This window comes from Sturnira hondurensis, unplaced genomic scaffold, assembly GCF_014824575.4.
Source record: "Sturnira hondurensis isolate 20B ecotype Veracruz unplaced genomic scaffold, ASM1482457v3 Scaffold0001509, whole genome shotgun sequence".
In the NCBI taxonomy this organism is placed as follows: Eukaryota; Metazoa; Chordata; class Mammalia; order Chiroptera; family Phyllostomidae; genus Sturnira; species Sturnira hondurensis.
In genome coordinates, this window is record NW_028074140.1 from 4,241,793 (window position 1) to 4,382,244 (window position 140,452).

General features: G+C 42.6%; 1 protein-coding gene across 3 annotated transcripts; it reads left to right on the forward strand.

Moving 5' to 3' along the window:
- The first annotated feature begins 13,565 nt into the window (after window positions 1-13,565).
- ZNF608 (zinc finger protein 608) lies at window positions 13,566-120,754 on the forward strand. Of its 3 annotated transcripts, none has more exons than XM_037028659.1 (9): window positions 13,566-13,826; window positions 17,153-18,245; window positions 61,969-62,224; window positions 109,724-109,811; window positions 110,333-112,787; window positions 114,893-115,310; window positions 115,888-116,060; window positions 117,117-117,270; window positions 119,124-119,209. In XM_037028659.1, exons 2-9 carry the CDS (start codon window positions 17,337-17,339, stop codon window positions 119,207-119,209), a joined length of 4,539 nt encoding a protein of 1,512 aa, XP_036884554.1. In that variant the 5' UTR covers window positions 13,566-13,826; window positions 17,153-17,336. The 3 variants fall into 3 exon arrangements, with proteins under 3 accessions (XP_036884554.1, XP_036884545.1, XP_036884536.1); XM_037028641.1 differs by lacking the exon at window positions 17,153-18,245 and adding an exon at window positions 119,773-120,754 and having other exon boundaries at window positions 13,569-13,826; window positions 119,124-119,205; XM_037028650.1 differs by lacking the exon at window positions 17,153-18,245 and having other exon boundaries at window positions 13,568-13,826.
- The last annotated feature ends 19,698 nt before the right edge of the window (window positions 120,755-140,452 follow it).

The following is a 140,452-nucleotide window of genomic DNA, read 5'->3' on the forward strand; positions in this document are numbered from 1 at the left end:
ATGAAATCGGTTGTTATTTTAAGCCACTAAATTTGATGGGCTACTTGCTGAATAGTGATAATTAGAAGACGGGTCGAAAAGATCAGGATCCTCAGGTGTCTTCAGTTCTGGTCCAGGGACTGGTCTGCCATAGATCAGCATTGTGATTGTTTTCTCTTTCAAAATTAGTATATATTCTCTTCTTAAGTCGAGCCATAGCTTTCTAGGGATTAGATACAATTATTGGTCTATATAGTAAGTCAATATTAAAGTAAACTGTCTTTTGTTTAGGATATGATTATAAAGATTTTTTTAAAAGCAGGCATTTCTGGCTCAGAGTGTATTTTTATGAGTCTGCATCTAATCAAGGAAAGAAACCAAATAGTAAGTTGAACACAAAAGGTTTAATATAAATATTATTAAGTATAACAGGGGATTACAGCAATCAGAGACTGGCTGGTAAGAAGGTGAAAGGGTTTTTAAGAATACAGGAATAACAGATACAAATATAATATCGGAATAACAATATAGTGTAGCCACTATCCCCGGTGTGGAGGTAAAGACCCAAGGAAGAGTGCCCCCCACTCACTCAGAGTTTGGATGCAGACCTGTCTGGAGATGACACAACCCTGGCTCACTGGATGGCAAAGAAGCCATTGTGGGGCCCTGCCAGGAGAGCTTGTAAGAAATGGCCCCTCAGAAAACTGCAGGAAACTCACCCACGAGTGTGTTGGAGAAGGCTGTACCCAGGGATGTGCCTCAGAGAGGCACGAAGCTGTGATATGGTCAGAGGAAGCCCCTGGTCACTATACTCCACAAGAACGGTGCCGCACTGCAACAGGGCTGTCACCCCTTTGGCATCTCTGGGCCACCCTGGAAGAATTGTCTTGGGCTACATGTTAAATACATCGTGACATGTAATCACAAAAAAATCTCATAATATTTTAAGTAAATTTATGGTTTTGTGTTGGGTCATGTTCACAGTCATACTGGGCCCGGGGGCGGTGGGTCTGCTGCAGGAGCCCAGCAAGTATCTCTGCTGGAACCAGGATGCACGACCCTCTCCTTCCACAACTTCTCTCTAGTGCTCGCCACTAACGAAGTGTAACATTGTGGCCAGTTGGCAAGAAAAAGCACTTACCAGGATCAGATCCGTTTTACAAAGCAGGCAAAAAGTGCAGAATCAGAGTTGAATGGCAAAACAAACAAACAAACAAATAAATGTGTCATAATCATTAACTATGTACATAAGGGTTTTACTTTAACCTATCAGTCTTCTCATATGAGATTCTATAAAGGATTAACCAGATGTTTCCAAAAGGTGAATATTTTCAATGGTAACAGTCATGTTTAAATATCAAGCTAATTTTCTGATCATAACTTTCATGTGTACTGAATCATTAAATGTTGCTTCTAAAATTATTAAAAACCCCATTGGTGACTATGCATAGGCACAAGGCTACTTCTTACTTTTTAGAATGATAGAAATATTATAAATTAGATATGATGATAGTTGCAAAATTCTGTAAATACACTAAAATTCTGTAAATACACTAAAATTCTGTAAATATACTAAAATTTATGTTTTTTAAAGGATACTAGACCACTTTCTCTTTTTTTTTTGGATTTTATTTATTTATCTTTAGAGAAGAAAGGAAAGAGAGAGGGAGAGAAATATCAATGTATGGTTGCCTCTTGTGAGTCCCCTGCTGGGAACTGGCCTGCAACCCAGGCATGTGCCCTGACTGGGAATCGAACCACAATCGTGTGGTTCGCAGGCCAGAGCTCAATCCACTGAGCTACACCAGCCAGGGCTTAAAATGTATTAAATTTTACTTTTAAAATGGGTAAATCTCATGGTATAGAAATTATACCTCAGTAAAATTTTTCTGAAAATCAGGTACTAATTAGATGACAAACTTTTCAAATGGGAAAATGGATATATTTTTACAGGTCTGATTAAAACTTTAGGTAACCTGTTTTCCACCACTAATTCATTTAATAGTTTTCATACTGTGTTCACACACTTCATGCATATCCAGTCCCTACATTTTTCCCTTGTATATTTTTCCACAGCTACAATATTTCATGACTTCCGTAAATCTTTTCTGATCCTTCTTGATGATAATACACCACTCCCAATTATTTTTTCCATTAACATACCTGAATGTTTAAGGACAGATTTTTAGAATATTTGTATAATTGTCTTTAACATACAGTTTAATACTGTTGGCAGCAAAACATTACTTATCATCCTAGGAAGTGTTCTCTAACTATTTCTTCTTTTGAATTAAAATACATTTTCTGACAATGCCACTGAGGCTACAGATTATTTTTATTTTGTTTTCTCCTCGAAACAGTCTTATCCTGGAAGTTATCTGTGACCTGGGGTTACCTGAGGTTTTGATAACCCAGGTCCTGGAACCGGACATCCTGGGCTCTGGTTTCTGATACAGACTTACGCCCCAGCTGGGCCAGCAGAGGTGTCCAGCCCCTGGCCCACGGGCTGCGTGTGGCTCAGGATGGCTATGGATGTGGTCCAAGACAATCGTAAATTTACTTCAAACATTATGAGATTCTTTTGTTTTCGTTAGTGTTCGTGTATTTAAAGTGTGGCCCAAGACAACTCTCCTTCTTCCAGGGTGGCCCAGAGATGCCAAAAGGTTGGACACCACTGAAAGGGACACCAGAAGTCTAGTAATTCTTTTCTTGTTCATAGAGTAAAAGGTTAATGACTTTGTGGAATTACGTTCATCTTAAGTGACTGTCCAACTTTAAAATATATAGTTGAACGTAAAGTATAAAAAATGAGTCCTTTTCAAGATTTAACCAACCTTTTTTTTTTGTATTATCAAGTCTAGCATAGGGTCTGGAATATAGTTGGTGTCTATTATATGATATTTAAGTGAATTAATAAAATAATAATACAGAATAAAGTAGTGAGGTTTTAGTGTGAACAGCTCTACTTTGCCTCAAATGTGGATCAATGACAAACTCTTACTGTATTTTTCAGATTATAAGATGCACTCCTCTGCACATTTGGGAGGAAAATGAGGGTGCATCTTATAGTCCGAATGTAGCTTACCTGGCTTGCTGTGGAGGGAGGTGGCAGTGGTGGAGCGGGGTCACAGGTTATTAAATATTTTACCACATTTTTTGCTTCAAACTTTTTTTCTATTTTCCTCCTCTAAAACCTAGGTGTGCCTTATAGTCCTAAAAATACGGTACTTTCAGTTTACAAGTAGCTATGGGGGGGGGGCCCTTTACTTTAGACAAATATAACCCAATGAGATGTAAAGTTGGAAAGTAAAGAAAAGCCCTAAAGCTCCTCCTTACATTTGTCATCTAAACCCTGTTGAGAAAAGGAGAGACTAATTTACATCAATACACCCATTAATTTTCATGCTTTGACAAGATAAATCTAATATCCCAAGTCAAGTTTCTTTCTCCTTTACTCAACAGCTCCCCAGAAAGTTACTGAATATACAGAATTATTAAGAGCTGTAGGTGTTTGAATAAAACAATTCTAATTATCTCAGCCTCTATTCCTGTGAGCTATCTCACTTCGATGGCCTGCTGAGACTGTTCTGAGTTTCACTGATGTGGGTACAGGGCTGCTGACTGAGGGGCAGTCACCTGGAGGAAGCAGCTCCCTAAGTCTCCATTCCCTCGCTCACGTTTGAGTTTCCGGTGCTAGAAATGACTGAATGGGCCCCTTTCCAAATGTGCTCAGCTAGGATCTTCATTTGTCAATGATCCACTTAAATGTCATCTACTCTCTCTACTGACTCCCTTCTCTCAACAGGTATGTTGAAGGCTGTTTCATATTAGAAAAATACAAAACAACAAGACTTTGTTCAAATTACCCTTCTTGATTCCCTTTCAACAACAAACTTCTAAAAAGAATAAGCTGTATTTAATCTGTTTGCTCCGCAACATTTCAGTTTTAAGCAGACTTGTTTTTGCTACCATTTTACTTAACATTTCCCCCTCTATGATCAGGAAGTCTTTCTCCAAATAAAAACTAATGGAGGCTATATTTACTTGATATCCTGGTGCAACTGGAATTATTGATCACTCTCTTCTTTTCAGAGGTACCACTTCCCTCTAGTTGTTTTTTAGTGTTTGTTTTTTAATCTCTCTGCTCAGTCATTCATCATTCAAACAGTTATATTTTCTACTCCAGACTTGGATGTCGGTGTTCCCCAGGGATCCCATTTTTGACCCTACGTTCTATTTGTTGACATTCATTGTTTGCTTCAATCAACATGTTTTTGTTCATAAGACCTATCTTTCAACAGGTTTTCCTTCCTAAAGACCTCCTCCTGCTCTGGATAGTTTATTTAATTTGATTTAGACTATTCTTGTAGAATTTTTACTTTCTAAATAGAAGTTTTCTAAGTTCAGAGTTGGTTTAGTCCATGCTTATTATTATTGTTTGTTCCCTCTAGACATAGTCGGTGGCTTGAATATTATCTCAGTGCACCCTGAGCTGCCAATTAACCACTATTGTCCCCTGAATTTGGGGGAAATTCTTTCTCCTATTCTCACACGTAGAGGTTCAATGTAAGTTCAATAACTTTACAAACATTTTGATCACTACAATTTCCAAGAACTCAGACAGGTATGCATGATATAATCTACTTACTTCTTTCTGGACCTTCACTCGTATATGTATGACTGTAAACTAACTTATAAAAGATTCAAGCATTTTCCATTGAATCTACTAGAGCTAGTGTTTTCATTGCCTTGTGATAAATTCAAACTCCTCATTACAGGGGATAAAGGCATTCCTTTAGTCCAGCCTGGCTGACTGCACCTTTGTATCCATTACAAAAGACTACCCTTTCTTTCGTGGATACAGCACAGGGACAGAGCACATAGCTTGGAGAGCAGAGCGTAAGCTGGACGCCAGCTCCCATTGTTCCCTCACCAAAACACCTTTGTGAGGGCTCATAATGGCCCTACCTAAAATACATCTTCTACGCACAGCCACCATTGCTCCCCTCCAGGGTCCCTGTGCTCTCGCTAAGCTGAACTAACACTGCTCTCCTCTTCTGGTTTTGCCTCTATGCCTGTGCTCATTGTGTCTCCTGATTGGCATGACCTTCCGTCTTCATCCTAACGTGGCACAATTTAACCTTTTTTTTTTTCTTAGACCCTATAACTGACTTCTTATATAAAGCTAGCTGCTCTTCTTCCAAAAAGTAATATTTTTTGTATGTATCATCACAAACCCTTTTTGAGTTTGTCAAGTACCTTACATCAACTACAAAACTTGAAGCATCTCAAAAGCAGAGATGATGTTTTCTTTTTTGTATCTTCTGTGAATGGGTAAACACCGTAGAGTTTTGTGGAATGAGTATCTCAAACTTAATCACAGAAAATGAGTTAATATTTGTAAAATGCTTAGCATAGGAACTTTCACAGAGTAAGTACTATACAAATGTTTGTTAAATAAAATGAAAGGTTGATAGGACGTGAGTTCGGGTTTGAGAAGACTATTGTTATTATAATGAATGATAATTGAGTCCATAATTTATGAATATACTCAGAAATATTTTCCTCTTTTATCACTAGACTTTTAGTAATGTGGAACCATGGATAGAAACATTGCTTTCTTTTTATATTCTGTTCGTTTTTCTAATTATATCACATTTCTCTCACAGTGATAGTTAAATCTCATTATATTTAATGATTTATCCATTTTCTGCTATAACAGTTCTATCCGTGACTCCTTGTGCTATAATCTCATTATTTCACAAAATTATATCCTATTTGTTAAGAATAGTGACTATTACCAAGATTTCATCTTCTTCAAATACTCTTTTTAGTCTCAATGGCATAGCCTTTTTTCTGAAAAGATTAAATATTTCTTCTCTTCAGTTAGCTTAATTCTATTCAATGTTGCGTATGTCATATAGTATTTTTTGCTGTATGTTGCCATTTTATATAAAAATTGAAGTCTGTGTCTGAACTGTTGGTTCCGTTTTTACAACTTTTTTTGAATAAGATAAAAAACATGCACCAAAGAAATCTAAATCACTTAATTTTTTCTTCCAGTGTATAATAAACCTATAAAAAATATTGAATTTTTATTCCTTAACTTCTACATGAGATTGATTTTTTCCCTTCTTGATTGAAATATAGTCTGTATAAAAAAGTTACGAAGTGTTCAATTGAGTCTCCTAAGTGCATGTTGAAAATATAAATAGAACATTATAGATTTTCACTATATACGACCTAGCAAATGAATTTTAACTCAAACAGATAAACAAACATGGTAGGAAGCAAGTGGAGTCTGCCCCTTGTTTTATGTGCGCCACGATGTCAGTGGGGACCACTTCACCCTGGTGGGTTAATACCCCAAACATTAGAAAGCCAAGGGATAAACTGTGTTTCTGAACAGCTCCTTCCCCATCTAAGACCTAACAGCTCTTCTCTTTCAACTTTTAATATAGATATTTCCAAATATATGTGTGTGTTACATGAAGAATAATATTAGGATACCAATGTACATACTTCCAGTTTCAAAAATGACCAGTCATATGTGACTTTTAACCTCATTCTGCCACCCATTATGGAATCTTTTTAATGTTAAAAATTTTCCAATTGAATAGTAACAAAAACTTATTTTTAAAAAAAATCCTGAGTCTTAGGTGCCCCTTCTCTGCTTGGCATAATATTGATCTGTGGTGAAAAATGACCACATAGCTTTTCTTTGATTGAAAAGCATAAGTTCATTATTCTTTTGGGAAGAAAAGTTGTCAGTCTAGTGCAGTGGTTGAGCATCCAGGCACAAGCTAGACTTCCTGTATTAAACCTTGGCTCTAGCAAGATTCAGCCATAATACTCGATCAAACTAATTGTCTTTTATGAGTCTCAGTTTCCTCCTCTGATGATAATAGTACTTATTTCGTGGGCATACTATAAAGATTAAATGAGTTAATATGTATGAAAACGTAAAAAAGTTCCTGGAACATGGTAAGCCACACCTATATTTCCCATTATTGTTCACTTTCTTGAATTAAAAACCTCTTCTAAGTTTGAAAGAGTTGTGCATCCGTAAGGCAGGTGTTGTCTTTAAGGATGATGATGTAAAGTTTTAAAACACCTTTTAAAATAATAGATAAACAGTAACATCTTAATTATAAAAAATAATACTTTGTCTCTTTTGCTCCTGAAAAATAGTTCTACATGACTACTTTTCAGGATTAAATTAAAAGTGCTTTAATTTAATGTTTTCATTTTTTAAATCTCAGAGAAAAATTCTAGTCGGGAGAAGTAATGTGAAGAATACTAAAATCAAAGCATATGTTAGAGCAATTTGTTCATTTAACTTTTATGGGATTCTTCTAAAATCCAAGGAAATACCATGAGAGCCCAAATAAACCAAAAAATTAAAATATGGTCAGAAGAAGAGTCCCCAGCCATGGCCAGGTAGCTCAGTTGGTTACAGAATCATCTCTACATGCCAAGGTTGTGGGTTTGATCCCTCCCTCGGGGCACACACAGAATCAACCAATGAACGCATGACTAAGTGCAACAGCAGATCCATCTCTCTCTCTCCATCTCTTTCTCCCCCCCTTTCCATCTCCCTCTCTCCATCTTTCCTTCCCTCCTCCCTCCCTCACCCTTCCTCTCTAATTTTTTCTTTTTAAAAAGAAGAAATATCCCCATGTATTACATTCAATTGTTAGCAGATTCCCAACATGCTCATTATGCGTAAATGTGTTTTAAAAAAAACACAAGGTGCTTCTTTGGCTGATTTTAAAAATCTTAAAAAGGGAAGACAGAAGGAAAGAGAAGAGAAAAATGAAGGAAAAGAGAAGGAAAAAGGGAAAAACAACAACAAAAAGAAAAGTGCTTAAACTAATTTTGGAAGTAGAGGGTCACAAAGCAGGCTGGCATGGAGTGTCCTTAAGCTATAGAAACCTTAATATAATGGCCCAGGAGTCAGCCAATCAGGACCCTGAGAACCACATTTCCATAATGGTGATTGGCTGGTGGGCCAGAGGCTCAGCTGAGCTGAGTGGATGGGGAGGAAATGCTAGGCTGAGAAAATAGCAAAACAACTTTCTGGCTTTCTGTTGTTTATTACATATTTTCCAAATGATTGTGGTGATTCATCCTTTAGGAAAGTTTGTTTTGAAAACAAAAGAAGCACAGTTGTTCACAACAAAAGTGATATTCAGTGGCCAAAAGAGCTGAATGTAATGGTACTCCTTTATTTTTCTTCAAGTTAAAGTTTAGTCTCCTGATTTTTTCCAACCAAATGTGTTAAGACCAACTAGCAGATTTATAAGGGTTGATTTAAGTTGCAAATTAGACAGGGGTTACTATTTCTGATAAGCCACTTGGCTTTATTAATGTGTTGGCTTTGTGAAATATGCGTAAGTAGAATGAAGCTTGTAAAGTTGCAGGGAAATCCTTAAATTCTAGCACCAAGAATATTCAGGTACTTCCACAATTAAGGGGGTTCTGCTACTCTTCCACTCTTCCAAAAGAAGCCATATTAGGATTTTTTTCTTACAGCTATAGATATGCGAAAGCTAGATCCATTTATCCATACATTCGGTATTACTCTCACAATTTTTAAATGTCTATAAATCCACTGTCATTAAGTCATAGAGATTTAAAAAATGACAAAAGGGGTACAGAGAAAGCGAGGAAGAAAGAAAGAGCAGAGCAGAACGTCCCCACCCTGCAGCCCTTTGGCTCACTCCTGCTTGGTGATTATATTTGCTTGTGGCTGTTTTAATGCCACCCAGGGCTGTGACAACATTTCACCTACAAGTTTTAGAATTTCTTTTACAATCATTCTTTCCACAGACCATCTTTCTGGAAATGAGAATAATTCTGTAATGCAGATTAAGCAGAAGTATTTTTCAGTCTCTCCCAGTGACCATTCCTTGGCTAGCTAACAGACCAGCCATTCAGAAGCAATTTTCTTCAGGCTGAAATTATGTGCTGACCGTAGCAGATCACTTCCCATAATAACCCTTCCCCCCACCCAACGCTAAATACAATCTGTCTCCTACTCACTGTAATAACGTGCAAATGACTGTAATTTCGCAGACAAGAAACAGCCCAAAGTGAAACATGTCTAAACAGAGGTCGATTTGAAAAATCAGGGCTATTACCTAAATCTGTAAAATACATATTGTAATAAAACCAGCAATAGCAATCTCCAATAAGTAGTTTCAAAAAAAATGTAGCTTGTGTTTTGATCTTCTTTATGCACCCAGTCTCCACTGGCATAAAAGAAAAATCCTTTTCCTGAAATGGTTTCATTAGAGGCGATGTAAATTGCCTTATTTCGCTAACCAATTTGCAGACCTTGCTTGGGCACCTATTCAGAAATAGTAGCCCACACCACACCACAAGGGCCTGGGCCAAGTGGAGGTAGGATTTCAGACACTTAACACTGACCTACATTGCAGTTCTCTCAATGTGAGCAGTATACAAATGTTTTCCTTTAGAAGAATGTGCTGGTTTGCAATATTTTGCTGGGTTCTCTAGAACTGCAGGGCATAAAAGGGATGAGATACACTGCTTTCCCTTGATTATTTTAATGTTGAGGATTGGGACAGAGGGAGAAGTACCTCCTTTCACTTTATAGTTCTTTACTATTAAAATTCATTGTAGCCTTAAATCAGAACAGGGGAAAGTTGCTTTATGTCATTTCAATTTGTGTAGGTAAAACCATGTTATAAAGATTTGTGAAGACATTCATTATTTTCCTTCCCTTGGCTGCATGGTCTCTTTGTTACACTCTACAGAATTTAAATTGAAGATGAGCTAATAGGGCATAGGCATGACCTGAAAAGTCAACACAACTGTGTATAACAGTGTATGTAATTGTCCATATTCACAAAATGTATATTCGAATGCCTTCCATGGCAGGGTGAATGAACACTCTGGGTGTCTTTCTTCTCCAACATGCTCCTCCCACCCCCAACCAGAAATGTTTCCATGTGCAGAGTTCTCTCTCTTCACTGGACACCTTCTTCTTGGTACTTTATTTTGGTCCAGTGATATTTTAGGATGCTGCAAAAAATGTCCAATGTTTGATCAAGAACACTGCTCTCCTCTTTTTGGTGACACTTGTCCAGAGATGGATATTGTTACAAATACTCCAAAGAAACCTGAATTGGAATTAATAAGCAATTGTGAGAAGGCAGAGAGTTTTCTTCAAAGTGCCTTTCAGAGGCAGGAAGTTAGGATGGTACCTGTAGCTAAAAGCAATGAAAATCTTCTAGTGTTTGTGTGGGTGTTTAATAAATCCCCAATTCTATATTCCCAGGGTGGGTCTTTTCATAAGCAACCCTAGACAGATAAGAATTTTTTCTCCACAATCTTTCTTGAGCATTCAGAAAGTTTCTCATGTTGTCTAAATTAAGTTCCTCTGCCCATAAATTAAGCCCATATCCAGGTGGATTTTATATGTAACTTTATTTTCCCCCTTTTCTCCTTGACCTTAAGTAAATCTATGTTGATGTTAGCATAGATTTAGAAGAGCTAGGCCCAGGTATAGACAAAAATAAAAATCCCAGAAATGGTTTCTTATCCTTAATAATATACCAAGAATCAGAGGAAATAGACACACACGCACACACAAAGACAACAGGGTTTTCCTGTGTTACTGCTTGAAGCAAAGGCCTCCTCAGCATTATGGAATTCTGCCCTTAAAAAGAATAAAAGTCTTGTGCCAGGACCTCCTGATCACCTGGTAACGGATGCTGTAAGTGCATGGGCAGAGCTGGTGGTGGTGGTTATTGGAGATGAAATAACACTCTTCACCTGCTCATACTCCTCCTAACCCTCCTAGACTCATTTCCAGACAGGTCCTCCCCCTTGAGCACATCCTTTAGTGTGTTGACACACACTAAAATGTAAAATTACAAAGTGCACATGTTACAGAACAGTGTAGTAGGTATCATCAAATATGTGCTTATGGATATTAGTAGGGAGACAGGAGTTTTCTGTTATCTTGATAAGAGATAAACATAAAACTGTCTTTTCTAAAATATAATTGAGCTTACCAATTTTGTGGAGGGGGTGGCTTCGATTTTCTACGCTGGTAATTATCTTAGTGTCAGTCATCAATTAGCTGATAGCCCTCTGATGTCTCTTGATTGGCCCGTCTGTCAAACAACACAAAACAAACACGCAAACCTAGTGTAACAACCGTGGTTTATTCAAGTCTCTTGGAAGAACTTGGAAAGCAGGAGGTAGGGGTGGGTGCAAATGGAGTGTAGAGCTGTACTGGGAGGAAAATGCATGAAGTTATCGAAATGGTTTGGTTAAATATGTGACTGAGCTGGGTGTAAGCATTAATCATCGACCAGCTGGGTTTGTCCGAAGGGGTTAGGTCAAGATCATTTGAGTATTAGGAAGCCTACCATTGTTTTTCCCAAGGGAGTAGGTTGGAGGAATGCTTTTATCCTTTTCCAACTTTACCAGGCCTTATTTTCTATGCCTTTTGAAGTGTAGTTGTTTTAAGAGCTATTGATTTTTCCAAACTGATATAACATATGGGGTAGCCAAGGACTTCCAAGGCTAAAATGTAGGTGATATTCCAGGGACACAGAAAGTGTCCAAGAGTGATCTGGTCCTTTGAGGAATCAACCTTCCAAAAGAAGAAAAGTCGGAAACCACTATATGGTGCTGTGTTACTGTCAACAGGACCTACACAAATTGTAAACGCTGTACATTAAAAAAATATAAAACAAACAATCAAAGCTAAAATGGAGAGTTAGTGGATATCAGATATCTAATTTGCCCCATTTGATTTGTTAATATACAGCTTTGATTTGAATACAAATCTATTTAGGGAGATCTACCAACTATTATAATTTGCACTCCTCTAGTTAATGTCCCCCAGAAAAAGGTGGAAACTGCTCTTTATTATCGTTTGCAGCACCAAATCTAGTTCCTGTTGGGTTGCGAAACAACTAATTGGCATTTGTGTGTGTGTGTGTGTGTGTGTGTGTGTGTGTGAACTAAATATACTGAAACGTAAAACAGTCAATAGACATTACTTAAAACATGACAAATATTTATATTGATCTACAAAGTTATCACTGAATATTTACATCATAAATGATCTTTTGCTAGCAGTAATTCACTCTATAGGTCCATTTGACTCCGTTAAGACAACTCTCTTAAATTGTAATTGTCATGTGGAAATACACAATCCCAATAGCTCTGGGATCTTCAAGGCTTGGAATCCTGATGCTTTCTATTAAATCCAGAGCACTGTTTGACTTCAGAATTTCCATATTATAGCTCCTTAAGTACTGGAAAATAACAATAAAAATCAATAAGTGTTCTAAAGGCTTAATATATATAAATACATTAGCTTAAGTATATTAGCTGTTACAGTACAATACTGAACTTATTTCATACTAACCTCTCTCATCCTGTGACCTCAGAGTCCTATTAACTTGGTCGCTGGCATTTGTCCCACAATAAATTCTAAAATATTTCTGTATTCCTGGTGGATTGGCCTCTGTCAGAGGGTTCTGACATCCCCCCTTCTCAAGGCAGGGTTACAGATTTGGTGGAAGATGCACGCTGACAATCTGTGGGGTTAAAAACGCCGACTGGAACTGTTTAATAGGTTAATCTTCCTAGCATATTTTATCACCCACAAATCGATTTAAAAAAATGAGGCTGGCCCAATGTGTGAATATGGTTGGCTGGGTCCTTATTTTATTTTGTATTTTTTTGGGAGCCGCCTAGGGCCAGGTGGGAAAGATTTGTTACTAATTCCAGGGAAGAACCATTCACTTAGTGGTGGTTAAATGGTTGCCAGCTTTCGCACTCCGGTGCTGGTAGAGCAGAAGGCTGGAAACAAAAGGGTTACTTGTTTCCCCACCACCGCCTTTACCCCCAGATCGATTTTTCTTATTTAATCAGCGAGTAAAAAGAGAGACACCGGGAGGAAAAAAATGGAAGAAGGGCAAAGTGGTGGGGGAGGGTTGAAAGCCAGAAGCTGCTATACAGAAAAATAAGTCTTGGGAGTTCACGCTGCCGAGTCCTTGCAACAAGGAAGGGAAGCCAACAAAACGCTCGCAGTCATTTCTACACAGCCAGCCCCCCTTTTCTCCTCGCTACGCGCTAGTGGCTCATTTGGCTTCCCTCTGCCACCGAGAGATCACATACATTACTTCCCCCAAGATAACACAATCAAACTCGTATTTACCGACATCCTCTCCTCTCAGCCTGTTTGAGATTTATTTTAATAAATAAGTGTTTTACGTGAATGATGTAGTAATTGAAGCGGGCGCACCATTTTCCCCCTTCTTACTGCAGGAGGCTCCTCTACCCCAATCTGGATGGAAAATAAAACGCTTTGTCTCCACAACAACCCCCCACCGCACCCCCACCCGCTCTCAGTGTGTGTTTTATACGTGTGTATTTCTCAACCCCCTACAGTAGCCAAGAGAAAGCAGCTAGCCAATGAGAGAGCCCAGTTTCATAAAAGCTGCTCTCTGATTGGCCCGATGCGAAAGGGCAATGGGAACAAAGAAAAGTCCCTTTCAGGTATAGAGGCTGAGAGCTTCTTTTGCTCCACTCCCCCTGTGTGTGTTGTGTTTCAGTCCTGATTTCAGTGTTGCAGAACAAGCTTGTGTGTGTGTGCACCAGGGGGATTTTTGCTTTCTTTTTATTTTAATTTTTGCTTTTATAAAAAATACACAGGACAGTCTGTGACATTTGATGGTCCATCTTCTTTAATAATAAATTTGTTGAAGAGATTATAATTTCCAAAATAAAGCGGCTGCAACCAAACACATTCAATGCAGTTAGAAGGAAAAGGTCAACTCGATCCAATACAGACCGTAAGTACGGTTGCGTGGTGTGTCTCTATATAGCACTTAGCGGGTACTTCATGCAGGGGAATGTGCGAGTTTTATGCATTGAAATGAGGAACTAGTTACAGGGTTTGGCTTTTGCATTGAGAACAACCCAAGAACGGTGAATTTTGGCCAGTGGAGGGTGAAGCATTTGTAACTTCACACAAATTAAGCTTGACTGGGCACTCGGGGTAACTTAGAGTAAATTACCTTTTGGGCTCTAACCCAAGGAGAATAAAAGTGACACAGTTACATATCCTGATCTGCAGTGTCCATTCCGGGGCTCACCTCACCTCCTCCCTCTCCTGTTCTAGCTGGGCAAGACCTTCTTCCAAACCGAGCCGGGAAAATGGGGGCAAGGGCAAAATAAGACGATTGCAGTCTCCTGTCACATCTAGTGTTCAATAACTTAATATTAAACAAGAAAATAGTCACGCATTACACCTAATGGTTATAATGACCATTTTCCACCTCCTTAAAAAAAAAAAAAAACCAACAAGCAGCAAAAAAACCATTAAGAAAAGAAGCCCCACCCAACCCAAACAAACCCACAAATAGTAACGATGGTGTGTTTATTACAGGACCTGGCTTGGGAGATAGTAAAATATTTTTCTTTGTTTAAGACAGGAGGGGTCCCCCCAAACCAAAGTAGCTTAGAAAGCGCCCTCCGCCTTCGACTATGCGTCCCTATCCCTGGCCCCTTGGGAAAGCCTACAAATTGGAGATAAGTTGAGGAAAGGTTTATAAGGTGTTTCTTTAAAACATCTGCTTGCTCTTGTGCTCATTACATTTCACTCCTTCCGAACTTCCGAGAGCCTAGGTCTGGGAGAAATGTTTCACATTCATAACTTGTAGCTGCGCCCACGGCAGGAGGGTGGGTGGGTCGGCGGCGGTGGGGAGAGTGTGTGCAGGGGGAGGGGAGACCTTCAGCTTTTTTTTTTAAGACCAGATCAGTATTTTCTTGATACGCTTGTCACCATTTTTGTTCTCACGACAACCAATTGAGCCCTTGATCCTCACGTGATGTGAAAGGCTAGCACTGTAACAAAATCGCTCCTTTTAGATGGTTGGTTGTTGCTAACTCGCCCATCCCCCCTCTCCCAGCCCCGACATTTCCAGCAAGGCGACTCTCCACTTCCAATCCATCAACAATTCATTACTGCTTTTAGCTTCCAAAACGCCAGCTAATTAAAAATACTAAGCCAAGCTCTGGGGCCATCTGACTAAACACAGGAGGGGGTGGGTGAAAGGAGGAGAGAAAAATAAATAAAAGGGAGACGCACCGTTTGCTGCGACTGTAAACCGGGAAAACTGTCCTGGAAAAGGTCGCCTTAAAAAAAAATCTTTTTTTGACTCTAATTATCGAATTACCGCCTGACTGATTGGCTTGAAGGACAGCGGATTTTCCCCCCTCGGGGACTATACTAGGAAGTCGGTTCCTTTTTCTTAAAACAACATAAAACAGGAAAACATCACATCCTTCAGGTTTCGAAGGCTGAACCAATTTTAAACGCCGTTATTTTCCCTTCCCCTCCCCCCGCCCCCCGCCCGGAGCGAAAGCTGTTATAACTGGTTTATCAGCTCGCTGGGTCCTCCGCTCCCCTCCCCCTCCGCGCCCTCCTTTTTCTCCGCTGGCTCCGCTTCTCCTCCCTTCCTTTCTTCCTCCTCCTTCTCTCCTCTTCTTCCCCCCTCCTTTCCTCTTAAGTTAGTTCAAGAAATCAAATCTGTCAGGACGGCGGAAAAATGCCACTTCCCGACTAACAGGCGGAATCCAGCCCAGATTTTCAGTCCTTTCTTCTTATTCTTTCTTCCCTTTCACTAATTTATCCCGATGTTAGCACATTCTGTCTTGTTACTAGCGGACGCCTGTAGGTTTGCTACATGGGATCATTACTTACTGATCACGGTGACTCTCAAGTCTGGAACTGAAGGCGGAATGAGAAGTTGGGAAAACTTTTTTCTCTAAACTCGCTCTTTAAAAAAAAACTATTATTCTCGATGCTTGTTAAGAGGAAAAAAAAACCTTTGGTGCTTCTGTTGTGAATGTGAAACATTATCTTCCAGCTGTACAGTGACACATTTTTTTTTTTTTAAGGAGAAAAGGACTCCTGATCCGTTTGCCAAAAGGGGGGTGGGGAGGTGGAATAATGTTATCGAGTGATTATTCTGGCTGAGATGTGTTGTTTGGTTTCTTCCTTCTTGATCATTTGGTGTTTAAGTAAAATGAGGCACAGGCTTGTTTGCCGAGTGGAGTGGGAAAGGCATTTTGATTTGCTGGCCTAATTAAAAAATGATAAAGGATTAAAGGTAAGCAATGTCTGTGTGTGTATGTATATTTATTTATTTTTCTTGACAATCAACTGTTAAAAAGGGGCTGATCCCTTTAAAAACCGTTTTAACTGATCTTTGTCAAACACACACTCATTTGCGGTCATTGAGGCCACCTCGGCGCAGATCACTTAAAGTGTACGTCTTAATCAGCCTCCCCGAACAGTCAGTAGCACCGTATGTAACAGATTGAGCAAGTCTGTGACCTAGGTCTGTGGTAGAGTTGTTTAGATGTATTTTTTTAATCGAAAGGCAGATACTTCACTTTTATTTAGCACTGTCTTTTCTATAGAGAAATGCTCTTAAAGACGTGTATGTATTTTTTAAAAAATTGTGTAAACTGTCGGGGAAGAAAAGATAGGAGGGGAGGGGATGTATTGGGGGGGGGTAATTATTGCTTGTTTTTTTCTGTTCCTTACTGGGAACAAAAACCAGATTGCCCAGATAATTTGTAAAAAGAAGTAATACATTTAGACATAAGGAAAATTTAGCCACCTCATTCTTAAACTAGCCTCAGAGAACTTCCAGGGTCTGTTTTTTAAACCGTAAGATCTAGGACATGTTCAGGGATGTTTGAAGCTGTGTCCTCCCTCTCGCCTGGGTGTTCAAGCTGTGTATCCGGGGCTGAGATACCACTTGTGTTAGACAGAAAAATCTTAAGCTCTTTTCTTTCCTCTTTTTTTTTTAAACCTTTCTGGAACTGACTCAGATCCTTAGATATTTAATCCCTTAAAAAGTGATTATCTCTGTGTTGTCGCTAAAGGGACTTTTCTTCTTTAGCTACTGTAAGATGCTTACTGGCGTGGGTATGTTTTGGGGGTTTGGTTATTTTCCTTTAGACTTGATATTGGACTGTGGAGACAATACATGAGCCACCTTCCTCTCCATCCTTCCCTGTACCCTTTACTGACTCCCCAGTATTAATCGTTTTTTATTCTGGTAACACCCAGACAAGAAATATTCGACTTTTCCCCCCTTCACAGGAAAAGGTGGACCTGGACTGAAGGGTGTAAAACCCCTGGACACATTCCTGGGCAGGAAAAAGAAGAGGAAGATTAGAAGATTTTTTTTTTCCCCTAAGAGAAAGCCCAGCGGAGCTAAACGAATGTCCCCTCATCTCCAAAGGAAAGTTCATCGGATTTTTATTCTAGAGAGCTCGTCTTCAGGATGTCAGTGAACATTTCTACTGCAGGAAAAGGTGTGGATCCAAATACAGTTGATACTTATGACAGTGGCGATGATTGGGAAATCGGGGTTGGAAATTTAATAATTGATTTGGACGCCGATTTGGAGAAGGACAGACAGAAATTGGAGATGAATAATTCCACCAATACCACCAGCAGCAGCAACTCCAAGGATTGTGGAGGTCTGCCTTCCAGTGGGGCCGGTGCTACCGCAGCCTTAGCTGATGGCCTAAAATTTGCTTCTGTTCAGCCTTCTGCTCCCCAGGGGAATTCACACAAAGAGACCAGCAAATCAAAAGTGAAAAGGAGTAAAACTTCTAAGGATGCTAATAAATCTCTGCCTTCTGCTGCCTTGTATGGGATTCCCGAGATCAGCAGCACTGGCAAGAGGCAGGAAGTCCAAGGGCGCCCTGGAGAGGCAACTGGCATGAATTCAGCGCTGGGTCAAAGTGTGAGCAGCGGCGGCGTCGGCGGCAACCCAAACAGCAATAGCACCAGCACCGGCACCTCCGCTGTCACCGCAGGGGCGGCCTCCTGCGGGAAAAGCAAAGAGGAGAAGCCAGGTAAAAGCCAGAGCAACCGAGGCGCCAAGCGGGATAAGGACGCAGGGAAATCCAGGAAGGACAAGCACGACCTGCTTCCGGGCCACCCGAATGGCAGTGGCGGCCAGGCCCCTTCTGGGGGGCACCTCTATGGCTTTGGGGCCAAGAGCAATGGAGGTGGCGCGAGCCCCTTCCACTGCGGGGGCACTGGGAGTGGCAGCGGCGCCGCTGCAGGGGAAGTTAGCAAAAGTGCCCCGGATTCAGGGCTCATGGGAAACTGTATGTTGGTAAAGAAGGAAGAGGAGGAGGAGGAGAGCCACAGGCGAATCAAGAAACTGAAAACGGAGAAGGTAGGATGAAGTCGCCTTCTTAGATCTCCCACTTTCCTCTTTGTGTGCGTTTGTGTGGGTGTGTGAGGGGTTGTGCCTTTGTGTGACTTTCACACTTCTCAGTTGGGTTTTCTGATTGATTCCTTGAGAGATTTCTATTACATGGGTCCTTTCCTTGAAAATTTGGTGTCGGGGAATTTACTTGGGCGCAGGGTTGAGCTCCTGCTGCTGCTGCTGTTTCTGGTGCTGCTGCTTGTGGTGCTGGTGTTTGGGTCCCCGGCGGGGAGGGCCTGGGTGTTCTCAGTACCTTTTGCCCGGCGGAAGGGCTCCCGGCCAGCCAGCCAGTGGTGGTGTGCTTTTAATAGAAAACCAGTGCATGTACCCACTTGACTCTTGTACTGGTTTCTCCCCTAAGGAGAACTGTCTTCTGTTTTAATTTACACGTTCCTAGTATTTCTGGTAATGTGTCCTTAGGTGCAGGGTTCACCGTCCCTCCCTGGTGAGGTGTGTCATGGATGCTCACTTACAATCCACCCCCAATCATTTATTTTTTCATCCCCCCCCCAAAAAAAAAGTCAAAGGATCTCTTTCTTGGATGGGTTGCTTTTATTGGTCCTGAATTAAGCCCCAGCCTTGGTGTTCCTAGGTCATTGGTTTCACCACTGGAATGAAGTAGAAGGACTGGAATGATTTTTTGGTGGCTGCTAGGTAGGACTTCAACCTTGTTCCCTCACCCAGTTTTTAGCTGGAGATTTAAGAGTGTTATCATTTGGATTTCTAGCTTGGCTGAGAGCCGAAAGGTTGCTTAAAAAAAAAAAAGTGACATAGACTTGGCAGATTGGTGTTCCTGAAATGTGCCCACATAGCCAGACGATACTAGAGTCATACGTTGCATTTAAGCAGTGGGGATTGTGGACTTTAGGCGATTTGGACCCTTCCTCCCATCTTTGTTTTTGTATTCAAGTCCAGTTAGGCACTGCCTTCGAAAAATCGCCCCCCGTGTTCTGCTGCTTGGTGCTGGATGCCTGTGACTTCCTGGTCTGGTGATGGTTGTGCGTTGAGTAATGTCGCAGGACTGAAGGTGTTCTGTCCACTGGGTAGGTTGGGAGTGTGCTCAGGGTGTGAGTGATGTTTCTATAAAACTTATCTTAAGATCAATTCTGCAGGTTGTGTTGAATCAAAATTCCTATCAAGTGTTTGTGGCGTGGTTATTTGGAAATACGCTCATTAAATAATTTGATTTTTGCTATTTCTTACTTGACCAGAATTGTCAGATGTCTTTGGGTACATTTTCTTGTGTATGGTTATTCGCTGCTTTCTACTTAAACCACTACACTTGTGTTTTGTGTGTGTATTCAAGACTTAAGTTGGAGTACAGGAATGAAGTTTTGATTAGATGATTTTAGAAGTTGCTGAAGGTACATTGAAATGTAGATAACGCCAGAATCGCAAAAAGGCTCTGAACGCTTCTTTTTATTCATGTCCCCTTGGTCAGACAATATTTTTACGTTGATGAATTTCAATGGAATTTTTAAATTTCAGGTTTTAATTTTTAAGTTTAAATGTGTAGTTTCACTTAATTTCTGCTAAAAGGCGTTCTGCAATCTTCTTATTACTTAGTACAGTAGGGCATTTACTTTTGTTGCCAATAGTCTTCAAATTGCAGTTCTAATCTGCTCTAACTATCTAGATGAATTGCCCTAATCCAGTGCTCACAATGGCTGTGGTTAAGGAGTCAGAGCCATTTGATTGGATTCACTGCTGCGTGGAATGTGGGAGGTACTGCCCTTTTGCATTCCCCTTAGCCTTTTAATCTTCCAGCCAAATGTTCACATTCAACAATTTTGTTTAGCTGGCAATCGGAACATTTCAGTATCGCAAAGCCCGCTGTCATGGCAACTGAGATTAGAGCGTGGTGTCCGCTCTCCAGTGGTTTGTGTTCTTTTTACTTTCCAGTCACAGAGGAAACTGGATGAAGAATGGGAGAATTACATTATTCATATCCATGTAACTCATCTTCAGTCAGCGCAGTGTAAATGTGGTAATATGAATTACATAAATGAAGAGCAAACAAGTCACGAAGGGCCTGCGGTGGAGGAGGGGAGAGAGCTCAGTGCATTCGGTTCACTCCACTGGCAGCCGAGGGCACTGGTGTTGGCGCTGGGCGCTTCAAGGATGGCTCCCGGGGGCTCAAATCCTGCACTGTCGGCCATTCTCTGTCCAACTGGGGGGCTGGCTCAGGACCACCATTCCCGCAGGCTTTCCTCCCCTCCCCCACGCCACCCCACCCCAGAAAGACTTTTCTTAAGAATGCTCTCTCATCCTTGGCACACAGATATGGCACTCCCTGCACACATGCTGCCCAGGGAATGGACACTTCATTCCCCTAACTTGTGGTTGCGTAAATTAGACTTCAGTTTAGAGAATACTAGCTCCTGGTTGGAGGGATACATATCTAGGAGGTTAGGAGGTAAAGATTTAGTAGGGCGTGTGTCACCTGACAGATATTGCAACACCCAGGCATCCTGGAGACAGGTTTTTTGATACTACGTGTGTAGGGTTTTAATTTTGGTCTTGCTTGATTATCTGAATTTGTGGAGGGTCAGTGCCTCAGAAGTGGAGATGACTCATTTTCAGCAATCAGATGTGCCTTGTGATGGGCCACATATGAAAACCAAAGGGTGTGCGTGTGCGTGCGCACTTTTTTTTTCTCTTCCTGGTTCACAGGAGACTCATAAGACTGGCTGTCACTGGTTAATTTTCACGGCATGCTTAAATGTCTATTTTTGGTGTGTTTATTCTGTTTCTTCACTGCACAAAGTCATGTAAAACATGATAAATTGGACCTCATGAAACCTAATTAAATCAATGAGTGTTCTACTCCTTTATGTGGAAACCACAAGTATGTTGTAAAAGTCGCCACTCCCTTAATACGTGAACAAAATCAAAACATGCCATAATTCTAAGATGTTTGAGCTCTATTTCTATAGCCCATTTTGTGGTTAAGCCACCAGTGACATGTCTGAATAAGCAGATTTGACGGGTTGGCTTTTGGTTGTTAAAACCTGCTTCCCCACCTTCCCCCTCCTTTCTTTTGAAGCATAATAGCCCGAGTTGAGGCTCTTCTGCATGGATCCTCCTTGGCTGTCTTAACAGTTTTGACTTATCAGACACAGGCATTTAGCTGGGCTAAATGGTTAGCATTACATAGGTTTATTTGATCGCTGGGAGATTCAGAAACACACAGGCGACTTTTTCAGATCAGCAGATACTTAGACGTGGAAGGCAAAGGAGAGCTTATAGTTGTGTCTTAGGGTTCTGACTACTTCGTGCATGTCTAGAAAGGAGAATTGTTTCTCCAATAACACACTACTTTCACTAAGCTGGTCCTTAACAGCCTAAAGGTTGTGTCTGCAAATGAATCTGTCTATAAAGGATATCATTCATCGTATTTTATTCTCTTGTAGAGGCCTTTTAACACTTCACTAGGGAATTCTGGCACATGTTCTGAGTGAGTGTGAGCAGTTTAAGAACGTATTTTGATGAATGAGTTTTGTGGACAGTATGCCTTTCCCCCCAAATATAGTGCCCCCTACAAATTCTGCTTAGAGAGTGCAGTTTATCTACTGTGAAATAAAAGGGCAGAAAGGTCACTTGCTATAATTGGAGAACAAAGGACATTTTTGTTGGACAACAAACTGTTTTGAAAGCTTCACAAGGGATTTGGCTGTTAAAAACGTTGGTAACTAAGGGTGGTTCCCAATCAGCATTGATCTGGCTCCTTTTCTCTGGGCTTCCTCCAGGGTGATGTGGCTTTTGAGGTGGGTGCAGAGGGGCTGCCCTGTCCCCCAGGGAAGTTTTCTGTGAGAACCCATGCAGCTTGGAGAATGTGTATGACTTAGGCACATCACTGAGTTCTGAGCAGAGTGTTTGAAGCTTGCTAGGTTTAGAGAGATTTTAAAAATCCAGGCAACTGATCACGATTGAGCTAAAAGAAGATAAAAGAACATTTAGCAACTTTTAATAACTTTGCAAATAGTCTGTAAAAAAGGGGTGGGGAGGAATTGATTGTCCAGATGTCACAAGGTTAAGAATGCTCTTCAAGTGGAATTGCTTGGCTGCAAGATGGTTTTAATTAGAGTGTTATAAAGACTTATTTTTCCTAAGCAGCATTTTATAGTTAGTAAATGAAATGTATGCCGAAAGTGCTAAGCAGAAATCTCCCTAACCACAGAGGTGTTCAATAACCAGATTCTAACAACATGGAAAGTACCATCTGTTCTTCGTTTTCAGCATGAAAAACAAGGATTGAATGGCTGAGATTTGCCCCAATTTTGACTATGTCTGTGTATGTTTTTTTTTTTTAATTTAAAAAAGTTCACCTGGTACTTCATAGAAACTTGAAATTGCTGTAATATGAGCAACACTGTGAAAACACATGTTTCTACATTTATTTTAACTAGTTCCACTTTTATTTAAAAAGCTTTCCAGAAGCCCAGCCATTGAACATTTTCTAATGGTTATTCAGTTCCTGCAGGCAATCACAATGAGGGGTCAGTTCTTCAAAGATCTAACCGTTTAGTCAGTACCTGAATTATTCTGTCAATTTTCTCCCTGGAGGCAAAGGGCGGGGGGCAAAGGCCCTCACGGGGGAACTCTGGTCAGCATTTATCGGTTAATCTAATTGTAGGTGATAGAGCTGTGGACTGGTGTTTACTGTACCGAGAACCTCACTCTCTTTAAGAGCTGTAGTCTAGGACTGTTGATAAGGAGGACTATATTCTTTTCATGGTGATAACTTTTTGAGTCCTTGACTTTTAGAAGCTGAGCTTTTTGGTTCTGGTTTTAGTAAGAGCCCTGGGTAAAACATTATTGGGCCTTTGTTTGAGGTCTGTTATAGAGGCTAATGACTGGGCTTGTGCCTCCCTGAGATAAATGACATTATCTCCGAGAGGGCTGACAGGAAACAGACGTGTTAATGGTGAAGCTGCAGGGAGGATCTGCCCGGGTTCTGACAAAAGAGTGGAGAAGGGACCCCTGGTTGTGGTCATTAACACATAATGCATGCTTGCTCTTCCTAAGAGGCCCTTGATAATCGGAAAGCTATTTTAGCCACAAGCACTTAAATCATAAATCTACTATTCCTAGTTCCTCTACATTCTTAAAAGTAGCAGAGTAATGTGTTTTTTTGTTAACAAGTGTGCTTTTTAAAACGGTGGCACTTGTGGGCTGGGCGGTAGTGACATCTGGGGGAGCTGTGATCTTGTCTTTATCAGATGGGATCTCTCTTTAGTCTTTCATCATTGCTCAGTCATCCCTCTGTTTTAATAAAGAAAAAAGAAATGAGCCCAAAAGCTAAGAAGAAATCACTTTCATACTTGAAGATGTCTCACAGGAGAGGGATAAAATCTATTTTTGGTAAGTAGGGGGGAAAGATTTTGCTCAGTGATTTGAATTTGATGAAACCTGCCTTTTGAAGTGTATGTTTAAAAAGTCATGGGTATAATTGAGTTTCTGTGCAGTTTAAACTCTGCTTCTTGAACGGAGATAATTGCCACGTGGAACACACTCCAGAGGTGTCGAAGAGGTGGAAGGATCATGCTATTCTGTTCTCTAACATTGAACACTGGAAGTTTTTCACAGTAATTACTGTAGCGCAACGTAGTTTTGATTGCCAGTGCTCTTGAACTTGCCAGGGATCTGAACATTAAGGGTTTTGCTTGAATGCTAAACAGTTTACTCCTAAATTACATATTTTTAGTGTAACATTCGCATAGAACATGGAAGCCAAAACTGAGGAATACCTGGCTGTCCTTCATAGCAACACTATGGTGGAAATAACCTTTCTTCACTAGGATTGTTGTCAATAAATAATAATTTCCTCGTAATCTGTATGTTTAAGGTTGTAGGTAAAGAGAACAGGAATGACTTAAGTCATCATTATAGACTAACATAGGGATCATACTGGTGCCATGTGATCCTGGTATTGCATAGGTGTGTGTATATAAATGTTACAATTGCATATATAGATTGCTGGGTTGGGAGTGGATTGAGAGTATTGCATTAGTGTGGGCTTTCTTATTATTATTCTTTTAAAAAAATATCCCTGTTGATTTCATGTTCATCTTGCTGCGGGGTAAACGAGTCCATTTGTGTCAAATTCTCTCTCCCACCTGAAGTTCCACTAGTGACTGTTCTCTGTTGCAAATTCTTTTTAATTTAAGACAGAGGTTTTGGTAACTGTAACAAAGTTTTTGCAACTGAATGAAAGATTGTTAAATTATTCAGTCCATTGACCAGCAGTTGGGTTTGGTAATGTTACTTTGAGAAGTCTAAGGATATCAAGACGGTGAGACCGACACATTGCTTCTGAAGTTGAGATCTGGGTATATCTGAAGGTTTGGTTAGAACTACTTTTGGGTTTTGCCTGAAAACCTGAAGTGGTTACAAAGCAAATACTTCTTACATTTGGATAGGTCCGGTGGGCCTTGAACTACGTGGTGCTCATCTGATCATCAGAAGACTTCTCTCCGAGACCGGCCCACCCTTTCAGTGAAGCTAAATGACAATTTAAAAGTATATATGTATTACAGTTGTGAAAGAGAAAAGAGAAGCACATTTTGGTTACAGCAAATGGGGTTTGAAGGGATGATGAATACATAGTACTTCTGATTTTTCAAAGCTGCTCTCTCCTTTCTCCTCCCCACCCCCGCCCCATTTGATTATTATTCATTGTGACATTGTAGCTCCACCACTGATTTTTTTTTTTTTTTTTTGCCTCCTGGGAATCCTCATTGTCAGCTAGCACCTTAAGAAAAATGTGCCTACAGGGACATTTAGGCATATTCCAATAATGCCATATGAATGTAGCTTTTACAGTTTAAAAATATATTGATTATATTTTGTGTTGTACATAATGATTTTAGAAAGCAGATATTTAGGTTGTGGAATTGGCTTATTATGTTAACTGGAGAGCAGATGGCATGTTGCCACAGACGTATAATTTTACTTAAAGGGACTTTTAAGGTTTTGATGTGTTTTCTTTTCCTCTTATTTCCCTGATGGCTTCTTTTTATTGAAGGGTAACTTAAGGAGACCTGGTAGCAATTTTACTGCCTTCCCCTGACAGTTTGAAATAATAGCTTGGTCTTTGGTTGCACTGATCTTCTACCAGTCGGCTTGATTCTGGTTTTTGTCATGTGGCAGTGAATTCAAAAAAAGAAGTGTTTGTAGTATGTTTTAAGAAATGGACTCTTTTATATGCTTCAATTAGCAACAGACGACAAAGTCACGATTGGTCACACTTTCATAAACTCCTAGAAGTCACTGTTTGTGCGTCCTTTTGATTAAAGAAAACGCCTGGTCGGTTTCTTGGGAAAGTACATCTGGCCCTCAGGCTGCTTTGGGTACACCTTTTTTGTCTTTCACATTAGTCACTGAAGGTGCAAAGGTCACATCTACATCGTTCCTAGTTAGGTTAGCAAGCCTTCCCCAATTTGAAGGGCTGTAGTCTTTGGTTGCTACATGCACCACAAGTTCGGATACACTGGTGTAAAAGCATCACTTGTTTCTAATGCCTGGATTTTACAGTTTTACTCATTCTTCCCTTAGAACATCATTAGGATGAGTTGGAAAGCATCCCCTAATTTTTTTGCAAAGTGTGCATGAGCCAGACCAGATTACTTTTGGATTTCCTGTCACCTCCTTGGCTGATTTTATGGATGGCTCATGTTAAAAGCAACAATAATGTTTGAATTGGAAGGGTTGAAGCCTTGGGTTTTCATTCTCATGGAGAACTGTTTATTTGTGTGTGGTTCACCACAGTACACGGATAATGCTATCAAATCTGCGCTTTATTATAGGCTTATGCCTAGCACAGCAGCACTTGAGTTATGTGTTTCTGCGTTTCGTTTTTTTTGCCAATCCTTTTGTGATGGAAATGAAATTAGAGCTGAATCTTTGCAGCCAAGGGGAAAATAGGCACAACAAATAGAAATTGCCCCTCCAGCCAGTTCAGAAGTAAGCAGTGGTGATTTAAAGAAACATTTTTTTTTTTCGAGGTTAAGCCAAACATACAGAAAAGTGCTTCATTTAACTTTCCTGTGAAGATCACTGGAAGATGAGCCCACTCCAACAACTAGGCTTTATCCCTTTATAGTCTTTCATATCTTAAGTAACTGATTGAAAAACAGTAATTCACATTCCCAAACACTGCAGCCACTTTGAAGGTGGAATCTGAGTAAGTAATATTGTTTGCTTCTGCTCCCCAAAGGGAACAGCATGATTTTAAAACGGAGCAATGGAGCTTTTCCGCATCGAACTCCATTTGGCCGATTGCATTTACATTCCTTGCCCAGATCCTTCACCAGCCTTTCCAGTGATGCCGCAGCAGATGCCAGACACTGAAGTAGAAAGCGAGCAGCTGTTCCCATTACTCCATTGCTGTATTATCCTCCACAATCTGCTTTCTTTTGCTCTCCCCTCCCCCACTGTGGAAATAAAGAAACCTCTCCCTCTGACTTTTGTGTGCTCCAGTTTATCAGTCTGCAGGTTTATCTTATCTGGACCCCTGGTTTCTTCTGAGGGCCTAGTTTATTGTTTCCCAGCAGGAGCCTAAGGAGCCCCCGGAGCCCCGGGGGTGCAGCCCCCCGGGAGTGGGTGCAGCCGCAGGGCTGTGCGCTCCTTGTGGGGGGGGGCAGTGGGGCGCGCCGCCCGCAGCCGGGGCGCGCCCTCCTTCCCTCCCCAGACCCGTTTATAGCCCTGAGCGCTGTAAATCTGTCAGCTCTTCACGAAGCCCTCACCTCTTTCTTCATTTGCTCCAGCTTCTAGTTTGACAACGTTCCCCTGAGGCGGAATTCTAATCTGCTTCCAATTAGTCGCAAAATGTGACTGAAATTTCCACATTATGACTGCTGTTTTACTTGCACGCACACATCTAGAAACAAATTAATGCTCTTGAATATTTATTTTCTTAAGCCGTTGGATTTGCTTTAAGAGGAAGAGTTTCCAACTGTTGTGGAATAACTTCCAGGACTTGTATTTTCCCCTCAAGCCCCTGTTTTACTGGAAGTATGTACCAGGCCTGTCCATGAAGTATCCATCCACACTGTGAAAAAGAGACATTTATTGAAGAAATTAAAAGATACAAGAAACATTAAACGTAGGACAATGACACTCATTGTCCCCTACCAAGTAGGCACCTTGGGACCTCACACAGTTCTCCCAATCGCCATCAGCTGCTCCATCCTATTTTTCTGAATCTCGTTGGTGATCTGAAACCTCTTCCCTTTCAAAGGTCATTTTAGTTTTGGGAAAAGCCAGAAGTCGCAGGGAACCAAATCTGGGCTGTAGGGGGGCTGAGTCACCAGGGTGATTTAATGTTTCACCAAAAAAGTGCAGGAGAGGTGATGTGTGAGCAGGCGCATTGTTGTGCTGAAGCTGCCAATCCCCAGTTACCCATAGCTGCGGCCTCCTGAATCATCCAAATAATCTGTGTGGAGGAATGTTCAAACTTAACACAAAACTTGATATAGATTTGTTGCTCTACTTGCCCAGTCATTTTGAATGCCACAGCCACACAGTACAGAAGTTCACTCAATGGCATCTGCCTCCCCCACTGATGAGTACAGTGAAGTTGTCGTTGTTCACACATGCACATTCCGGTCCACTCTCCCTCGGGTGTTGTGCAGACCATTCTTAAGTGAAGAATGGCTGGATTTTTTCAGAATATAGATAAATATGTATCTATAGACAGAATAAATATGTATTCTATAGACAGAATATAGATAAATATGTATCACAACAACTAGGGTGGGGTTCCCCCATTTCTCAATAAGATTGTTCCATTTTTTCAGGATTTCTCAAAATGTATTACACACATTTAAATTTTGTAGTATTTCTAAAATAAAATGAGGATGTTTGACTTGAACAGAGGGATCCTGGTGTAGTGTTTTAAGAGAACACAAGTGTACACAAATTAACTTCTAATTGTAGCTTAAATATATATGTCTGAAACAAAATACTTGTTGTCCAATTGTAAGTTCTTTCATTGGATATTCGAAAGCTGTAAATTCAAATAAACAAATTGGGTGATTAACTGGCTTAACATATACAAGGGCAGCACACTATTAAAGATGTCGTGATGGGCTTTAAGTGTGTTTAGCTAAAGACCACATTCTTTAGAGTACGCCCTTCGAAGCTATTGGAACGTTTGGGCTGCAGTAGTTATGGTGACTTGTATTCTCTCAGCAAAATGACTGGCTTTCTGTGACTTTACATAATCCACTGTTGGGAGAATGTGCTGGGCCCTGGGCTTTGGGGGTCATTCAACTTTGAGGGAGATCATTACCCAACTCTGTTTCCTCCTTTTCAGTGATTTAAAAAAATACAAAGATATTGAGCCCTGGCTGGTGTGGCTCAGTAGATTGAGTGCCCCTCTGTGAACCAAAAGGTCACCAGTTCGATTCCCAGTCAGGGTATGTGCTTGTGTTGCAGGCCAGGTTGCCAACTGGGGCGTGTGAGAGGCAACCTATCTCTTGCACATAAAGTGTTTCTCTCCCTCTTTTTCTCCCTCCTCTAAAAAAGAAACAAATAAAATACTAAAAAATACAGGTATTGATCTGCCTGATTATATGTAAATATTAGAGTTCTTTAAATCTTGGTTGCTGAGAAGGTCAAGTTTAGCTGAATTTATTACTTGTCTTAAAAACTTTTCTTGTACATTGGCAAATTTGAGTGCAAAGGCAGTGAGTCTGTGGCTCAGTGTTTGCAGAAAGGGGGTCCTCTTAAGTTGAAGACTGGAAACATTCCAATTTACTGGTGCATTTTGTGGTAGCATTCAGTCCTCACCATCTTGGGAGATTGATATCAACAGTCATAGTAGCCTCTAAGGAGGTGTGAAGAATTTTATTGATGGTCAAGTGGTTATGTTGATCACATTACTTTGTATTAGTCTCTAAATAGCACTTTCCCATGTAAGTAGATCAATTGTTTTTTTCCCCCAACATCACTGTCACATTTCATCATAAAAGCTCTATAATGTTTGATTTATTGTGTCCTTTTTTTACATGCTGCTTTCAACCTCTGTAACTCAGAGGTGTAGCATTTATGTCACTTCATGTAAAACAAAACAGTTTACGTTATATTTATTATATTTAGTATTTAAATTAAATTACTTTCTTTGAAAACTTTTAGCTATGCCAAATTCCACAAAAGATATAAATCAGAGTTCTCTTTGTACCACTTCCTTTCTTACTCAGTGACGTGTAGTAGAAAAAATAGCCAGATTGAAACCCTTAAAAAATTTAAAATGTGGGCCTTTAAAATTGTAGAGACCTCCTAGGTTTTTTAAAAAAACGGAACTTGTTGCCCCACAGTGAAAAGCTCACAATAGGCACAATTGTGCTCGCCCCACAAGTCCTGGGGTTCACTAATTATCCTTTAATGAGGTCAGTCTGTCTAGGCCTTTTCCCTACCTTGGGAGGAAAATCACACAAGACAGTTGGAGTTCAAGTGGATCTTGCTGTATTTGCAACTTAGCGTAACTGCTTTGAAGGTCCCCAGGGTGCTTAATTGGGGCTGGGCATTTTTGTTTTGGGGGAGACTACACACAGCTCCCCATTGTGCAAGTAGAAGCCACTGTGCATCTTGGGAGCATCACGTGCTTTTGTTGATGGTGCATAGCTTTATAAACTCCAAATGAGCTTACTGCCTTTTAACCGTTGGGAGCACTAAATAATGGAAGAACCTAGAAGTCTCTGGGTTGGGTAGCTGCCAAGCAGTTTAAAAAAAAAAAAAGGAATGAATGGTTTAGTTGTAAGGCGGGCCATTTGTTTACAGATTAAGATTTATTCTGTCACCAAGTCCTATGAACCAGGAGGTGAAAGAAAGAAACTGTAAGGTATAGGAACTGAATGCCCAGTGTAATGTTTTGTGATCCTGCTCAGCTGTTTTACCCATTTTCCACAAAAGAAGAAGGAACGAATGGTTTAATAGTGAGAACTGCCTGGCCAAGTGTACTTCTTAGGCTGTAAGAAGAGAGGGAGAGGAAGGTGGAGGAGGGTTGTCATTTCTCTGCTTCCTGGTCAGGAAGCTAAAAATGGAAGGCTCTTCCAACTGAGAGAGGGGCAATGGCTGCTGTTGCATTTTCCTGTTTGTTCAGAGGATGGGGAATGATGGTGGGGGGCAGTGATGGTGGTGGGGGCAGGGAGTAAAAAGTAGAAGGAAGATATGCGGCAAAGAGGGTGGTTGGTGGGAGAGCCTTTGTTAAAATGGCTCTAGACAGTGCACTTCTCTTGAGTAACTGGCGCCCTTTATGGAAATTCTTCACTGTTTGTTAGTGAGGGGCCATGGCACTAAATAGAGAGGAACTCTCCAAGGAGGGCTGTGAAGTTGTATAGCGTGGGGGTGGGGGGGTGGGGTTAAGCAAGGGAGGACAGTTGCCAGGCAGCCAAAATTTCAGGATGCCTTTTTTTTTAAGGGCTAGATTCTCTCTAACAGTAGAAGACCAAAAGGCGAAGCGCTTGTTCCCATTGTAGTTGGAGTCTGCCCTTCCAAGCCTTTCATAAATAACAGGTTTAAGGAAATCACTAGTAAAGTGTTGTTTTCTGAAAGTATTGTTTTCAACGTGCCCTAATTTAGTTTTTATTTTTCCATTAATCTTGGGGATGAAACCCTTTATCTCAAAGTGCTCTTTTGTGTATGAACCGTCACCCTAATGATAACTCAGGATGCTTACAAGTATTGTTTCTCCATGATGTCTTTTATTCTCTTTGGCCATAAGAAAGCAAAGCCCATTCCTTCTGTAACACTAAAATTACTTGTTTGTCGCTTGATGCATGTTAGATAAATAGAATGTTTTAATATGTTAAATTGCCTTGACATGATCTCATTTTGTTTTTCTCTTTGCTAATCTCTGGTCCTGTTGTTTGGTATCATGGTCCTTTTGAAATGGCTTAAGTTTTTCATCTAAATCTTGGCAGATAGCTTCATTTTATAGACCAGTTTTCTTTTTCTTTTATTTTTTTGAGGCATGATGGTGAGCAAGAGGGTGGCTAAAAGGAACAGGGGAGCAAAAAGGGTGTAAAGATTTAGGTTTAAATGGATTCAGCCCTGTCAAATGAGTGACTTTTTAATGTGCGGTTTTCCCTCCAATGCTTTTTTTTATTAATATTTTCTATATCAGTGAAGAAAGAGACTGGATTTGATTTGTGAGCATCCAACATAATTTTTTAAATTTCAAACTTTTAAATCTTATAAGATTTAGCACTTTTATAGCCATTAAGTAGGCTAAATTTCTATAAATATATTTTTATAAAATCATGCAAATTTTTTTTTTTTTACCACATAGGAAAATCCCTGCCAATGCTCACCCAAATCTGACTCCTTTGGGTGGTGTTTGACTGCTAGTGTGTGCTCAACCTAGGTTTCCTTAGCAAACCAAAACAGAGGTGCCTAGATAGAACACATAGCTCCCGTTGATATTTGGAGAGCCTAGAGGCTTTGCAGGCTTTTTACCGTTTTAATCTCTCTGAGAAAGGAAGTTTTTGTTTTGTTTTGCTTTTATCAAGTTGTCAGTGTTTCCACAACGTGAATGTTTCTGAGGGTTCAGAAAACCACGTAAACGTGCCGTATTTGCGTGAGTTTAGTCCTCCCTTGCCCACGTGCACATAAAGCCCAGGGGAATGGGTGCTGAGCTTCCTGCATGTTAACAAGGCTTCCACTTGGGTCTGGTTCCTCCTCTCTAAACTCTCTATGGGTGCTATTTAAGGGGATGCTGTTTATTGCCCACATAAAATGTGAAGGGAAAACTGCTAACCGTATAAAGATGCTCTGAAAATGATTTTTATAAACCTGCTTACACCCAAGTCTAGCACTTTCTATCTTAGCTCATATTAAAGGCTTAGTTAAAGTCTCCTTTCAGAGGCCAGCCTAGGAACCCATAAGCCTGCTATAAACGCATGTGCATTATTTTCTGGTGAGCACCAGTGTTTCCCACTCACCCAGAGTTAGTGCAGCTCTGGAGTTAACTTCCCGCAGAGAACCCCGCCCCATTTTAGATTGATGGCAGTTCTGTGAGAGCTACTGTTATTTACCGGTGAGTAGATGACAACAGGAAATCACTTGCCCGTGGATTTCAGCCCTGGATGCATATTGAATCTTAAACATGTTGAATTTCCCTTTTCTGATACTTACGGTGAAATCCAAAGATGTTCGAACATTTCTGTACTTGAAAAAAATCTAGAAAATGCCTAGTTCGTTCAAATGACACTTGTACTGGTGTTCAATTCTTATGGAATTGAAGAGATACAGATCTCGTCAGATCACCACCAGGTCTGGCGAGCACACTCTGGAAGTTAATTGGTGGTGGGGAAATAGGTGCTGTTTTATCTTCTGTGTGTAAAATAAATTCTGATGGTTTTTGAAGAATTTCATTTTTGATCTGCTGCGACTCACTTTGGGATCTAGAGTGATATGAATTGTACAAATGTTCTGTGCAGTGAGGTACAGTTGACTCCATGCTATTTGAGCCTGAATGTGCATGCATAATTGGGGAGATTGTTGGAAAGAGAGGGTTCGACTGTGGTAGATGTGGTTTAAATTCTAGCACTGAGCATGGCGTTTACTTTCTCAGCTTACCCACAAAGTCTGTGACTAATTTGGTGAATGTGAAGATTTTAGTCCAGATGGTTAGGTTTAATTGTAAAAACTGGAAAAATTTCAAAGTACCCTTTGGGGGGAGTGCAGGAAATACCAACTAAACAACAAAAAGAATGGAAAGTAACTACAAGTTACTAAATATAGTGTATTTGTATGTTATGTGTTTATAAACACACATAGACACTTAGTGTATGTATATATACCAGCGACTTTCAACCTTTTTCCTCTCATAGCACACATAAACTAATTACTAAAATTCTGCAGTACACCAGAGAATATATTATTTTTTTTGCCAGAGTAACCAAAAAGAGGTATAATTTTGATTCACTCACATTGGCTGGTTATCGTTGTGTTAGCTGTCGCCATTTTTTTATTTTTAAAACTTGGCCATCTGAGGGAAGAGAGGTCAGTGCCCCGACTATAGTCGGGGATTGCGCCTTTTACACATTCCTGTGGCACACCGCTGTGCCCTCATGGGGCGTGGGCTGAAAAGTACTGATGCGTACAGAAGTCAGGGAGAAGCTGGGAGACTGGGTTCTACTGGTTTGTATAAGCAGATAGGATCAAGAAGAAAGTGATTTTTAATGTTTAATGATCTAGTATGCCTGTTTAAAGTGATTTGGCCTTTCCTAGGCTCAACATAAGTTTCCTCTCGGGTGTGTTGAGAACTTGCCACTTTCCTGCCACCCCCTCTCTTCTTGGCTAGAGCGCTGGCAGTTACCTCAGCAGACCTCAGGGAATACCACCCTTGCCCAGGCCTTGGCTCATGTCCCCTCTCTGTGGTACTCTCTGAGGCCTGGGCCAGCCTGTTCTTGTGACACCGCAGCTGTGCAGCTCAGTTTGCAGAGGGGATGCTTAGATGGTGATTAGTGCTTTCGGAACACCAGCCTACTTTTGGGCACACATTTTGTCTTCACAGTTCTTGCATTGGATGGCCATGCCAGAATGAGTACAATGATCCCAGTTGATGCTTTTAAAGCTCTTCAAGACCCTTTGCTGGTTGCTGATAGAAATTGGGCCCTCACCCTGGCTGGTGTGACTCAGTGGACTGATTGCTGACCGTGCACTGGAAGGTCGAAGGTTCAATTCCCAGTCAGGGCACATGCCTGGATTGTAGGCCAGGTCCCCTGTTCAGGGTATATGAGAGGCACTGGTCCATGCTTCTCTCGCCTGTTTTTCTCTCTCTCTCTCTTTTGCCTTCCTTTTCCCTTTCTCTAAAAATAAATAAATCTTTTTTTTTAAAGAAAAATTGGCCCCTTTTGTGTTTTAGATGGGGACACCACTAACCTGAACCTTGGGCCAGTGAATTAGCTTTGAACTTGGTGGCCTAATAGGGGTCTGTACTGAACTGTATTTGTACTACCTAGAATTATAAAATGAAATGGAGGGAAGAAGAATAAATGTCGTGGACAGGAGAAGGTTAGACCATGGGGCTGTCGGTAAGATCTGCTTTATTCGAGTGGAATGCCTGGGGTTTATGGCACAGTGACGTTCAAGACCAGCATATGGATACATTTCTTACACAGGAATGGGAATATGCCCAAATATTTATACATAAACACATTTCATGATATTCAGAAAATGTAGAGAAATGAGTGAAATTTATATGTGTCGTATTTACCATTTACGTATTGCTTTAATATTTGGTTATCGAGTTCTGAGCATTTGAAAATGGTACAAAGAACGAGCTTGAGGCTGTCTCTCATGGTAAGGAGGATGAGCAGCGGGCCGGCTGTACCTGCTCGTGGCTTTCAGATGGTGGACGCAGTGTAATCTAGGCCAAGAGCAGGTGCTTCCCGAGGAGCAGTAAGTGTAGCTCTGGGAGGATGTTAGTGTCGGGAGCAAGGGAGAGTGAAATACACAAAAGGTCAGTTGCCCCAGAGCAGACGTGATCTTTGCTTTGATCCCCTTGGCTAAGTTCCTTTTTATAAATATCTTTCTTTTACCTTCTGATATGCCCCTGTCTGCTTAGGCCCTAATTTGTATCCATTTATCAAGATCTTTGCCCTCCATTAGCAGTTTGTTGAATGACCCTCGTGGTGATTTTAAGAAGGTGCCACTGCCTCATTCGCAGTGGACTTTTGAAAGCTGAAGGAACGGAGCTCAAACATGGGGACTCTCTTGGGGGAGAGGCAGGAGTGCTTTTATGGTGTCTTATATCACACTCTTTCTGCACCAGAAACCATCGGTTTCTTTGTAAGCTGGTTTTGGAGAGAACCTTTTCTGTAGATGTTTCTTAAGATCTCTGAAGCTGGCAGTAAGGTGTAAGTGATGAGGTTGAAGCAGGTTCTGACATCGTTCTTTTTTTTTTCCTTTCTAATTTTACAGCGGATATTTTAAGGGACTTATAACTAACAGAAGGAATGAGGTTCCAGTAGGGACCAAATAGGCAAAGGAGCCCCGGAAGATTGATGCTGCTATTAAGTTATGGGATGAGTCAGCCTTGAGACTGGTATTATTGTCATACATTGCTATTTCCCTTTTTTATTAATACATATATGTCATATAATATAATATAGACATAGACATTTATGTGAGTTGTTTTCTTCCACTGCACATTTCTAATATACCTAAATAATTTGATTTGAAGAATAGAAATAATAACAATGTGTTAACTGAGAAGATTCTGCAATTCTGTGAGTGCACCTGTCAAGGTCAAGGTGGAATTTCAAGGATACAAGTCATAAAGAGAATGGGTATGATAAACCCACTGGTGTGCCTCTCACCTCTTCTCAGTTCACAGCAGCCTGGAGTTCCCGGCAGCAAAGGAGAGGGTTGTAGTGCTGAGAGAGCATACAGTTGTATATTCTTTGTTTTGGAAATCTTGGCACATGTTAGGTGACAGTGGAGAAGAAGCTCATTGGAAAAACAGTAGAAGATTTTGCCTATTTGTGATTTTCGGTTGTCTTTTCTTTAAGACCTTGAACACTAGGAACTGGGTATAACAGGTAGGGTTGAAACAGGGTTTCATATAGCTGTGGTTTTGACGTCCAATTATAGAGTACTGAGTCAAGTGTAAACCTGAGATGATGGAGGAAAAAATAAATTGAGCAACTGATGCTGACTTGAGGGGAATCAAAGCCTGGACTCCCAACTGATTGGCTGTTTGGGCTTTTTTCTGGGCGAGCTTCCTAGGCTCCCTCTCGGCTGACCACACACACCGTTCTATCCATCCAGGTAGCACACTTGGAATGTGTTTTGGACAGGCCATGTGCAGATTGGATTGGGGGTTGGGTACAGGCCAGATCACGCAGGGCCTTTGTGGCCATGGAAAAGACTTTGGATTGTAGTTTGAATATGATGAAAAACCTTTACAGAATGTTGAGCAAGGGAGTGAGTGACATGATGTGGTTCATTTCTGTGCACTTGCTCTTGATTGCTGTGTGGAGAATTGATAATGGAGAGGCAGGAAGAGAAATAGGGAAGTCAGTTATAAGACTTCTTCAGTAGGTCCCAGTGAGAGCTTGTCAGGAAGTTGGTGAGAAGGGCTTAGATTGTCTAAGGTCATGAGGACAGGACTTGGTTAAGTGTTGTGAGAGAATGAGAGTTAAGGATGACAACTCCAGTTTGGGGAGTGGGTGGAATCAGCAGTTGGAGCACACTTTAGATACAGTCCCTGGCTGCCAGGTGACGATGCCCAGGTGGATGGTGCTGGGGGCACAGATTGGGGGAAGTGGGCCTTACAGCTTTGGGGATGGGAGAGGTCACTTGGAGAGTATTGTGGGAAAAGATGGAAACCCAGGGCTGAGCATGGGGCACTGGGGGAGCCAGCACTGAGTCCACTGCGGAGGAAGAAACCCAGCCAGTCTGGTGTTTCTGGCAAGCACGCAAAGAAATTCTAGCAAGAAGGGTGTGATCAGATGTGTCAAGTGTTTCCAAAAGTCGGGTTAAGACCAGACTCAGAAGACTGTTGACTTTGGACAGATGACTGTTGTTGTTGATCTTACTTAATGTAAGTGGTTCTGGGTGAGAGGTGGGGGTGGGGACAATAAAAGTCTGATCGGAGTACTTGGATTTTACATGGGAGGTGAGGAGAACAGAAGATGATGTATGACACACATTTTCTATAAAAGACAACATGAGGTCACGGAGTATCTATGTCATTTTTTAAAGCAGGTACTCTAATAATAGCCTATTTATATGCTGATGGGAATCATACAGGAAAGCCTTTCATACCAGAGAGAGGGCCTCAGGTGCCCTGGAATAAGCACAGGGTTTGGAGGGGCCACCCTGGGGGCCTCTGCAGCCAGGATGGGCCCTCTGTTCTTAACAGGAAGAACGTCAGAAAATACGACCAGATGCAGGTTTTGTGGTGGAAAAATGAAGTTTCCATTTTTATCAATTTTATCATTTTTAGGATATTGTTGCTATGGTAAGGGATTCTTTGTAGTACAGATTTGGGGGCAACAATTGAATATCCATTCCTTTGTGTATCCCCTGCCTCTTCCTGCAGTTGAGGGTGCTTTGACTCTTTTGTGGTCTCACCATAGACATGTTAGAAAGAGGTAGGTGTCTGTGCAGGGCTCAGTTCATTCTTCCTTCATCCCTTAGCAAGTGCTTTTTGAGTGCTGACTATGTGCCAAGCACAGTATGGGTCTTGGAGATACAATAGTAAAACAAAGTTTCTGCTCTCATGACACTTATATTCTAGTTTATTCAGGAGAAATGAATACATTTTGACTGCAGTTAAGTGCTGTAAGGGAGAATCAAGCAGGCGGAGGAGCAGAGAGAGATGGTGGGAAAGGAGAGTTTGTATTTGTTCATGATTGAGCGGGAACCTGGTACTCAGTTAGTCACGTGTCAGGGGTGCGTTCTGCGAAAGGCGCTGCCAGGCAGTTCCAGCGCTGTGCAAGCTACAAAGACTGCGCTTGCGCAAACCCAGGCGGTACAGCCCGCTCCTGTGGTTGCATGTATCGTACCTTTTCATAGGACTGGCCGTGCAGTAGATTTTAGATTTGTTTACACCAGCACCACCACAAACACAGCAGTGATGCATTGTGCTGTGATGTTAGTACGGGTACAGTGGTGTTGCTAGGTGACAGGAATTTTTCAGCTCCATTATAATCTTTCAGGACTACTGTTGTATAGGTGGACCGCTGTTGACCCGAATGTTGTTACGCATGCCTGACTGTACGAGTAAGGAGGCATTTCTAGACCCAGGGAACAGCCTGTGTACAAGCCTGGAGTAGGGCGTGTGCTTGGTGTGTTTGAGAAGACGTCCGGGTGGCCGAAGCTGAAAGAGGGTGACAGGACAGTTCTGGGAGATGAAGTCCAAGGAGGAGCACGAGGCCAGGCTTCAGAACCCTGAAGGACCCAGTACACTCAGGTGGGAGGGACTGGGCGATTTTGAGCAGGGCAGCACCAGGCTGCCACTGATGGTGCGGAAGGGTCTCAGTGTGGGGAGCCTACCCTAGGCTTTCCTTCCAGCTCAGTCCCCAGGTCTTTTGATTTCCTTTGAGTTTCTAAGTGGTTAATGGTGATGGGGGTGTTACCTTGTGTGAATTATATCAACTGATTTGAGGTGCAAGGTCATAATATTTTCTTCAAAGACAAAAATGGTATCTTCCTCAGAAAACAACAAAAAACAGGCTATTACTTTCCCAGAATGATGTTTTCCAGGTGTCTAATTGTGTATATAACACACACACACATGTGGGTGCATGGGTGCTATTGTATTAATATAGTTGATTATTACTAAAATTATGGACAATATAAATGTGAAATGATGGGGTGGTAGCATAAACAGAAACTTCCCCTTTTCTCTCACCGCACTGGAGCTCTTGGACAGTCCCGAGGCATTTAACATGTCTCCTGCTGTGGAGTCCAGTCCAGAGTCCTGAGAAACTAGTTGCATTGATCAGAACACTTTTTATTTACCTTAAAAAGAATTTTAAAAGCAGTACATAAATTGATAAAAGTTTAAATTAGACTAAAATATTATATAATGGAAAGTCGGTTTTACTTCCCCCTTAGAACTGCTCCCCAGAGCCAATGACTTTTAACAGTTTGGTGTGTCTTGAAATAGTCTCCATATGTTCAAGCATTTATACTGATATTTCTTGTATCGTTTCACAGATCAGAGCGTGTTAAGGAAACATCTGTACCTTGTGTTTTTCCTATCACTGTATGTCTTGGATGTCATATGTTACCTTTATACCTTTGCTTCCATAATTTATTTAACTGATCCTCTACTAATAATATTTAGGTGTTTTCCAGTAACAAACTATTTTGGTGAATATCATTTTGAATTCATTTCAAAATTTAATTGTCCCTCAACCTGATTCCATCCATTGCATTCTCACCAGACAATGGAACATGAATTGCCTATACGTCTACAGTCTAATACTGTGAATTATAATACTTTTGGCTTTAATTTGGGCTAATCTGAGAGTTGTCCATCTTTTCAGTTTTTCCTTTTCATGTTAACAAGTCACTATTTTTTAATTTTCCTACAAGTTGACAGTTTCTAAAGTCTAATTTTCTAGTGAGTTGTTGGCCATTTCTTACTGATTTTAAAGTATTTCAGTATATATAATTAAATCACTTTTTCATGTTTTGCAGATTTTCCCTCGTATTTTTTATTTTGATTCTGTTTATGCTAGCTTTCCCTGCTATGTAAATATCTTAAATTGTATAATCAGGTTTTACAATTTATTTATTTTTATGGCTTGTGGGTTTTGTATTGGTATAGAAAAGCTTTTCTCCAAGACTATTGAACATTTTTTCTTGTACTACTTTGATGTTCGTTGACTATTTGTATAGTTTTCAACTTGGAGGTGAGTATGATTTTTATCTCAGTGGCTTTGGAGTTATATTTCAATACAAATAATTTTGACCCAGTCTCCAAAATCTCTGAACCCTTAGTTTAAAGCATTGCTTCTCTGCATCTGAATCACTTGAAGAGTTCTTACATTTTTCCTTTCCCCAGATTCCCAGTCCCAGGTTCCCTGCCCTGTTGTGGGGGGGGGGCGTCTCTGCTCTGCAGGGGACCTTCTTTGTGTGCATTTGGAAAGGTGTCAGATAGCTCATCTGATAGCTCATTTTTCTCTGTCCCTCAAAGGCAGATGTTAGGAATAGTTAGTAGAATTTCCTGGTTTTTTTCTAAGGTGCTTTATAGAGCAGTCACCACCACATTGCTTTAAATATGACTTCATTAAGTGTTTTACAGGTGGTTAATTAGTGTACTCGGTCAAATGGGAGGTGGAGCAGGAAGGTCTAATGATTTGCAGCTCCAGCCCTAGGAATATTTACAGCCAGATAAGTACCCTTAGTAGTGTTTCCTAGAATCCTAGAGCAGAGCTGTCCTGCACTGTGAACTGCTGAAGTAGTAAAGATGAGCAATGGCTTTGCTTAGTTAGCCATTTGGTTTAGTCGCATGTAGATAATTGTCTTGGAGGCAGGCGGAAATGTTCGGGAGTACATAAAGCATGAAGCTTTTACATATTACCGCCATGGGTCTGAACTGTGGAGGTCATCTCGTCTGGTCAGCTGAACTTCAGAAAAATTGCCAGTTTGCAATTGTTCCCTCTCGGTGGGCAGACCAGGGCCAGTGCATCCTGCTAAGGCTGGTCACTTGCGGCCTTCAGGTAGATTGGTTGGTCCTGGAGCAGACCCCTGACTTGTATTCCTGCCTCAGTTGTGGTCCAGGGGAAGAAGCTCTGGAACTGGGAATAGAGTGGGTGTTCTGGCTTTAACTTCTTTTACAACCCTGGGCAGAAGCCCCTGTTTCTACACCTCAGTTTCTTCTTGGACTACATTTTCTGAGTGTCCTTTCAATTTCAAAAAGAGTTGCAGTTTTCCCCCACTCCCACTTATTGCACTGGAGACAAGTATATTGTATATCTACATCTCTCTGGTTTTGTGCTGTTCTCTGTGAATGCATGTTTCCCTGCCAGACAGAGACCCTGCAGGGCATGGGTGCTGTCTTGTTTATTTTTATCTCCCTAGCACTTAGCCCTGTGCCTGATTCTAGGTAATGCTCAGTAATTAGGTGCTGTGTTGCGGGGAAGGGAGGGCTTCAAGGCTGCCTGCTCCGGGCCCACATCTTTTGTCTTTCTGCCCTGTAGACATCATAGGCAAGAAGCATTGCTGGGAATTATCTGGATTTTCACATATCTTACATTTATGTGGCATTTTAAATTCTTTAAAGCATAATTGGTTATGTCAGACCTGCTTTCCTGGGTCTGGGGGAGCATGTCTGTTGAATTTTAAAGAATTAAGATAAAGATGCTTTATCCAGAAGGGTTCTGCTGTGTCAGAATAACAGAATGTAATGGCATCCTGTTTGTGGCCTGATTTTTGTCTGATGATTTCTCTGCCACCCACAAAACCCTCAGGGCTAAAGTGGAAGGCTAGTCTTGAAAAAAAAAGTCATTACCCAAGTAAGGGAGAAGTGCCTATTATAACTTACAGCTTAGGTGTGACCTTGGGAAAATTGTCTAAGCCAAGTTAACAATCTAATTTGTTAAAAAAAAAAAAAAAAAAGCAGCCAGCTCAGGTGTTTGGCGTATAATGAGATCTTAGGAACTCAGGGATGGAATTTGGCCCCTTCATCTTTGGCGGAATTTGTATAAGAATTTGGAGTGCAGCCCATTCTGACAGCTCTGGTCCATAGTCATTGATTGCAATCATATGTCATTAATAGTCATAACTGTTGTTAAACACAACAGCGGTTTGATTTTTACCTTGAAGTGGCCCATTAAACTCAACATGTTATTAAATACATTAAAAAATACACTTGCCAATATACATTTACTAGATTGAAACTCTGCGTGTTTATTGTGAAAGTCTTTTTCACCCGAGCTGGTGCTCGCTGTGTGTGATGGCTGGGGTGTGATGGCGGCTCCTCTAGAGTCTCTGGGCACAGGCAGCAAACACACGGCCCCGCCCATGGGCCTAGACTAGCCCTCCACATTGTCTGGCCCTGCACCTTGTTTCTACCTGGCGGTAGCTCCAAGCTCCTTGTCCCGAGTTAAGGAGCAGTTACACTTGTACAGTCCTAAAATTACGACCGGACCTTTGAAGGCAACCACGAGGCTGATGTGGCCCCCCGGTGAAAATGAGTCTGACACCCCTGATCTAGCGAGTCGTGTGCTTTTCTGACATTGAGAGAGCTTTTGCTGGGGAAAAAAAGTAGGGAAAAGAAATCTTAAAATCGGATGAATTGTAGAAGATGATGGTGGTGGGTGGTGCCCATTAATGAGAACTTGAAGATTGTTGGGAGGGCACCGCTAGCACAGCGTCCACGAAGCCTGGGAACCATTTCCTTTTGCGGTCACCCCCCAAAGTAAGTTTCCTGGGTTATTTGCTCCGAAGGCTATTTCCTTTCTAATATAAACAATGTAGTCAGTAATTACTAATCTAGCCTCTAGCTGCCCAAGGAATGTTTGTTGAATTCATTAACACTGTAAATTATGTGCAAGTGTTTCCAAAGCCATATCCTGTTGATTATCACTTCAGCCTTCGAAGGTTGTCAGAGAACATGTTGTTGCTCTGATTTTACAAGTGGGGAAAACGAGGTGTAGAACTAATGCCTTTACTTAACAAACATGTATAGAGTATGCTGTACGATGAAAGAGAGCAACACTCTGCCCTGGACTTTATCACTAGGTCCATGCTTCCTAACTCTGTTTCAGGTTAGGATTTTATTGAGCATCTATGCACTCTTTCTCTCAGGAGAAAAGAAAAAAGAAGTATGCCTGTTATAAAGCTTTGCTTCTATAATTACATGGTTCCTCAGACTCCACAAAGACTTTGAACTCTGGTAAAGAATCTTTGATTTAACACTTGCTTGTCAGCAAGCCCTTGAATTAAGTGACTTACTTAGGGGCTAAACAGCTTGACTACTGAGAAGCAACAGGAACCCCGTGCTTCTTTTTCCTCCCCGAATGTTTTTCTCACGACCCCGTGCTGATTTTGAAATTGTGAACAACAAATGAGATATTAGGAAAACACTCTGTGTATAGCGTCCTACAAATAAAAATGCAAAGAGAGCTCCAAGTGTTAGCAGGGGAAAACCCAGGCCGTCGTGCACTGTGCAGTGTGGCTTATGTCCATGTCACAGGGAACCTGCTGGAGCCCTGTGACACCGCTGGCACCAGCTGTTTGGTGTGACCAGGTCGTTTACCAAAACACAGCAGTCCTCACTGGTGTGTATGACATGAATGCTGTGCCTGCGGCACATATTGTTGCAAGTGCTTTCTCTATGTGGGTTGTGAGAGCTGGTTTAATTCTGATTACAGAGCTATCAGTGGGATTTATGCCTGTTGTCCTGAGATGGTTGGAAAGAAGGCGTTTAAGTACTTAATTTAAGGTTACAGGTCACACATTTTGATTTTTGCTCTACGTTGGCACAAAACCATATTGATTTGAAGAAACTCGTTAATGTTGCAGGTTAGTACTCAGTTACTTTTCGCTAATTAAACTTTTCTGGGTAATGGAAATATAAGAAATATGTGAGGCTTTATAAACTTTCTGCTTTTGAGGGTAGAAACAAAGCCAGTGTATGTTTATTTTAAAATAATTCAGTATATGACTCCATTTGTTTCATTCCAGCATTAAAAAAGGGGTGTGAGGAAGGCTTGCCTGTCTTTCTTCACCAAATAGCAGTTTTGCAGACCTTACAAGTTCCCATATGTTAGTGAAAAACATTTTCCAAGAAATTGGCAGCCCTGCACTTTGTAGCTGATGCCAGCTTCTTCCTTGGGCCAATTCAACAGAAAGGAGAGGGAAAAAAATGCCTTGTTTTAGTGGCTGAATTACCCTGACAAGCTTTCACATCGCCCCTCCTCTTATTAATATTCTTTTTGATGTGAGCTTGTAAAACAGAGGATTGGCTGTTAATCTCCACGATCTCAAGGGCTTTTGGCAGTGGCCCATAATTGATGTGTTCGCATGGCTGTTGTCTGACTACTAATGATTAGACAGCACTGTTATCTACCAGCTACATCAGTGTTGCTTATAAATCACACTTGATAAAGTGCAGCTTCATTTCTTCAAAGAGTCCGTACATGTCTACACACTTTGATAGAACTGCCAGAGGCATTTCATGATTCTGTGACAGCTTAGATTAGGTTTATTTTTCATTTCTGTTTGACAAAATATTAGACTTTCTAATGCTTATGAAAGAATTTTTTTGTTCCTCTAACAAGGCACTTGGAGAATGATAGGCAGAGAAGGATCACCTGCTCTCCACAGGCAGGTGTGCAGTTGGCCATACCATTCTGAAAGAGGGTGGAGGCCGCGGGGAGGAAGTCTGGAGAATGTGGGTCTGCACTCAGCTTGTGACAGGGCTGGGACAGGCCACCTAGAATCCTGAAACTGCAGCAAATGTTCAGTCACACTGTGAGCTGAACCCATGCATCGGGGTATGACTCCACTTCACAGAAGGGCAAGGGAAAGCAAAGGTTTTACAAGAGGAGGTGGTAACAGCCCCAGAAATTGTATCTGTTGTCCTACTTCCGTGCCCACATGGGGACACTTCGCTGGCTACAGACCCATCCATCTGCCCAGAATTCTGGGCACTGCAGAGATGAAACCAGGTCACACATTGCATTTACATGGTGGGCTTTGATTGGGAACTGCTGAGTCTCGGGCCTTTATTCTACTGTCAACACTGTGTCCTTGAGCTAACTTTCCTCATCTATAAAATGTACACACAGAGAGAAAATCATTCTGCTGCTGATCTCCTTGTGCACTTTTGCATAACCTTGGAGTGTGTTATCCCAGAGCCCCTCTGTCTTCTTGCTAACATTAGTTAATAATCTTTAATTATTTTTTTTCTAGGCCAAATGGCAGATGTCAAAGAAGTGGTTACATTATTTGATTTCAAGAACTGGAAGTTTTCACCCTGGCCTGGTGTGGCTCAGTTGGTTGGGGGGTTGTCCCAACCAGTGGGCTGGCCAGTCAGGGCACAAACCTGGACTGCAGGTTCAATCCCTAGTCAGAGCGTGTGTGAGCCAGCCAATCAATGCTTTTCTTTCACATTGACGTTCTCCCCTCCTCCTCTCTCTCTAAAATCAATAATAATAATAATAATAATAATACCTATCCTCAGGTGAGGATTAAAAAAAAAGAAATAGAATTTTTTATTAGGTTTTGCATATTGCTTTCATAAGATGTTCATATATTTTAAGGTATGTCAGAGGTTAAATATTTTATCAAAATATACAACTTTTATATAGAGTAAAATTATATGGCAAAGATCGGTAGTCTTGCTAATAAATTGTTATCATTATGAGTTCCTAGAGTTGTAGAATATAAGAAAGTGGATACTGCATTAACACCAGGGTTATCGGAAACAAATGCCCTCCACCCGCTCTGCCCAACCCGACAAAACAGAAGTTACAGGAGATCTCAGAGTGCTTCCCAGTTTTGATTTAAGACTTAAACTTGTTAGTCAAAACAAATGCTTGCTAGATGTGCCTTTTTTATAATATTGGTCTTCTATATAAATAAAACTGTTTTTTCCAGTTTAGCTGGTTACTTGTATCCTCACTTCTAGGTGCCAGATTGATTCCTTAACTGCCTCATAGTGTCTTTGACATGAGTATTCTTTTCCCCTAGTAAATTTTAGGGCTGTAATTAAAATAAGCGCTGTAATGAAGTAATAAATATTTATTGATAAGTATTAGCATTGAAGACCAAAGGTACTTAACTAAGCTGCTTATCTTAAAATGATTTGTGGTTGAAGGAAATGCCCTCCCCCCTTTTTTAATTAAACAACTATTTAAATTTAAGTTATATTTTGGTTATGGTTATTGGATTTTAATGCAGTGTGGAAAAATATTCATGATTAACTTAGAGAAGATAGTCTTTAAGTGATGTAAATGGAATCTTCATTTAGTTTTCATACATAAAGCAACTGTATTAGAGTTGATCATGTAGTCATAAAATATAAAAAATCTATTAAAAGACTGAGTATGGTTTTGATTTTATAAAGGTTGAGTGGTACTGTTAGAAATAAAAAATTGGAATACTTAAAAAAATTGTTTGCCATCGTTAAATAATGTTTTCTCTAAAAAATACTATGTGTATATATGAGTTTTATGAATTGTATGACCATCATGGCAAAAATAAGTACGCAGTCTTCAGTTTTAAAGAGATACCAGTTCTTTACCCACGATTTAAACCATGATACAAATTAAGTTAACTTAAATTTAGCTTAGCCTCATGCAAACACTGTTTGCAGTTGTTTATTCACTAACAGGAAATTACTGTAATATTAAGGGAAGCACAGTAAAAATATTCATGTAAATGTGGAAACTTTTGCCTACAGGATGCATTCAGTTTGATGTTAGTATATAGAATATTTATTTCCTCTACCATCTGCTTTATTTATTTGTTTGTTTTTTTGCTACATCATAGAAAATTTATTATTTATTGTTTAAGAAATTTCAGACAGGTTATAGTGTCCATTTTAAAAGTTGTGGACACCCATTTATTTTGGAGCTGGCCTCTTACATTCTATGTGACCAAGCTTTAGAGCAGGTTTTATTTGATAAGTATGGGATTGGGTGAATTTCCCCTAATATCAGTCTTAATAGTTTGTGACAGCTGTCTAAAATCTATTCTGAAACAAGACAGTTAAATTAGATATTCTGGAAATAGGGGTGCCAAGAAAGTGTGGCCTGTGTCTCACCCCATCCCCACGCCAAGCCCTCATTCCTTTTTGACTCTAAAGAGTGAATAACTAAAAAATCGCCCTGGCTGGTGTAGCTCAGTGGATTGAGTGCGGGCCTGCGAACCACACGATCGTGGTTTGATTCCCAGTCAGGGCACATGTCTGGGTTGCAGGCCAGTTCCCAGCAGGGGACTCACGAGAGGCAACCATACATTGATATTTCTCTCCTTCTCTCCTTCCCTTCCCCTCTAAAGATAAGTAAATAAAATAAAATAAAAATAAAGGGTGAATAACTAAAATGGATTGATGACTATATAGTAGAAATAGTCATATTCATTTTTATTTACTTTTGTGCATTCTTTTGACACCATTTTCACAGTGTTTAAATTCTTGAAATAATCCCTATGAAATAGCTAAGACTGGCATTCTTTTTTTAAAAAATAAAACAAAGAGCATGTTTTATATTTTTAGGAGTTTTTATTCTATTACAGTTTTCCCAGTTTTTCTCCCTTTAACCTCCTTCGCCTAGCCTGCCTCTGCTCCCACAGTCCATCCCACACCATTGTCCATGTCCATGGGCTCTTCGTGCATATTCTTTGACTAGTCTCTTCACCTTCTTTCCACCATTAATCTCCTCCTTCCTTCTCTCTGGTCACTGTCAATCTGTTTTATGTTTCCATGTCTCTGGTTCTGTTTTGCTCATTAGTTTATTTTGTTCATTGGATTCTTCTTATAAGTGAGATCATACGATATTTGTGACTGGCTTATTTCACTTAGCACAATACTCTCCTCTTCCATACACAGTGTCACAAAAGGTAGGAGCTCCTTCTTTCTTTCTGCTGTGTAGTATTCCATTGTGTAAATGTACCACAGTTTTTTGATCCACTCATCTACTGATGGGCACTGAGGCTGTTTCCAGCACTCGGCTATTGTAAATAGTGCTGCCATGAACATGGGGGTGTGGGGTGCACTACTTTCTCTTGGATTGTTGTTTCAGGATTCTTAGGGTGTATTTCCAGCAGTGGAATTGCTGGGTCAAAAGGCAGTTTCATTTAAAAAATTTTTGAGGAGATTTCACATGCTTTCCCACAGTGGCTGCACAAGTCCGCATTCCCCCCAACACTGCACGAGGGTTCCCTTTTTCCCACATCTTCGCCAGCACTTGTTTGTTGATTTATTCATGATGGCCATTCTGACCAGTGTGAGGTGGTATCTCATTGTGGTTTTAATTTGCATCTCTCTGATGGCTGGCAATACTGAGCATCTTTTCATATTTCTCTGGACCTTCTGTATGTCCTCCTTGGAGAAGTATCTGTCCAGTCCTTTGCCCATTTTTTAATTGGATTGTCTGTCTTCCTGGTGTTGAGTCATATGAGTTTTTTATATATTTTGGAGATTAAACCCTTGTCCAAGGTATCACTGGCAAATATGTTCTGCCACATAGTTGGTGCCCTTTAATTTTGACGATGGTTTCTTTAAGTCTGGCATTCACCATGCCATTGTGCAGGTACTGACACTAGGTGATACTGATCTCATTCTGAGGGTAGGATTCTTCCTGGGACACCAGCTTCTGGAGGAGGAAAAAAAAAATCATTGTTTCCCCCAAATAAAATCTTGCTGTATACCTGATTCTAAATCAATTCTAGATCCGGATATTTTGAAGTTTTCCATTTTATTTGAAAACCAATCTATAGTTTCCAGAGACCATAGTGGCATGATTTTAATGTGTTGGTTTAGCCATGTGACAAGTCCAACAAGGCCTGTGAACACGTGCTGTTCAGGCCGGTGGACACAGTGCATGCTGGAGATGATGGTCATGGCTAATGTTTGTTGAGTACCTATTATGTGGCTGGGAAAATAAGGGCTTTATATGGATTATCTCATTTGATGTGTCTCATTTATTACATTAAATACAAATCAGCAATCCCCACTTTGGGTAAGGAAACTGAGGCTTAGAAAATTGTAAAAATTTAAGATTATATAGCTAGTAAGCTAATGATCTCGGAGTCAAATACAGAGACTGCCTTCTTCTTTTTTACACACTGTTACCCGGTTCTAAAGCATTACCGGGATATGTGGCATGAGACATTGGCCTGTGTGTCATTACTCTCTCTGAGAATGAGCTGCTGGGACTGATGATCTTAGTTGTCCTATTTATGACTAGACTTCTGGGTGAAAGAACTCCAGGTGTCTGGGAGTGCTTCATTTGCTTATAAGGGAATGGAAATATCCCGGTTTTCAAGGTTAAAATGTTACGCAAAACACCCTGCAGTTACACGGTATGCTTCAGTTTCATCTATTCATATAGGAGCAGAGTTATAATTTATTGAAAAACATGTTTAAAAAAAGTTTGTGTGTAAGCTCTGTGAAGGCAGAGATCTTGTCTGTCTTGGTTATCGTTATCTTAGTGTCAAGCACAATGGCTGGCATTATAAAGAGATATTGAATAAGTATTTATTGAATGTTTTATGTTAGAATTGAAATATGCCTCCTTCTGTCTCTTTTCCAGGTTATCACTCCTGGGTTTTATTGGGAAAGCTAAAAAGTAGTGGGTAATTAATTTTTTTCTCTTTCCCTCAATCAGAAATGGATATGTATGCTTACTTATTTCCTATACTCCTCCCCTCTCCCTGCTTCCTTCCCTCCTTTCTTCCTGCTCTCCTCCAACACCCCTCCCCCATCCTTCTCCCCATCTCCACCAACTTACACTAGAGTCCAGGGGTGGACCTATGTGAGCTATTGAAAGTAGAGTTGCCCCTTGAACAACATGGGGTTAGGGGAGCCAGCACCCTCTGTGCAGTCAAAAATCTGCATATAACCTTTGACTGCCCTAAAACTTAACCACTAACAATAGCTTACTGTTGACTGAAGCCTTACTGATAAAGTCAGTTAATACACCTTCAGTATATTTATTATATACTGTATTCTCACAGTATGTATATTTACCTTTGTGAGAAGGTAATTATACACAGTATGTGTATTTATTACATACCATATTCTCACAAAGGTAAGCTGGAGAAAAGAAAAAGTAATAGAGACAATCATAAGAGAAAATACATTTACACTATTTTTTGGGGAGGAAAACCTTAAGTGGACCTGCCCAATTCAAACCGATGTTGTTCAAAGGTCAATTATATATGTATTTTCCATTAATTAGACCAGGGGTCAGCAAACTTTTTCTGTGAAGATCCCATAGTAAATATTTCAAGCTTTGTGGGCCCAGATACAACAAGGATATTATGGTAGGTACTTATATAATGAGGGAGAGAAAACAAATTCTACAGCTTTTGATGAAAATGAAAACCTAATGATAGAAATTGAGTACAATTTGTAATATAGGTCTTCTAATGAGAAGAATAGGATTTTCTTTATTGGGGGATGGTGATATCATTTCACTGAATATGGGTTTGAAGTTAGTGGTTGCTATTATTAAATGATTGAAAAGATTCATTTGTAGGAAACATTCTTAGCTTGTGGGCTGTATAAAAAATTGGCAGTGGGCTGGGTTTGGCCCAAGCACCTTGGTTTGCCAACCCTTGAACTAGACCGTGGGCTAAAAGACATCCCAAGCAGGTTAAACTGCCTTTAATGTTCTTCCTCAGTAAAGGCTCATTGCTCCAAGACTGGGAAGGGAAGGTGTTCACATTTGATGGAAATGGAATATGAACCCTGGGAACAGGAACATGGAGAACGAGGGAACATATATATATTTATATTTTAAGATTTTGTTTTTCTTTAGAGGGGATGGGGAGAGGCAAAGAAATATCAGTGTATGGTTGTCTCTCATACGTCCCCTGCTGGGAACTGGCCTGCAACCCAGGCATGTGCCCTGACTGGGAATTGAACCACAATCCTCTGGTTCGCAGGCCCACGCTCAATCCACTGAGCTATACCAGCCAGGGCGGAACATCTATTTTTAAAAAAATATTTTATTTATTTTTAGAGAGAGGGGAAGGGGGGAGAAAGAAAGGGAGAGAAACATCATTGTGTGGTTGCCCTCCTTGCACCCCCAACTGGGGACCTGGCCCACAACCCTGGCTTGTGCCCTGATTGGGAATGGAACCAAGGACCCTTTGCAGCCCTGCACTCAGTCCACTGGGCCACACTGGCCAGGGCCCAGGGAACATAATTTTAAAGGTACAACAGTAGCAAGAGAGAAAGGAAGGAGAGTATCTCTGATCAAGGCCTGCAGTGATTCTGCAGGGGAAGTGCCGTGAACAGGACCAGGTGAGGTCAGTTTGAAAAAGCACATTCAGGATGCCCGTTGGTTTTGCGATACAGCCCCCTTAAGCAAAGGCATCATTTTCTTATTGGATGCCCATCACATAAAAAGGTGGACGGAGCTGGCATGCGTGGGTGGAGTCTGGATTCTCAAAGATCAAGTCAGCTAGTGAAAAAGATGAATCATTATTTTTTCACCTAAATGGAAGCAGAGAATTCCAGGGAGGTGTAGGGGCCACACTGTGAGGCTAAGGGAAACTGCAGGTTGCATTAGGAACTACTAGCCTTTAAAAATACCTGCTGTTCTGGTGGGTAGAGAGTAGGCTGGGGCTCTTCACCGCACTATTTGCTGCTGACCTGTCTGTGGCGCGGTGACTGCACTCTCCCAGTCTGTCGGGACCTCAGCAGCCACCCTTCGCCACCACTGCTGCAGCTGCAGGGTTCTGCGTCCTCTCCTAACACCCTCTACGTTTCCCTGCGCCATCTCTTCGCTTCTCTACGCCGGGATGGCCCTCTGGCCCAGATCAGTGAGTCCCAAACAGTTCTTCCCACCTGCCCGCAGGCGCTCCCCCACCCCCACCCCCCGTGGGGGGGGGGCTGTCCCCTCACCAACGGGAATGGAACCTGGCTTGGCCCGGAGTTCACCTCCCTCCCCCACCCTACTGCCCTGCCCTCGCTCCCACCCCTTCCCAGGACGCCCACCCGCAGCCCTCTCCACCCCGCTCTCCCCGAGGCTTGGGACGCCCTGGCCACCTGACCCATCTGGTTGCCCCGCGTCCCTGCGTTAACACCTCCAGTGCTCCCTCCTAACCCCACAGTTACCCCCGAGGACCCGGGCCCTGGTGAGGGCTGCATTCACTGGCCCCAGCTGTCCCTCTTGTCCCTGACCCCGCCGCCCTGGACCCCGGCCCTTCCCGGAAGGGCTGCGTGTCGAGGCTACCCCGGCCGCTGCCCGCCCGGTGGAGCTCCCACAATGCCTCGGGCCCAACTGCCGGCGCAGACCTGAGCTCAGCTGCTCCCAGGCCGCAGCTAGTCCCCGCCGACGCCTTGGGGCCCGGCCACTGCTCCGGAGGCGATGCTGGGCACCTCTTGGCATCTGGTAGAAATTTGTTGGATGATGAACCAACTTCCCGTGGTGAGGCGTCGTTAGGCAGCAGCCCTAAGAAAGGGGAGGACATGGGATCAGCACACTGTCCGACACCCTCCTCCCCCAACAACTAGATCCTTGCAGTTCCTTGGGCGTGTGGATTTCAGGGCCTTTGCAGAGGAATTGAGATAATAGTCTTAATAACAGGTCTCCTTTGTGCATTAGCATTTGTGTATTCTAAAATGGACTGGCTTAGCATCTTTTAATTAAAAATTAGTGTTTAAAAATGATGGAAGTAGCCCGTGTTCATGTTAAAACTCATGCAGCACAGAAGGCTGTAAAATGAAGTGATCCCTTCTGAGTGGTTTTTATGGATATAATTTCTAGAAGGATGAGTAAGAAGAAGCGGTTAGAAGAGAGGTTCTCCCTGGAGAATGAACTGTATTGGCTTTTGCAGTCCACTCTGTTTTCAGGAGGGAAAACAGAATTCTGGATCTGCACACAGCTTTTTGGGGGGTTGGGAGCACACGGGAAGAAACTTTCAGAAGTTTGACTTAGGGTGCAGAACTTGGTAGAGGTCATGGCAGTTCCTGTTAGGGTATCCTGTGACCCTGGGAAGTGATTTCTCTCTCAAGACCGTAGTTTCTTCGGTTGACAAAATCAGATGAGAAAACTCACCCTAGCCTTTCATAGAGCTGTGATAAAAAAATGAATGTGTCTCCAAGGTGTCCTTGAAAATAGGTATGTAGATGGCTGTAGGGCCAGGACCTCAATGATTTTCTTTTTGTGTAACCTTTTTTTATCTTGGTGATAAACTATGGAGATCTTTACTGAGTTGTTTGGTTTGTTATGAAATTAAAATTTCAAAGCTTTCTGTAATTTGTACAGAGATTGATTGGTATTTAGGATCAGCATTTCGGAGGTCTGGTGGGAAGAGGGACAAGATGTTAGTTAGGAGCTTCTTAGACATGCATTTATGTGAGCGATGTTTAGATTTCACAGGGAGAATCAATGGTGGCAAGACAGTGTGCTGGGCAGAGGGTCAACATTGCCTCCTTCTGTGGCTGACCCACTGTGCTTTGGAAGGGCAGGGTTTTTTCCCTTTCCAACACCACCTTCGATCCCACACAGAGTGACTCAAGTACTTCTTGTTATTTGTGGGACCAGCATGTATTGTGTTGATAAATCAGATGTCTAAAGTACTCCTTTTAGCGGGCTCTCCCTCTTGCTGCTGCCTTTCCCTTTCCTCAATTCCTACCCCGAGGTGCCTAACCTTTGCCTTTCTCTCTCTCTCTCTCTCTCTCTCTCAAGCGCCAAGGGCCCTTCTTCTGCCTCTGTAACTTATTTCCTGAGCCTAAGCAGCCCAGCTGGCTCACTTACACTACCTCTGTAACTTTCTAAGTAAACATTCTCTTATAATTTGAAAATAAACAAATAAATAAATATCCCTCCTTTTAGGTAGTCACAAGATTTCATAGTATAAAGTAAAGAAGTTTCATTAGTAGAGAAGATCAGGAATAAGGTGATTCTGTTGCCTTGACCCCCCACTCCCAACCACCAAACAGGCTTTTCTTTCCTCTTCTGCCCTCTTTTCTCCCTTCTTAAAATCATGCCTGTGTCCAGAACAGTGAGGATGAAAGGCCTCCAGTCTTTCCCTAATTTCAGGAGAAATTTAGGGTCGTGAAAGACCCAGCAGTATTTTGATGGCCAGGCTCTACAAAGATACTCAGTATTCAGAGGTTATGAAATTGATTTGTTAGTATCATTGCACCCGTGTTAAGCCAGGTCCAAAGTTAAAAATGCAGTTTTACCATTGAGCTTCTTTTCTAAAAGTTACATTCTTAGGGTTTGGGGACCAGATCTATAGAAATGGGGTTTGTATGGAACTTTGAAGGAGTCCCCTTTGTGCAAAGTAAAGAGACTCATGAAAATGATTAAATTCAAGGAGCCATGTTTTGAGTACATTTATGATGGTCTCCTTTATTCGTGGCTTATTTATTTATTTGTTTTAGTGTTTTTGGAAGTAGGATGAGAGGAAATCAGACAACTCCTATGAACAAGATATGAAAACACTGACCATTTACTGCTGCTATTTAAAGCACACCCAGCTCTCTGAGCCCTGGAGGATGTCAGCAGCACTTTGGAAACAGGTGAAGAGTCTGTGGCTCAGCAGTAGGACAGGCTTTTTTCCCCAAAGAACACAAGCGAGGCTAAGTATGTGATAACTGATGTGGTCTGGTGGAAACGTCCCCTCCGCCTCCGTGTGCCACTTTCTCTTGGAGCTCTCTACATAGTTGAGGGCCTTCTAGGGGAGAACTAGTTTGGCTTCAAAAAAAAAAGAATTAAGACATGGAATTGAGCAGATTCATCATACTCTTATCTTTACATACGTGGTACATTTTCTTCTGCTTTGAAAAGCTGTCACTATTAGAGAATGAAATGAGAAACAATCACTGCTGTTGACAGCACATTTTATGCATGTGGCTGGCCTGTCCGTGCTTCTGCTTTGGGACCTGCGTGTAGGGCTGTTTCTGGAATGATGCACTGACAGTCAGAAACTCCCCTCGGCTGCCTGCCCAAGCAGCGCCGCAGAGCCCCTGTATTGGCCCTTCTGAGATTTCAGGGTGGTAGGAGTCCTGGCTGGAAATGGAAGCATTTGTCTTGGCCCCGCCGGCCTTGGGGCCGGAGCCCTGGCCCATCCCCAGGCCAAGCTCTACCAGGTCAGAGGCTAAGCCTTTTAAAAGCACTGGAGCAGCTACTTTTATTTAGGGCAGTCTCTAGTCTTCACACCTGAGAATGAGAAAACAACATGGTATGATTCCCAGTCATTGTACGTAGTTGTAACTTTTGGAATTGGATGCTTTAAAACAGTAACAACAAAACACACCCGAGTTTGGTTTCAGCAAAGTTTTTAAGTGAGGCTTCTGAAGGGATGGCAGCGTTTGCTTGGACACTTGTGATGCATGGCTCTGCACCCTGTGCCAGAAAAGGTGTGTGTGGCTTCTTATGTACAGAAAAGGGTCAAAAAAGTACCTTGGAGGGAAGGTTTCTTTCCAACCTGTGTTTTGTTTTATATATAGAAGAGTTTGCTTTTGCTGTACGTCACTGTGGGTTTAAGTTCTGGCTTGGCCACTGATCCTTAAATGATCTTGTAAAGTTACTTTTCCCAAGTTTCTTATTTCTTATCTGTAAAGTACTTTCCTCACAATCTTGTTGTGAAAATTGATTGAAAGAATGCAGACTGTAACCTAACTCCTCCTTGCGGTGTTGCGTGTGTTGAGCAGTGAGTGGGTTGCTGATCTTGTTACTCTTTACAAGAAAGCTCAAGCACTTTGGACTCAAAGGGCTTTGGCATTCAGTTTCAGCTCCATAGATAGGTTGACCATCCTCTGAGTTCTTACAGTTTCTGCCTCTATAAAATGTGGGGATATTGTGAGAGCTAAAGGACATAGAGAATGTGTGGAGCCTGGTACATGACCCTCCGTAAAGGTGTGCCCATGTCCTTTCCAAAGTGAGCTGTAAAGCACAAGTCACTTTGATCACGGTTCTAAAGGGGAGAGTTCTCCCTGTAGGAAAGGCAGAATTAGAAACAACTGAATACAGTTGTTCCAGGTTTGTTTTTCAGGGATGGAGAAAAGATCAGTGCTTAAGGAAAGAGGTTTTAAAGAAAAAAAAATTTAAAGATTTTATTTATTTTTAGACAGAGAGGAAGGGAGGGAGAAAGAGAGGGAGAAAGAGAGGGAGAAAAACATCAATGTGTGGTTGCCTCTCACTTGCCCCCAGCTGGGGACCTGGAGTGCAACCCAGGCATGTGCCCTGACTGGGAATTGAACCAGCGACCCTTTGGTTCGCAGGCTGGTGCTCAGTCCTCCAAGCCACACCAGTCAAGGTAAAACCTCCCTTGCTTTGCTAATGAGGCAGTGATGTTAGGCAGGAAAGGTGGTTAAATGCACAGTGAGAGACTGCCGCAGCGGTCACCTTTGAAGGGCTGTGATTTCCCTACATGAAGTGCAGTCTCCGTCTAATGCTTTTTGAATTAAAGAGGTGACTGTGGGCAATCTCCTAAAACAGCCAAACACCAGGATATAAATAAAGAAAACATGAGCATTAAGTAATCATGCTCCAGTGTGCTCATAGAACATAAAAATACTGACTAGAAAAATGAAATGCCCTTCCCATTCTGGTTGTTGGTGATCTGAGAACCCCGGGATTGAGAGGTTAAAATCCAGAGGTGTGTGGAGATTTGTGGCCACAGACAGAATAAACCTGGGCAAGCCCCCACCAGGGCTCATCCCTGTCTGGGGGTGTGGGCAGGAGGCTTTCCTTAGGCTTGCCTGTCTCCCTGGCCGGGAGCACTTCCGGGAGCACTTCCCCATCTCCTTCGCCTGGCAGCACTTGCCCTCCTGGGCCACCTGACCATCCCTTTGTTGGGCCTGAGCAAAGCGGGAGTGCCCAATGGGAGTGCCCGCTGGAGACCCCCAGCCTGGCCTTGGTGACTCTTCCATTTTTGCTGTCCGTGTCTGGGCACCCGAAGAGATCACTGGCTGATAGAGTCCCTGCTCAAGTGACGCAAAGCTGCCGCCACCAGCACTCCAGCTTTGGAGCTTCCTTGACTCATCATCACTTTGGAAAGCCCTTGAAATAAGGTGAACAGAAAAAATATCGCCAGTCTCTCTGCAGACCCCCCACCCCCACCCCAGCCTTCTGATTACACACACCCAGTGCTGCTATCTGTGTAAATAACCTTTTCTTCTCTGCCTCTCTCACCCCTCCCTGCTCCTCCACTCCCATGCTCTTGGGCTCTCTCTAGTGATAAATAGCCAGGCTACTGCTCAGCATGCACCAACACCTGGGAATAATCATGCAAAAATAACAGTGAGAGACTGCCTCGAGTCTGTTCTTGACATTAACTTTCTTCAGTTTGACAGGCTGCCGCCACCAGCTGTGAGACTTATGGGTCTTTTTTATTTCCCTCCCCCACCCCCATTGGAGATGGCTGCTTTCCTGCTTTCCTCTTTGGGGCTGTAATAGTTACATCAGTGTCCCACAAGATGACAGAAAGAGGCTTTGACAAAGGAACCATTGCTAAAACTGTCCAGTTCTCTGTTCTGATCTTTTATTCCAGTTATTAGTGTTAATTGACTACTAATTCTCTACTGATTTCTTAAAGGAATATCTGATTATTACTATTCTGGGGTAGCCCCGAAAAGGTATTTATAACTGCCTCTTCCTTCCTTTTTCTGCTTCAGCTGTTTTTCTTTTTTCAGTTGTTATTCTATTACATTGGTCCCAGTTTGCCCCCCTTTACCCTGCCCCCTTCCTGCTCCTACCCACAGTCCCTCCCCACACTGTTGTCATCCATGGCCGTGGGTCGTTCACGTGTAACTGCCTCTCTTGAATTGCCTTTGAATGTAGCAGAGCTCAGCATTTGGCCTTACAGGACCGAAACACCTATTGATTACCTTTTAGTTCAGGTCTCAGTATGTTCATACTAATGATAACATTGACAATGACAATGGCTTTTGTTTGGTGAGTGCTGCCAGTGGCTACTCTGTACCAGGCCGTGAGCCAGCATCGTCTGCATGGTCTCGTGTAGCAGTCACGTTAGCCAGGAGTCACTTCCGTGTTGCAGGTGAAGCCACTGAGTCCCCCAGAGTGACTGTCCTAAGGTGTCGTAACTAAAGGTGGAGCTGGATGCCAGCTCCAGAGACTGACCCCGCGTCACACTGTCTGCCACTGCATGTTGTCCTCAGGCCCCCAAGGACAGCCCCTCGGGTGTGTTTTCTGCAGTAACATTTAGTTTTCTGTATTGGTACGATTTTATTTGATTAGTGCCCAAGTTTTGCCCACTCTTGTTTGGCTAGCAGGGCGCACAGTGCCTGGCACTCAGCAGGTGTGTGGAAATTATGTATTGGCTGGCTGTGTGAGTGCATTCAGGGGAGTAAAAGGAGACTTTGGAGGGAGCAGTGTATGAAAGAGGTGCACTGAGAGGTTAGTGGACGGGGTTTTGTAGAGTGCAGGGCTCATCTGACCCATGGCCAGGTGCCAGTGTGCGAAAGGAGCACTTCCCCAGGCTGAGCTTCTCTGGGTCAAGTCCTTCTTCTTATACTTTTAACACACTTTAAGTGCACTTAACCGTGCATTTGGAGGGGATTACAGATTTATGTTAAACATACGAGGATATAAAAAGGAGCTTTGTAAGCTTGCGAGAAGGGTTAGAGAACTGTAATATTAGACCAGGGACATTTCTTCCCCCAAGCCATTGTTAGCTGAGCTAAGCACTATACTGAGCCTTCGCGGTGCATGCGTTACCTCGTGGAGTCTACACTGTGACCCTGTGTGGGTAACGTTATTCTTTTCCCACTTCTTAAACCCAGAGCAGCCAGGTAACTTGCTTAGGGTCCCACAAGTACCAACAGGGTCAGGAGTTGAGCTCCACACAACCTGAGGTCCACCACTACCAACTCCAAGTGTACACTGCCCCCACTCCTGAGGGAGTCCGCCTGAGAACTGTTGCTACTTTCTGTCTTAACTTCATTAGTTGAAGAAATTATGGTTCAGTATAGGGGAATCAGTGACCTGAGAAGTCAGGGTACAGTGGAGCTGGTCTTCTATATAAGGCAAAAACAACTATTAAAAACCCTCTGAAGTCCTGCTTTACATATGGTACATGTGGTTTTGTGTTAGACACCATGAGATACACAGGAGAACTGAAACCTTTCGGGGGGAATATCTCCCACTGGGGGCATTCGCAGCAGAGAGAGTTGACTGGGCCGCGCTCTGAATTATTTCCCATCTACCCTCCCCCTCTCTTTTTTGGTTTCTGGGCGTCTGTTGAAACCCTACTGTTAAGTTTCTGCTTGTGGGAGGCTGCTCTTTCGTTTTCACAGGGGCTGCCGTAGCTTATCTCCTTTGTACAAATAGGGGCCACTTTTTTCTCTAGGATCAGTAAACGGGGGCTAAAGGGCCTGCTCCCTAACACATTCTGCAGTTGTCTCTGGGGGAGCCGAGAGCCCAGACCCAGCTGCCTGTGCCTGGCCAGGTCTCTCAGGCTGAAGGGAAGCTCGGCGCTGTCAGCTGACGCCACAAGGAATACGGGCCCAGCATAGCACATTGTTCAAGTATTATATTAAGAGATGGTAGAAATTCAGACATTTTCCTAATTTTTTGTGCTGACAAAAAAAAAAAAAAAAAAAAAAGGAAATGTTTTAAAAGTAGCCTACCAGCTCGGTAAAACACCTCTGGGATGTGATTGCTTACCTCTCTCCCACTGGTGCCCTCAGGGAAGAGGGGCTTCCACGGCGGTTGTGTTCTTCGCTCCCAGCTCCGGAGCCCCCAGTGGAGAAAAGCGCTTTGTTCTCCCCTCATTGGTCGTGGGGATCCTGTGCCTGTGAGAATGAGAAGTTTGAGCTACTGTGAGGAAGCCAGTGCAGTGGAAAAACTAAGAAAAATTCCCGTATGTAACAAAGCGTAATCTTTAAAATTATATTACATACTGGATTTTCCTATCGGTTTAAGGGTTTTAGACTGTTGTCACGCTGGAGGACTGTTTATGATTAAGCTCACGCATGTAGACAGACTCTCTGAACTGTATGTAGCTTTCTCGTTTGGAAATACGTGCAGACAAGGCTGCAGTGCCCCTTCTATAAATGTCCTCAACTGGACTTCTTCCATTGCACTTGGATTGTGTGGATGGAACTAAGCACAATGAACTTGCTGGTAGGTCCAGGGTACCATAGCCTCTCTTCTCAGGCCGTCTAGATTCTGAGGAAACGTAATCTTTGGGGTCACGTATGTATATCCCAATAGTGGTTGAGGGTGTGTATCTGTATGCAAATATATTTGTAAGCAGAGTTGCATGGAAGTAAGGAGTTAGTCTGGAGATTCCTTTTTGATAGAATTTGCCATCAATATTAGAAGGCCAAAGAATACATCTTTCAGTTGAGGAAAACGAGCTTCAGTGAGGTTAAATGATTCTCTGAAGTCATGAGCTTAATGAGTGCGTCAGAGTTGGGCTCAAAACCCTGGTGTCACATGCCCTGTCCCTATAACTTCTGGTACACACTTTGTCCTGTTGTGTCCTGATCAGAGAGCTGATGCTGAGACTCCTCACCTCCTATTTTATTTCATTTTCTTGTTTATCTAGTTGAAGCTATGTTTCTTTCCCTTGAAATTAATGCAGGCTGTCCATCCAGTGATACAAAGAACAGTTTGGAATATTGTTGCACTTTGTCCAGGTTATATGTGTGGCATCAAGTTTCGGTCACCTCAAAACTGTATAAATAAAGGGGTTGTTGGGAAAGGGGCACGAAAAAGTATAGTGGCTGGTTTATAACTTTTCTGTAAAAAAATTCTCGAAAGGGATTCCAATCACACACAATCTTTTAGTTGTAATAAAGACTACAAAGTAGCACTGGTTCCCCTCACCCTTAAATTTTCCCCCTCAGAACCTCTTTCTTCATTTGTCAGCTCAGTTTTAAAATAGGAACTATCAGTGTGAACTTTGATCCACATTAAGCTGCATTTACACGAAAGCATAAATCACCAGATCTGGGGCTTGGGGCTGTTAAGTGCTTTACTTTCTTGGGTTCTGTGATCAAGAATGAAGAACAATAAAAAACCGTGGAGCAAAAGAAGTTTTATGGCAGCTTTGAGAGCAGGAAATTAAGTTTCTTTAACATGCAGTTGGATGAAGGGCTGTTCTATTGCATCTTGAATCACTCAGGCAAGTGAATGTCAGTTTATCATTTTAGTGAAATGCAAACTGTAGAAATAGTTCCTACAGTTATGTGAACAAGGAGCCCACACAGATGACTGCTTCAGCTGTTTAACCAGGGAGTACACTTCCTCATGTGACTTCTCTTGAAGTGTGCACTCTTGCATTTTTTAAAAAACAACAAAGACTATTTAATATTACATCTGTAGCCAAGTGTTGGTTTCTTACAAAGGTTAACTGGGGCTGTGTGTACAACAGACCATGCTGGCATTTTACCAGAGCAACCGTCTACTTGTCCTTTTATACAGTTTGCTAGCCCCGCTGATAAAACATGCAGGGTGCTGTTCCTTATATGTAGATGGTGACTGTGTGCAGAAGGGACTTGGGGATCTGCGGTCCTGGTGCAGGCCTGCTTTTGCATTTTGCTCTTTGACATTTCACAACCTGTCAGCGGGGCCAAAGCTGTTGTGTAGCAGTCATAATGGTTGTTAAAATGGGTCCAGTGAGTGAATGAGTTGGTTGATGATCTACCTATTTAGTACGTACATAGCTTTTTGTTTCATTATGGCCAGACTCCTAACCCTTTCTGGGTGAAGGACTCCTCTGCTGCTCTTTTCAGGATAGGGGCGCAAAGGAATTACAGCACCACAAGTTCTTATGTTGACTGTCAACTTCATTTCCTGGGTCTAGAGAGAGGGCTGCTGTGTCTTGGTTAAACTCATGAGGGATCTTTACAAGTTCAGCCACTTAAGGACTTGTGCAGAAACTCAAAGTATGTTGATGTTGGGCACATTCGTTTATTTCTCCACTTATATGAATTCTGGTAAACTTTACAGTTGAACATTGAATTAGGAGTTGATACTTAATAAATACATGCTAATAATATCCAATTGATGGGTTTCAGTGTGTGTAATCAAGTTTATGTATTTTATATATTCAGCAGAATAAGGTAATTATTTTAATAGTGATTTTAATTCATTATGGTTTATAAAGTACTTTGAAAACAATTTTAGTCCATCTCCTGTTCTTAGATGTCCAATGGTGCATATATGGTGTTTATTCAAGTTTCTCCTTTGGGAAATACTGTAAATTTGAAAGTAAGATTTTATTACAAGTGGTAAATAGTCCTAATTTTGCAAAGCATCTTTTATTTACATCTACTGAGGCTGGAGTTTGTGTATGGATGAATTTAGAAGGACATTAAAGGCCTGGCTATAATTCAGGAAGCCAGAGCCCTAATACTTGCTTTTTTTCGGCATGGAAAAATAAAATGCTCATTTCTATTCTTCTTTATATTTTGGCACCATTAAAACACTCAAAGCGTATTATAATTGCAAATGGATTTGGGGTGGTGGTGTATTCTAGAAGGGAAGTAAACAGATTGCATTGCAAAGAACCGGCAGAACGCAGCGCCACTGCAGTAAGCCTGTCTGTCTTTCAGGTTGACCCCCTGTTTACAGTGCCAGCACCGCCACCGCCGATTTCCAGCAGCCTCACGCCTCCGGTTCTGCCCTCCTACTTTTCCCCGTCTTCATCCAATATTGCAGCACCCGTTGAACAGCTTTTGGTTCGGACTCGTTCCGTGGGTGTCAATACCTGTGAAGTTGGAGTAGTGACAGAGCCCGAATGTCTTGGGCCCTGTGAACCTGGGACCAGTGTGAATTTGGAAGGGATCGTGTGGCATGAAACAGAAGAAGGTAAATACAATTTATTTTTTATATATTTCCTTGTGCCCTCTTTCCCTATGATATATTTGTGTCCACCTGGATGGGGAATTTGCTTTGCGGTACTCAGAGAGGAAAGAAAAGTGGTCTTTGTGCTCTTTGGATTTTTGTCGAAATACTGTTTGTCTTTTGTTCATGGCTGTTTTTACTTTCAGAATGAATCAGGTGTCCCTAAAGGTGGTTTTCCACTTTAGGTGCTAACACGAAGGACTGTGAGAAGCACAGTGAGGGGTTACCCTTTCCTCTCGAGCTGTCATGGAAATCAGAAAGTAACATCTCAAGTTCATTTTCTCCATGGTGTACCAATGGATCTGTCTGTTTGCATGGGGTGATTTTTGTGTTGTTGAGGATTATATTTACCTTCTGAATTGAGCAAGGGCTCTTGCATTTAGTGAGGGCCATCACCATGATGTGGCTCTAGCTGTTTGGTGCTCAGAGGTAATGAGGCCAAGGTCAAAGGCTTTAGCCTCTGGAGCCAGTCAGTTCTCTTGTATGGCTGAGTGGAGACCCCTTAAGTCATCAGGGGTCTTTGGCAAGTGCAATGCATTAGTCACAAGAGAAGCAAGGTACAAGAGAAATGGATTAAGATTGATCTGTGATTGCTGTTGGAAATATAGATTAGGCTGTGGCTTACTGATAATGCATCCAGACCATGGCTGGCCATGTCTATAGAACGTGACCATAAAGTACTGTGTATTTCAGATGACCGGTGTCTTTAATGGAGGCCAATAGATCATTGAAAACTAAATAGAAAGGAGAAAGCTGCATTGCTCCTTTGGGGATGGTAGAATAGAAAAGATAAAAAAGATGCATGCCCCAGAGTGCACTGAGAGAACAAAAGAAAATGAAGAACACTGGGGAAACTTTTTTCCTCTAAGCGGGACTGGTTAACGGCAAAAGAGGTGACAGTTGTTAATATTCTGGTCTTTTGGGAGAGGAGAAAGGACGAGGATTAGGGGAACAAGAAAGATCTGAGACTTAAAGTCGTTGTTTAGGTTTCTCTGTAACAAGGCAAGAAGTTGAGGGCTGAAACTTAAAGGGAGAAAATAAAATATGCACAAAAGAGGCTGAGTGGGTGGGAAAGGAGACTGACTGTATTGGGAGGGATCACTGGGAAAGAAGTCATTGAGAGAAAATGGCTAAGAATCGTGACAAACTGGAGAAGAAAAGGAGAGAATACAAATAAAGAATGAAAATCAAGTGACGTGATTTTCTGTAAACATAATTATCTGAAAGTGCAAACATAATTATCTGAAGGCAGAAAATAGTTTAAGCTGTGATAAGGTAGAAAAAAATTCTTAGAAAAATTTTTTATCTTTACATATTGCATTAAATAAACTCTTGTAAGATGTATTTCATAATTAGATAAAACATTTGTAAATAGTATCAGTTAGGAAAAATAAACTTTAACTCTAACCAGTGGAACCATAGAAAGGGAATGAAGGCCGTAGATGTCGGGGTCTCTCTGGTTTGCTCAAATGGAAGTAATGGTTCAAATTTACTTTTGTCTTCAGAAATGTTGGCTGTTTGGGGGATCCGTCCTCTGTCCTTTTAACGGAGAAGCTGTCTCATACAGTACATGGCAACCTCATTGGGAGGGCTGGATATGAGAGGAGCCAGAATTATGATTTTCCCGATCTCTTGCTGGTTCAGACGCCATCCAGTGTGAGGGTTCCGGTGGGGCCCGAGCGTCTCTCTCACGGACTCTCTCGGGACTGTGCACAGTCGGCCTTCCTTTAGGTTTTCCTTTGAGCAGAAGTGATGTGGAAGGGCTTCCAACTGCTATCTTGGTATGAAATGTATAGAAAAAAACTTAAGACAAAATAAGGTCACAGTTAGTTAGGGTAGGTGCCAATTTTCAGGAACAGAAATTTTTCAGGAACAGAAAAAGATTTGGAAAGAGTAAGGGTTAATTTTGTAAACGTGAAAGTAAGATTTTCTTGTACTTGGATAATTCACTCATCAGGGTGAAGCACTATCTCCCATTTCTTAGCTGTGACTTAGTGCCGGTCCATTTATTGCTTGTCATTATTTTATTTATTCCAGTGTGGGCGAGGATGAAGTTCCTGCCGTGTGACCTCCCCGGGTGGTGGGTGTTGTAAAATTAGCCACAAACTTTCTGCAACAGCTGTAAGGCTGGGTTATTTTCCACTTTGCTTAGAAGTCTGATGGGTTTTGACTCTTAACCTTAGCCTCTAATAAAAGATGAGATTATTTAGAAAAAAATTCTGTGTTGAGAAACTTGGTAAAGTTGATGTGGAATTCTGATACTCTGCCCATAGCCTTGAAGAGCTGAACAGTGTTATTATTGCTGTTGTCGTCGTTATCAGGTCGTGATATACGTAAAGCCTCTCCACGTTCACCCTCTTATCTGAAAGTCAACCTCCTGAGTCTCATGTACCTGCTTTTCTATGCTGCGCCCCATCCCTCCACCCGTGGATGTCTTTCGCACATTCACACTGTGGGCTGAGGGCCTCAGAAAGAAGCTTTTCACGCTCAGTAGTGGAGCCTTGGGCAGCTCCCACCTTATTTTAACGGCCTCCCATTTCCAGGACTGGAATGTGTGGATGTTTACTGTGGTGACAAGAGGTGCCTGAGCTGTTAAGAGTCATTCTTGCCGAGTAAACTAAATTTCTGACCTTTATGGAAGGACTCGTCTCAGTAAAGCCCTGACTCCTAAGATGTGTTTAATGTGCAACCATTTTCAAGAGCATTCCATTTGCATTTTTTTCTCAGTACAGTGTGTTTTTAAGGCTCTCGTACCAGTTTAAAAATTAAACCCACTTGACTGTTAATTTTTCCCTTTGGGGAGGACAAAGAAAGAAACAGAACCCATTCGGAGAAACACGTTTAGAGAGCTGAAGAGGGGGATTTGGGGAGCAGGGGAGGAGAGAGTAAGCTGCGGTAGTTTTCTAGTGTGAGCTTCCATGAAGAAAGAGCAAGTCACGCGGTTATAAAGCTGGCAGTAGCCTTTGACTAATGTCCTGTAGATTGAGTTGAATAAAAATCTCTTTCCTGCTATTTTCATTTTGAGGGTATTGTATAACCTGGTAGTGTTTTTCACAAACCTAGTTTATGTGCATTCACGCGTGCGAAGGTTGCGTATGTGTGTGTGTTTCCAGATCCTAGAAATTTTAAGAACTCTTATCTTCAGTCTTCAGGGAATATTGAGTGTTCTTGCGATTTCTCTGGATGGTGGTGGGGCACAGCCAGGCGGGAGTATGGAATCTCCACTGAACACCTCGTGCTTAGGCTCCCTCGTTCAAGGAGGGAGCTTTCAGTCACAGACTTTCCCTTCGTGGCGCTGCTGGTCCGCAAAGTCTGGTTGCCTGAGAGCCGAACTGTGCTCAGGAATAACATGTTCCAGAGACGTTTCCTCTGGAAATAATTAGCGGGTTTCAGATCATACTTAATAGGAGAGAAAAACTATTACTGCATTTGGATGTTTAGTTATTCTACTCTGATCTTCCTGCTTTAAGGTGCATGCATAGGAGCAGTGATGTATTGTACAAAATTACTCGCAGATGTTGGAAAGAATTTCCTTAGCATTTCATTCCTGACATTTGGGACACACATGCCTATGTATAGTTATTTGTTTGAAAATTTGCTTTGGCGGGAGGGTGGATAAAACAAAACAGACAAAACATGGTGTATGCAACAGTGTGTGTAAATACATATGTATTGAACTTGGCTTTTTAGGTCTTGTGAATGTATTTTCCTTTTGATTTTTATTGAATCGTGTTTCTCATTGGGCTTTTCTTGTTTTTTTTTTTTTTGCTTCCCGAGAGTGTACTCGGTTTGGCGGTGTCCATGGTTCATTGTTGAGGCTATCATTTACCATCGCTCTGCTGCTCTGTCGTCCCCGTCCCCTCCACTCTCCTGTTGGTTAAGCAAAGCCACTGAAGAAAAGGAAGTGAGAGAAAGAAAACTAATGTTTGCTAATGACAACTTTTAAAACATCTCTCAGGTGCAGGACAGTGGATCTCCGCTCTGTGCCTTTGAATTACCTGGGGAGCTTTCAAAACATACTGGTGCCCCAGCACCGCTTTCAGGCATTTCCTGGGTCTGGGTGGGCAGTGTGCCCTGGTTTGGAGACCTGACGTTGGTATGGTTTTTCAGAGCTCCGCCAGGGGCTTCTAATGTGCAAACAAAGTTGAGAACATCTGTCTTGGAGGAAAGAGGGGATGTCCTGGTCGTGTGCAAGCTGCTTGGTCTTCTCCCTTTAAGGAAGTTATGTGTGTTACTGCCTCATTTTCTTGGATATGCAATGGACAGAGACACCTGTCCTGCTTACCTCTCAGGTACATAGAGCCAGTCAAGATGCCGCAGCATGGTAGCGAGCGTGGTTGTTTAATCACGGTGCTAATGAGAAAGGGTCCCGCTTTGATCCTGAACTTGAACTCCACTGAGGTTTGGTAGAGCTTAATGAACAGTTAAGTGGTTCCACTTCGTAATTTATCACTATAGTCAGGTGGACCTTACTGTTTGCTTCTCCAGTGAGCCAGACACAGTAGCTTTGTTTCTGTGTGGTCTCCAATGAATTATTTTTGAAATAGCTCAAAAACCAGGAGTATTAAAGGAGTTAATGAGGTAGCAAATAAAGGATTGTATTTAGAGAATCACTGGGATGTTTCAGAGGAGACAATGGAAATATAAATGGCAACTTATGATATAGTAGTGAAGTATGGTTTTCTTGAGAAGACTTCTTACTAACACCTGGTATGGAGGAGAAATGTCTTTTTCTGAGGTCCTTCACCTGATATTCTGTGTGTTTTCCAAGGGAAAAAAAGTGCTCTTAGGAATTAATGTGTTAAAAGTAATTAGTCAGAGAAGTAAGCAGGGACCTTTAAACCACCAGAGAGATTCTTAAGTTCTTTTGCTTCTCCTGCGTCTCTAGAATAGACAGAGGGTCAGTGTTTGAATGGGCAGGGTTGGGGGCTTCAGGAGAATTCGTTAACTGACAAATGGGTCTCTGTAATCAATGATAAATCTCACCGATGGTATTGTTATTCCTATTCTGCAGTATTTACTTAGCAGTCTTATTGCTTGAATAGAACTTTCCTTCTTAAATTTTCATTGGAGAAGAGATTAAATATCAACCCAGGCTCACCTGGTATTTTTAGTAACTGAGCATTGAGTTGGCACAAGACTTACTAAGTGACTTACTACTTATTGAAGTTTTTCCAAGTGATTGTATAAATTCAGCTTTGGCTCCCGAAAGGGGAGTAAGATGCCCACTTTTGCTTCTGCATTTCGTTACCTGCCACACCAGTGATGACTGTGTGGGGGCGGAAATGGAAATGAGCTGCCGGTAAGGATTTTGCTGAATGGGGATCAGTCAGCTCCAGTGTGGCAGGTGAGTGTGTTGTTAATCACGGTGCTGGTGAGAAGAAAGGGTCCAACCTCGATCCTCAACATGAACCCCACAGAGGCTTTGAGGGGCTGAAGTAACCAGTAGCTAGTGCTACTCCATGTGTTGGCCATGAACTTTGTCCTCAGCTTTCCGGGCCATCTTGCAGTGGTGGTTGCCAGTGAAAGAACAGATGTTTTTTTGAGATTCCTCACCATTGGTGATTCCTTGAGGTTTATCACTGTTGGTGGCAGAGCGGCCTGAAGGACGTACCATCCAGACTGCACAGGTGCTGCCTGTTTTCCCGGGTCAAGGGCAACTCACACAGAAAGTGAAGTCTGGGTCTTTGCTGACCATACACAATGTTCCTTACCACTGATGATTCTGTGTGCAGTGGCCACATTTCTTTTAATAAAAATAAAGTTGGTTGAGGATGTATATTGTAAATAACTATAAAACTGTATATCATGTAAGCATTTTCTTTTTTAAGGTCACTGAGACTAATGTTACTAACTCACAGAAAAAATCAGAAAGTAAAACTGGAGGATGGGTATTCACACAGTGGACACTCAGAAAAGATTTCTTGGATGAAGGACAGAGAGAGGAAGGAGCTGGGGGAGGCTTGTCTGTGTCATTGTCCAGGGATTTGCTTTACTTTTACCTGATGAGGTCATACGGCCAACATTTAGATGTGATGAGTGACCATGTGCTGTACTGGAAAACCAGAACATGGGCAGTCACTTCATGTCTTGTCGGTTTGAAAAATAAGCTGCTATTAGGTAGGATTTGGCTTGTTTTTAGACCAAACGTTTGTTCTTTTGTGTCATTTGTGTGTATATTTTGGTGGTGGCATTAAGTGTTAAGTGATGAAGCAATAAGTTTGAAACTGCTGTGTTTTGTTGCCCGGTTTGGTTGGTTGATTCTGTAGCTAAACTTAGGAGACGTTTAGGCTTGACCGGTGTGGCTGAGTTGGTTGGGCGTCTTCCCGCAAAGCGGAAGGTCCCCAGTGTGATTCGAGTCAGGGCACGTGCCTGGGTTGCGTGTTCAGCCTTGATGGGGAGCTTCTGAGAGGCAACTGATGGGTGTTTCTTGCCCTCGTTTTCTTCCTCCCTTCCCCCTCTTTAAAAATAAATAAATAAAATCTTTGAAAAAAAGAGTGTAAGGCATTTAAAACTAAACTTTTCTTCAGACTTAGATGTGCTAAAAGATTTCAGAAGTTCCCTTGTGAGATTTGTTCATGTAGTATTGTTGTGTCTCCTTGTTCTTTTCCCTGTAAAGAAATTGGTAAGAAACTCTTCCTGAAAGACCTTTAATATACTTTGCACTGATAATATATTTTCTAATTACAAAATGCCAGTGGTCTTATGGTTGCAAAGAATAGCTGTTGGCTCACCTGAACGTATTGATTGAAGTATTTCATTGATCTTTTTTATAGCATTTTTATTGAGATGTAATTCACATAATATACAACCCAGCCATTTAAAGTATACAATTCATTGGTTTCTTAATGTGCTCAGAGATAAGCAGCCATCACAATGAACTGTAGAACATTTTTGTCACCCCAGAAGAAACCCTGTCCCCATTTAGCTGTCACTGTCACAAAACCCAACCCCACATTTCATTGATTTTTACATCTTTCTTCTTACTTGATTCTTCACAATTTTTATGTGTAAACATGAATATTTCAAGAGAAAGGACAGATTGATTCGCCGAGCACTTTACTCTGTGGCTGGCATTGTGTGGGGCTTGCTCACCAACTAATGATTTTCTCAAGCATAAAAAGCTCCAACATAAATCATTCCCATCCATGTTTTAGTCAGGAGGACTCAGAGAGGGACTCATCTGTGTGAGGCAGGCAGCACACCTGGGGAGTGAACTTGAACCTGCGTTCTGGATTTCCGTCTCTCACCGCTCAAAGGTTCATGCATGTTTCACAAAATGCTCTTTGAAAAGAGGCAGTGAGATGTGGCATAATAACTGCAGTTTTTATAAGTATGATAGGAAATTCTTTACAGTTCTAGCATCTGATTTTGGCAGGAGTAATTGAATCAGCTTCTGCTGGGTTGATGTATACAAACCCCCCCTTTCAGCCCACTCTGCTGCAAGCTTCCTAAGTGCACAAATCCCATCTGTTTTACTCACTTTTGGATCCCTGGCGCCTGGCACAGAGTTAAGGGTGCCATACATATTTGCTGAATGTTGAATAAATTCATGGAACAAAGTGATATGGTTTTATACCTGTTTAAGTTTGAGGAGTGTAGCTTTCTAGTCAGGAATATGTTACTTTTAAATTAAGTTTGGCCAAGACAATCTGGAAAATACAGTTCTAGAAATCTACTTTGTCGTTGATTTTTAAAAGCCATTATAAAATCTGATTGATTATATTTCAGCTTCCAGCCTTGTTATTATTAGCCCCCAAACCACAAAAAAAAGTAGAAACAAAATATTTAGTATGCTTTTTTCTTGTCATTCCTAACTTCAATATGGTTTTTATTTGCTGATTATAAAGAGGATATATGGTCATTTAAGGACATTTTGCAGTGGAGTGGGAGGGGGGCAAGTAGAAGGAAAAAATCATCTATAGTTTCATTGAATAAGCAGTCACTTTAATTCATTAGTTTACTTATTTCTCTGCTTTTTTAATATGCATTTAAAAAATTAGTTGAGATAGCCCTTGCTGGTGTAGCTCAGTGGATTGAGCACAGGCCTGCAAACCACATGATTGTGGTTCAATTCCCAGTCAGGGCACATGCCTGGGTTGCGGGCCAGTTCCCAGCCGAGGACGCATGAGAGGCAACCATACACTGATATTTCTCTCCTACTCTCCTTCCCTTTCCCCCTAAAGATAAATAAATAAAATCTTTAAAAAATTAGTTGAGATAATTTGTTAGATAGACTTTTAAATATATATATTTTATTTATTTATTTTAGAGAGATGGGGAAGGAAGAGAGAAAGAGAGGGAGTGAAACATCAATGTGTGGTTGCCTCTAGCACACCCCATACTGGGGATATGGCCTGCAACCAGGCATGTGCCCTGACTCGGAATCAAACTGGCAGTGCTTTGGTTCACAGGTGTGCGCTCAATCCACTGAACTAGATAGACTGAGCCAGGGCTGAGTTAGATAGACTTTTAAATATTGCTTTCTCATTTAATCTTAACATTAAAACATAAGCATCTCTGATGTTTATAACACTTTCTAAGAAGCATTTTTCACTGATAAATATTCCATGGAATGGACACAAAATTTAATTTAAGTTCCTCTACTGCCACTGGTGTGACTAAGTTGGTCATGGTCCTGCAAAGCTAAAGGTTGCCGGTTCAATTCTCAGTCAGGGCTCATGCCTGGGTTGTGAGTTTAGTCACTGGCTGAATGTGTACAAGAGGCAACTGATTAATTTCTGTCTCTCACATCGATATTCTCTCCCACTCTTTCTCCCCACCATACCCTCTTAAAAAAATAAATTCCTCTAATGATGGATACACAGAGGCACTACGTAGTATGTCTGGGTGCATGGAGTTTGTGTAGTGTTTGTGAATTTGCCATCATTATGCTAGGATCAGTTTTCAGGGCGCGGAATTGCTGAGTCAAAGGACACACACATTTTTAATGCACTGGAGCACATACCACTTAACTGCTCTTCCTCTGGTCATGCCATTTTCTACTGCCCTGGGTGAGAACACCCTTCTCACTTACCCTTCCTGACATGCGACTCACTGACATTTTGATGCCAAAGGGGATGAGATGCTAAGTCTAATACATAGCTTGAAATGTTCATAGCCACGGTAGAGAGAGAGGGAATGAGACTTCCCCCTTAGTAAAAGTCAGAATGGTTCAGCCAGAGAAAGCAAGCGTGCAAGCGATATTCTCAAGAGAGCACGTGGCAGGGGCTCTGCCCTGGTGGGGACTTTGCTCTGGGTGATAAGGTTTAGATTTCTCTCCCACTTGTGTCTACAATGACATTTTACAGCTTTCCCCCCAAGTCAGAGAAGTTAGAAGAGACTTTTAGATGTGAGGAATTCACACACCCAGGGGAGGAAATTTGTCTGTTAAGCATCCATTCTGAACTGGAAGAAATCAAAGCCACTCATGTTTCTGTCTCTGCAAACATCTTTTTATGGGGCTTCTGCTCCTTCAGAATAAGGACTGACAAAGACAGGATCTTCCGAGAAAACCTTTGTGCCTCATAATTTGTTGATATATATATAATTTGTCACTTGACATACTCAAGCAGTTTGCAGCCTTTTCCCTGGTACCCCCCAGCCCTGCGTCAGCCCCGCCCCCAACATTTATTTCCTCTCCTGGCCTCTTCCCTGGGCTTCTTCTGTGTAGCTGCAGCAGGAGGAACTATCAAGGTAGTTTTTAAAAGTAATATCTACCAAAGCATTCCCATATGTACCCTTCCCAGCCCTTATGTTCTCAAATAAGATTGCCTACTATTTCCCTGGCAAAAAGAAAATAAGCTATAAAGTGGGAGAAGGCATACCGCAGGTTACAGAAAGCCATTCTCAGCAAAGAAAGTTGGGGGAATTAGGCTCAGGGGCACAATTGCAGAGTATCCAGCCAAGTCTGATATAACACTGTCAGGAGACCCCAAAGAGGTTGGATAAAAAGCGATACGTGAGGCAGGCAAGACCCGTATTGCTCATTTGATCATTAATTGCTTATAACTGAATAGTAAATTGAGCAATTATATAGACACCACACCCATACATATTCATTTCATAGTTAGGCTTTCTGGCCCATACCTGTATTTCAGGTACTTTCTCAGTATTTCAGTCCTTGGGCCTTAGAACTATGGCTGTTTCCTTTACACGACCCATGGCACAATTTGGTGTGTCTGAACAATGAAACAGTTCATCCGGGAAACTTGACGTTGCCCTGCCAACACCGTCTGATTCGCATCTTCTCATTTATGGGGGAGATTCCTATAACTAGCTTTATTACTCCATGGAGAAACTGAGGTACAGTGTACGTAAAATGCCTGTGTGTACTTTGTGGATTTCTGGTTTCTACCTAAAAGAATCAACCTTTCCAGTTTTTAAGTCTGTGTTTCTTTGTGTGTGTATGTGTATGAATATAACCAGTTCTTTGAAAAATATGATGAAGGACAAATAAACATTGGCTTGTCAATTTGAAGTTCTGACTGAAATGTGGGAACTTAATTCAGCTTATAGAGGGAAATTTTTTTTTAATTTAATATTCACCAAATAATTTTACAAAAATTACCCAAAATGTTGTTCTTAACTACGTATTTCATAACAAGAAAAAAAAGACAGCCAACTGCCCGATTCCCGGGCTCCCAAGTCGGTGCCCCGGGTTCTTCTGGCTCGGTGGGCAGCCTGTGTCCCACCAGCTCTGCAGGGACTCCCACGTACATGGCACAGTTTGTACGTTGTCGTGTAGGTGTCTTCTTAATATCCACGTTGACAGACAACTTTTGAAGTAAGTCAAGTTGAAAGAGCTGACTGAGGACATTTGATGTGTCTTACTTCGCCTGAGCAGCAGCACAGGCAACTTGTTTAAAGAGAACCAACAAAGACTGCTTTCCATTGCGTCCCTCAGCTTCGAGAGAAGGCCTGGGAGCTTTTCAGAAGGTGAGAGGCCAGCCAGTTCCAGACGGCACTCACAGTGAGCTGCTTCTTTCCAGCACCTTGAGCACACGCACGCACGATTATTTCTTGTCTAAACAAACAGGCAGGGGTGGATACTGGAAACACAGAAAAACCATGACTGGGCTTGGGGCTTGGCTTGGCATTCCGAACCTGGAACTGAGCTGGCCGTGGCAAGCAGGCATGTGAGAGGTGCTTTGAGTTTATTTAGTAAGCTTTTGAATAGTCACTTCAGGGCGGAGAAGTTAAGGGGCCGTAGACTGAAATTGGCAGTCTTTAGCATTGGCACCATATTGAACTTGTCTCTTCCATAACACCTCTCTCTGCTTGGTAAGGTGACTGAAAGGCATTACTACATTCACAGAGAGTTCTAAAAAAAAAAATATGTGAAGTTCTAACTTGATAGTGGGACAAATGACCCAGTGGGGTTATGGGAATAGCAGGTCACTTTTTAGAGACCAGAATGTAGTGAACTACTTAAAATCGTATTGACTGCACATTAATCTTCAGAGATTCAGAAGGAGATCATTAACCACAAAGTCTTCGGTCACCAGAGACTCTCTGAAGTGTACACCCTCGAGGACATCTCACTGTATATCTAGCTTTGGAGTTAAGTATCTCCTTACAATAAACATCATCATTCATCCCAGTCCTCCTGACCTGAATTTTCTTGCAGTAACACATTTCCAAGGATGGAATTTCAACAAAGCATGACATATGTTGAGTGTGACTGTTAATAATTTGAGACTGTGGTTTACATCACCCACCTTACTTTCTCTAAGCAAGGAAGGTGAAGTACGGGGAATTTATGACTCAGGTGGAATTCAAGGCAGAGTCTAAAGGAAAATCAAATGCTACAACTTTCTTATAGCCTTAGGGAAGGCTGGAAGGGATCTAGTTGGGATTGCGTTGTCTTGTCCACGTTTGTTCATCTCAGGGATTCAGGAGAGGGTGGGCTGGACCATACTGGCTCCTCTGAGGAGCCACTCAGGCCTGGCAGCTAACCCAAATCCCCTGGGGTCTGGGTTCCTGATTATTGATCGGTGTCTCCACCCCGGCTCAGATTTGACTCCCAGCCTGTCATTCTGATACACTGAGCCAGAGTTTACACTGCACTTCACTGAAGGGAGTACTTAGCCAAAGGGTATGCACCCTCGTGTGCATTTACTTACAGTAAATTGTTTGCCTACTTCGGAAATGAGAAAATAGTAGTCTGGAGTTTACAGAGGACTATTAGGGGCCTGTCAGGGAGCCTAAATTTGCATTGTTCTTTCACTCCACAGGTTTGGGCAGCTTCAACTTGTTATGGTTCATTGTTCGGTGTCATTAGCCCATTTATTTCACTCTGATCATGAATACAAAATGAAAAGGGATAGCAAGAGTGCCAGGCCAGTTGGTAAGCATAGTATGATTGATGAGACCCCAAAATGGAAACATTAAAATCGCTCAAAGGCAGCCAGAAGCTCTCCCCCACTGCACGTGAACTTTTTTGGTTCCTTGAAAAGTGAAAAGTATCTGGAATGACAGTGTCTGACTGAAAAAGCTTGCGAGGAGCTCCGCACCTTTGTAGTCAATCCCCTATGCTAACTAAGCAAAGGAAGCATTTTATATTTCATACAAACTCTTACGTTTATTAAGTCCTAGAAGGGCATGCTTGCATAAATCAAGAAGCACCTGTATAATGTTTTTATTAAAATTTATCCTTCATCCTTTTGGTTACAATTTTCTAATATTTATTCATCGAGCAGATTTTTAAAAAATGCATTGTCACAGAATCCCCAAGAGTTGTTGGTATTCTGGTTCTCACTGCTGCTTGACAAGCTTTTTGAGAAAAGATGCATAGCTGCACCCTGCGAAAAACCAAATTAAAACAAAATTATGTGACTGCTGTGACTTTGTGGCTATTGTTGTGTACGGACGGTAGCAGCAGAGGAAGGGGAGGCTGGCTGAAGACAAAGGAAAAGTGTGTGACCATTAAACTTCCGTTGGGCCCTCCCACCCCCAGGCATTCCCACTTGTTCTCAAAATATATGTGTATACATGACCTAATAAGCTCTTTCGAATCTTCAGCTTCCTCTGCTTTTGCTGACATCATCCCTTGTTCACTGTGAAAGTGAATGTATTTTGCATAAGCTAAATGATATGACGTAGTTCAGAAATGCCTTTGGGTGATGGGTAGGTTTGATAAGGTGCAAGGGAAACAAGAACCCTAGGAAAAGGCAGCAGGCTGATGTAGAGAGAGGGAGGCTGTCTTCCTGCTGAACCCAGCTATGTTTTTGTGGCTCTGGGCCTCGTTTTCCTCATGTGCAAAACGGGGGTGGGGGTTTTGAACACATAACCTCTTGAAGGTACCTGAAGTTGCGGGGGGCAAAGAAGTATGAAGATCCTAAGGGTGTTTTGCCAGAATCCTTTAAGACTTAAAGTCAGCCTTGATGGCGTTACCCTTTATATCTATCACCCTCTGGGTTAGTGCCAAGTTCTGTTGAACAGCAGGTAAGTGTGCCTTGAATATCTAAAAAATGGGTCAATTTTTGGAATTCTTTGTTTACTCAAATCACATACTGACCTAGGAGCAGCTGTGCAGGTGAAGTGGAGGCTGGTCTTGGTAGGCTGACGTTGACTTTACCCTCTGATCAGTCCCAGGAAGAAGGAGCCATTGGAGGCCTTAGCTGATGGAGGTCCCTGAAATGGAGAACTCCGAGTCTCACTGGCAGGTTTTCAGACCCTCGGTCTAAAGTCCCTAAGCAGGCTCCGTGATTTCTCTGCTGCTGTCTCTGTCTCGTGTCGAGGCTCGTTATTCATACAGCGTTATCCACCAATGTCACTAATAAAGTTAATTTAGAAAGACTCACTAAGATCTCTCTAAATGCCCAGAGATGACTGAAATAGAGAATTGGTTGCACAAGACTTAACACACGAGTGTAGTTTAAGAAGCCACAGAATTCTACAAGTTCTAACAAAAAATAGTACTTTCTTATTCCACCTTTCCCTTCTCCCAGTTCCTACTCCCTGGAGGCAACCAACTTCTTTAAATTCTTTTAGCTGCTATTTTTCTCTATATTTTGAAAACACATGTTTATATGGCTATTTCTTTGTGTGCGTTTTCAGTTTTAGGTATTTTATGTTAACTTCTTGCTGTGGAAAGTGATGATTTAGCTCTTTCACTCTCCTGTACAACACACACGTATGTCACTGCCTCTCGTTCTCTGAGTGCAGTTAGGGGTTGTCTATTGCGGTGTAACAGAGCACCCCAAAATGTTGTTCCTGAAAACAGTATTACCATCTCAGCATTTCTGCGGGTCAAGACGCTGAGAGCAGCTTAACTTGGTGCTTCTGGTTCAAGTCGTCCAATAATGTTGCAGTCAGGCCACAGGCCTGGTACCGCAGGTAGCTGAGGATTTGACTGCAGCCGAAGGATTCACGTTTAAGTTCGCCTAACATGGGTGTTGACAGGCTTTGGTTATTTCACGGGCCCTAATTCCTTGCTGTGTCACATGAGTCTCTTCCCAGGGCTGCCCATGACCTGGCACTTTGCTTTCCCAGCAGGATCCAAGAGAGAGCAAGCCCAAGGTACTCTAGAGTCTGTATATAACTTAATGTGAGAAATGACAGTCTATTACTTCTGCATTTACTTTATTCATTAGAAGTCCTTCTAATCCAAACTCAAGGTCAGGAGGCCATCACACCAGTGTGTGAATACCGAGCAGCAGAGGTCATTTGGGGCCAGCCCAGAGGCTGCCTACCATAAGTAATTTTTATTTTTATTTATGTATTTTTTTTGGGGGGGGGGAGGGAGGGAGAAGAAAAGCAAGGGAAACATTGTTGCAAAAGAGAAACATTGATTGGTTGCCTCTCGTACATGCCCTGGGTGGCCGGGACCAAACCTGCAACGCAGGCATGTGCCCTGACTTGGAATTGAACTGGCGACCTCTCTCACTGGAGGACAATGCCCAACCAACTGAGCTACACTGGTCAGGGCCCTAAGTAAATTTTAGTTTGATCAATATTCAGTGTTTACATTATGACTCTGTTGTTTGTATGAAACATAATACAATAATTAATAATAGTACAAAACTAAATGAACTCTGTCTTGCACAATTATAAACCTACATTTGCCCCACCCTGCATTATTCAAAGGTATTATTCATCCATATACCTTTCCTTCTCATTCAGTTTTCTCCCTAGAGTGAATAGTGGCCTTTATTTCTTGTTTGCTTAGTGTTCTATATATCCATCACTAGTTGACCATAAACTATCATGCGAGAAATACAAAGTGCTTCTCAGTTTGTTGAAATGCACCAAGCGGTCTGTAGATTGTAGCTTTTGAAGTCGTCTCTGTGGGGTCTTCTGATCTGCTCCCATCTGGACCCGTAGCTCGGGCCGTATGCCGAGCTGTGAAACTCTGAGCTCTCGCGTCTGCGTCATCCTGAAGACTCCATTTGCCTCTTACGTTGCATACCCTATTTCCTGGAGCTGCCTCTTCTTCCTCTCCGTCCCTTCATTTTGGTGGAGCATATCTTCCAGTAGCTTCCTAAGGTAGGGTTCATGGGAAGTGAAATTTTTGAAATCTTGGATGTTTGAACGTGTTTTTCTTCTACCTTCACACTTGATTGACAGAATGACTAGATGCAAGAATTGGTTAAAATTGTATTCTCTCAGGCTTTTGAAGATGTGTCCATTGCTTTGACGAGTCCAACACCATCCTGAATCCTGATTTGAGATCTTGTGTTAGTTATGTGCTTCCCCCATCTTCCAAGCCGTCGCCTTCTCTTCGTCCCCAGCATTCAGACATTCATTTCTCAGTGACGCCCTTTGCTGCGGTCTTCTTTCATCGTTTGTGCTAAGCCTGGTCCTCTCGTTGGAAACTCGGTCCTTGTAGTGTTGGAAATTTTGTAGGTGTATTTCTTTGGAAGGATATAATTTCTGTTTCCATAGTTTTCCTTTCTGGAGTTCCTTTTATTTTTAGAAGTTGAATCTCATATCAGTCTTCTGCTTTCCTTATCTGCCCCATCCCTTCCTTTTTTAAATCTCTGGCTTATAGGTTTTCATACATTTTCTGATATGGAGAGAGTTTCTCAACTTTATCATTCAGTTTTTTTCATTGGAGAACATTTGTTCTCATATAGTTTTCATTTTTGAAAGCTCTTTTTGTTTTGGGGATTGTTTTCGTAAAAACAAACTAAGCAAACAAGCAGAACAGAAAGAGAATTATAGGTATGGAGAACATTGGGATGGTAGCCTGGGGGAATGAGGGGAAAGGTGGAGGAATTAAGAAGCGTAGATTCGTAGTTACAGAACAGGCAGGGGCATGTTAAGAACACTATAGGAAATGGAAAAGCCAAATAACTAATATGCATGACCCATGGGCATGAACAAAGGAGGGGGGATCCCTGGAGGGAGTAGGGGGTGCTACGAGGAGGGGGCAAAGGAGAAACATTTGGGATAACTGTGATGGCATGATAATAAAAAAAAAGTAAAATTGAAAACCTTAAAAATAAATTTAAAAATTAGTCTAGTTTCATGAGTACAGTGTCTCCTAATTTCCACAACCATGTTTTTCCTCTTGGCGCCTCTCTGCCTCCCTCTTTACATCACTGTCTTTCTTTTTCTCTCAGCATTGTTTCTAAGTTACTTTTTTTAATTGTGTGTTTGTTTTGGCACTTGTCCGTGGTATCGGAGGCTGTCCTCAAATGCCTGATGATCCTTGGCTGTCTGCATCAAAGTGATAGTATGCTGGTTTGAGGTTCCGCGTGCTTGGGTGGACTATTTTAATGGTATAGGGCCATCTGGGTGGATTATTTCTCTGGAGGGTCCCCCAGCTGGGCGTTTCCATATGCCCTTTCTCTTGCTTTAATTAGTTTCCCCAGAAAAAGCATTCTCTGATTTCCTGGCCACTAACATTTTTATTTAATTCTGGGGAAAAAATAGGAAAAGGTTTTATTCTCCATTGAATAAAGAAACTTATTTTTTTTTCATTAACCATAATATCTCCAATATGAGAAAACTCCTAGAGAGCCTTAATTTCCATTGTTGAGTTTTCTTGGTAGCTACCATTGATTTCATGACCTGAATTTGAGATGAATTCAGTTGATTTTGAATAGGCACTTTACTTCTACAGAGAAATCAAGTCATTACTTTATTATTGTAATAGCTTATTTGGCCTCTGTTTTTCCAAATTTGGCTTTAGTTGTGCTTGGTGTTCCGACATAGGATCAGCTTGGGAATTTAAAACAGTAGCATATAAATGAAACAACAAAACTGCCTTTTTTGTTTGGATATTGGTTATCTGAACAGAAGAAATTTAGTAGCTTTTGGAATGGACAGACTCCCCTACCTCCAGCTCTGCTTGCCTCCCCCACAGGTCCTGGCCTGATTGTTATTTTGGGTTTGAACTCTGTTTCTTTTTATCTTTACTTAAGCAACATGAGTTGTTCACCAAGCTGGTTTTTCACAAATTCCTTTCAATGTTTCTAGCAAAATGCTCACCCACTTGGTTGTTGATACATCTTTTAACACCTGCATCTTTAAGAAGGAAGTTGAGACAAGTCTCACAGACACTTCCTTCTACAATATAGAAGGTCAAGAGAAGCATTGACTACACCTCATTAAAGCCAAGGTCTCTTCACCTTGTTCGGTGGTAGAATCAGGCCCTAGGGCAGGGTGTATCTGGAAGTATTCTGCTCACTTAACCAAAGGACAGGCAATTACAGTTGACCCTAGAACAGTGCCAGGGTTGGGGAAGCTGGCCCCTGACGCCTAATTTATGAAGGCCCTAGGCACCCTGCACACTGGGATTAACAACTGCGGGTCTGTTTTTGATCTGAAGTTGGTTGAACCCTTGGATGCAAAACCCAGGGCGTACAGAAGGCCAACTGTATTTTTCTTGCTAACGATCCCCATGCATAAGTGAACCTGCGCAGTTGGAACCTGTGTTGTTCTAGGGTCAACTGTACTTTTATTTTCAAGTTTTTCTTTTCAGCCTAGAAGCCTAGAAGGGTGCTTTTTCTTTTATTCCAACTACTTTAGTTTAATAGAGGATATTTACCTTCCTTATTACATATAAAGATTGTAAGAAATGCTTATAAATAATAACACCGATATCTTATTCTGAAGCATGCCTGTCTGTCTGATTCATGCATGTATTGCCCGTGCCAAGCACTTGGGCAGCTACCAGTAAAGAAGTGCTGGGTGAATGGGTGAATGGGTGGGTGGGTGGATGGTGAAGGGAAAGGAGGTCACGTTAGTTAGCCCACGACTTTAAAAACTACTGCCCCTCCTCCTGTCTGGCTCCTCAAGTTGCTCAAGCCCATGTTGGTGCCCAGGGAGAGCTTGTGTGGGTTTCCTGCAATTTTGTCGATGAGATCCATAAGATGACAGGCAGTAAGTTGAAGGGAACTTATATCCTTAAAAGTGTTACCTGTGAGGAGCACAGTTAGTATTGCTGGAGTGGAAAGAAGCCTCCTTTCAGATGGCCCACTTGATGCAGGAAAAGCTGCTAATTTGTTTTCAGCCTCAAGGAGATTTAGAGCCTTGGCTGCCTTGGCAGTAGCTCGCGGTGGAACTGTTTTCCTGCTCCTTCATCTAAGCCTCCTGCCCAGCATAGCAAAGGCTGGATGTTTGCAGAACTGGCAGCACCAGGTTCTTTTGCAGACAGACGTGGAGTTTTGTTGCCAGGGACTTTTTCTGACTTAATGGTGTGCCCTTGGGAAAACACACCAATTCTTTTTCATATCTGAGTACGACCACAGAACCTCCCTCGGGAAGGCAAACCAGAGTCCAGTCACTTACCTGCCGGGAAGGGAAGTGTCAGAGCGAAAGTTCCTGCCTTGCTCGCCCGGGCAGGGCTGTCACCGATGACCCTGCCTGAAGTAATCAGCGGACAAGGAGAACACACGTGGCGGCGAGAGCACGACCCCAGAAAGTGCCAGTCAGATTCAAACCCGTGGCAGGTGGTACTCCCGGCTGTCCTGCCAGTTGGAGATATGAGCATGAGAACCGAAACGGCAGCCCATTGTGGTGGGGGTGGCCGTTCCAAGGCGTCTTTTCTGGTCTCTGGTTAAGCCCCCAGCCTGTTTAGACTACATTTACAGGAACCTGCCAGTGGCATGTGTAAGGGGAATGCAGAAAAAGAAACTCTGGTAGGTGTTATGTTTGTGCCTTCTTGGTCAGAACTTTCATTATTATGTAGATTTCCATAGTTTATTAGGTTCACTTTGGTCTTTTACAGTTCAATGGGTTTTGTCCCAAAGTGGAGACGTTTAGGTGCTGGGAGTTGAAGTTTTCACATTTCCTGGTAATGCCTGGATCTACGTTCTAGGAATTGCTTCATTGCCAGCTTTTCTCCTTTTGGCAATGGAAACTGCATGAATAATGCCTTCTTTGAAGCTCTAAGGCACACAATAAGCTAAGAACTCTAATTGAACTTTACAAGCTGAAGGGGCTGACTTATGGGCAGCATTTGAACAAACTTCTAGTCACCATAATTTAGTAAGGGTTAGCTGCCAAAAGCCAGGCAAGGCTTTATTTGATCCATTTATGAATTAAGAGCCTATAGTAAATTAATTACCATATATTGGGGCTAATAAAATCTAGCAGGATGAGAATGCCTTTGGGTCTCTCTGCAGAGCAGAACCAGGACAGAGCTGCTTCCTGGTATCTGAGTGTTTCCTGGCCGCAGGCCGTCCACAGCGCTGGAGAAGGATGGTGTTCACGCTCTGTGTCCATGGAAGAGGCATTTGAGCCAGCTTTTGGCCCAGGAACTGCTGGAAGGCTTTGCTTTATTGATCATAATAAGCTGTTCGGTCTTATTAAAGTTGCATCATGGAGTCTGGTTTTCAGGAGCCCTATTGAGAATTAGTTGCAGAAGAAATGATTTGCTTGTGTTTTCCGGCAGTTAGCAGGCCAAGCAGATGGGAGAGCAGGCCTGCAATAGGTGGGCTGGCTGCCTGCCACTGTTGGATGAGTTTTGGTGTGCACAGATATGTCATGGTTTTATTTTTCCCTTTTGGGGAAGTTCTTGCCTAGGAACCTTGGGAGAATGGATCCTTGGTTTTCAGTAAAATGCACCCCGGTGAGCCCATGTAGCTGTAGTGTGCCTCCGAGACCCCCGACCTGGTGCTGGTGAGAGCAGAGGGTCGCACAGACTCCATGGTCTGTCAGAGCTCCGAGGAGGGGCTCCTGGCTCCCATGGCTTCACAGGGAGAACTGTTTCTGTTCACAGTGTGCCTTGTGTTTTGAGGTTGTTTCCTTCTCTTCAGGCTGTGTTCACCAACGTATTGGATAAATGGAAGAGAGGGTGTGAAATTTATGATTTTAATAAAGCATTTAGATACAAATGTGACATAAGACAGACCAGCTTTTGGGTGAAGATCTGCGTTCTCCCTAAGTCAGTTTAAAGGTTTGTTTTCTTGAGTATACACAAAGTGCTATTTTAAACGTACGTGTAAGGTGTAAAGAACAACATGAAAGTGGGCATAGATTTCCCACCACCCAAATGAAGAAACGCAGTTACAGACCAAGACCTTTGCAAACCCCTGGGGACCCCTTCTTCATCCCATTCTGCTTTGTACTCTCCTCGATGAAACCAGCATCCTGGGTTTGGGAGGTTTTAGTCCCATGTTCTACTGCGTGGGATCTCTGATTCCTAAATAATTCATTGTTTGTCTTGCCTGTTTTTGAATGTCTTATAAATGGAATCATACAGTATATTTTCTCAGCTTGCTATTTTCACTCAACATTAAGCTGTAGTTCATTTTCACCTCTGTATCAGGTTGTTTGAATCACCATTATTATTTATCTATTCTTGTGCCTACGGTCTTTTGGATTGTGGCCAGTCCTTGGCTATTTTAAACCTTGTTCCTGTGAACATTCTTGTACATGTCCCTTGGTGTCCAGGCCCGTTCTCAAACAAACTAATCCACTTTAAACAGTATGCTGCTTTTTTTTTTAACATTTGTTTTGCTAAAGGGTACGCCACAAAATATGTCAGGAATTATAGATTATAAAATGACCACTTATTACACACTTGAAAGAAAGGCCTATATTTACACAGCAATAGGAAGGAACCGTAGCCTGGTTTCTCTGCTCTTAATGGTGGTCCAGATAAAAGTCATCACTGCTGCAAAATGCGCTTCATGAACGTTTGTTAAAACGACAGCTTGAAGAGTCACGTGGGATCTTAAGATCAAGAAGGTAAATGTTAAGAGAAGGAAACCTCCAACCCACAGTGCCTGCCTCCTTTCTAGGCGCCCATTCCCCTCCCCTTCTGAGCTCACAGAGCATTTACTGTTCACTGTGTGCACTTACCACGAGGTGCGCCGGCTGGGTTTCTCCGGTGGCATTCACTGGAGGCCTTTGATGGCACCTCTTGAACTTCATGTAAGTCGGGAACACACTAGACTCTCCGTAAATACGCACCACTCTTGGAGTTGGTCTTCTAAGGCTTATTGGGCTGACTGGTGGTATGTATCCTAGTAGAGACNTCCAGATAAAAGTCATCACTGCTGCAAAATGCGCTTCATGAACGTTTGTTAAAACGACAGCTTGAAGAGTCACGTGGGATCTTAAGATCAAGAAGGTAAATGTTAAGAGAAGGAAACCTCCAACCCACAGTGCCTGCCTCCTTTCTAGGCGCCCATTCCCCTCCCCTTCTGAGCTCACAGAGCATTTACTGTTCACTGTGTGCACTTACCACGAGGTGCACCGGCTGGGTTTCTCCGGTGGCATTCACTGGAGGCCTTTGATGGCACCTCTTGAACTTCATGTAAGTCGGGAACACACTAGACTCTCCGTAAATACGCACCACTCTTGGAGTTGGTCTTCTAAGGGAACACGTGTCGAATAGTAGAACTCGACGTGTCTCCTGCAGCCTCATCTTGCTGCCCACAGCCCTGCACCGGCCTTTTTCCCCTCTGCCCGGTGCCCCCCGATGTTCTGCATGGCCAGCAGTATCCCATCTTCCAGGTCTTGGCTCAGATATTACCGCCCCAGGATTCCTTGATTCTCTCAAACTAGTTTCTCTCCTGTCACTTCCTAAACCCTTACACTACTTTATTTTCTGCAGGGACTTAGTATTTAAAATTATAGCTGCTTGCTTGGCCATTCTCTGCCTCGTCCCGTATGGTATGTGATCGTGGAGTCTATCTTGTTCACTACTGTGTGCCAAGCACCTAGTGGTACCTAGCACGTGGCAGGGGGCACAAAAATATGTTGAGTAAATGGATTTTCCTTAGATAACAGATAGATGAAGGATATTTTAAAATAAAGGATGGCTATAGTCTGGTGGTATGTATCCTAGTAGAGACGAGAGACTTTCGAGCAAGACATGGAGCACCACAGACCTTATTTTTCTCATCTGTTAAATGGCATTATGGATGTAGTAAATATAAAAACATTAATGGGTATACAGTTGCTTTTACATGTTGTTGACATTATAGAAACTGCCCTTACCATTGTTGAAGGGAACTTGGATTGAAAGTGTCTTAGAATGTTCCTGTCTTTGGACATAAACATACCGGCCAGGTGAAGAGGCTCCGGGAGACCCCATTTCTCACACCGGTGGCTCCACGTCCGCTACAGTAGGTTTCATGAAGAATCTGCACACATTTGAATGACGTGTGCGCCTGGCTGACATGAACTGGAAACATGCTAAGAACATTGGTGTTTTCTGCTCAACAGTTAAGCATTCAGAATCTGTAAATTTACCCTTGCTGATATCTTATAATAAGATTCTCCTGTTCTTTCATTATTTATCTGATCAGCTGAGTTGTAGCCTTCAAAGGACTTTTGTTTTTCAATTTGTTATTCTATTGGACAAGCATAGTCATGTGCTCGACAGAGAAAGATCATTTGGATAAAACTTACAGTTTTTGTTAACTATCGAATCTCGTAGACCTGTTTTTCTCAACCCAGACTGCACGTTAAAATAACGGCGGGAACTTTGGGGAAATGCCATGGCGTTTCCGGATATTCTGACTCAGTTGATTTAAGATGGAGTCCAGACATTTTGTTTGTTAGTGTTTGTAACTTCGTACAGGTTATTCTGGTCAGCAGTCAGCATTGAGGAAGCAGTGCACAAGAATAGTTCGCAAACGTCCAGTGGGGTCATCTGGGGGCGCTAGAACATCCTGGTGCTGCGGCGCCATTCTCAGGGGTTCTAGTTTAAACTGGCATCGGAATCTTTAAAAGGCCATTCAGGGGATTGTAGTACAGAGCAGTTTTGAACAACGTGGGCTCCTTGGACACAGCAGGACACAGAGAAATGTCTGTGCAGTGCTGCCTGTGGCTGCTGTTTGTCTGGCCTGCTCACTGGCGCGTACACCCAGCTCCAGAGTCACCGAGGAACTTGGAGCTCCAAAGATCATTTTCCTGACCAGGCAAGTTTGGGGGACACGGCCCTAGGCCAGTAAATACTCCATTTCTTTCTATATTATGTTTGTGGGTGAATTTTCTCATAATCTGCCTGGTCTGCCTGTGACCAGAGAAACCTGCTTTATAGGCACTCACTGTCTTGTGAATAATTTAAACAAAAGTCTTTCACATTTAGGAAAATGTACGTGAGCAGCAAAAGGTCTCAATTATGTCCTTTCAGAGAACTATAACAGTTGCTCTCTTTCTGTAGTTAAGTCATCATAAACTACATGCTGAGTTAATCTTGACATAAAAAACCTATTCAGAGATAAACATTCGTCCAAAGAAATGTAGCAAATTCTCAGCTGTTTATTGTAACGAGTAGGGATATCACACCTGTAATTAAAAGCTAAAACCAGTGAACAAGTCTCATTGTGCTTGAGGGTCTCCTTCTCTCCTCCCTGTCCCCCCGCCCCCCCCTGCCCCGACATGGTCTTTTTACACTAAGGGGGGCGGGCGGGGCAGGGTAGCTATTTCTGGTTTGTGTTTCATTTTCATGATTTTGATCCTGTGGAAATAATCAAATATAGCAGTATATTAAAAATGAAACGAACGAGCAAAGGTGAAAAGCTGAGGCATTGAATAGAATTGACCACATTCTTTTCAGTGCCTAGTATTGTGTCAGCCACTAGAAATGAAAAGTGTCCGTTTTGTGGTTGGAGGATAGATGTGAATGTGTCGCAGTGTCTGAATAATGCAGAAGTTGTTTATCTGCTAATTGGTTAGTCAATTGCACAGTAATTAAGCAATGGGGTATATATAACATTGTACTGCCTGGTATTTCTAATCATTTGTAAGAAGCTCCCAATCATTTGCAGGGGAAGGACCTTCCCCACCCCCACCTCAGGAGACCGTGTTTAATAATGACAGGCATTGCCAACTTGGTGCTGACTCCATTTGAAAGGATGCACAGGCTGCGCTCACAGTCCTGGTAGAGGATGGGGCATCGGGTCCTTTGTGAGAGTCCTGTAAGGCCATGTTCAATGGGTATTAGGGGCTGCATGAACGTTAGGAACTGTCTGTGCCCAGTCTGTCATGTTGTATTTTTCTTATGCCATTTGAGGAGCCAGTCCATTGCATCCCTCCTTTCTCCCTGGTGTATTCATAGTCACCTTGATTTAGTAGGACCTTTCTGTTGTCACCGCGTACTGACTACGAGCTTGTAATAAACAACTTGGGTTCCTGCTTCTTTCTAATGAAAGAATTTTTAGGAGACATACTTGTTTTCTCTGGGTTTCCTCTGAACAATGTCAACATCTGAGATACTTGCCTTTTAGCATTTGAGATGCTAACATCAAAAGGCTGCTCCTTCAAAGAACTTCATGTTGCCATTTTAATGGTAATTACTTTTCCTCTGGTTTAGCTCTGGGCTTGGTAAGTTTAACAGGCTCAGTGTTACTCCGTTGTACTTGTTGTACTTGTTGGTACCATGAGATGGGAATATGAATCAAAACCACAAAGTTCTGGTTGGGAAGACAGTTAAACGCCTAGGTGGGAGATCTGTTCCAATGTGGGTTAAAATCTTAAGTAGCCTCTGTTCCAGTGAGAAGAGATACAATGTGTCAGTTTCTTAGCCACCGTTTCTGGTTTTCCATTTTACACACGTTTTTCCTTTAGTCTCTGCAGATATGGAAGATAGTTTTGGTTTTCCCAGTCAACATAGCCTACAGATGTTATTGAGGGAATGGTCTGATTAACTTTTTTGCAGCTTCATTATTTTCATGAAGAGTATTAGAGTCATGTTTTGAAAAGAGTGGGGGACCTGGAAGGCAGATCAACCAAATCACAGTATTTAGGGGCCAGAGCGTGGTAGGGTCCCCCAATTCTAACGTGTGACAGTACTGGCAGCCACTGATGCAGACAATCCAATTCCGCATTTTATTTTTTCAAGAAAGAATTATGTCGCGCTTACTTAACTAGGTGTCTATTAATGTGTTGCATTTCTCAGAGTTTTTACAGAAAGAAAGTCTTTTGGCTTTTTTATAGTTTTGCTTGGTAATTTCTTGATTCATTATTTGATCCTTTCCCTGTAAAACTGGACTTATACAATATGAGGACTGTTACCTTTCTGTGCACCCTGTGATAAAAGAGCCAAAGGACAATACAATGTGTCTGTTTCTTAGGCACAATTTCTATTTTCTTATAAAATACTTTTGGTTAAGGGCAAAGAGATAAATTTGACTATTTAGGTCCTGTGTGAGTGGAGGCATTTGGGAGAGAAGGATGGAAATTGGATGTGTGAACCTCACCTGTTGTGTAGTCGTTATTACAAGCTTAATGTGGAATGAGATTTGTTTTTGTGGTTTCAAGTGACCTTTTGGTTACCAGTTATTTAAAACCCCAGGTGGCCAGGTATGTCTTGGCATATCACCGACCTAATAATTGAGCAGGAGACATACAAGCCAAAAAGACTTTTCTGGGCTTCTCTTCATATTGTGTATCTCTATCTCCTGACCATTTAGTTAGAGCATCCTTTGAATATTTTATTATCTACTGGTTTATAATCAAGACCACCCACCAGATTTTAGCCTGCTGACTTTTTTTTCCTGCCTTTTTATTCCCTCAAGCCCACAGTGCATGTGTATTCATGTTTTTGCTTTCCATTCACGGAGGTCTCCAGCTGGGAAAATATAGTGTGTACAATACTCTCAGCCTTCAACTGACATTGCTCATAAATTGCAACAGAAACACTGCTATCAGCAGCTTAATAGCAGGTAGAATAGGGCTCTGCATATCAAGTCTCAGCAGGATACAGAAACTATGGTTACCGAATTTCCAAAGGAGAAGGGGAGGGGATAGAAAGTTTTCTGTCTGAGAATAACTGAAACAGCATTGAAAATAGATTCACTGCAAGCAGCTTTTTGGAAATGACTTACCAGGGCTGACTCAGTGGTCGCTCTGCTGTCGCTTTTTCCTGAACTGTTTTTTGAAGACCTCACCGGAGGGTTTGTGTTGGAGCAATGTCGGAAAGGCAGGCTTATTTGCTTCTCTCTCTTCCTTTCTTCCTTCTTTTCTTCTCTCCCTCCTCCCTCCCTTCCTCCCTGTGCCCACCTGCTCCTTCCTCCCCATCTCCTTTTTCTTTCCCCTGCAAAAAAGAAAAAGAAAGAAAGAGAGAGAGAGAGAGAGAGAGAGAGAAAAGGAAGGAAGGAAGGAAGGAAGGAAGGAAGGAAGGAAGGAAGGAAGGAAGGAAGGAAGGAAGGAAAAGAAAGAAAGACTCTTTGATAAACTAAGGAGAAGGGTACTGGTTGACCCTACCTCAGTGATTAGGTGGAGCTGGGGCACCCGAGGGCGCACTCCCGGACTTACTGGTGACCCCGGCAGAGGGATCCTGCCTGTGCCATTGCAGAAGCCAGCCTTGCTGTTAGTCTGGTCTCTGGGACACAATTGATGTTGTCTTGCAAGTGACCTGTTCAATGATTTGGCTTTTGGTGCAAGTACACACAATTATGTAAATATCAAGATGTTAATATTTTTAGCTAAGATGTAAAAAAGGATACTTTTATTTTCAGATCTTTTCTGTTAAAAAGAAAATAGCTAGCTGTTCCAGTGTGAGACTCTCCAGTGCTTTAGCACATTATCTGATCTTAATAAGAGAGCTTATATTAATATTGGGAGAAGCCCCTAATTCCCCTCTACTTTTGTGAGTGGCCCTGGCAGAATTCTGCCTCTTACCAGAAGAGATTAGTGCACATGGTGAAATAGTTCTCTCTTCAAACCAGGCTAAGCTGCTGTGTTAATACTCCTGTCAAATGGCTCAGGTAGATGAAAAGTTCCCAGCCTCATTCCAGGCTCCGTGGTGATTTTTCCGAAAGGAATCACATACTGCCTTCTTACCCACCCCCCACAGGCCCATCCCCCAGAATGTTGCAAAGTAATTAGTCAAAGTCTTTATTTCCCACTCCTTTCCTGGGAAAAAAATCAACATGGTTTATGTATGTCTTACCTCAGAAGATGTATGTTTTTCTTTAAAGTCCGCTAGCCTTGTTGCTCTAAGAATGGTTTAGGTGCCTGGAGTAGAGCTTAAAGGCAGTATTCTTAGTAAGCAACCAAGGGGGTTTTTATCCCCCAGCGAACGTGGGGAAACATTAAGAGTCGGATAGGCCTGGGTTTGAAAACCACATATACCATCTTCTTAGGGCCATGCACGTCTTTGAGAAAAGAGCTTCAGATTTCTCTGTAGTTTGTCCAGGAACCAAGGGTCAGAAACCTGCCCTATGTTTCCTCACAGTTGGAACCCTAAGTCATAACGTTCAGCAGAAGCCGGAGCCTCAAGGCCTGTGGGTTTGCTGCTGGTGTCACTGCATCTGGTTTGGGTGGTGTGCCTCTTCAGGCCGGGTCGCTTGGCCATGTACCGTCGCCGCTGGGCCAGGAGGACCCGGTGACTGAGCACCTCTTCCAAAGCGAATGCAGCTAGTGCCTGGGGATGCAACCCCGGCCTTTCAGCCAGCGGTGGCTACTTTTTGAGCCTCGTGATAAAATGCAGCTAGCAGACCACGAGGCTTACAGGGCCAGATCAGATAAGCTCTATTTTGTAACGTGATTTCTTACAGTGCAGAGATGCGGGTGGTGTGTCTTGGGGGTGGGAAGAAGGGGAGTCACCAAGCTCTTTCTCTTATCACCTGCACCTCTCTTACCAAGGTGCTGTCCCAGGGTGTCTGTGGTCATTCAAACTGAAGGCCATCAGAGTACTGATTCATTCCACTTTCTTGTTATTGTTTTGTTCTTGTTCTTCTCAGTGCAGGAAGGAAAGAGGAGGCCCTGGTTCCTGTGTTTTCTGCCACAGGACTCTGGTTATTGCTCAGTGCTGAGCTCTTGTTTTACCCAGACGGCAGAGAAGCCTTTTCTTGGTCCTCCTCTTCTCAATAGCAACTTGGGTCACCTGGATGTGTGTGAGTCTCACTGGGGAAAAATGCCACAAGGACTTCTGGCTGTAGGCCAGGCCTCCCAGCTATGTGGTGAGCTGTAGGGAACTTCTTGCTCATTGGAGAAGCACTGAGAGACTGTTCATTGCTGTCCTGGCCACCACCCACCCTGGGTGCCGCTGTGCGCATAAAGGATCATTGGAACTCCTGCAGCCTGGGATGCGTCATTTCATCTCTCTGGGCCTCGATATCTTTCTCGATAAAGGTAGTGAGTTTAGAATAACTGATTGCCACGATTCTTTTGTGCTTGAAAATTACATGACTTTTAATGTGTTTTTTTAATGAGAATTCTGGATATGATATGATGAAGCTTATCGTGTGAATCATGGACCTTGTCGTCTAGATTTAGTACCCTAACATGTTGCCCTAACAGAGGGCAAAGGGCACACGTTGCGTGGATGGCCAGATGTGTGTGTTCTCTTTGGCTGGTGTACATGGGAATCCTGAGTGATTGTCACAAACTGGCACCGGACCCCCAGGCTCCAATACCCAGTTACAGCCTGTGTGACCTTCTGTGGTAACTTACAGCCTGCTTTTATGCCTCCGCCCACTGTTGTAAAATGGAGATAATATAGTACCCCCCCATTGGATTGTTGGGAGGATTAAATCAGTTAATGTTTGTAAGACATTTTGAATACTGCCTGAGACATAGTCAGCGCTAAATGTGCTTGTTAAATTAACACACGACGCAAGTACCATTCCCAGTGTTCTACTACTTGTTCTAGGCAAAGATAGGAGTGCTTTTCATTGGCTTGCCAGTCTATTCCCTATAATTCAGGAGACCAGCCTGGGAGATAGGAAGATGCTCATACTTGTAGATACTCTTGGAGTTACGAGTGGTGTGTACGTCCTTTCTGAAAGCCACACGAGGCTGTCTTGACTGCAAGTTCTTCCCACAAAGGTGCCCATGAGGGGAGGGGGGATGAATGCATTGCAGGATCTGCAGTGAACGAACATGCGGTCCCAGGAGCCCGGTGCAGTGTGTGTCAGAAGCCGCTTTCCTCTGAGGTCACAAGGACGGTACATGGGAGGAAGAGGTGTACTTGTGAACAGGGCATCACATGTAAATGCTTTGTAGAAACTATTTATCGGTCCCTCTACAATCCCCAAACCCACCCTGGTACATTTCTTTCTTTTATTGGGTTGACCAAAAGGTCTATACAGTTGTTTCCATAAAATAAAAGACACATTTTTCATTTTTAACCAGTAACTTCATTGATTTGGATATTTTGAGTATATTGACTATACCATGCTGTCCCCCACAAGGTATAACATGGTGATTGTTTTCACATCCTGTGTCGATTTGATCACTATCAACTTCAGCTGGTCTGCCCGACCGCGGAGCGTTGTCCAGCAAGACAGCTCCAGCACGAACTTCACAAACCACTTTGGACGTGTTTGATCAGTCACAGCACCTTCTCCGTACACGGCACAAATCTTTCTTTTGGCATTTCAGTTGCTTTTTTACCTTTCTTGAATTAATAAAACATAATAACTGAAAAGGTCACTTATTTTCTTCCATATTCAATGTTAAAATGGAAGAAAATCTGCCAATTTTGATAAGTTTTTTTAATGCACACTGATACGACCACTGTCAAAATACAATCCAACAAAATTGTTATAAATGAAGTTAAAGAAAACTAAGTGCTATTAGAGCCATTTTAGGAAAACAAACAAACAAACTTTTTTGCCAATCCAATATTTTTTTTTTACTAGATGCTTGGGGTTGGGAATGCATTCTAAGTAGAAGTAATCTTGGATGATTGATCCTAAATTCCTCATGCGCTCAGGCAACTCGTTTTTACTTTCCGCTGAATTGCTAACTTGTATTAAGTGAATGGACATTTACGTCTCTGCACTCTCCTGGCATCCATATTAACCGTATTTACTTCCATATTGATTACTGGCATTGACATTGTTGCTGTCATGGCTATGTTTTTTTAGAATAGGAATTTTTATAAAATCTTTTGACTCTTTCTTATACCTTTTAGAATTAATAAAACATACTGTTTGCCTACACTGTGTGATTTATGCATATTTAGCACATTCCTATTTAAAAATATGCTATAACATAAAATTAGATGAACTTAATCAGAATTAAACATTAAATGCCACAATTTGTTAAATGGATTAAAATACTCAGGCACAGGAAACACAGTTGATATTTTGATCAGTTGAGTTGTGCAGAAGCTACTCAACCTGAATTACCAGTCCTGTGGGGAAAACAGTGCCTTTACTACATTACGAAGGCAAGGGTGTGAAATGGTGTCCTTCCCATCTCCTTCCCTTGAATTAGGAGCCAGGTACGTGACCTTTAATAGCCTAAAGTCCTGACATTTTTAAAAAACGAATCTCTTTGTTATTGGGAGAGCATGAGCTATTCTAAAGCCCATGGGGAAAGAAAACCTTCCTGCATTTCAGCTGGCAACAAGAAAGGCCTGTTAGAGGTCCTGGCTGGTGTAGCTCAGTGGATTGAGTGCGGGCCTGCGAACCACACGATCATGGTTCGATTCCCAGTCAGGGCACATGCCTGGGTTGCAGGCTAGTTCCCAGCAGAGATGCATGAGAGGCAACCATACATTGATGCTTCTCTCCCTCTCTCCTTCCCTTCCCCTCTAAAGATAAACAAATAAAGTATTTGGGAAAAAAAAAAGGCCTGTTAGAAGTCACAGGCTACTTGTTGAGGGCAAGCAGTAAATGCTCCTGCTTCCAGTAATGCCAACTTCCAGTCAGTGTGCCACTAACCAGTACCAGTTCCAGCCCTAGCACACATCCAGGGCACGTCAACCAAAGGGCAGGTGAAATAATCTGTGCCAACAGAGGTCACAAGAAAACATCACTTAATACTTCACCCGAGTTTTTCATGGTTAATAATCAAAAGTATATCACCTAGGATTTGCATTGCTGAGCACTGTTAAATAATTTTGTATCTCCCCAAAATCAATTTCTGGTCATCACACATGCAGATTGAAAACTGTGGCTTTAAAATTGACATTGAGCAAATAAAATTTATGTTTCCTGAAAGGCAAAGAAGGCTGTCATTTCATGCTTCCTAACCTTCACTGTCTATTTCCCTTTGGTACACACAGGCAGCCTAGGACGCACAAACGGACGTGGCCATTATGGAGAGATAGCTTTCTGCTCTGTCAGCTTTGTTTTATAAAAGCTCTGATTTCTTTATTGCCTTTATCTATTACATCTGTAAAATTTATTTAAGCAATGACAAATCTCTCTTTGGGGCCCAGAGTCTGGGAGAATAACCACGGGCAGGCAGTTGGGAGGAGATTTGTTGGATATGACTGTTCATTAAATTGCAGCGTGGTGAGAGAGGCCAACAGTCTGGATCTGCCATGGCTGGACAGGTTACTTTCTGTGTTCAGAGCTTCTGCATCAGGCGAGCAACAAATGTACCTCACCAAGTGCTCTTGTGAGAGTTCCATGAAAGTGGATGGCTTTTGCAATCCCAGAGGAGGGTTCGTGGCTTTTGTAACTTGTGAGAGTACTTATTTTGTAAAAATTTCTAATAAAAAATAGAAGATACAGAAAACAAAATTGCTTTCATCTGTATGGTTATCAAGTTATTTTTAAAGTGGAGGGAATCAGCTGAGATGAGCACCTTTTACTTAGGAGGTATCAAAATCAAGTGACAACCTTCTGCTCCACAGTTTTTTCTTTTATATTTTGATTGGTGTGCATAATTGTAATACTGAAGTTCTTTTAGAGTTTTATTCATTTTAATATTTTATTTGCCTCTAAAAAACCATGTATTGAGCACCTGCTCTTTGCCACACACTTTGAAAGACATGCTGCTTGGTCTGCTGTGAGAGACTGGCAGGTAAGATCAGGTGTCCAGGTGTCCTGGATGTTAAGGTAAGTCCTGTGGTGGAAATATGCACAGGGGCATTCAGGCACCCTCAGGGCCTCCTGGGGTTCAGCACCCCTGAACTCGGACATTTAAAGGCACTTTGAGGAGTGAGACAGGTGAAAGTTAAGCCATGAAGGTAGAAGCATAACTGAGGCCTGACTTTGGAGACCAGGGGAATGGAATTGGGAATTTAGTAAGGAGTCAAAAGAGGCGTGTTTTTGTGCCTGCTTGGGTGTGAGTGCTTAAACAAAAGAGGTCTGGAACTGTGAATTGTGTCTTCTTTAAAACAACAACTAAAATCATAAGAAGTTGAAACTGTAGTCTAGTGAATTCCAGAATCATCCCTCAGTTTTATACCGTGGATACCTTCTAAGCAGTTAGATATAGATAGAGGTTTCCAGGTTTCACGCTTTTCCCAGACCGCTGTTTTCTCCTACAAGACACATTACGGGAGAGAAGACGGGTAATTCAACAGATTTAGGTGTTCCGGTAAATAGTTAACAACTGGCTCTCAGGCGGAGCTGTGGGGTCAGGGAGGAGGGGAACCCTGGTTCCTGGTGTTTGCTGTTTTCTGTGGTGTATGTAGTATGCTCTCCATGGCTGGTTCCAGGCTTCCAAGGTGGTGGTCTTGGATGTGAAGTTGGGAATAGATGTGCACATCCATAGCACATGCCCACCTGGGTCGTCGCTTAGAAAGTGTTACCTACGCTTGGGGCCCCCCATCCCTGCCTGTGTAGTAAGTAGCTCTTTCACGAAACTGTGCTATTTATAAATTCAGGTTTATGGAAACTCACATACTGCATTTAGGAACATGGCATCAGAAATCAGACCCCCGGTGTTCAAATCTCTGACTTTGTAACCTGGGGCAAGTCAGTCAGTCTCTTAAGCTTTCTTGGAGTTAATTTGCTCATCAGTAAAGCAGAAATAATAAAAGAACCTGGCACGAAGGTGCTGAGAAATGAAATAATCTTTGTAAACACACTTTTTCTTGTCACCTGCACGTAGTGAGTAAAGCACTCAGTTAATGATCCTTATATTTATTTTCTGTCTGCACCCCCTGGGGACGGTAACACACGTTAGCTGCCTGTTGTATAAAGAAATGCTTATTTTATTTGTTTTGAATTGCTGCCTTTGAAGCATAAGAGGAGACCCCAAATTTAACAATTTTACCAAGATTCAGTGAGCAAATCTTGAGTCCACTTTGTCCACAGTCATAAACATTTCAGTAATACCTATTTTGGCCCCTTACAGCTTCCGTCTTTGTTGGCTCAAATCTTATAATTTGTAGTCTTTGTATGCAACAACTACTTGAATATTTTAGATGATTTTCTTTGAATCTTTTACTAACTTATTTCTGTGCTGTAAGAAATAGGCCTACCCAAGGAAGTCCTTTTATATAAGAATAGGCTACACATTTAAAAAATTAATTTACAAAAATTAATTTACAAAAAAATTTAGGCCCTGGAAACCTAAATTTATGAGTTTAATGTGCTTTAACCAAGCATTCTCGGTTAAATTAGAAAGTGCTAATTTCCTTTCATATTAAAGGTGAGTTGTATTAAGTTGCATCAGAAAATGTCATGCGCTGTACCTTTTGAGGGTTGACAGCATAGTTTGTTCTCAGAATCACCACCCTGATGGGAAGCTTGTCAATCTAGGATTATAGTCACATACCTCGGGGTCAGTACACTATCAAACACACACACAGAACAAAATTTGGTTGAAAAGGGGCTTTCTATTTACGTGTTTGGAAAAGTGTATACTAATTCATATGCTCGGATGCGTTAAATAAAATAGCATAATCTCTTGGCTAAACGGCAAAGGATTTTATGGCTCAAAATTTTCAAATCAAAATCTTAAGTTAAAAAAAAAGCCATTTATTTTTTGAGCCAACCCCATACCCTCCCACCCCCACAAGTAATTTAATTTCCGAAATGTCAGCACATGATTTCTCCTTCGAATCATTCAGACCTAGCCTGTTGCTCCACACTTTCAACAAGTGTACTTGGAGGTGAGGGCTTGCTCAGTGGCTGGCAGGTCTGGACACCCCTGGGTGCTCTGGTGCACCAGGCCACTGCCTTGCCACCCCCCCCCCCTTTTTTGAGAGGCCTGTTTGGGTAAGAAGAGACAATAGTTTGCCCAGTTTTTCTTTCAAAGGAACCAGAAAGTCTTTGGACCAATAATTTTGCAACATTTTTAGAGTGCAGAATTCTTGAAACAGAGTCTCAGTGGAATTTTATACTCTTTACCCTGGGGCCATCTCATTGGTTGTTGGCTGCTCACAAATACAGTTACTAGTTTCAGCTGAGAAAATCTTCAGTTAGTTTAAGCAAAGGACAGCAGAAGGAAATAATAGGTTCCTACCTCATTTCTCTATCAAACGTTTTCCTGCCCGATGTACTAACCCCCAAAGGTATTTGCCAACTGCCAAGTGTTAGCATTGGCCAGCCAAACATTCTGTGTTTGCATTAGTATTAGATTTAGCAATTCAAAGACTGATTGGTACAAATCAGATTTTTATCCACAATGTTTGTGCGTGTGTGTGAACTCTTGAGAGTGTTACAAGGCAACCTGGAAAGATGTTGAAATGTTGAGTTAGCTCTTCTTTCAGTGAAAAGCGGTGAATAAAAACACACCCTGATGAGGAGCTGCAATTAACAGTGCATTACTTTCTGGAAAAGACTTCAAGCCGGCTGCCCTGCAGGTCAGAGTCAATAAAGACTGAGTTACTAACAATAGCCTTTCTCTCTGGCCGAAGCCTTGGACTTAACCCTAACTTCATCAGGCTGGAGAAGAAGAGAATAAAGTGAACAATAGGAGTCTTGGAGGTTGACTTGGGCCTAATGCTCAGAGGCTGTAAAAGCTGTCAGAGAGCTTGATTGATTGGCTCTCACGCCTTAGTCCCCAGTGCAAAGCACTAATGTTCTAGCCTCTTCTGAGAGGGCTGCTGTGCCACCTGAGGTCAGAACATACCAGCCTGTGGGGCTAATGTTTCGGATGAGGCCAAAGTGCAGTCAATAATTTATACAGAAATCTGTGCTTAGAGTCACAAGGAAAGCAAGTTTTGACTTGAATTCCAGTCTGTCCAAAAAAGAAATCTGGGTCAACCTCAGAGCTTCCCGCTTACATTGTAGTGTGTGTTAATAGCACTTAAGACAAACTTTAAAGTCATCCTGATATAGATAGTGTGGAAACACTATCAGGAGGAAACAAATTTATCGTGTGGAAACAAATTTCAGGAGTTTCAGAATTGATAAGTGAAACGGGGAAAGGAAACATCAGCGATTTTGAATTTACTAAAAAACGAAAGTGAATAACCTCTGGAATGTAAGAACCAGGTCAGGTTAAATCAGAGTGACTTTGGAAACTGACGTGTTCATGGGGAGCATCCTGTTACAAGTTCTGAAATCGAGGTTCGCCGCACTGACAACATGGAGAGAAATGTTAGGTAATTCCAAGGACTGGAAGGGATACAAGTATCAGAGAGGAGGAATTGGGTTTCACTTAGATACTTGGAACAACAGTTCATCATCAGGTTTGCAGAGAAATGCAACCGAAAGTCTGCTTAGGTGGCTGAGTGCCACTGTATGTGGGAGTGTGTGTACAGAACATCTCTGTGTCTAAATAAGCACATGTATTTATACACACAGTGGACGGAAATAGACAGCCGAGCAGTTGCACCCAGCGAGGCTGGTCAGTCAATAACTAGCTAAGTTTTTGTTCTGCTCCAGCGCAACCAGACCTGCTCCAGTAAGTGCTAACAAAGCCCCCTTTCCCTCTGCCCTGCTCTTGGAGAGCACTATTAGTCATGCTTCATTAGGCTTGTTTACAGAAAGGGGCCGGTTTCTAAGCAGTTATTGAAATACTTGTAACTCTGTTGGGCTTTTTTTTCTTCCCTGAAAGATAAGAACTTTGGAATGTGGGGTGGGGGAGGGTGGGAAGGCAGCCTCTGACCATTGTGACGAAAACTGGTCTGTTCAGATGGGAATTGCAAAGATGAGTTTGCATTTAACCTCATCTGCGACCCCAGAGCCTTGCTGCAGGCTCTCATTTTCTGTTGCCCAGGTACTGGGGACCTTTCATATTGCCCTTTGTATTTTAGACAGATGTCCGGTGTTCAGGTCAGTTTACTGTTCCTGAAAACTTGACTGGAGGTTGCCTTACCCCAAGTCTCCAGAGAGGAGGCTTCAGTGATTTGGAATTGCATTTCTCAGGTGGCTTTATTATGGAGTGGTGACATGAGGGAATGTTTGCTTTACACAATGGGTCGGTTGGGAAGGACAGCTTTATATTGGCTGAAGTTGGTGTTGGGTGTAGAAATAATAAAAATCCCGAATGTTGGAATTTGCAGCCCCGAAGATACTAAAAGATAGACATGCCAGATGCACAGTTAGCCTGGTGACCAGGAATACAGGACGATGAGCGCTGGTGTCCGTATCTGTGGGTACCCTACCTAGAAGGAATGCAGGGGCTTGCGCTGGCTGGCTGTGTTTGGGAGCTGGGAATTCTTGGAATTTTGGCACCTCCCTCCATTCCTCAGCTTGTGACCTCTTTGATGGGGGAGTGTCAAAGATGAGGAAGCTGAAGTTCATTTACTGAGTGACTCATTTGTGCCAGTGCCTGTGTTAAATGTTTTACATAAATCACACCTTATTAGATGGTGATACTCTCCCTATTTTATCGATGAGGAAACTGGGGCTGAGAGAGGTTTAGTTCAGGGTGAAGCAGTTGTAAAGCAGGCTGTGAGCCAGGTGAGTGTGTCTCCAGAGCCATCTTTTCAGGCACTTGGGGGGCTCCTTTTGATCACCAGTGGCATTTTTATTACTTCTTCCTCCCTAGTCCTGAAAGTAAAATTGACTGCAGACTGAGCTTGATTGGAGTTAATTCCTTCAGCTTTCCTTATTATGTTCTGAACCTGAGCTGTAATTATGTGGCTTCACTGCCAGGGTGTGTGAACTACCTCCCACACTGCTGTAGGGCCAGGCCACCTTCCAGGTGAGAACAGAGCCTTACCAAGGACAGAAACCTCAGTCGCCCCATTGCCTTTTATTTCAAGGGTCCCGACTCTGGTTTCTTTGACACCTATCTCCCTTCCTTCTTCTATAGATTTGCAAAGATGGGGACTTCCAGGTGTCACACAGAACACACACCTCTGTGCGCCATATACACGCAGAGCCTTCCCACACACACACACACACACGCAGAGCTGAGAGAGGCTGTTCCATGTTTTTCAGATGCTGTCATAAATTGCTGTTTTAAATTTCAGCAAGTGAAGTAATAACAGAGTGATCATCTCTAGTAAATGCTGTGGCCTTTGTAAAGAATGGCTTGTTCCGAGGCTTTATGATTTTCAGGGACACAGCTGGGGGCCAGCAGAGCTGTAGGAACGAACGAACGTGTGTTCTCCTGGGCCTGGTAGGGCGAGAGATGAAAGGGGCCCAGAGCTGGCACAAAAGCAAATAAGCGCTCTCGCTTTAAATAAATCATCATAATTTATAGAAAGCCTGGTCCTTCGGTCCCAGTGAAATACACGCATCAATAGCAGCTTTTTGATGTGAGCTTATGTCAATTCATTCCCACTGTCCCCTTGTATCTCAAGGACTGGGGATGATGAGAAACTACTTTAAAACACGGTCCTATGATCTAGAGCTATATTGCACATGTTTTGACAAGCAGTTTGCTAGCATTGAAACCTGGAACTCCGCTAGTCTCCCCTCCAGATTGCTCTACACTAGGTTGGTGAGGAAGACCAGTGATAGAGGTGTAGGGGGCACTGCTACCTTCTCCATGTTTTCAGAGCCTACCCACCTCACCCAGACATTTTCCATTGCTTTTAGATAGGGAGGGAGGGAGGGAGGAGGTGGGGGGAGAGAGACAGACAGGCACACACACTGATGCGGGAGAGAAACATTGATTGATTACCTTTTTGTGTAACTGGCGATCAAACCCGAAACCTGGATATGTGCCCTGACAGGGGATAGAACCCATGCTCTTTTGTCTCGGGATGACGCTCCTATGAACTGAACCAGCTGGGCCAGGCCTCCATTGCATCTTTTATTTTTCATTCATCTCAGTAATTACTTTGCTTCCTGGCTGCACCCCACTCCCTCGGTCCTGCCGTGGGGGGAGCATTGGACAAGCAGCAGATTGCTGCCTGAACCGGGAAGTAGGGAGGTGGCAGGTAGTGGTTAGATGACTTTACAAATGTGGTGTCTCATCCCCTTGCTCCCCCTTTAGCCCTAGAGTACTTTCATGTGGGAGGAGTGGTACAGAGGAGATTGTGCCCTAAGGATAGCTGCCCCCCACCGCAGGGTTTGCTGTTCTCTTCACCCATTTTTCAAGGTGAAAGTTGTTAGCTCTCATAGTTACTATCAAGCGCAGGACAGGACAGGGTCTGGTGGTGTGAAGGCTGCATTCTCTCAGCTGCGTCTCTCAGCAGCATGCAAGTCTGAAAGTGCACAGAGGCTGTTTCCCCTCTTCTGGGGGTCCTGGCCGTGTGCTTCGTGCCTGGGCCTCATGTACTGAGGTGTCTCCAAAAATGACACTCTCAAAGGAATGACGTGGTAGGAGATAATAAGTATGTTGTTACCATGGCTCCATAGGAGTCTTAGTTGAGTGAATACTTACCTGATACCTTTCCCAAGCTTTTGAATGTTTTTATTTAAAGGAAGAAGGAATCATCTCTAGTGAACTAATAACTAAAGCTTGTGAGGCTGGATTGGGGGAGCTGAGTCAATTCTGTTATTGTTGGTGTTGAACTCTCATTTGCTCATGAAGAAAAGAAGGGAAAAGACGGGGGAGGAGAAATCACCTGCTTCTCTAGTGAGGAAATTGCACCTTAAAAAGGAGAGAGGGCTTGAGGAACCTGTTGGCACTAGAAATCGATCATCCAGCGCATCATAGTTCAGATAAACTAATAGGTGCAGAGAAGACTCAGGTTTACAACTCCGCACCAGGAATCGGAGTGGGCGCTGTTGCTTGTCTCCATGCCACCAAGCCTCAAGGGAAATGTAATCAAAGGCAAGAAATGAAACCTCTGTATACAAACATAAATATATATACATATAGTCTATATATACACACGTTTCATTCATGCATTTAATTCACTCCAGATGTCTGTCTCAGAAGGCGTATTTTTTTTCCTGTTCTGTCTCCCCTTGTCCCTCTCTCTCCCTTCCACCTTTTTCCCTTCTTCGCCTTTTATCCTTTACTTGAGCGCATTGCCTCATCATCTTGTGTGTTGGCTTAGCGTCGCTGGACCATGCCCTGAAACACATCCCCTGGAAGGTGCTGGAGCTGACTTTGGTGCAGCCTGGGCTAAGTGCCCATGACTCGCTGCTCTTGTTGAATCCAGGTCAGGGCGCTTGCCCTCCTCCCTCTGCCCACCCTCCCAACACTAGCACCTTAAACCTGTCCTCCTTCTTATTCCCGAGGGGGCACCCTAGGCACCTCAGCAGAAACTATCAGAGGCACTGGCGAAGCACTAAGGGCTATGAGATTGGGCTGTATATTTTTTTGAAAACTAGTTCCAAGCCATCAAGGACAATGTTGCTTTAGTGTGTGTATCTGCTTAACTTAAAAGCCAATGTTTTTTTTTTAATTACTGATCATGTTTAAAATTACTTTCTGAAGACCTATATGATGTTTTGTCATTATGCTCTTTGTTCCCCCAAATGTCACATCTGTTAACATCCTATAACTATGAAACTTACTAAACGTGTACTGATTATTTAAAAGAAGTAAAGCATCTCTTTCTACAGTAAACATTGAGCTCTAAATGATTTGTTTTGATTTGATTTTTTAAAAAGTTGTATCTTAAGCTATCAATGTTCTTGTTCATGTTTGAGCTGGTATAATAGTTGTTTGTGAAAATACTGTCACCACGCGCATACACGGCACAGGCTCCCATGCAAATGTGTTGGACGGCGTCGTAGTGTTCCCAGAGGTGCCTTACAAAAGCCTGATTTCCGTTCCCTCTTCTTACCCACAAGACTTCTTAACAGGCTATTGTATTTTCTAGAAGTGGGAAAGGATAATGTTACTAGGGAAGCAAGAAAAGAAAAGCAGCAAGAGCTTCTTTTCGCTGACCAGTCAACTGGATATTGACCACCTGTCTTCATGGGAAAGAAATAGATGGCAGTGAATAAGCGAGAGTCTAGTTTTCCAAGAAGCTCAATGATTTTCCCAAATCAATACAGCTCATCAGGCCTCAGAACAAAGGCTGCAGGGGAGGTGACAGTGATGGAAGTGGCTGTGTTCTTTTGTGTATTAAACCGTAAGACCCATGGGGAAACAAGGTTTCTTTAGCCATAGGTCCCCCCCCCTTTCTTTTTCTTTAGGACTTATTTGGTGTATTTAGAGGGGGAACTCCTTTCAGATTTTTTTAAAAAACATTTCCAGAGATCGTATCTGATGATCAGATGTACTTTTCAAAGAAATAAGGACAGCCAGTAAGAAAAGAATTCCGTCTTTTAATGCGTAGATTAGAACAGCATTTTGCCATCGCTTTTTGCTTTTTGGTATTGGTTTATCATACTTATTTGGATTAAGGCTTTAATTGTTTTTCTTGGTATTTCTGGGTAAGGATTAGACAGACCAAAAAGAAGTGCCTCGGTGTCCAGATTAACCCCTGGAAAATAAAGAATCATAACTCTCCTCCCCTAAACAGACCGTGTTCCTACTGTCCTGAAAAATAACACCAAACCCTAGTAGGAATGCTGAACTGTCATCTGAAAGGTTATAATTAACGCAGATAGAGTGGTGCCAACATATTCCAGCCGCCGACAGAGAACATCCATCCAAACCAGCAATTTTTAGCCCTTCAGTCCTTTAATCTTTAAGCTCACTGTGCTTTCATAAAGTAGTACATTAACACCAGAGCAGTGTGTCTCTGGGGTTAATGGCTGGGGTGGCGGCACACCAGGGCATAAAGTGTTTCATTACACTTCCCTTTGTTAGTGCTGCCCTATCTCCCAAGCTCCATTGCCGTGCACTGTTTGTTCAGATGCAGCCCAGTGTTCAGGGTAACTAATCGCAGTGCTGTGTTCCAGATGGTTTGATTGCAGGATGTGGTGGTTAAAGAGACTCCTCAAACATTCAGCCCAGCAGCAGGGCTCTTTTAAAAAGGTCTGTGTTTTCTGGTCACGTGACTACGCTTTTCTCGTCCTGGTGCTCCATGTGTACTTGGCATAGGTACGAGGAAAGTCCCTCCGTTTTTTGGCTGTCCGTTATTTCGGTGGCAGCCTTAGTTGTAAATTCAGAATTTCCCCAAATAATTGTAAACTCAGCCTCGTCCTATGCAGAAAGACCAATCTGAAGATTGGCAGGTCTGAAGTCAGAAAAATGAACAAGTGCCCTACACAAGACTCAGCTTTTTAAAAGCAGCCCCAGCATTGGATACAACAGAACCATTGGAGGGAGTTCAGTACAGAGGAGCAGTGATAAATCACATGTTGTACAATAGTCACATTGTATAAAAATACAAGGTAATGTGATACCTTAAATATATGGACTTTACCTTGTACTCATGAAACCAGCATATTGTGGCACTTTTATTGTTACTAATGTTTCTACTAGAAAATGTATAAGAGGAAAGAAACGTGTAAACTTTTTAAAAAAGGGCTGTGGCCTACGTGGGTTCTATTTCGTTGTCATTAGAACAGGGTTTCTGTTTTCTGCATGAGCGCGCGCCAAGCCCTTCCAGATGTGGCGGTCTGAATGGGAGTTCAGAATCAACTGTGCCTGCCTCCACTTTTGCATCAGCAGTGTCTGGTGAAGAATTTCTGTCCCAGGGATGAGGTTCTTGAAAGATTCTGAAACGGTCTTTAAACTGTAATACAAACAGAATGCCGATCTGCTGGGAAACCAGCCATTCGTCCAGTTCTTGAAGAAACATGGTCACAAATACCAGAAAGAGTAATTCATAAACCGTATTTATAACATTTGGAGCCAAATCTCCCTGCAGAGAATTTCTATCATCTATATGCTAGTGGAAGATTATGCTTATTGAAAAAGTATGGGAACAGTGAAAAGAAGTGACTGAGTAAGATTCAAATCTGGAGTCTCTTCAGTCACCACCTGGTGGTTCCTAAGTGCTGAGTGAACTCTCCCAGGTGCTGGGCACTATGCTCACGGGCAGTGGGTGCAGACACCGCTCCTGTTTGGGGGAGTATGGTTTAGTTGGCAGAGATGTACTGTGTATAAATGGTACAAAATGTTAAAGGGACCTAGTATTAGGTAAGACGGTCTCAATATTGTTTAAATGGGGAAGAGTTTATTTGCTGCTCACCTAAGAAATTAAGTCAGTGCTCCTGTCTGGTGAGGGCCCCCACTGTCATTCAAGTTCCAGGCGAAGGAGGCCCTGCTGTCTTCTTCAGCCCCCGGGGTTGCTGTAATCTTGCCCCAGTCATCCAGAAAGGGGAAGAGGTGAGGAGGTCACACGTGGGGAATTCTCACGGGCCAGGCCAGGCCTGGAAGTGGCACTGTTAGTTGACTCATTTTCCTTTCTTGGAACTGAGGCACAGGGCCACACCTGAGTGGTAGGGAGGCTGAGAAGTAGCCAGCTGAGGGCAAACACGGACTCCGGTGGGCATTCATTGGTGGGGGGACTGTGTGGGGTGCAGTGAGGAGCCAGGAAGGCTGTTTATTGATGGTATGCGTGGTCTCTGTGTGACTGGAGAAGATTTGATCTTTGGTACTCATTCAAGAGGAGCCTGAGCTTTTCTTGGGAATTTGGACTAGGATAGCTTTACAGTTGTCTTCATGGGAATGCAAAGTGACATGAAGAATGGTTGAGGTGACTTGTTTAAGCTGGATGGAAAAATATGAACTGGAGGTAAGAGTGTTAGCATGGGCCCTGTCCTTTCCGGGTCAAAGGCTGTCCAGTGGATGATGGGGGACTGTCTCTCCAGGGCATCAGAGGGCACAGCAGGGACCACAGTGGTCAGACAGATTTTAGTTCGGGACCAGGAACAACTTTTAAACAAGACGGCGGGAAACATGAGGGGGCAGCCCTGGGTGCCATTCGTGGTGCAGAAAGGGGACACACACACACACAGGTGTTGGCCTTATCGTTTCACAGGTGTTGCGTCGTCGGGGCCTTGGCCCACCACAGTCCTCTCAGCCTTCAGTCCGTGTGGCCTTTAGGTTTCTACACTTCTCATTAACTTTGCCTTCCATGTTAGTATTTTCAGATTCCCAAAGTAAGTCCCCGTTTAGTTGCCTCTGCCTCTGGTACCCCCGACTGGAGCAGGTTCGTGAGGCCAGGGTTAGGATTGCTGGTGTAGGAGCCTGTTCCCTGAGATCGCTGTCTGAGTGTGGACTGTGGGCAGGGCAGACACTGTGAAAATCACACCCAGGATCTAGTTTGCTGTGATGGATTAAGGAGTCTGCTCCCTAAGTATGGGTAATATGCCAACTACCCTTCCACTTTTGGATTACAGGGTATGGCCTGTGTTGGTTGTTACAAGTTTGCACACTCTTGCAGTACAGAATTTGGATGGAGTTCCAGCCAGAATATAATTTGATTCCACAGCACCAAATAAGTATCTACCATATACCCTGTAGATGCATAATAAATGCTTAATGGGCCAGCTCTCTGGGACCACTTAACTGCTAAGTATTGACAAGAGGAAATAACAGAACACTGTGACTATGGAGTCCTTATGAGAGCTCTGGGCTCTTTTGACTTGTACAAAGAAGGGGCTTGGGTTATAGAAAACAGACCACATTCTTATTAAGTGTCCTATCAGTAATGCACTTTATGGGGGCAGCAGCTTAGATTCTATAGCAGTATCTAAGTCAATGCCTTAATACGAAGAAGAAAATCCTATGTGTTGAGCACGCTGCCAGACATCCATTGTTCTCTTCAGCTGTGTCCTTACTTTATTGGTAGTAATCGTGAGATATTTTTCAAATATAAAATGTTACAGGGCAGGCATTATTAGAATTTGGGAAAGACCATGCCCAATCCATGAGTGGGAGGGGAGGGTAGTAAACCTGTTGGGACACTTGAGAGCATAGAGATGGTAAGGACTTATGTAGGTTGTCCCCAGCAGCTAGCTGGCTCATAGGATGGACGTTTGAAAGAGTAAGTGTGCATTAAAAATATTAAATCCTTTTGGAATAAATGTACACATATTTCCAATATATATAAAAATTAAGACAGAGATATAACTATGCCCATGCTTACAAAATTCAAATTTGTATTTTTAAAGGATTGATTTTCACTTGGGGCATTTATGCCTTTAAAAAAAAGTAGAGTTTGCTTTCTCTGACCATGGGTTACAAAGTGTTCAAGATGTTCAGCAAAATAATAAACCATGTGCATCTTTAAGAGCTGAAATGCCACCTTTATACTTGGCCTCTCACGATAGGATGTTGTCTAAACAGCTCACAGACTTCCTTACAAAGCAACAATACACTGTGCAGTTTATGAGAAGCATTCCGGAAGCCTTCATTCCAACCTAGAGCAGCAGATTTGGCCGTGTGAACATGGGCGTGTGAAAGGTCTCATGTGATTCTAGGTGGCTGTGAATACCCCGCGGCATTGTGATGTGGCTTGTACATGTAAAAAAGAACAGGCACGAGCACACATTGAACTAGCACTATGTGATGGCGACGGTTAAGAATCTCCCTGGGAGTAGAGCATTTATTTTGAGCATTTTAAATACGGAGAACTTCTAGAAAAATAAAGCCGACCTATTGAGGCCCTTTTAAATTGAAAAGGGACTTGAAGGATTTTTCCACCCACTACTACTACTACTACTAATATTGCTTGTGCTTAGAGGTCTACTCGTGTGGGTCTAGAAATAGCGTCCAGCGATGTGAATAGTTTTACAGTGTGAAAGTTGCAACTGGAGTTTAGTCGTTGTGACAGCTTCAAATAGTAGCCACTGATAACCAAGGATTCGCTTGTTTGGGGTCCCTGCCTTTTCCCCGGCCCCCAGTTTCCCTTTGTCCTTTTTGGAGACCGGGAATTGGGTTCTGCGGGTTTGGAACCGGCTAGTGCACCGCGTGTGTCGTAGTAGTTTGAACAATCAGAGACGTAGCTTTCATCACACAGACCAGGCCACGGTGATCGACCAAGCATGGTCGTGTGGGCAGCCGGCTCTGGGAAGCCCGGCTTGGCATGCAGGACCCCGCCTGGCTCACCAGCCGGCCACCGCTGGCCGCAGCCTCCCCACTCCGTCAATCTCCTTTATCCTCTGCCGCTGCCTAGCTGCTCCCTGAAGGAGCCCTGAGCCCAGCCAATCAGACTCGAGCATTCCCAGCAGGCGCTGGCCAATCAGTGGCCAGCGTTTGCTGGAACCGCGAAACCCTTAGGGGAAAAGCAATAACAAAAGCCTTTCACTGCAGACAAATGTTAAGTGTCTGTGCAGACTTTTCCTGTTTTTAATTTTATTACTGCAAGAATGGAGGGTTTGTTGTTTCTTTCATGTTTCCTTTCAAGCAATTTTAATTATACATTTGTGCTACATCAGGGACTCTGGAACGCTGTGATTCAGCCTATTGCATTGAAAGCTGAAATGCAGTAACCTTCTGGCAATACAGATATATTCCTGCACTGTAAATATAGCTGACATGCTAAAGAATTTTAAGCAGCTGCAAAGGTCTTTGACACCACACACAGTGCCCCAGAGAGCAAGCAGATGATGAGAAAACCAGCTTTGTCTTCCCCTTAGTCTCCTCTCCCACCCCCTCCCTTTTCCTGAAGGGATGTGCTCATAAAGAATCCTTTCCTCCAATTGTTGTCTTGTGCAAATTTTGGCCAAATGCCTAATTACCATTGATTCTCATCCCAATGTGAATTTTTATACTGTGTTTTTTTTTAAAAAAAATTTCCTGAGGAATTAGAATGAAATCACCCACGATTTGAGGAAATGCTTGCTTTGCTCATGCTAGCTTTCCTCTCTCCTGCTACACTATTGCTAGTGAGTAAATTCAGCTGTCACCTAAATAATAGCAACATGGACCATATGGGAAACAATTTTTAAATCTCTTTTTGGGACTTCTGAAAGAAATCCTTTCCCACTGCTTAAGTCCCAACCCTTCAAACATTTTACCTGCTCTTAAAATGCTTCCAAGGAAATGAGTCTTACCTTGTGAGATGTCCCTCACCATAAAGGAATCTAATATGGGTTTTCTGTAAAATTCAAAATGGCAATGAGCAAGAGAGGAAAACAGCTAGAAATAGACTTTGAGGTGATGTCTCTTGGTGTTTCCAAGAAAGAATGGGAGGAGAGGCAGATAGGTATAGAAAACAAAGGCTCACTTAAATATTGCATTTCCTTAATATTTTACATATGTCTCAAAATCTAGGTCCTTGGAAAAATACATTTTAAAGGAGTGATTTAAAAAATATGGCTCTTGTCCTCTAGTGAAATAAAGAGGATGTTATATTTTATTTCCCTATGACATTTGGTGTACTAAGTGCACTTAAGTTTCGTAATTCACAGATGCAGTGCTAAATTAAATTGTCTGTCTGCAAAGCAGTAGGGAAAAGCAGAATGGCTTTCAGGAAACAAGTGTGCTGGTTTGAGGGTTTTTTTCTAATCTTCTATGGCAAATGCTTACTAAAGTTGATTCTAAAGATAACCCCAAGAGCAAACCTATCGTGCACATTCATTTTCTTAAGAGGGCTATTTTAGGAGTCTTTAAAATGAAGCAAAACCAAACAGCAAACCAGATACTGTACCATGGCTGATTCTTGTCTTGTGAAGCCAGAGAGGAAAGGATTAGGAACAAGAAATCATAGCTAATTGCCTACTGTCTGGACTCCAAGCCCCTGCTTCCCTGTGCTATATGTATATTTGTACACCAACATAATTTTTTTCTAAGTAAAAACCACCATTATTTTATATTGTTGAATTAGAAACAAAACCGATTCCTTTCAGTCACCTTCTGGTTTAAGCACCGGTAACTGGCATGTAGTTTTGGTTGGCTGCTGGCCAAGCGAAAGCAATTATGTGAAATAATAGAAAAATTAAGAGGTGGGTGTTGCTATTTTACAGCAGGACATGGCAAAAACCATTTCCCCCTGTCAGCAGTATGCTGATTGCACTCTCTCACACAGCCGTACCCCTTGTACTGCATGCACATGAGCACTCACACACGTTTCCTGTGGGCTTTCATTTGAGGTCACGGAAACCAGAAAGAGGAAGGATGCAAACCACAGCTTTTAAAGCAAACGAGAATAGAACTTTGCTGGTAAAATAATAATAATAATAATAATAATAATAATAATTAATGAATAACACACTGGGCAAAGACTAATGGGTGCTAACCATGCTCCTCCTTCCTTCCCCATGCCTGCAGGTGTCCTAGTGGTCAATGTCACGTGGAGGAACAAAACGTACGTAGGGACCCTCCTGGACTGCACCAAGCACGACTGGGCTCCTCCTAGGTATGCGCAAGGCCTTTTATTTCAGGCTCTGCTTTTTCTCCTCCCCATCTCCTTCCCTTCCCCTCTATCCTCTCTTTGCAAGGAAACTATATAGAGAGATGAATAATACATAAAAGTCTGCCTGTAATTGAAACCAAGCATAAGGGAAATGAGCAATTCAGGATTGAACACAGTAAAATGCAGATGCTGGATTTCTTTTCTGTCAGGAGATTGTTGCTCCCTGCCCCCTTCTCTCTCCTTTGTTTTCTTCCTTTCTCAAAATGGGAATTTGAACTAGATTTGAACCTGGCTACCTGAGCTGTTTTTCTTTGGTTTTTCTGAGGAAGACTATACGCCTTTGGTAGCCTGTCCTTTTGCAGGTGTTGAAATTGTCAGTGGAAGAATAGGGGATCTTTTCCTTACCTGGGCTCAGCACTCAAGCTGTTGGGGTGGCGACTGCTCTTTGCGGCATTGTGTGCCTTGTGTTTTCACGTGGTTCTTTGGGGGCTGCTCATTTTGATGTCTGTTACTTGCTTCCCTAGGTTCTGTGAGTCACCGACAAGCGACCTGGAGATGAGAGGGGGCCGCGGCCGAGGGAAGAGAGCCAGGCCTGCTGCAGCCGCCCCAGGCTCAGAGGCGGGCTTCACCGAGTCCAGAGGGCTGCAGAACAAGAGCAGAGGGGGCGCCAATGGGAAAGGGAGGCGGGGCAGCCTCAACGCCAGTGGGCGAAGGACGCCCCCAAATTGTGCCACTGAGGACATCAAAGCCAGCCCCTCCTCCACCAACAAAAGGAAAAACAAGCCTCCAATGGAGCTAGACCTGAACTCCAGCTCTGAGGATAATAAGCCTGGGAAGCGTGTCCGCACAAATTCTAGAAGTACTCCCACCACCCCTCAAGGGAAACCAGATACTACTTTTTTGGACCAAGGCTGCTCCTCTCCAGTGTTAATCGATTGTCCCCACCCAAACTGCAACAAAAAGTACAAGCACATTAATGGCCTGAGATACCACCAGGCTCACGCACACTTAGACCCAGAAAACAAGCTGGAGTTTGAACCTGACAGTGAGGACAAGATCTCGGACTGCGAGGAGGCCCTGAGTAACGTGGCACTGGAGTGTGGTGAGCCAAGCACAAGCGTAGGAGCTTATGACCAGGTGAAGGCACCGGCCTCCCCTGGCTCGGGGAACCCCCCTGGGACCCCCAAGGGGAAGAGGGAGCTGATGACCAATGGCCCAGGTTCTGTTATTGGATCTAAAGCTGGGAAGAATTCTGGCAAAAAGAAGGGCCTTAACAGTGAACTCAACAACCTCCCAGTCATCTCCAACATGACCGCCACATTAGACAGTTGCTCAGCAGCAGACGGAAGTTTGGCTGCTGAAATGCCCAAGCTGGAAGCAGAAGGATTAATTGACAAGAAAAATTTGGGAGATAAAGAAAAGGGCAAAAAAGCCAACAATTGCAAAATGGATAAAAACCTCTCTAAACTGAAGACTGCCCGGCCCATCGCCCCAGCCCCGGCCCCCACTCCCCCACAACTAATTGCTATTCCCACTGCGGCCTTTACAAGCACCACCACGGGGACAATACCCGGACTGCCCTCCCTTACCACGACTGTTGTTCAGGCCACACCAAAGAGTCCTCCGTTAAAACCCATTCAACCAAAGCCCACAATTATGGGGGAGCCCATCACCGTGAACCCAGCTCTTGTGTCGCTCAAAGACAAAAAGAAAAAAGAAAAGCGAAAGCTCAAGGACAAAGAAGGGAAAGAGACAGGAAGCCCGAAAATGGATGCAAAGCTGGGTAAACTAGAGGACGCCAAGGGGGCTGGGAAAGATTTATCTGGGCATTTTTTAAAGGACCATCTCAGCAAGAATGAAGGGCTGGCTAATGGACTGTCGGAGTCTCAAGAGAGCCGAATGGCCAGTATCAAAGCCGAGGCTGATAAGGTTTACACGTTCACAGACAACGCCCCCAGCCCTTCCATAGGGAGCGCCTCGAGAATGGAGTGCAACACTTTGGTGAATGGGCAGGCGCCCATGGCCCCACTGCACGTGCTGACACAGAATGGGTCCGAGAGTTCTGCAGCCAAGACGAGCAGTCCCGCCTATTCGGACATATCTGACGCTGCCGACGATGGTGGTTCTGACAGCAGGTCGGAAGGCATGAGGTCCAAAGCCAGTTCCCCGTCAGACATCATTTCTAGTAAGGATGGTGTTGTGAAAGGGCATTCTTCAGCTGCAGCACAATCATCTCAGATGAAAGAGTCCCACTCTCCCTATTACCATGGCTACGATCCTTATTATTCGCCAAGTTACTTGCACCCTGGGCAGGTCGGTGTCCCTGCAGTTGGGAATGGCGGGAGCACGCAGAGCATGAAAATCAAGAAGGAGTCTGAAGAAGATGCAGAAAAGAAAGACAAGACAGAGCAGTTAGATGCCAAGAGAGTGGACCATGCTTCGGCATCTCTACAGCCTCAGCACCAGTCGGTGATCACACAGAGACACCCTGCCCTGGCTCAGTCACTTTATTATGGCCAGTATGCCTATGGACTGTATATGGACCAGAAGTCTCTGATGGCCACCAGCCCTGCCTACAGACAGCAGTATGAGAAGTACTATGAGGACCAGAGGCTGGCAGAACAGAAAATGGCCCAAACTGGGAGAGGAGACTGTGAAAGGAAAAATGAGCTGCCCTTGAAAGAGCTGGGCAAGGAGGACAGTAAACAGAAAAACATGCCATCAGCCACAGTCTCAAAAGCTCCCTCTACTCCAGAGCCTAGCAAAAACCATTCTAAACTAGGGCCGTCAGTGCCTAGTAAAACTGAGGAGACAGGTAAATCGCAGCTTCTCTCCAACCACCAGCAGCAGCTTCAGGCCGACAGCTTCAAAGCTAAGCAGATGGAAAACCACCAGCTTATTAAGGAGGCTGTAGAAATGAAATCTGTCATGGACTCTATGAAGCAGACAGGTGTAGACCCAACCTCGAGATTTAAACAAGTAAGATTGTGGAGCATGGCCCCTACAGGGAGTGAGCCGTCTGAGACTTGTACATGTCTGGGCTTGGTGGTTAGCGCTTCTTCGCAGGCAATAAGCCAGGGGTTCATTAGGGTTCATTCCTCTTCTCTTGAAAAATATTTTCAAAGACTGTCTCAGGAGTTACTGTGTACCTCTGAAATGTGCATTACTCACAGTTTCCTAAAAAGAACTGTGGACAGGTGCCTTTTGTGTTCTGTGATGCTGTTCACTGACTGAATCTGACATGGGCCCTTGATTTGTTACTGAGTCCAGAGTGGGGGAATCCTGCAACATGGCCACGGAGTTTCCTTCTGACGTAGTTAACGCTGAGATTCCGAGTCTGATCTCTAAAATATGCGTTGTTCTACATTTACACATTTCTACAGGCATTTTTTAGGAATATTAAAACTGGGTTCCTAAATTCACATTTCCCACTGAACTTTGCAGTAAAATTTGGGACCCAGATGTCTTTCCCATGGTGTCTGAGATGCCTGGATTTTGGTTTTACACCTGCGTCAAGTGCCCCAAAGTAGAGCTCAGTGCCAGGTAGATATGCCTCAGGCAGTCATCCCAAAGCCCCGTTACCAAAGGTTCCATGTGCACACACCTGGAACTCGGTCCCCGTGAAATCACACATGTGCTAGCACTTTCTGTCACGGTTCCGACATCCTGACTCTGCAGTCCTGTGAGTGTTGATTCTGGAATTCCCCAGTGCTCCTACCCCACGCCCGTGCTTAGACATCCTTGGTGAAGCAGAACAACAAAATCCTTTTTTTCGTGTTCATGTCTGCCCAAAAAGCCAGACCTCAGGCCCGATTTTGAATGTTCACTTCGGATCTAAGTGCCCAGTGGGTTCAGATCGTGAATGGGATGGGAACCACCAAGGGCCTTCTTGTGGCCTGACTCAGGCGGTGGCTTCACGGGGCTGTGTTAGAACTGCACAGTTTTGAGAAGGGGGCTTATAGATGGCTTTGTTTTCTAATAGAAAAAGCATAAGGTATGCTATTACTTTGAAACTTTGTTTTGATTACGGTATTAGCATGCAATGAGATGCGAGCCAATATACTGAGCCCCAGCTGCAGATTAAGAAAATGTATTAGGAAACCAAGACTTTTCCCCCCTAAGTGATATTAATTGCTGTAGTAATTTCTTAAATTTATTATTACTAGCCTGAGTTGTAGTTTTAAAAACTCTGTTTACCTATGTAAGATACTAGAGAGAAATGAGCATCAGGTTAAATACCCGTGAGGATGTTATATAATATGGAGAAGTGACATTGAGGGCCCACCTCTGAATCCCCTTGGACCTAAGTGTGAAGCCCACCCCCATACACGGGCAGCAGTGTGACCCTGGGGTTACGTGGAACTTTAAAAGATTTGGTTTTGTCTTATGTAAAAGTAATCGATAATAATGCCTACCCATTGCGTATTTTGCTGTGTGTAATGCGTACTTTTTTGCCCAAATTTTTGAGGGAAAGATGAGGATGTGCATTATACATGGGTAGTGCCTGAAATACCTTGTGTCTGTTCTTGTGTTTTGTAATTGTTGTTACATAAGATTTCTTGAACCCTAATATGTTCAAAAATAAATGCTTAAATTCCTTTATAATGCAGAAACAAATATCTAAACATAAATACAAAATTACATTGAAATATTAAAACAAGATTTTTTCCCCTGAAAGTTTGGGCCAAAACACGGGCGCGCATTATACATGGCAAAGTGCAGTGTTCAGTGTGGGAGGTGCAGCTCCGTGCAGCGCTGGTGTGCGGATGGGTGTTAACTTCGTACGGGAGTAGTAGTAGTGGTGCCGTCATAGTGGTTGATGGGTTTTTTCTTAAAAATCAAAGTTTTAAAACAAACCTTTTTCTAAAAAATCAGGATCCAGATTCAAGGACGTGGCATCATNGGGCGCGCATTATACATGGCAAAGTGCAGTGTTCAGTGTGGGAGGTGCAGCTCCGTGCAGCGCTGGTGTGCGGATGGGTGTTAACTTCGTACGGGAGTAGTAGTAGTGGTGCCGTCATAGTGGTTGATGGGTTTTTCTTAAAAATCAAAGTTTTAAAACAAACCTTTTTCTAAAAAATCAGGATCCAGATTCAAGGACGTGGCATCATTACGTTTACCAGCCCAAATACTTGGATCAGCAAAAGTCAGAAGACCTTGACAGAGAAAAGAAATTAAAAGAGGATAGTCCCAGGAAAACTCCCAATAAAGAGAGTGGCATGCCCGGCCTTCCTGTATCATTAACCAGCATTAAAGAGGAGCCCAAAGAGGCCAAGCGTCCTGACTCTCAATCCATGGAGGAGAGCAAGCTGAAAAATGATGACCGGAAGACTCCCGTGAACTGGAAGGACTCTCGGGGAACCAGAGTGGCTGTGTCCTCGCCCATGAGCCAGCATCAGTCCTACATTCAGTACTTGCATGCTTATCCTTACCCACAGATGTACGACCCCAGCCACCCTGCCTACCGGGCTGTGTCTCCGGTCCTAATGCACAGTTACCCTGGTACGTGTTGTGGGTTCTGACTATATTGAGGGGAAGAGGCTGTGTTTGAATCTTGGCTATTAAAAACTCAGAATACGCGATTAGACACTTCAAGAGGGCGATTTGTTTTGCCTGTTTTTATGCTGCTTAAAGTCCCCAAAGTGAAACTGATTTAATGTAATGTAACTCTTAATGTAAGAGTTCTTTAAGATGAAATGTCAAGAGTCCTCAGCTGGTGTCTCCATGGTCTCCGATAGGCCACTGTACTGTTAGACTGACGGATACATTATTGCCTGTGAAAACATTATAAGTACTTACTGTCATAATCATTATAGTTACTATTACTTTCACTTAAGCAGGCACATAAATGTATGAAATGGCTGTAAGCTCAATTCTGTTTATAACCTCCCTTCATCAGGATGAATTAACTGGAGGAAGAAAATTGGAGAACCTAGACACAGTTTAACAATGATGTAGCCCATTCTTAATGTAATCCCCTGTTGAGATCTATGATTCTTATCCCAAATTCATGTAATACAAATGATTTCTTTGAAGATGTAGCTCATAACTTGATGTGGCATTTGTTGTTTATCTGCAGGGGCCTATCTCTCTCCAGGATTTCATTATCCTGTTTATGGGAAGATGTCAGGGAGAGAAGAGGCAGAGAAAGTCAGTACCAGCCCCAGCATCAACACGAAAACCACCACTGAATCTAAAGCACTGGATTTGCTCCAGCAGCATGCCAACCAGTATCGTAGCAAGTCTCCTGCTGTAAGCCTCCTTCTGTTGTCATTTAAAGCTCTATGTTTTGAGGGGGCTGGGGGACGCACTGGAGAACAGCCTTAAATAGAAATGGTTTTGGACCCCAGCTGTGCTTTTTGGATGCTGGTTTATCCTAATACATAAAGAGTGGAATGTTCAAAAGTAAGATGGTTTCACACGCGAGGAAACAAAATTGTTAAAGTGTGTATAGTATCACAAGGTTTTTTCTGTTGCAAAATCTCTATCTTGCCTTCTCAGGAGGATGCCTATTTGGGTGGACGTTTAAATTCATAGGAAGCAACTTTTATGCAAAATATTTGTGATGCAAGATCTTTTGGTGCACTGGCGTGGCAGACTGAGTCACCCGGCTAAGGAGTGGTTGGCTGCGCCTGCTCTCTTTCAGCCTTGACTGACCATCCTGTCCCTGTAACTCCGCTAAGTAGCGCAAACGTTGTGAAACATGCTTTATCAATACCACTGCCCTGCACCCATCCCCAGCCCCCAGAAGGACTGTTGTGAAGAGAGACAAAAGAAAGGTTGTGGTTCTTGGCAAGAAAGAGAAGTTTGGACTAAAATAAAATGCAGGGTCTGTGATGAGAATGGTATGTGTCTTCAGTGGAACAGAACAGACAAAGATGGTTAAAGTTATGGGATAGATGCTCCCCCCAAAATGTGCATGAAATAGAAGAGTAATCAGAAGACTTGACTTAAAGAAGTTTCTACAACTACTTCTTTTCCTTGAGCCATATTTCAAAGTTGTTTCTGGAAAGAAGTTGGGGTAGATTCTAAACCTACAATTACGAGTGAATAGAGAGAGAAGTCTTCTTCAGTCATTTGAGGAAAACATTGATGCTGCTTTTGGGTGGACCAAGTCTTTCATGTTGACTTAATTCCACTGGAAACCGAAGCATTTCTTGAGTTGATCTTTAACTACCAAATAATTCCAAGTATCTGTGGTTACTCTTTAATCATTAACACATATTGCGGAAGGGGCAAAGGTGGTACTCTTACTACTCCCCCCCCCCCCCCGAGAATTAACGGGGAAATCCCTCTTTTCTGTTGCAGCCAGTGGAGAAGGCTACGGCTGAGCGGGAACGGGAAGCAGAAAGGGAGAGGGATCGCCACTCCCCCTTCGGCCAGCGGCACCTGCACACGCATCACCACACCCACGTTGGCATGGGTTACCCACTAATCCCTGGTCAATATGACCCTTTCCAAGGTCAGCAGTCTGTCGTTATGGTGCCTCTTCATTCTGCTTTGGAAAACAGTTGACCAAATTGCCTTTTGTGTCTTAAAAGATAACTGAGCTCTGAGTTAACAGTAGCTGGGCAGGACTTTTAACTCACACTTCCTAGTATTTCCTGGTGGTAAAACTAAGGCTATCCCACATCTTTGTATTCTACTGAGACACAAAATTGCTACCACTTAATAATTGTCACTTGTTGATGTTATCAGTGGCTTCCTGTGACCTCACAGACGGAGGGTGGCTGGGCACCAACTGAAACAGTCGGAAGATCAGATAGCTCACCTGAGGGAGGCTGTGGGGAGGAGGGAGGCCGGTGGGAGGCTTTGGGGAAACTCCTGGTCCTGAACTTCTGTAGGCCTTTTAACTTGCTCTTTTCCCATGGAAGTAGCAGAAGAAAAGTGATCAGGCTCAACACTTTTTATAACCCAATTCAGGGACTCTTCTTAGCCTTTTGCTGCTTTGACTCTTTCACGAAAGATGGAAGAACACCTTTTAAAACTCCGTAAGATTGACATGCAGGGGCCTTCAGTTCATGGTGTTTCAGTTGAACGTGTGCCATTTGTCATGACACCGTCACCTTATCGCAGGTGGGCCATAGCACCACTTCCACCAACAGATCACCTGCTGGGATCTTGCTTTCCTCGCTCAGGCTGCCATAACGAAGTGCCACAGCCTCTGTTGCTTTAAACAACAGGAATGTACCTTCTCACCGTTCTGGAGGCTGGGCGTCTCGGTCAGGGTGCCAGCATGGCCGGTTTCTGGGGGAAGCTCTTCCTGGCTTGCAGGCAGGAAAGAGAAATACCACCCTGAAATACCTTGACGAGCTGTGCACTCATCTGACCTCTTCTCTACATCTGGGCCGAGCAGGGAGGGGGAGTTACTCTCTGATGTCTCCTCTTATAAGGACGTAAACTCCGTTGGATCAGGGACCCACCTTTATGACCTCATTCATCTTAATGACTTCCATATTAGTCCTGTCTCCAAATACAGTCACATTGGGGGTTATGGCTTCCAACCAGGAGTATTGGAAGGACGCAGTTCAGTCCCTAGTGCTTGCCAAGTTTCCTCTTAGTCTGCCTGCGCGGATACGAGATGATATGTTCAAAGGTGCTTGCAGAAGTGGGGGATGCTCTCCAGATGGGAAAGGGTCGTTTTCATTTATTCAACTCACCTGACTTGGTGTCAGCTAGGGTGTTAAAGAGAGAACATAAAGGACTTAAAGGGAGAGAGCAATCTTTCCTAGGTTGTTTCCTCTATTTTTTCCAGAATTGTTTTCCATAGAATTAAAAAGAATTTTCTATTGGCAACCTCATGGCATTTGGAGCTGCCACATTCTCTGACTGTTACTGTTCTCTTACACGGTAAAAGTTAAGGCTATTTCTGAGTTTGGCATTGTGTTCCATCCCTAGGGAAAGTGTTAAAGTGATCAAAGTTATTACCAAAGTATTGTATTCTAAGCAAATAGCATGTTGCTTCTTTAACTTACGGTGACTTTTGATTCCTTTTGTTACCTGGTACCTATTATTTCTCCCGAGCTTCCTATTCAGGAATGCTTGGAAACCATTTGGCACCATGCAGAGCTAGACAGATGGAATGCTGTATTCTCTCTGAATAGCTGTTACGAAGACCACAGAGTATTTGATACAGGGGTGGATATTGGTTAGGCCAAGGGGTTTGCACTCTGTCCTTGCTGCATGAAATATTTTGTGTGTGTGTTCAGGAAAGGACATATCACCGCTGTCGGGTCTGCAGCCCTTCACCACTGGGCCTGTCTCTACTCTTATCTCTCCGAGTGTCACAGAAGCCCTGCTTTTTTTTCCCATTAGGCTTGACCTCCGCTGCCCTCGTTGCCTCTCAGCAGGTGGCTGCCCAGGCATCTGCATCAGGAATGTTTCCTGCACAAAGGAGGTAAACATTTTTTACATTTTGAATCAGTTTTTCAGATAGACATCTCGGTGGGAGGAGGCAAGTGTAGGCATTTTAGACCAAAAACTTAGGGCTGAGGATTTTATGTTAGTGTTATGAATATGCTTTTATTCCACACTATGCTTTACATGCAACTTCTGTTCCGTAAACCAAATTCTGTAGCTGTGCTGTAGATTACTATTTAATTGATAAGGTTTTTAAACAGTTGGAAAGTTTCTTACGTTATTCTCATAGCTCTGTTAAAATAATTTACTAAGGCTCCCTTTGTGTTCTTATGTTTAAAAATAGACTTGCAAATGGGGAAGTTTATTTTCATAATGCTAAAGGTAATATTGGTTGTTCATTTTAATTATCTCTCAAGTGTTTTGAAAAGGAAAATAATATATTTTCACGATGTGTATCATTACCCTTGTGTTGATTCACTTTCTTATGGAATTCAATTCCATGAATTGAATAGAACTAAAATAAGCCTATTGGTCTTATGGTTTTCAGATTTGCAGTGTCAAATGTGGATAGAACTCTATGCTAAGGTTGTCTTTTCTTTTGCAGAGAATAACAAGATTGGAAATGTACGTTGTCATGTGACTGGATCACATGGGGAAGCGCTTTATACAGACATCAGTTCCATGGTGTTAATTTGAAATGCCTTAATGGCAGGCAAAAACCAGTCATTTCATTTTTGTAAATTACAGATTTTATCACAGAGTAACAAATGTTGCTGTAATTAAACTTCTGTTTTATATATATATATACGTATACATATATGTATATATACATATATATATTCTTTACTTTTTGTATCAGTAACCAGGCTCGCACACACAGGGTCTGCTGCCAAGTTGCAAACCACTCGGTAAAGGAAATAAAAAAAAAATGTATTTGTCACGTTGAAAAGTGTTAGCCGCAGAAGGCTGCTTACTTTCTTTTCCTTTTCCTTTTAAATTGTAAATAAATAACGTTATGTATCAGTGTGCCTGAACCTTGCATATCCTTCATATATTTCCCGTAAGCCCCTCAGAAAGGCTAACTCTGATGAGGACACTTGGTACAATTTAGATGTCTATTTGGTGGCTCCTGTTAAAGACGCATCAGTGTAAAAACGTTTCTGTAGTCACTGTTTGTACTTGTGTATTGTGGAAAAATACTTTTGAAGGCATGGGGTTGCCAGTAACACACACAAAAAACTGTGTTGTACATACTGTAAAGATTAAAATGGGGAAATAGTGAGCATCTGTGAATAATGAGGTGTCATTTTTTGATAATCTTGAATGGCAAATAACCCAATAGCCTGCATACCAGAGACATCTGTGATTGTTGTATTACTTGAATAGTCCTGCAGTCCCCTTTTTTTTTTTTAATGTTTACAATTATCCAGTTTTAGAAGAGAGAGACTTTAATGCCATTGCCTGGTTACTTGTTTTATGCTGTAATCTAGTTTATTTTATGTAAAATGTATATTGAATGCTTTCCTTTTTTATACCTGCCTTAAATAATTTGGCAATCAGAATTAAAAAGGTTTTTTTTTATAATGGCTTCTTGTCTGTCTCGTGTTATTGCCAGCTGGCTGATAGTGATTCTAATCTTCATTAGAAAGGTTTCCTAGTATTAGGCATTTTCAATGCATAAGATACAGTCCGCAGATAACTTTTCTTATATGGTACACAGGTATGACAACCAAATAGTACATTTAGTTCAGCAGACATATGCATATTTTCTGAGCATTTACTCCAAACATGGAATATAATATTACCTGAAGTAGGTAGATACAGGTTTCTTTGGTATGGAATGATATTCCACAGGTGTAAGTCTTGTGCCATATGGACAGTAGATAAGATGCTTAAAAAGTGTCAGCTAGCCACTTATTTGACATATCATTAAATTGTTTTACTAGAATATTTTATGCAAAATGTACAGAATTAACTGGCTCCTTACTTGCTTTCTTCCTTTGTCCTTTCCTTCCAATAAATCTCAGGCCTTGTAAGATGCCAGCGTGTAGCAGTGAGCAGAGCAGACAAAATTTCCTGTCTCATAGGGTTTTCATTTTCTACTAGGTGGGGTAGACATAAACTATATTAGTGATAAGCAGAGTACAGCAGGTCCTCGAATAACATTTTGTTGAACTTCTTTTTGTTATAATGTTGATTAGATAAACTCTTACTTAATTAGCCTGTGGCAAAACTGGTTTCCCTCTACGTTGTTTCACTTAAAATCACAGAACCTATTGTGGGATGTTAAGTGGGCGCTTCTTAACTGCACATGAGCTGGTTGGTAACTGCTATGGAGAATAACAAAGCATGGGTGTGAGCCCAGGTAACGTGTGGGAGGCCTCACTGAAGGAGACAAGGAAGCGGTAGGCGCACACCTAGGGCCAAAGCATCGCAGTGAGATGGAAAGCAAGAGCCCAAGCCTTAAAGAAGGAGTGTGCTTCCTGTGTTTGGACTGGTTGATTTCAGTGCTTCGTTCCAGCTGTAAGTTTTTAGGATTTTACTATAATTGCTAATGACAGTCTGACCGCTTGGTGTTCTAAAAAGTTCTTTAAGTTGACAAAATTTATCTTGGTGTAATTTGCTTAGCTCCCCGACTTAGAGGACTGCACTTCACAAATGAGTAAATTTCTGTAATCAGAGAGAAATGCTTCCTGTGGTTTGGGAAAACCGCCATGAAGGGTTTGCTTCTGCTGCGTGCCTTGCGGGTCCGGTCCATGTTCTCAATGCATTTTCAGTGGGATGATGTTTCTCCTCATTCTCAGTGTGTTTTCTTTTGAATTTCATCCATGTTGTCATTTATAAAAATATTGTTTATGGGGTTTCTTGTTACACATAAGAGTATTTCACGTACTTTCATCATTTTTTATCAAATTTTTTCAGTTCTTACATCATATCCAGATGTGTCCTTGAAGACTTGGTCTAATTGCTCTTATACCAGTTTAAACAAGTATGTTTCTTCTGTTCAGAATATGGTTTCAAGTGTGTCTGTCGGTGTCCTACATGCTGACCCAACAATTCAATTGTTGAAACACAGGAGCAGAATTAGGGTCAATTTCCCTCTCCGCCAGCTGAATTACTGTGTTTCTGTTGGTGGCTCAGCAATACTGTGGATTCCTGTTGCCTTTTCTACTTTGAGTAATAAGTATTTTGAAAAATCATATAGAAGCCAATCTTGCCTTTCAGCTACAAAATGACTGGTTGTGTGCTTATTACATACCAGACTTGTACTCACTTCCAGTGCATGCCTAAATAGATAGTGTATGAACAGGGGCATTAGACCGTGCTTAACCCCGCTGCTATAATAAACAAGAGCGCTGATAAATATGGAGAGATATATGACCAAAAGGATGATACAATTTAAATACTGGCTCCCCCAAGGCTTTTCTGGAACATTATTCACGACTGGTTTACATTAATCACTAAATGGAGTTTTGTTTCTCCCCCTTACTTTTACGGTGTTTTTGCTGATGACAATATGAATTGCCAAAGGCCATAGCTTGTTTATGTTACGTGTGCCATTTCTGTAGCCAAGTACATAGTCAGTACTGAATAGCAAATTAAAGATTCCCAAAAGACAAGCATGCCTGGCTCCATTATATTACTATGATGAATCTGTCATTAATGCGGTTCTAATTGTTTTACTTTTATAGACATAAAATCAGTCCCCTTCGCGACTAATAATAGGGTTTATTGATTTTAGTGAACATTATTCATTCCAGGCCTGCTCCTATCAGCGTGTCCTGAACATATGCAGAGAGCCTGCAGTGATGATACAGTGCAAATTCACTTCGTGGAGACACGAGACTGAAGAGTTGTGTACAGCTGTAGTCCCATCGAAAACAGAATATTAAAACAAGGTAATAGGTGCCATACAGAACCGTTTGTTCCTAGATTAGGATCTCTGGTGGCTTCTTCATGGAAAGTTGCCACTGCTGGTCTGCCCAGGTCATTAACAGTGGCAGAGTGAAAATGCTGGCCGTGTGTATTCACTGGCTGTGACCCTGATTTAGTGTGGTTTCAGCCCAAGAGTCTGGGAGTAACCAGAATGAATAGCTCTGATTGATACAGGACAAAACAGCCATTTAAATGATCACTACTGGTCATTTCATTCCCTCCCTGACTCTGAAAAAAGAGAAGACAGGCAAAGCTATTTATTATTGTTTTGTCACTAACCACAGTCATCCATTCCCTGCTTCCTGCAGAAGCCCGGGTCATAAATGTGGTTTGCTTTCAGTTAACTTCAGGAGAGAAAACAGCGTGGTCCTCTATGAGCAGTGCTTTTGTTGTGTTTTTTTTTTTTTTTTAATTTCTTAACCAAATCACTATCTAAAGCAGAGGTTCCCACCCTCTGCACTATTGACATACTGGACCAGAAAATTATTGGTTTGCGCAGAGTTTGGGTGCTGTCCTGTGCACTGTGGGACCTTATAGCCGGTCTCCACCCAGCAGATGCCATTGGCAACTTCGAACCACAACCCCCACTCCAGGTTGTGCCTGCCAACTGGTCATGAAATTCAGATCGCCTGCCCGGCCTGTGCCCCATGGGGCATGGCTGATTTCCCCTCTTCTTTGTTGCTTTGGAAGATAAGTAGGCCACCAATGGCTCCCGGTAGCCCTGTGGAAGTACAGTATAATGGGGATGCTCATTTGACCAACATGGGTTAAGTTGAGCAGAATGTAGCTTTAAAAAAAAATTGGATGGACCAGATTTTAAAATAATAATTAGTAGTTTTTGCAGATTGAAAATGAGTTCAATTTGCCCTGGCTGGTGTGGCTCAATGGATCAGTTCGCCAGCCTTCTAACTGAGATGTTGCCGGTTCTGTTCAGGCCAGGGCACATGCCTGGGTCATGGGCGAGTCCTCAGTGTGGGGTGCTCGAGAGACAACCACACATTGATGTTTCCCTTTCTTTCTCCCTCCCTCCCCCTCTCTCTGGAAATAAATAAATAAGATCTAAAAAACAAAATAAAAGAAAATTCAAACCTAAAAGCCATGTTGCGGGGGCGAATTTATCTCACAATGTGTCAGTTAGTACAATATGCTTTGTATGTTTTGTTAAAAATCCTCACACTAGCTCTCAAAAATGGATTTTATTTTTCTCTGGAGTGAAGGTTTTTGTGTTGGAAAACCTGGAACAAGGTCATTCCTAAGTGAGCCTCTGGGACTGAACTTACACTTTTTCTAGCAGGGAGTGCCATTCGGGCCCATGTACATGAGTGAACTTGGGAGCTTCTCAGATGCACTCTATTTCCCTTAGACATTTGAAGATAGAATGACAGGAAGCGTGACAAACTTGGAGATTCACAGCACATAGATCTCTGGGGCCATCATGAGCACAAGGCACTGACAAAGCTCATGGGCATGTGCAGGTTCAGAGTCCAGGTTCATGGTCTGTTCCGACTGGCCAGGCCCTGGCCAGTCTCTTGTCACCCTCTACCTGGAATGGTAAGTACGTGGGGGCAGAACAAAACTTACCTGTGTCAACCTGAGAAACATCCAGTCCTGGAGAGAATGTAAGAGTCGATTTGAGCCACACTGATGGCTTGTGCTGGTGTGCCAGATCTCATGCTCTGGAGAAAAAGTTTGCAGCAGCTTTTATCATTTGAAATTAAAAAGGAAACATGAGGAAGATTACGTGGAAGTGGAAGAAAGCAAGGTAGGGATTGGATTACAGGATAGTTAAGATTACGTGCTCTCTTAAGGGTTGTCACTTCTGAAAAGGCATTTCAAAAGTGTGGTAACCTAGATGCACAGAAACCATGGACAGGGCTTGCTTAAGGCAAAGATAAACTTTACTAAAAAGTTTTATGCCTGGGGCAGTGACTACCCACTGACCTGTCCAGTTAGGAATTTATGATCATATCACCCTGGGAAGTTCCTTTCCCTTTTTTCAGTCACACCTTAGTGTGTAATAGAAATAAATGGCTAATCGCCGAAGCTCTCTCCAGCTCAGCCCAGCTCTGCAGGTGGCTACTAAAAATAGATCAAAGTTGACATGCAAAATGAAGCCTGTTTGACATCTTTGAAAGAAACACTTCTTGAGGAATGGAGTTACAACCTTGTATTTCTTTTTCAAGGGTATCAGAATTCCTTCATTTTCAAGTCAGGAGACTTAACATGGTATCATCCTTCCCACTATTAGGAAATTTAGATGTTATTTTATTTACCTTCAGCATTTAAAAAACAACTGTTACTCCTTTAGCCAAGAAAATTGGGGAACCAGAATCGTTATTTATCGACTCATCTTTCTATTAATTTATGGAGGTGTTTGCCTCCTTTTTTTTTTTCACTTCTTTGACTACAGCCCCTTTTACGTTCTGCCTCCCTCTTACGGGTACCCAGGATAGAAGTGGCCCCACCCAGATAAACCAGCATAATCTCCTCATTTCAGGGTCAGTTGATTAGCGGTCAATTCCACCTGTAATCTCAATTTCCCTTGGCCAGGTAACCTAGCATATTTACAGTTTCTAGGGATTAGGAAAAGGACATCTTTGGGGGGTTACTATTCTGCCTAGCACACCACCCGCCTCAATTTCCCTTCTGCCTGGGCAGTAGTAATTGCACAATAATAATAGCAGCTATTTATATAGTATTTATTATGCACTAGACACTGTTCCTCAACACTTTGCATACAACAACTCATTTCATTCTCATAACAACGGGATTACTATTCCCATTTTAGAGCTGACAAAGCTGAAGCAGTGAAGTAGTTAGGAAAACGACTCTGTCCCTACGCTCACCCCGCTTGGTAGGTGACAGCAGGCTGCATGACCCCTGTGCTCCCCTGCTTCAGAAGGAGACTGTAAACTCCCTGGGTGACGGACAAGACCTAGCCAGCTTGCCTTTGCTAAAGTATTTACTACTGAGGAGGGGCAACTGAGGGAAATACAGTGCATATCCCTACGTTGTATGAGACAAAGCCCCCTGGAGTTGGACATCGATCCAGACCCAGGAAACAGCCAGGAGGGTCCTGACCACATTACAGAAGGACAGAAGTTTCTGGAAGATTTACTTTTAAGAGATTGTCATAGTAGTCGTTGCCGCCTCTACCACATACATCTGTAAACTAGAAGCTCAGAGCACGAGCGCTGGGCTTGATGGGAACTTGTGTGCTGGTGTCAGGGACTAACAAGGAAACTGGATGCTCTTGTGATTCTGGAAGAGACTACCGTGGAGTCCAACAAAGCGTCATTCGTGTGTTCCGTCACGGGGTCTCAAGTTTGGACCCGGTTGTCTCTGCGTGGTGGTGTAGTGCCAGAAGAAGACATTCGCGCCACAACGTTAAACTCACTTTTTATGACCCAATCCTTTTCTAGTTCATTTTGTATGTACTGAGGGGTTGGGGGAAGATGTATGGAACATTTATTTGCAAAATGTAAACATTGAAACTATACTTCAATTCCAATTGTATTAGAATTACTTCTTTATTTTAACATAAAGGAAGCCTTTAAAAAATAACCTAGATTTGTTTGTTTGTTTTGCCTCTGAGAGGACTTTGTTCCAGATAACATGTGCTGGCAACAGGATATGCTGTTTGATTAAACAGTTCTCCCTAATATGGGCTTCCGTGGGCAGTGGCCCAAGGCCCCCCGAGCCGCGTGCAGTCCATTAAAGAACTTCGGTTGGAAACAGAAGGTGGTCCCATCTCCCCGTCACTCTCCAGAGAAGGTGGTTCCGTCACCCACCCCATCCTTGTAGGTCAGATTCCCGTCTTCCAGGGGCCTGTGTGTCTCAGGTGGCAATCGGCAGGTTAGGGCGAAGAGGGGCACAATTCGCAGCATCACAGGGACGGCCTCTCAGCGTGGCGATCGTGGAGAAAGGCAGCTTCTCTGGCAGGGTCGTTGCAGAGTTAGGTGTTTGCAGCTGCCTGTAACAGACACTGTGACTTAAACTGCCTTTAACCACAAGGAAGTGTCTTCCACTACATGAAGCCGAGCACAGTGACTTCCAGACACGGTCCCTCCATGCTGCTGGTTCTGCTTCTCTGAAACACTCTTCACTTTGTCCTGCTCTTGTCCCCTCATGTTATGGCCACAGGAGTTGCAGAAGCCTCATCCAGAGACACCAATGTCCCCAGGACAGGGCTGAGTGTTTTCGTGTCTCTCAGGAGGGAAGAAACCTTTCTCGGATGCCTCCGACCCACACCCTCTCCTATCTCCTAGGCCAGAACCAGGCAAGTCCTGAACCATCACGGGCAAGAGGAGGAGATGGCCGTGACTGCCCCTGCTAACAGAGGTGAGACTGTCCCTGGGCCACGCAGCAGAGGGGTGGATCATGTGTTCTGTTAGGGAGAAAGGAGGGGTGGGATGGTGTTTTGCTGCCTGAGAATAAACCTTGAGGTCAGTGAGACTTGGGAGATTCTCCTGGCGCACTCTCAACTTCTCCTGAGGTGTAAGTCTGCGTATGGGCTAGGGTGTGGGAAGCAGGCGGTTGTTTGCTGTTAGGGTGTGGGGCGGTACTCTCCTTGAGGAGAAAGAGAAGCCACACTTTAGCCCAGGGCTCAGAGAGCTTTAAGTTGACTCTAGGCTGCTGTGGCTCAGAGGATTGAGCCCTGGCCTGCAAATCGAGGGGTTGCCTGGTTCGATTCCCCATCAGGGCACAGGCCTGGGTTGCAGGCCAGGCCCCCAGTTGGGGGCCTGCCAAAGGCAACCAATTGATGTTTCTTACACAGATGTTCCTCTCCTTCTCTTTCTATCTCCCTTCCTCTCTCTCTAAAATCAATAAAATCTTTAAAAAGAGTAAGTTGAGGAAGAGCATTGACCTGACTGCTTAAGTGGGGGCTTAAGTGGCGGGGAGAGAAGAGGTGACTCCCATGGAGTTGGGGGCAGTGCGGGGCAGAGCAGTGGGTAGGGAAGGAGCTAAAGGGATGGCCCCGTGTCCTGCCTCCCCATCAGCCTTTACTGGGGTCCAGTGTGCACAGGCCCATCCTGCCGCGGGAGGATGGGAAAGTTCAGTGGCCCTGTGTAGTGGTCCCCGACTTGAAGAGGGGTGGGTGGGCTAGTGGCCCACTTACCTGGTCTAGTGAGAAACACTCCCAGTGGGATTAAAGTCCTTTGAAAGAAGGGATTCCGAATTCGCCCAGGAAACATTCCCTGAGTGCCTACTCAGGGCCACGTGTTTCCGGGGATGGAGCACCCAGACCATGCACTCACAGCGCTTCTAGACAGAGTGGGCGGCCCTCCCCTCTGTGGCTCAGCCACGTGTCTCTGCAGAGCTGAGCAAAGCAGAGCCCGCAGACCTGTGTTGATGGGGAGGATCTGATGTACAGACGAGCGCTCACTTTGGGGACTCTGGGACCACAGCTCATAAACCTCCAGGCCTGAGGTGCTCAGCCTCCGAAATCCCCAGGTGCCTGTGTGTCGGCCGCCTCTACACCCCCACCCTTCCCTTTGGTGACAAGATATGCAAAGACACAATAAAATATGGGTTTTGCGACAACAGGTTGGTGACTAGACAGTCTCCCATCAGGGCTGCCTCCAAGCAGGGGCCAAAGAGGGATGAGTTGTGGAGAGGCCCCCAGAGGCAGCTGTGACTGCAGCACTGTGGGCTTCGCCATACGGGCCGCTGGAGGGTGGCAGATGTGCCTGGAGACGGAAAGCTTGGGTGACTCATTTCAGCCCCCTGCTTAGATTCTGTCAAGCATCTTAGCGAGCAGCAGAGTCAGAGGCAAAAATTGCCACGTAGCAGAGAGAAGAAGCCCCAGGGCCTCTTCGTGGCCAGCCCGCACGTGGTTTCTATCTTGGGAGCCCTCACACTGAGCAGTGCAGCTTCTGGAAACCCCGTGTGACAGTCTAGGGGGCCCAGATATGTTCTTGTGACTGACTCTGGTGTGTGAAGCATGCTGAGGGCACGGAGGTGACCAAGCAGCGTCCCCAAGATCAGATAAAGAGGCTTTCTTTTCACATCTGGTGCTGGAAACTGAAGAATTGGTGCTTAAATATGAATGTGATATCCTCCTGGAAGGTCAAGGATCTCTAACTTTGTCTTGCTCCATGTAAGTGATTCCACAGACCTCTGAGGCTTCCCCTGGATATTTAGCAAGCTCAGCTGCGTGCTTCCTGCTAGCAAATGCCACCAGGCCTTCGTCAAGGAGTTCTAAGTTGTAAATAACAGAGACCTGTTCAAACTAACCTCAGCAAAATAGGATTTAATGCAGAGCAGAGAGAATCTAAGGGAGCCAGGGTAGGAAGTGCATACAGGCTTCGAGACGGCTGGCATTGGGAACTGTGAGATTTTCAGGTGCTCTCTCTCTCTCCCTCATCACATCCTCTTCTCTGCTCTTTCTCCTCTTCTGTCTCACTCTTTCTCTTCTCTTTCCACTGGTTCTCTCTGATTCTGGAAGCACATGGACAGCCTCGACTGGCCCTACTGTCTGGCATTTCTAATTCCAAATTCCCGAGAGAGAAGATCAAAGTGGCCGAGCTCGGGTCCAGTGAGCCAGCAGCGTGCTGCAGTTGAGAGTGAACTTGGAGCTAGGAATGGGGACAGAGTGCTAAATTACCTCCTAGGTTTGGCTCTTTGGGGCCAGCCCTGCATCACTGCCATCTAACAGGAACAGAAGTGCATTCAAATCAACTTAGTTACAGAGAGGATTTATTAATAGCCTATGAGTCAGTCTTATAACATCCAAGGAGCGGAAGGGCACTGGCAGACCATGGTGGTGGTCTCTGGAAAACCCCTGAATCTCTTGTGAGTGTCACGTAATCTCTCACCGCTGTTTCTTTTGGTGCAAGTGCCCCATTCTCTTGCTTTTGTTGACAGACTGACCGTTTCTACATCTTAATGGTTCCCCTGCTCCTTTTCTTAAAGATGGCTTGGGATTACTATGGAGGTCACTCTGTCTCATTTCCACCATCATTTAATTGACACTTTTTATATTTTTTTAAAATTTTATATATTTTAATGATTATACCATTACAGTTGTTCTCTTCCCCCCCTTCATTCCCCTTTACCCTGCACACCCCGTCCCTCCCTCCCCCCTTTAGTTTATGACCATGTGTCTCAAGTTCTTTAGATTCTATATTTTCCCCTATTATTCTTGCCCTCCCCCCTGTCTATTTTTTACCTACCATCTATGCTACTTATTTTCTGTATCTTCTCCCCCCTTCTCCTCCTCCCACTCCCCTGTTGCTAACCCTCCATGTGTTCTTCATTTCTATGGTTCCACTCCTGATGTAGCTGTCCTCTTGGTTTGCTTTTGTTTTAGGTGTGGTTGTTAGTAACTGTGAGTTTGCTGTTCTTTCACTGTTTATATTTCTTATCTTTTTCTTAGATTAAGTCCCTTTAACATTTCATATGATAAGGGCTTGGTGATGATGAACTCCTTGAATTTGACCTTATCTGAGAAGCACTTTATCTGCCCTTCCATTCTAAATGAAAGCTTTGCTGGATAGAGCAGTCTTGGGTGTAGGTCTTTGGATTTCATGACTTGGAATACTTCTTTCCAGCCTCTTCTTGCCTGTAAGGTCTCTTTTGAGAAATCAGCTGACAGTCTGATGGGAACTCCTTTGTAGGTGACTGTCCCCTTATCTCTTGCTGCTTCTAGGATTCTCTCCTTCATTTTAATCTTGGCTAATGTAATTATGATGTGCCTTGGTGTGTTCCTTCTTGGGTCCAACTTCTCTGGGACTCTGAGCTTCCTGGACTTCCTGGAAGTCTATTTCCTTTGCCAGACTGGGGAAGTTCTCCTTTATTATTTGTTCAAATAAGTTTTCCACTAGTGGCTGTTTCTCTTCCCCTTCTGGTACCCCTATAATTTGAATGTTGGAATGTTTAAAGCTGTCCTGGAGGTTCCTAAGCCTCTCCTCATTTTTTTGAATTCTTATTTCTTTATATTTTTCTGGTTGGTTGTTTCATTCTTCCTTTTGGTCCACTCCCTTGATTTGAGTCCCAGGTTCCTTTCCATCACTATTGGTTTCCTGTGCATTTCCCTTCATTTCAATTAGTTTAGCCTTCATATGTTCCTCTAATTTGTGGCTAAAATCAACCAGTTCTGTGAGCATCCTGATCACCAGTGTCTTGAATTGTGCATTTGAGAAGTTCGCTATTTCCTGATCGCTTAGAGTTATTGGCTCTGGGGCTTTGAGTTCTTCTTGAGCCATATTTTGGATTGTTTGTGCCTGTTACGTATGAGGAGCAGAGCCCTAGGTGTTCACCAGGGCCGGGCCACTCAGTCTCTGGGTTGTGACGCAGTATGTGGGGGCGGGGCCAAAGGAAAGCAAAAGCGGGCCCCCTCTGCCGCCTCTTGCCGCCACCGTGGGCCGTGCCGTCTGTTCCACTGCATGTGAATGTGGGACTTCGGTCAGCCCGCCGCTGGGTTCGCCCACTGGGGCCTGCGCGGTCCGTCTCACTGCTCACTCCTTTGCTGGTTTATCTGCGTGTGAATATGTGACCGCAGCCAGCCCGCTGCCCCAAGCCCTCACTGGGTCAGCCGGACTTGGAGCTGCCTGTGCGCCTGGGTCGGGGGATCTGTCCTGCCCGACCCTGCTCCGCTGCTGGCTCCGCCCCTCTTACCGTCCCTGTTGAACGGTTAGTTGTTGTCGGACTTCCGTATAGTTCAATTTTCTGTTCTTTGGCTCTGTCTTTGTTCTCCAAACCTTTGTTGTATTCAAACTTGGTTGTGGGAGAAGGCACAGTGTTTCCACCTATGCCTTCATCTTGGCGGAAGTTTAATTGACATTTTAAAAAATGTATTTAATTGTTGTTCAAGTATAGTTTTCTGACTTTTACTCCTGTCATCATTTAATTGCCATTTTGATTCCCGTTCCACATGTCTATGCTGAGGGCCATGGATTTCTGTCTCTACAGTTGAATGTGGCTGGCTAGACTTGGGAGAGGTAGGGTAGAGTCAGACAGCTAGAACCTGGGACCACGCCCTGTAGAGGCAGATCCTCAAAGACAGGAGGTGAGTCTGTGGCATCTCTGTTGTGTCCAGACAGGACATTTACTCACTCGTTGGAGAGATATTGAATGCCTGTTTTAGACTTAAAAGCTGTTCTGGATGCTGAGAATGGAATAGTAAAGAGAAGAGATCAAACCCTGCCCTCGTGGAGTTGATATTCTACTGGTTGGAAATGACTATAAACAGACACATCCACAGATGTATAATGGTAAGTTCTAGAGATGAATTAAAGTACAGTGAAGAGGATATGGAATAACTAGGGAGAAGGAGAAATTTCCATTTCTGTGGTAAATAAATAAATATGGAAATATATAAATCTATATCTATCTATCTATATATATATATATTTGGTTTTTGTCTAGATTCCTGCCACAAAGCCCCTAAACCTTGGAATCATCTAAGTGATGAGTCCCTTTTGCCCAAACCTGAATTGTACTGATGGAGAGACTCTTGGAGGGCTCCTAGGTAATTTCAGGATGAGGCCAGTCCCCATAGAAGCCAACCGTGGGATCAGAGGGTTGGAACTTGGGGAGAAGGACTGGAGATTAAGTTCAATTGCCTGCAGCCAATGATTTAACAAATCATGAATATGAAATGAAATTTTGATAACTTGTCAACAGCGGTCAGGGAGCTTCCCGGTTGAACACGTCAGCGTGCTGGCAAGGCGGCGTGCTTGCCTGGAACCCAGCCTCCCCCACAGCATGTCCTGTGCATCTTTTCCACGTGGTTGTTCCTGAATTGTATCCTTAGAACAAAGATAGAATCATAAGTATAATACTCACCTAATTTCTACGAACCATCTTAGCACATCATCAAACCTGAGGGGGATTGTGGGACCCTCCAGGTTTGTAGTTGGCTGAAAGAAGTACAGGCAGCCTGAGGACCCCACATGTGGCTGGCGTCTGAATTTGGGGCAGTTTTGTGGGACTGCACCCTTAACCCGCGGGGTCTGTGCTAACTCCAGGTAGTGTCAGATGTGAATTGAACTGTAGGACGCCCAGTGGGTATTGGGGAATTGCTGTTGTAAAATTACATAATTTTATATAACAGGTTTGGGGAAGAGCCACCCAAATGAAATGGAGGAGCAAATCATGTAGATAGATGTCAGGGAAAATAACACTTCAGGCAAGGGGGGAGAACAGTGCAAAGGTCCTGAGGTGTTAGTGTGCTTGTGTATTTTAGGGAGAGCAAGGGGAACAGTGTGGCTGGAGCACAAGGAGCAGAATGGTTGATAAGGTGAGTGTGGACACAGCCTGGCAATGGTAGCCTCCAAGTTCACAGCCAGGTGAACTATCCCATAGTCAGGACAGAAAGCTCACAGATTTCAGGTGCACACATCACACAATTTACTGAAGCAATTTAAACTAAAGCATAGAGTTAGAAGCCAGTGGAAAGAAATGGAGAGGATTAATACACTTAGGCTGGGGTATAAGCAAATGGAAGGGCCACACCACTTGAACTCTGTTACACATGTTCATTCATCTTGTCTGTCTCTGTGGTGCATCAGCCTTCCCTACTGACGGTGAGGTCGTGAGGGCCCGAGAGGAGGGGAAGGAAGGTGAAAGTGCCTGGTGTCAGCTGATGCTCACTCTGTTGGAGAGCCTGGGCGAGAGCTGTGGTGTTCGCTTGACGAGCAGCCGTGGCTTTATTTGCATGGCCAGGACAGAGCCGTTGGGGCTTTGCATGATGGTTCCTAGTGAGTGGCTGCTGTAAGACCTCATGGATATTGAGCGCTTCGTGCCCTAATGCATATGTAGTAGATAATGAATATTTAGTGCTTCATGTGTCTTATGTATATTTAGTGAGCATGAATATTTAGTATTTAGTTGGTTGTCCTGTTCCTTTCTATCTAGGTTCACACATGTATGCTCTTCTTGCTTTATCCGTCTACCATTTCTTCCAGGTAAATAATTTAATTATCCGTGCTTAACACATCTAATGGTTTGCACCACTCTTGTTTCTTTTCTTGTCTTTCTTGTCTTCTGAATGGAATAAGCTCAATGTGTCAAATGCACATTGCATGAAGTTCAAGAGATGAATGTGGGTTTTGGGTTAGAGAGGTGGTTTAGTATTAGGGTCTTACAAGCCATGGTTAGGACTTTATTTTTACTCTGAAAGGGAACAAGAAGCCGTCTGTTTATATGAGCCTAAAACTTCATCACACGTATGGAAGATTTTAGGAAAGTCAGGAGGTAAGGAAAATTGTAAAAGCAGGTGCCAACAGATTCTTTATAGAGAGAAGTAATTTAAAAGGTGCTGAGAATATGGAATGTGGGTTATCCAGGGGAATAACAGATATTAATTTCGCTTGTTTGCCTACTGGCTATTTTGCTTTTATCATGGTGGCAAGGGGACAATGACAGGCAGGACGAGGCAGCTACCCCAAGAGGAGAAGGGACACTGAGCATAGACTGCACAGGAGTTTGCCTTGAGAATAGATACAGCCCGCTCTGGATGGGTGTTTAATAGAAGCTTGCAAGGTGGTTGACCTAGCATTCTCTTTAAGATAGAGAGGCGCCCCTGCTTTTAACGAATCAGTCTTTGCGACCAGCTTGATTTGCCTTCCCAGAATACCCTATTCCAGTCATTCCTTACATGTTTCCTTTTGCCCATTAGAATAGATTTCGAGCGATACAGTGTTATATACTTAATTACCCCATTTCTGGAATTTGGGTTAGCTGGGGCAGAATACTAACATATTTGTTGCTTTGATAAAAGTGTTGTAGTATTTGTTTATAAAGCAAAAAGGTATACAATTTCAATCGTATATCATCCTCAAAAGTTAATTTAAGCTCCACTGAAACAAGTATTTAAAAACCACCCTGTGGAATAGAAGTGGTTTCGCTTTTTGAGAAGGGTCTCTTGTTAAAAAGAATCTGGGGATTATTTCTTTCTCGTGTTCCTCTAACACAGAACTTATAATCGCTTGTTTACTTTTAAATTACAGAATATGTTCATAAAAATATATACAAAAAATAAAATTAGTTTACTATTAATATTTCTGAAAAATAAGATTAATCGATGAAGACATAAAAGTAATTTCATCTTTATTCATAATAAAACTTTGCTTAACCAGCAAACATAGTATTTTATTGTCATAAGTATACCTTGATATATTGGTTAGCCACATGGAAAAAAAAATGACTTGGAATCCAACATAAATCCTTAAAAACAAAGTAATTTCTAGAAGAATGAAAGAAAGTGTTGATAATTTATTTATATTCTTGGAGTGGAACTGATGCATTGGTCCATACCATCAAATTCAGAAGCCATAAGGAGAAAGATCAATAGTTTGATTACATTAAAAATTTTAAAGGTGCATTTGAGGAGTAACATCGTAAATAAAGTCAAACAACAAGAAACTGGAGTACATATTTGCAAAATACACCTCAGGCAAAAGGCCAATTTTTTAATTCAAATTATTTTTTAAAAGCATTGAAGCCAGGACCTTCATAGAAAAGATAAAGAATGTGAAGAGCTAGTTCACAGGAAAAAACGTAATGACTGATAGAAATATGAAAAGATGGTCAGATGACAATGGGTTTTTTTACCTATCTGTGCAACAGAGGTTAAGTGATGGTGAGGTTTGGGGTTAAGGTACTGCACTGTGAGAAATACGTTAGAGGCAGACGTGGCCCTGCTTGACCCAAATATACACACACAAAGTAATTTCCTTTTTAGGATTTTTGCCTACAGCCAGTCTCACTCAGTTGTACAAGGACACTGTGCAAAATGTTCATTGTGTCATTTTAAACACCTGACAGCTAACATGTCCATCAGGGTGGTCTAGTAATGGCAGGGTCACAACGGACTGCGTTGAAAAGGATGAAATTCACCTTCACGCGTTCACAGGCTCTGGCGGCCACAGCGTACTCTTAGCAAAGCGAGGTGCTGGATATTACATATAAAGCAGGAGTATAAGCTTATATCTGCGAATAAATGAGTGATTATTTATATTCAAACGTGCATGTCTAGGTGTGTTATGTGTTAATAACCGTGTTTACCTATGGTGAATGGGAAGTGAGAAATGTCCTACAGGAGGAAAGATTTTATTTTTAAACAGAATTGTGAAATGTTTGGTTTTTAAAAAAAAATGATGGGCACGAACCACTTTACAAATAAACTGCCATTTCTCCTACCAAGAGTATGCGGCATATCTGCCTTTGTGTTTACATTATCTCTATTTCTCTTGTTATCTCTTCACTCTCTCCACTTAATTCATCTCTTTTATTAATTTTAAAAATGCATGTATTAGATTCAGGAAGAATGCTTATTAGCTAGTTATCACATCTTTCACAGTGATGGTAACTGCTCTGATTTTATTATACAAAGTTTGTCCTTGGCTATTTGTGGATAGTATTTTATTTTAACATAATACCATGTGCACATTGTACAACCTTCATCAGGAAAGTGCTCGAATGGAATAGCAAACAAATGTCTTTATTAATAGCAGGTTAAGCACCCTCCTACCGTACTTAATATCTCAGAGTTAAAAATAGAATATACTGATTGTGAGGAAGTCTATACAAAGTTCTTTAATAGAGGTTGGATCTCATTTTGAAATAATAGGGAATGTTACCACGTTCAGAAACTCAGCTATGATGAACAAGGAGAAGGAGGACTCACTTGCATTCCGGTTACCATTTGGAAAAAGGGAGTGTAAGGCCCTTGGGGACACAGGATATACCATGGCTTAGAGGTTTGGCGAGAAATACATTTCGTGGGGAGAGGAGTTAAGGCTGCTTAATGCCTAGAGTAACAGAAAGGCTTCCATTTCTATTTTTTCCTGCGTAGCATCCAGGGACAGGCAGTAACTCCTGGCACCCAAATCTGTCTACATGCTTAGGATAGCTCTGAAAGTAAAACAATTATATTTTTATTTAATACACTCCTATATATTTAGTTGTCAGTAGAGACAAGCCTACTTTTAAAAATATTGCATTTGCCTGTAAGACCTTTAGCCATTCTTTCATTTTAAGGTTTCTGAATTATCTGTTTTAGTTGTATCTCTTTTATGGAAAGTAGATATGGGTTTTTGCATGAAATCTAATCTGATAATCTATTTCTTTTAGTAGTTAAGCTTAGCCCATTTTTGCTTATGGCTATGAACACAAGTATAGTTGTTTTTGTTCTGTCATATTATTTTATGGTACTTTTTCTTTTTGCTTATTTTAATGTTGTAATTCTGGCAGTATTTGGAAAGGGTTGTATTTTTGTTCAACTATTTTGTATTTTTGTATAACTATTTTATGTAACTCTGTTGTATTATCTAAAGATATGACATTCCCACAGGGCTACTTCATACTAAGGCTTCCACAGGCAGAAGCTACCATCATGTCATGGCTCCAGTGACCATCATCAGTGATCAAATGAGCTGATGTTCTCATCTTCCTCCCTCCAGGCACCTCCTCCCTCAACTCCAGGATCATCTTTGTATTGTCACCTTTGTGGTGCTAATTATGTTTTCACTTCCACCGCTCATTTTCTCAATGTTGAAAACCTTCTTTTGTCTTCATCTTCACCTATTTTTTACCTTCTATTTTCTCCTCTCAATTTTTCTTTTATTATTTTTAAACACATGTTATATAAAAATATTTTCCAGACTTAAAAAATTGTAAATGACTTGATCTTTTTGCCTACCAATCCAAAGAATTGTTTTTTAATCTTAAAAATCACCATAATTTTATTAGTGTATGTCTTAATGTTGGTTGTTCCAGTTTAATTTTCCTTTTAAACATGATATGCCTTTTGAATATATAGAAAAAGGTGTTCACATTTTTAGCACAGTTTTATTTATTTTTAAAAAATATTTTATTGATTATGCTATTCCTGTCATCCCATTTTTTTTTCTCTCCTTTATTTCCCTCCACCCACCATCATTCCCCCACCTTAGTTCATGTCTATGGGTCATACATATAAATTCTTGGCTTCTCCATTTCCCATACTAGTCTTAACCTCTCCCTGTCTATTTTGTACCTACCATTTATGGCTATTATTCCTTGTACCTTTTCCCCCATTCTCTCCCCACCCCCTCCTCGCTGATAACCCTCCACGTGATCTCTATTTCTGTGAATCTGTTCCTGTTCTAGTTGTTTGCTTAGTTCATTTTTGTTTTTGTTTTTTTAGGTTCAGTTGTTGATAGTTGTGGGTTGTCATTTTAGTGTTCGTATTTCTGATCTTCATTTTCTTAGATAAGTCTTTTTAACATTTCATGTAATAAGGGCTTGGCAATGATGAGCTCCTTTAACTTGACCTTATCTGGGAAACACTTTATCTGCCCTTCCATTCTAAATGATATCTTCACTGGACAGAGTAATCTTAAATACAGGTCCTTGCTTTTCATGACTTGGAATACTTCTTCCCCACCCCTTCTTGCCTGTAAGGTCTCTTTTGAGAAATTAGCTGATAGTCTTATGGGAACTTGCTTTGTAGGTAAACTATCTCCAGTTCTCTTGCAGCTTTTAAGATTCTCTCCTTCTCTTTAATTTTGGGTAATGTAATTATGATGTGCCTTGGTATGTGCTTCCTTGGGTCCAACTTCTTTGGGACTCTCTGAGCTTCCTGGACTTCCTGGAAGTGTATTTCCTTTGCCAGAATGGGGAAGTTCTCCTTCATTTTATTTTGCAATAAGTTTTCAATTTCTTGCTCTTCTCCTTCTCACACTCCTATGATTCGGATGTTGGAACGTTTAAGGTTCCTAAGCTTCTCCTCATTTTTTAGAATTCTTGTTTCTTTCTGTTCTGGTTGAATGTTTATTTCTTCCTTCTGCTCCAAACTATTGATTTGAGTCCTGATTTCCTTCCTATCACTGTTGGTTCCCTTTATTTCACTTTTCATACCCTTCACTTTTTTCTCTATTTTGTGACCATACGCAGCCAATTCTGTGAGCATCCTGATTCCCAGTGTTTTGAACTGTGTATCTGACAGGTTGGCTATCTCTTCAGGGCTTAATTGTATTTATTCTGGAGCTTTCATCTATTCTTTCATTTGGGCCATTTATATAGTCTTGGTGGGCCTGTTATGTAGTAAGGGGCAGAGCCTTAGGTATTCACCACAGTGGGACAATCCACTAGCTACCTTGTGACACTGTATGTCAGGGAGGGATCTGAGAGGGAACAGTGCCACTTGCTTGACTCTCAGCAAGCTTTCAGTCACTTCCCCCGATACCCACAAGCAAATCGGGCTCCTCTGGTGCTGATTCCTGGGTGGGTGGGTTTGTGTATGCTCTAGGACCCTATGGGTCTCTGCAACAAACTCCTGTGAGGCTGGGAGTTTTTCCTCCTGCCTCAACCCCAACGGGTTTTTTGCGTCAAAGGCTTTGAGGCTTTATTTCTCCACACTAGCATCCTGGGTTGTGTGGTCTGTTTCACTCCCCAGTTTTTCCTCCCAGTTTATCCGCAAGTGAATGTGGGACCACCTGCTCCGCCAGCTGCCGCCATTGCTTGCTGAGAGTCCTCTCTGCCCCGTCTGCCCGTCTGTGCCCCTCCTACCAGTCTGGAAGAATGTTTCTTCTTTAATTCCTTGGATGTTGGACTTCCATGCAGTTCAATTTTCTGGCAGGTGTGGTTATTTTTTGTTTTTCAATTTGCTGTTGTCCTTGAGGATTTATAAGGAGGCACAGTCTATCTACCTGTGCCTCCATCTTGTCCGGAAGTTCTCTTTTTTAGTGCAGTCTGATTATTGGTTATTTAAAAATACTTGCTCCATCTGATGTTTCCTTCTTAAGGATTCCAATTATGTCTGTGTTGGATAAGCATTGATTTTATTAGATAAATTTTGTCTTTTTGAAATTATTATCTTCTTAATTCTTTAAAAATGTTTCTTTATGTTATTAGCTTATTTCATTTCTATCTTTAATATTTCTTTTTGGCTCTTCTGCTGTTTCTATTTCCTCCTTTGCTCCTTCCATTAAAAAAATAATTTCTTTTTTTGCATTTCTTTCCAAAGTTCTGCCATCACATATTTTATTACCCTCCCTTCAGTGTTTAGTCTCCTCTGCCCTGCATTCTTGTACATTTTTATTTTTTAGTCTTCCTTTATGGAGATAAGTTTTATTATTTTTTTAAAAAATATAGTGGTAAAATTTGTAATGAAAAACTTCATCTACTCTATGGTGATATTTTTCTGAGTGTTTTCTTTTTAATCTGTTGATACATTTAGATGCTTTAACATTTTTTTCAGCTTTGTGCTAATTATGTTTTGCAGGTTTAATTGGGTTAGATTTTCCTGGGACACTTATTTATAGAATATTTTGTTAGTGGTGGGAAGTAGGGCAAGATGAAATTCTAGGCTTTGTAACTCAAGATTCTTTGCTTTGCAGACTTAGAGACATTTTACTTCA

What these genes read in the sequence shown, in the direction of transcription:
- ZNF608 (XM_037028659.1), top strand. Translation starts at nt 17,337, where the DNA reads ATGTCAGTGAACATTTCTACTGCAGGAAAAGGTGTGGATCCAAATACA. An exon ending in AGAAACTGAAAACGGAGAAG is followed by an intron (nt 18,246 to 61,968) that starts GTAGGATGAAGT and finishes TCTGTCTTTCAG; the next exon opens with GTTGACCCCCTGTTTACAGT. An exon ending in CCTAATGCACAGTTACCCTG is followed by an intron (nt 115,311 to 115,887) that starts GTACGTGTTGTG and finishes GTTTATCTGCAG; the next exon opens with GGGCCTATCTCTCTCCAGGA.